A 144179-nucleotide genomic window follows, 5' to 3' on the forward strand; every position below is an offset into this window, starting at 1 on the left:
CGGATATGGCAAGTATATAAACATTAGACTGCACCATTATACAATAAGCTCAACTGATTTCCGGTTTTATCAGCTATACGTTCTACAGCTGGTGCCACAATCCTTTGGCTGATTGCCAAAATCATGACTGGCACAATTCACCAAAAAAAACAATGCAAATTTCATGCACAGAACAATGAGACAAATCAGCCACAAGTTTTGCTTTGACAGCAAAAGGAGACATAATGAACATATTAAAACAGAAGCAACAAATAATCTGCTGGAGAAACACAACATGTCAGGTAGCGTCTATGGAAGGAATTGTCAATGTTTTGAGCTGAGGCCTTGCATCAGAACTCAATCTGCTGAACCCACTGAGCATTTCCAGCGTGAGAAAGTCTGGAGATGCTGGAAATCTAAATCAACACACATAAATGCTGGAGGAACAGATATCAGGCAGCATCTGTGGAAATAAATAAACAGTCAACATTTCGGGCCAAGACCCTTCTTCAGGACTGAGTTTCTCCAGCCGATCTGCATTCTCTTGTGTCTCCATATTAAAGCTGGAAACATCTGATTTTCCATTTTCCAAGGTAAGGGTTGAAATCAGTGCCCCAGCCCCATCCAAAAGTGAGGTTACCAACAAAGGAATTGCTGAAATTCTCAGCACACTCGCAGTGCTTGTGGCATCTTTCATCAGGTAAAACAAAACAAAATTGTCAATAACTAAAAGCAATCCCGATGACAATGGATTTAAAAGGTGAACAAGCGTAGCTGTCATTGAATCTCAGTGGTTTAAAGCATCTATATTGCCAGTTCCATCTGCACTGGTCATTATTGTTTCTTCAAATAATCAAAATATTTACTTACTGCTCTAACACATATTAAAAATATTATCGACAATCATAACTTTTTGGAAGACTGTGCCACAAGCATCCCAAGTTGGTAATAGGTTTGTTATGTAGGACTAGATGTTAATATCTCTTATCTGCACTCCTGAGACATGCTACCTAGACTCTGCGGGGTGGCCAAGTGAGTGGTGGCATCTTCTGGGTTATCAAGAGGGCACCCTCTTTCCTCAGTGTTTCGCTGATAGGCTCACTACACCTCCAGAGGGTTCAGCAGTGAATCCCGGCGTCCCGGGCTCACCCCCTAGATGCCATTCACTCATTTGGGAGCCCAGATGGGATCCTTTCTCTTCATCCAGAGCCACTGACTAGCCTTTTCAGCAGCTCTGGAGAGGTCTTTCACTGCTTGTCGGTGTGTCTTCCCTCGCACTCCCAACTCCCGGAGTAGCCTTGATGTTGATGTGGCTACAAATCCTCTGCAGCCTACTTCGACCGGTCGCACCCTTGCTTTCCAGCCCCGTTGCTGCACATCGGCTGCAAGCTCAGCCTACCTCAGCTTCTTGCGCTCGTAGGCCTCCACTGCATCCTCCCAGGGCACTGTAAGCTCGATGATGTAAACGAGATGGAGTGAGGCTGACCATAGCACAAGGTCTGGTCTAAGGTTGGTTTCCGCGATTTCAGTTGGGAAGCGGAGCCTCTGGTCTAAGTCTGCCATCATCTTCCAATCACATGCTCCGCCTAGCCGCCCGGTGTCTGGTCTTGATGTGACGAGTCTGGCTTGATCCTCTCCTTCCCAGACAAATGCTGTTAACGGCCAGTGGGATGAAGGGGGAGGGAGAGCATTGATGCCAGGTGTATCGGCCTTGAGTGAGGCTGGTCTTGCAGCCCACCAGAATGTGTTTTAGTGTTGCTGAACTTGGCCAGAGGGAGCACGTGGGGTCCTCTCCATACCCCTGGCTGAGGTTCATGGGAGACGGCAGGACATCGTAGGCAGCCCTGATGGTGAATCTCGCTCTGAATGTCTCCGTCTCCCACAGCTCTCTCCAGGAGAGCTTTCTTTTCTCTGCTCCCCCCCGTCTCATCCATTGTCCTTGCCAGAGCGACGGCCTTTGCGCACTTTGCCGCCTCCTCCTGCCGACGTATCTCCTGCGTCTCTGAGATGGAGCAGCCTTGTTCCAGGCCGGTGTACTGCCCCCAAGGCCAAGACCACTCCTCCCTTGCTGCACTCGGCCCACGATGTCCCTGTGCCTGAGTGCCGCCTTTGCTTGCTCAGTTGCCTCTTATGGATTCCATTGCCTCCCAGTGTCCAGGAATGAGGGCAGCTTGTGCTACAAATGGATCACTTGCCTCTGTTAACATCATCTCCAGTCTTACTTTGGCGTACTTGTACTCCTCTGAAAGACTGGAAATGGGTAGCTCCAGGACTCCTCTGCAGTGGAGCCCTATATGCTGCTGAGGCACCTGGGAAGACCAAGCCACTTCCTTACGTATGAGCTGATCAGTCTCTCCAGCCTTTCCGCCTTCGAGATTGGAAATTCATACGGGGTTAGTGGCCACGTGAGGCGTGGAAGGAGCCCAGATTGCATGCACCAGAGCTTCAACTTGCCAGGGAGTGTGGTTCTGTTGATGCTCTCGAGGCCACTGACGGCATCCTTCCTGAGCTGATCTACCTGCTCTGTGTCTTTGAGGGATGCGTCATACCACTGATCTAGGCTCTTCACAGGCTTCTCGAAGACTGTTGGAATCGTCTCTTTGCCCGTGTAGAAGTGTTGGTCTACCAGCTTCCCCTTGACAATGGAGATGCTTCTGGACTTGATCGGTTTGATCTTCAGCCGAACCTGCTCGATATTCTCTTGAAGCTTTCTCAACAGGCGTACAGTACAAGCCTTGGTCGTGGTGAGTGTTGTGAGATTGTCCATGTATGCTCTGATAGGCGACAGCCTCAGGCCAGGTCTTACACACTGTCCTCCAACTACCCATCGAGATGCTCTAATGATCACCTCCATGGCCATGGTGAAGGCTAGCAGGGAAATGGTACAACCGGCCATGATTTCCACTTCCAGACGTTGCACGCTGTGGTGTAGTCTGCTGTTGTCAAACATAGCTGCACGTCCTGGAAGTAGGCCTTAACGAAGCTTGTGAGGGCCACTGGGACCCTGAAGAAGTTGAAAGCAGTCTAGAGGAGGTTATGAGGGACTGAGCCGAAGGCGTTGGCGAGGTCCAGGATCAACAAGCGAAGATCTGTTCCTTCCTTCCTGGTGACCTGGATCTGATGCCAGATGGTGCAAGCGTGTTCCAGACAGCCAGAGAAGCCCGAGATCCCTGCTTTCTGGATTGATGTATCGATCAGATGGTTTCTCTGCAGATATCTTGACAGCCTATGAGCCACCACACTAAAGAAGATTTTGCCCTCGACGTTTAGGAGACTGATCTGGTGGAATTGGCCGAATTCTGATTAACCCTTTTCCTTTGGGATCGGGATTCCTCCGGCTCTCTGCCAGGATGTTGGTATCTCCTGCTTACACCGTACCACCTTCATGAGTCTCCAGAGGAACAGCAGGACACCTGGTGCATTTTTGTGGAGCCTGTATGGCACTCCATTGGGACCTGGGGCTGATGCGGCCCTTGCTCGATGCACAATTTTCTCCACCTCACTCCATCTAGGTGGGCTGATGTCTAGTTGGTGTTCCGGTGGATGGATTGGTGGCATGTCAGGTGGGAGGGTGATCTCTTTGTGGCATCGGTTGTCTGTGTAGAACTTTTCCAGGTCTTTTCCCAGTTCCACCTTTGACACTGAGAGACTTCCACTCTTCTCCCCTGTGAAGAGACCCTTCACAAACTTGAAGGCATCATTATAGAAGCTTGTTCTTGTCCGCTCCTTCTTCCTGCGCTTCCTTACCAGGAGCTTGTGCCCTGCTGCAGCAGCTGCAGCCTCAGGTATGCTGGTCATCCAACTCATTGTCTGTTCCATTCCTGTGTCAGTTGCCAGGTTGTCTGCCGATGAGTCATGTTCCACCTCCGCTCTCGCTGACTCAGGGGGTATCTTCTTCTTACAAGTTTTCGTAGCCAAGGTGTGCTGTGCCGAACATGTACTTACTTTAGAAATTACCTAGGGTTGCCCATAACCCTCTATTTTTCTAAGCTCCATCTACCTATCCAGGATTCTCTTAAAAGACCCTATTGAATCCACCTCCACCGCCGTCGATGGCAGCCCATTCCACGCACTCACCACTCTCTGCGTAAAAAACTTACCCCTGACATCTCCTCTGTACCTACTTCCAAGCACCTTAAAACTGTGCCCTCTCGTGCTAGCCATTTCAGCCCTGGGAAAAAGCCTCTGACTATCCACACAATCAATGCCTGTCATCATCTTATACACCTCTATCAGGTCACCTCTCATCCTCCGCTGCTCCAAGGAGAAAAGGCTGAGTTCACTCAACTTATTCTCATAAGGCCCAATTCAGGCTTTTCTATGCTTCCTGTAGTGAGGTGACCTGAACTGAGCACAGTACTCCAGGTGGGGTCTGACCAGGGTCCCATATAGCTGTAACATTACCTCTCGGCTCTTAAACTCAGACCCACAGTTGAAGAAGGCCAATGCACTGTATGCCTTCCTAACTACAGAGTCAACCTTCTCAGAGTCACAGGCACATAATAGCTTATAAACAGCGTTCACAAGGAAATAAACATAAATTATACACAATTTTCAAGGAAAGAACATAGAACAGTTATTTAAGTGCTAAAAGTGATCAAAGTGGTCATAGTATTGCTGTACAGTTAGTGATTAGGGTTCTGTCAGTTAGTTCAAGAACTGAATGATTGAAGGAAAGGAACTGGTGGTGTGAAATATCATGCTTCTGGATCTCCTGCCTTAAGATGGAAGGAAGAAGATGGCATGGCCTGAATAGTGGGAATCTTTGATGATGGATGTTGCTTTCTTGAAGCATCACCTCTTGTGGATACTACTGATGGTGGTCCTCCTGAATATTTTTCCATGTACCAACTTGCCTCTTCGTTATTTGTCATTATTCATTGCAATCACAAAGCCAGTCTCTGGCACCTAAAACTTATTATCCATACCTAACAGCTTGATCTGAAATGGTGTCAGTTTGGTGTAAGGGAGATACCAGGTATTGGTCAATGTAACAGACAGACAGACATACTTTATTGATCCCGAGGGAAATTGGGTTTCATTACAGTCGCACCAACTAAGAATAGTGTAGAAATATAGCAATATAAAACCATAAATAATTAAATAATAATAAGTAAATTATTCCAAGTGGAAATAAGTCCAGGACCAGCCTATTGGCTCAGGGTGTCTGACACTCCGAGGGAGGAGTTGTAAAGTTTGATGGCCACAGGCAGGAATGACTTCCTATGATGCTCAGTGTTGCATCTCGGTGGAATGAGTCTCTGGCTAAATGTACTCCTGTGCCTAACCAGTACATTATGGAGTGGATGGGAGACATTGTCCAAGATGGCATGCAACTTGGACAGCATCCTCTTTTCAGACACCACCATCAGAGAGTCCAGTTCCACCCCCACAACATCACTGGCCTTACCAATGAGTTTGTTGATTCTGTTGGTGTCTGCTACCCTCAGCCTGCTGCCCCAGCACACAACAGCAAACAGGATAGCATGATAAAAATGAAGCCTTCAGGATCTGAAGTGGCATTTTTCGGTCTCACATTTTTGTCCATTGTTATCTTGTTCACTCATCCCATATCTGTCAGTCTAAAAATAGATAGGCTGGAATTACGTGACCATGTTAGTGCCACCAAGGAGTTTGGCAAAATCTATGACCGTGGTGTCATAGGACCAGTCAAGAACAGATCAAGTAGTTCCAGTAAGCTGGTAATACCCAAAGATGGTCAATGACTAGGTGACTGCTACTCTGGCACAGACTATCTGATGCTTAAATCTGGGCACTTTTATCCTGTTCATGATGTAGAACCTACATGACTGAGAATGTTGTTCAAAACATTGTGTTCCAGTCAGAATTTTTTTTTTAACATTTGATTCTGATGTATTTTTTAATGGATAGAAAATCAGTAATTACATAGATGTACCCATTTTTATGCCTTTTAATTGGCTCCAGGGTTCACAGGATTTTTTTAAAAAAGTATCAAGTACCACTCAAAATCTTCAGCTAGACACTTCTTTGTTTGGGTGGAAGGTGAAGACAGAAATGGGCCTGTGTTGCAATGATTTACTGCCAAACCCCACTCCCTATAAAGAAACCACACAAGAGTGTTTACTTAAAATGGCTATTAAAGTGAGCCATAAAGAAAGGCAGCACAGTGACACACCAGGAATAGCATCTCCAGTAACCTGGATTCCATCTTGACTTTCAGTGCCATCTGTGCAAAAACTGTATGTTCTCTCAATTGTTCTGCTTTTCTGCCTCATCCCAGCGATTTAGTTTAACGTGACGCCATAAATTACCTCTAGAGCAGAGATTGGGAAGAGAATAAGGAATGTTGATGGATATTTGAGCTGGAAGATGTTACAAGGAAGTAAGTGGACAAATGGGATTGCACTGAGTGCACCTAGATTTGATGGGCTAAATGGCCTCTTTCTATTATGCAACCAGTAATGAAATAAAATAAGCAGGATTAATACTGCACTCAACCATTTAGGTTTTCACCATTATTCGTAGAAAATTAATAAGTGAAGAATAGCACTCAAATGGATATTTCATCAAAACACATTCAGATTTAGATAAAAGGACATTTGCAACCTCTCGCATTTGTGTGGTAAAGTACCGGGAAGTGCAAACTGAAAACGGTAATTACAGTTCCCTTCACTGGCTCCGTACCACAACAGTAACCTTTTGCAAAATGGCAAGTTTCTCTCCTCTACGTTATAATTATATAAGATCATTCAGCAACCAGTAATCTGACATTAGCAGAAACATGACTTAAAAGTACTACAACCTATTTTAAATAGTTAATTCAACTTAGCTAGAGTTGATATGAACTTCAACTTTTCCTTCTTTTGACACAGAACTTCACATCCTGGAGCAGAGACTGGAGATTCAGAAGGAAAAACAAAGCAAATTCCCCCAATCCCGCAAATAAAACCTTACACCAGAAATGTTAATAAAGATAATACCTTGTAGGCTTCAAGGCAAGCATCTGAGGTCAGGTTACAGGATTGCCAAATTCAAACTAGACGGACCTGTTTCTGATTTCCACCTTCATTTTGTGTTCAACACCATGTTCATGTATATGTGGATTTTGATATCTATTGATTTCATTTTAGTAAGCAATAACCTTATGAATTATTGAATGAGGTGGTACAATTACCCTTTTTTTCAGTTATCCCATGTTCTGATTTGAAGTGTTTGGCAAAAATACAGAGGAAAATCTCTTTGACCATGGTGTAAACTTCTCTGTACACAAGAGCAGAGGAAATAGAATCACTCTCAGCTTTCACATCGGAAGGGATAGACACTTAAGTTAAAATTTTCAAAGTTCCAAGGATATTTATTATCAAAGTACACGTAAGTCACTGCATACAACCCTGAGATTAATTTTCTTGTGGGCATATTCAAAAAATCTATAGAATAACAGAAACAATGAAAGACCTCACCAACTTTGGCATTCAACCAATGTGTGAAGGACAACAAACTGTGCAAATATAAAAAGAAAGAAATAATAATAATACATAAATAAACAATAAATATTGGGAACATGACATGAAAGGGAGTCCATCCGTTGTAGGAATATTTCAATGATGAGACAAGTGAAGTTGAGTGAAGTTACAATTTTGGTTCAAGAGCCTGATGGTTCAGGGTTAATAACTGGTCCTGAGGCTCCTGTATCTTCTTACTGTTGGAAGCAGCAGGCAGACAGTATGTCCTGTGAGGTGGAAGTCCCTGATAATAGATGCAGCTTTGCTACAAAAGCATTTCATGTAGATGTGCAATATGGTTGGGAGGGCTTTACCCATGATGGACTGGGCTGTATCCACTAACTACTTTTTGTGGATTTTCCATTCAAGGGCATTGATGTTTCCATACCAGGCTCTGATGCAGCCAAGTTAATATACTCCCCACCACACATCTACAGAAGTTTGTCAAAGTTTTAGATATCATGCTGAATCTCCACAAACTCCAAAAGAAGTAGGAGCACTGAGTGCTTCCTTCCTTTTTGCACTTACGTGCTAGGCCCAGGACAGGTGGGCAAGTCTTCCAAAATAACGCTTGAGGAATTTAAGGCTGCTGATCCTTTCCACTTCTGATCCTCTGATGAGGACTGGGTGATGGAACTCTTGCTTCATGAGATCCTTGATCTTGCTAACATTGAGTAAGAGTAAACTGTAAATTCGGTAAACTCTGAATTTACCCTTACCAGCACAAAAGTCACTCTGCTTCTTGTAATTAGCAGTCTAGATTCTGGAGCCTCCAGTAAAACAATGTGACTTGAGTTCTGAAGAAACTTATCCATAATTACCTATACACCTTAACAAACTGGATTCCCATTTTCTGATGTTAGTTGCAGTCAGTTATCAATTCAAACTGAGCAATCATATTGAAGAATTCCCATGAACAGCAAATTGGGAAACAAAATGCACATCTTTCAATTAAATCTTTGAAAGTTTTCCCATGCATGACATGAAGATTAAAATGTACATAAGCTTATAGCACAAGCAGACATAATAATGAAACATTTTAGAAAATTAAAAGTAATTTTGTAATTTTAAAATAAATATTGATCTAACAGAATTACAATAAACAATGCTAAGAGTGAGATTTCTGACCAGCAGTAATCAAAACCTCACTTATACCTAAAGCAATAACACAAGAACTTTATCAACCTAAAACCATAACTCATTTTCTTGCTTCACTAAATACTGCCTGGCCTACTGATCATTTTCTGTTCTCATTCAAATTTCAAACTTCAAATTATGTTTATTATCAAAATGAAGTCTTACACCATCCCTAAAGCATAGGGCCCAGAACCTGACATAATACTCCAGATTTGACAAAACCAGTGTTACATAAAGGTTCATCACAACCCAAACTCTGATGCATTATTATGGCAAATTTCAAATGCAATTAACATCTCATTATTGAAGTCAGAATCAGAATCAGAATCAGGTTTATTATCACCGGCATGTGATGTGAAATTTGTTAACTTAGCAGTAGCAGTTCAATGCAATACATAAGCTAGCAGATAAAAAATAATAATAATAAATAAACAATTACAGTATACATATATTGAATAGATTTTTAAAATGTGCAAAAACAGAAATACTCTATATTAAAAATGTGAGGTATTGCCCAAACAATAGTCTGTCTGTGACACATGCATATATATTTTTTCTTTTTCCTTTGCTAATGCTTTAATATATATCATGCATTCCTTAAAATTATGCTTCCTCAAAGTTGAAGGAGGAAGTATGATGGCTTGTTTGCCTTTGAAGTTGAAAGTGGTCCAGCTCTTTATTAAGCTGAGTTATTTATTGCTTTTGCAAATGTTTGCAAGGCGACTACAATCTGTTGGTTGTAGCTTCTATTATCATGGGCCAGCTATTGACTCAATCTCTAGTGCCTTAACAAATCCTGCTCTTCATTGTTGTTGGCTATTTGTATGGCAACTCCAATGATGTGTATGCACACTGAATATCTTTGAACGTTTTGAAAACCTTTCACAAGCACATTAATTCTAGGCATGATAGATTAATGCAAAGCCAAACTCAAGGTCTTTACATTCCCAGGGCAAGGGCAAAGGTTAACATAGCTGGCAGGAGCATCAGTGGCATGAGACCCATAGTTAAGACCTTCAGGAAAGGAACAGATGTTGAAATGACCATTGAAATGATTGAAGCCTCAGGGTTCTGGTTGGAGGCAAAAGAATCAGGGTTTTCAACTAGAACATCAAAAGATTGGGGTATTGTGGGGAATTGAGGCTTAACTGTGGCCAGGGCTTGAAGTAATCAGAGAATCAGAAGATTTCAGCCAATACTGCTTTGTGTCTATGTAGTCACCTGCCTAAATAGCAGAATCAATGCATCCCTTCAGAACCTACACTGTTTCAAGATGACAACCTTTTTACTTCCTCTAATAATCAGCTTGGTATTCAAATTTTAGATCCACAAAAATTGTAATTTAAAATATTTCTCTATCAGATTTAAAAGAATAATGAGACTTACTTAGTAGGAACATACTTTATCATTTCTTTGCTAATCTATTTTGGAATTCTCCATAAAGTTTACTTCTATGTTTTTCAGTTTGGTGAGGAAAGTGCATTGTGCCTCATAAGATCACTGGTTTCCATAGAACCTACCCCACCTAGTTCAAATATTGAAACTGGTTCTGTAGCAGATATGATGAATATGCTGATTGTTTGTTTAGTGCATTGATAACACACTTAGATCATACTCCGTCACAGACATAGAACAATAGCTCTATGGCTTTCCTAACACAGTTTTATAGAGGAAATTATAAATGTCTCCACTCAAAATTGCACAGCCCGCATGAGTGGAGAGATCGCTTACTTTTCCATTAAAAAAAGGTTTCCAATGAATTGAGACTCTGTAAGTGCTTCAGGATAAATCTTTGTAATTTTTGCCATCACTAACTTAGCTTTGAAAGATAAAATGGCCATTTTGTCAATTAAATTGGCAAATTGACATGACATCGTCGAGCTTACTTGTCACTCCAAATTGCTAAATAAAACTCAGTCACTTAGGTCCAATGAGGTGATTTGAGTAAATACACCCTATACAAAAGATTAGTGATGTTAATCACATGTGGCACCTGACCCATGCACACCATAGCAATGGGATAAAGGAAAAGTAAGAAAAGTATACCAGACATGCAAATTAGTTTAATGTATCTCTTGCATTTAAACACACCTATTTGATAGAAGTTTGGCACATCTATGGATCCATCAAATTAACAATGCAGTCATAGAAGTAATACACAGATCATCAACTTAGCACACAAATCAATAAAATATAGCTATAACTTAATAGCAATCATCTTTAGAATGTCCCACACCAGAAAAAGATCATTTGACCCAACCCATTTCTGTCTGTGTTTTTCACAAATTAACAAACCTAATCCCTTTCTCCTTCTTTCAAATACTGTTCATTAGGTGCTTTTCAAACAACTATCTGAATTCCTTATTACAGTAGTTATTGCCTCTGCTATAAGAAAAGATGAAGAGTGTTCTATTAATCCTTCTGCAGATACATTTAAATGTGTACTTGTTGTACCATCCACTTATTTATTTTAATTTATTCTAATATATTTTATTTATTTTAATTTATTCTACTCTGCCTAAGATTGGAATGCTTTACAAAATGCTTAACAAAATAATAAGGTAGAAGTCAATTGTGTGTTTTAAGCAGAAGCTTAGCAAGATCAAAAAGGACATTATTGACCCCAATCACCCTCAGGCTGAATAGCTGGCTCTTAGTCACGTGCATTCGTCCCAAACAGATACCAAATAATAAGTATGGTTTTAGAGCTATTAGATTATAAGGGAAATCTTCCAGGAGCTTAGTTTTGACAAACTTATTATGTTATTCCACAAGAAAACACTGTGGTTCACTTTTGCAAAGAAGAAATAATTTGCAATTATATAGCCATTTACACAGCCTTCATATGTCAGGAAGGGATTGACAACCAAAGAACTGTGACAGGTTTCTATAGGTTTGGCACCCTCTGAGTGAGCAAATTTCTCTTCATTGTCTTCACTGGGCATCCCATCAACCCTCATTCTTGAAACATATCCCAACCCACTGAATCCCATCTGTTTAGTCCTGTAAGAACTATGTTTGTTTTTGAAGGATCCCTTCCCATTCTTTTGAGACAATACTGGCTACACTGAGTTTATAGGTTCTGGGCAAAATAATGAAGCCAATGTAGGAAGTACAGATAGCACAGATCCTTCCATAAATGGAGCAGGTGATGGCTGAAGAGGTGGCAGGTTATGTTGTGGTTTACTTAACCACTGCTTATGCAAAAGCCTCTGTGTGTTCCTGATGCATCCTCCACTTTGATGCTCATGAGCCAGAGATTCTCAGAAGTCAGTAGAAATACTGTATTTCTTCAAGGAGGTCTGAGGATATCCTCCGTCCTTCTGGTAATCTCTCTGCATAGTGGAGCTCACAGTCGAGTTCCTGTTTTGGGAATCTGAACAGCAGTGAGGAAGGTTCTAAACAGGCAGTCAGGAAATGTGAAATTCCATGACTGTAACTACAAAGCTCGAAGTTCAAAGCAAATTTATTATTATCAAAGGACATGAATATCACCATATATAACCCTGAGATTAACTTTGTTGTGGGTCTACCAATAAATCCAGAATAGATTAGTAACCATAATTGAGTCAATGAAACACTACAACAACTTGGGCATTCAACCAGTGTGCAAAAGGCATCAAACTGTGCAAATGCAAAAAGAAGAACATGACAACATAAAAATGATCAATAAATATCGAGAACAGGAGATGAAGAGTCCTTGAAAGAGAGTCCATTTGGTGTGGGAACATTTCAATGATGGGGCAAGTGAAGTTGAGTGAAGTTGTCTCCTTTGATTCAAGAGCCTGATGGTTTAGAGATATTAACTGTTACTGAATCTGGTGCTGTAGGTCCTGAGGCTACTGTACCTACTTTCTGATGGCAGCAGTGAGAAGAGAGCATGTCCTGGGTAGTGGGGTCACTGATGATGGAAGCTGCTTTCCTGTGACAAAGTTTCATTTAGATGTTCTCACTGGCTGGGAGGGCTTTATCTGTGATGGAATGAGCCGTATCCACTACTTTTTGCAGGATTTCCCTTTCAAGGGCATTGGTGTCTCCATACCAGGCTGTGATGGAGCCAGTCAATATATTCTTCACCACACATCTAGAGAAGTTTGTCAAAGCTTTAGGTGTCAGGCCAAATCTTCGCAAATGCTGAAGAAGTAGAGGTGCGGCCGTGCTTTCTTCATAATTGCACTTACGTGCTGGCCTAGGACAGGTGCTCTGAAATAAACTTAAATTTGATGACTCTCTTCACCTCTGATCCTCCAGTGAGGACTGGCTCATGGACCTCTGGTTTCCCCCTCCTGAAAACAATTTCTGCAACTGAATGCAAAAGTTGTGAGATTTTGTTGTTAAGCACAGGGAAGTGACTAGGAAAACTATTTGGTCATATTACAAATTTGATTCATTATTTTTCTACAGGGATAAAAGATGATCAGTCCTGATTACCTATTTCTGCTTCTGCACTACATCATTATACCTTTTCTGCATTATCTATATTTTTTGTAATTTATAATAACTTTATATCTTTGCACTGCACTGCTGCCATGAAAAAACAAATTTCATGTCATCTAAGTCAGTGAAAATGAACCTGACTCTGATTTCTGATTCAGATTCTTATTCTGCCATCTCTTTTTATAAACCATGCCATGAATAATGTTACACTTGAAACTTTAATGCTACGTGAAACTATGAAAATCCTGGAGCTTAGCCTGATGTTTTACTCCAACAAGGTATGACTCATTGCCCATCCCTTTTTCCCATCAAGATTTTCAGAATCAGAATCATGGTGTTGGTAGTCAGAATTTCTGCATTATAATTACTCTACCACAGGTCACAGAGGTTTGAACAGCTTGCTCCTTTTTTCCTGCTTTCTGCTATTCCATAGTAATCTGAAGGTATTTGTGGATATATTCCTGTGTTATTTAGATAGGAAGAAGGCAAATGTACTTTTCTATATCAAATGATGGCTTTAGAATGACCGTAAAAATGGCAGAAAATCAAAAAACATATCAAATTGTTAAAATATTTTAGAAACAGAGAAGCATACAGCATCGAAATAAGCCCTACAATCTAACAAGTTTGAGCCACTATCAAGCACCAAAATAAAGAGTTTAAGGATTCTTTTTCAATTTTGTCCCTGACACTTTTCCATAAAATAGTTCTACAGAACAAAACAGTCCCACCCCGCACTACTTATGCAATGGTTCACTTCAAGAACAAGATATCTTGGAGTTTAGAAGCAATGGTACTTTTTGTTGTATTGAAATAAAGAATCAAATTGAAAAAATGCTAATGTACTAACACTTACTTTAATATGTTGCAACTGTACTCTATTGAAATCAATATTGGAATTTTACCTGCACTAGTTCCATGCTGGCAGAAGCTTTTGGGCAGATTCCTACAATGACTTCCCGGGGAATTGGATTAACTTTATATTCCACCACTGGACTCCATAAAGTGCAAGGAAATCTCTAACATGCTGGCATTTTGGTAAGAAAATGTTGTCGGGCATGTGTATAACTCTTGATATTTGCCTGCAAAGCTTAGGTCAATATTTGATCGTGATCTTACTTGTGTTAGTGAGAACTAGATGTATGCAAAAAAAAAATCAACTGTACTGTATCTACTGTATTATAATAGCAACTGAACTTCAGTGGCTGTAAGGTACTGAATGGAACACGGAAAGGTACTATATAAATTAATTTCCATTCTTTAAATTTAAAGCATTTGGACATAAATTATTTTCAGTTGAAATAGACAGCAGACAAAACCTAAATACTGTTAGATGATAATCTGGAATTTCTCTTTCCAAGTTCCATTACCAATTGTTTTAAACATACCATGAGATGTGTCAGCTATATGTCACAGCAACATTAGATGATGACATTGATAAAACTGTTAAAGCTTCCCTGATGTAGTCTACTTTTTCTTTCTTTCTAAAAAAAAAGTTGGATCTTCTCTTTAATATGGACAATAAGAGGTATAACACCTTCAAACATTTGGACTTTTTTATGATTTCCTTATCAGTTACAGTTTTGCCAAATGGATGAACCAATTTATACTAGAAACAGGCAGCCAGTGGAATAAGCTAAGATTGGAGATGACTGTCTAAGCAGCTGCTAACATGTCATAAGGCTGTTGTGTGGGTCCTCCAGAAACTTCAATACACTGATTTAAGAGCAGATAATGCAAATCCAGAATGGTTAAATTTTGCACTGTCTTTTCCTGGCATAAGCATATATAAAAAGCTTTTATGACATTTATAATAATTTATCTGCCTCATTTGGATTGTAGCCACAGACGTGCACTGTTGCACAGATAAATATGTTCCGCTCTTGTTGGGAAAGGAAATCATACCCAGAGTTCATTAGACCTTAGAATCTTGGTTTACAATCCCATATCTCACACATGAAAGTCTTCCCTTACGAGTAATCCTGTCTAGGCACACTTTCATTCCTTTCTGCCCCTTTAACATACTGCTGTTCATATTTAAGGAAATCCAACATCTGGTTGTGTACAAGCTCAGGAATTTGATACAAATGTGAACAATGTAGATACGTCACTGTTATGAACTGTAACAATTTAGAAACGAACCAGCAGCAATGGAGTTCACACTTGGTCTGGTTTTGATGTTAAAACCACTGTCTTTATTAGTATCTACTTATAATATTGTAACTTAACCAAGATAAACAAAAGTTAGCAGTGTTATGTGTAAGTGTGTGTAAATATTACTCCCAAACTATCGAGCCTGGGGGAACAAGGGTGAGTCTTGAGATGATAAAGCATGAATGTTCAGTTCATCCATGGAATAAATGATGGGAGAGAGATATCTGTAATCCAAGGTAAAACATAGAGAGACGGCAATTACATCGAATTCCACCCATTCCACGACGGTAATTAATAAATATCAGTTATCGAAGATCCTCCATCGAGCCGTTCCAAATCCACACGCGAATTACCACCCACGTGATCTGTCACAGGGATGTCATCTTCAAGGGGTCACCACATAACATACCCAGGCAAGGGTTAACTTCAAGTGGTCCCACAGGACATTCCTAAATCCACTCCTATGGATTATACGGAGTGACAGCCACACATTCGGTGCACACTGGATCGATAATCAACCCACCCTTGTGGGTGGGTATAGCAGAGTTCCAAGTTCCAGCTTCGACAAGCTGGAGCTGCTACCTTTTCCCAAGTTCGCTCCTCTCTGACTCCTGACTGTGACTGTCCGTGTCCTTGTTCTAAAGGTAAACAAGCTGCAAGTGAGTCAGTCAATGAACAACATCATAGTCCTGCCTCACTGAGTTCAGCGCTCTTTTAAACTGACAGTCCACAGTAAACGAAACCTGCAGGTTCGTAACGCTTCTCCCCAAAAAAGAAAGTTTTGGCCGAGAAGAGCAAAATTTTAACTGCAAACTACAATATATGAACCAATACAGGTGAAACTACTACATAATGTATTGCAAAAACGTATTTTAAAAAAACAGATTCTACTCCGTACATTGCAAGCTTAACATCTGGAAAGACAATCTGCAATTATATTGTCCTTACCTTTAATGTGAATGATCATAATATCATATTCTTGCAAAATCAGACTCCAGTTTAACAATCTTCTGTTTTTATCCTTCATCTACTCAAAAACACCAATGGATCTTGATCTGCAGAAGCCACAAGTGGTTTCGGAGCTGGGCGAACATAAACATCAAGATGCTGCAAAGCTAAGATACATGACAATAATTATTTCTCTATGGTAGAATAATTTATTTGATGCTCATTGAATTTCCTTGTAAAGCTACAGGATGTTCAACCTCATCACAATCATCCCTTTGTAGTAACACTGCTCCTGCAGCTTCATCACTGGCATCCACAGCTATAGCGGAGAGCTTTGTAAAATCAGGTGCTCTGAGCACAGGTTGATGACATAAAATGGCTTTCAATTGATCAAGTGCCTCCTGACGAAGTTCTGTCCAAACAAACTTTTCACCCTTCTTCAGGAGGTTAGTCAAAGGAAGTGCAATATCAGCAAAGTTCTTACAAAGCTTACGATAATATCCAACCATTCCCAGAAACCTTCTAAGAGCCTTTTTACCCGTTGGAATGGGAACCTCAGAAACTGCCTGAACTTTTGCCTGAACAAGAGCTAATTCACCTTGACCCACCACATAACCAAGATAGGTCAAAGTGGCATGGCTAAATTCACTCTTAGCTAAGTTAACTGTAGGTTTGGCCTTCGAAAATCTTTCAAACAACTTTTCCACTGCAGAGATATGTGCTTCCCAAATGTCACTTCCTGTGACTAAATCATCAGTACAGGCATCTGTATGTTGTAATCCTTGAATTACAGAATTAATCATTCTCTGGAATGCTCCTAGAGCATTTTTCATTCCAAATGGCAAAATATTGTACTCATATAATCCGGAAGGTGTCACAAACACAGAAATTTCTCTACCTCTATCTGCCAAAGGAACACACCAGTATCCTTTTAACAGATCGATCTTCGTAAGAAACTTAGCTTTTCCGGCCTTATCTATGGAATCATCCACTCTAGGAATGGGATAAGCATCTGTTTCTGTTACAGCATTCACCTTCCTATAATTAGTGCAAAACCTAATACTACCATCAGGTTTAGGTACCATAACACAAGGTGAGCTTCAATTTGATGTTGAAGGCCTGATAATATCATTTTTCAGCGTATATTCAATTTCTTGTTCAGCCAATTTACACTTTTCTATGTTCAGGCGATATGGGTGTTGTTTAATCGGTTTGGCTTGACCAAGGAGAGATTAAGAATGTTTGTAAACACAGCTGCCAGTTGTGCCGCGCACACTCTGAGTACCCGCCCTGGGATGCCGTCCAGTGCAGTACAGTGAGAAAAGTTTTCAAGTAAGTCAGCACTTGCAGGAGCTTCATGATGCCAAAAAGTGAGTGTGTCAGAGGTCTGCGAACCTGCAGAGCCTAAGCAAACATTTATTCAGATTCGGAAGATTCAAAACTATTGTGAGATGTATCAGTCCCTAACGCCTCTCCACAGTATGATACAGGAAATAATATGCGTGCGCATCAAACAACCCAAACTGCAACTGCATTGACATTTCATCTAACTTCCCCTCCATTACTCATGATCAGGAACACAAAAATAGAGTTTCACCCTCAAATTTAAAAGAGTAGGCAGAATTTTGAAGTCAGAGGTATAAAGGCACTTTGTGCCATTTACCTCAATGGAATTTGCCCACTGAGACCTGGTGACCTCTATAACCCGGACATTGACTGCTGTCAGGAATCAGTTCCAAATCCATCAATTGTGATCTCATTAATGAACACTAAACATTTAATCAGATGAAAGAATTCTTACCGATGGACAGGAAATAAGGATCACAAGTTTTAACTAAAATTTTAAATATTTCACGGAGTGTAGTGTAAATTAAAGATTAGAACATGCAAGTAGAATGAAGATAAAAGGGGAAGTTTAAGAAATAAACTTTTAATCAAATATAAAGTTATTGAATTCTTGAGAAGTAATGAAGTAATGTCACCCCATGTAAACAAAATTAATTTTTAAGGGTAGGGAAATTGTCAAGCAGTAACTCTGACTTGGTATGCCATGAGAAATTTATCCACGTCTCTTGCATCAAAGCACATTTTCAGGTTTTCATTAAACTTTGAATAGTGAATTGCTTGCTCAATACTAAAATTCTTGTTATAATCACTGACCTCTCAAGGTTCCACAAGAGAAGGTTGTAAAACATTGCTCCTTGAGAGGAGGATCAATGACAGCAACTCCTGGGTTTCTGCAAATAATAGACAGTAGATATTCCAGAAATTGTTTCCAGATCACCCTCATGACAGCACCGAGTGTTGAATCCTACCAATATTTCTCACCAAAATTCCTGAACCAGGGAATTAAAATTGAAATTCTGTTTTCCAAGGTCTTGCTTTACCATAATGCATTGCATCTGCATGCTGCAGGTCTTTCTGAAATGCAAACAAAATCTCTGTGGATACAGAAATAGAATCAATGAAAATTCAGATCAAATACCACATTTACCTGCTAGTTGCTTTTCTGCTATAATAGGTTTGATGCAAAACACTATTTTCTCTTGTAGTCCTGCGTCTGACTACATCCTTGTCAGAGTCAAGAATGACCGTTTTTCCTGACCAAGGGTCTTGGCCTAAAACATCACCTGTACTTCTTCCCATAGATGCTGCCTGGCCTGCTGCGTTCCACCAGCATTTTGTGTGTGTTGCTTGAATTTCCAGCATCTGCAAATTTCCTTGTGTTTACCCTTTTCCATTATTGTTCTGCTTGCTTTGAGGTGGTCAATGAAGCCGCTATGAGACTCAGAGACTCTCCTCGCATAGGAAACATCCTCTCCACATCCACTCTATCAAGACCTTTCACCATTCGATAGGTTTCAATGAGGTCACTCCTCATTCTTCTGAATTCTACTGATAACAGACCCAGTGCTATCAAACACTCTTCATATAACAAGCCATTCAATCCAGGAACCATTTTTGTCAACCTCCAGTTTCAGCACATCCTTTCCAAGATAGGGGCCCAAAACTGATCACAATACTCCAGGTGAGACCTCACTAGTGCTTTATTAAGTCTCAACATGGGACCTGCACTCGGAGTTTCACGACTGGCTGTTATTCAGCACGCCACGGGCGTGGCCTAAGAGCTTCGCTCGCCTTCAGAGTTCGAGATTTTGTGGCTCTGGAGATAAGAACATAAGAACATAAGAGATAGGAGCAGGAGTAGGCCAATCGGCCCCTCAAGCCTGCTCCGCCATTCAACAAGATCATGGCTGATCCAATCTTAACTCTAGTTTTCACCGAATCCCACAAGGCAACAGTGCCAACCAACAGGGCACCATGCCGCCCATTTTATTTTATTATTCATCCCGCCCAAACCCATGTGATCACCCGGGGAAAAAAACCGAGTTGCCAATTGAGGAGAAAAAATCTGGAAAATTCCTCTCCGACCCATCCAGGCTATCGAAAACTGGTCCAGGAGATCACATGGCTGATCTAAACCTAGCCTCATGTCCACTTACCTGCTCGTTCACCGTTTCCCCTAATGCCATTTTTATCCAGGAAAATGTCTATCTCCGTTTTGAATTTATTGAGTGTAGTACCTTCCACAGCTCTCTGGGGCAGCAAATTCCACAGCCCCACTACCCTCTGAGTGAAGAAATTTCTCCACATCTCAGTCCTGGAACGGCATCCCCTTATTTTAAGATTATGCCCCCTAGTCCTAGTTTCACCCATCATTGGGAACATTCTCCCCGCATCCACCTGATCAAGCCCCTTCACAATCTTATATGTTTCAATAAGATCGCCTCTCATTCTTCGGAACTCCAATGAGTAGAGTCCCAATCTACTCAACCTCTCATCATACATCAACCCACCCATCCCGGAATTAACCTAGTAAACCTTCTCTGCACTGCCTCAAGAGCCAGTATGTCCTTTCTTAAATATGGACACCAGAACTGCACGCAGTACTCCAGGTGTGGTCTCACCAATACCCGGTACAACTGCAGTAAGACCTCCCTGTTCTTATACTCCATCCCCCTAGCAATAAAAGCCAGCATTCCATTGGCCTTCTTGACCACCTGCTGCACTTGAATACTAACTTTTTGTGTTTCCTGCACCAGGACCCCCAGATCCCTTTGCACAGAAGCACTTTCCAGTTTCTCTCCATTTAGATAATAACTTGCTCTATTATTTTTCCTGGCAAAGTGCAAGACCTCACACTTGTCAGTATTATATTTCATCTGCCAAATGTCTGCCCAATCACTCAGCCTATCTATGTCCCCCTGCAGGGTTTCAATGTCCTCCGCACTCATTACACTCCCTCCCATCTTTGTGTCATCAGTAAACTTCGATACGTTGCACTTAGTCCCTTTCTCCAAATCATTAATATAGATTGTAAAGAGTTGGGGTCCCAACACCGACCCCTGCGGAACACCACTAGTCACCAACTGCCAGTCTGAGAATAAACCATTTATCCCAACTCTCTGTTTTCTGTTAGAAAGCCAATCCTCCACCCATGCCAGAATATTATTCCCAATCCCATGATTTTTTACTTTAAGTAATAATCTTTGGTGTGGCACCTTGTCAAATGCCTTTTGGAAGTCCAAATACACCACATCCACTGGTTCCCCTTTATCTACCTTATATGTTATGTCCTCAAAGAACTCCAACAAATTTGTCAAACATGACTTCCCTTTTGTAAAGCCATGCTGACTTTGTCCTATTAAGCTATGTTTCTCCAAAAGCCCTGTTACTGTTTCCTTAATTATCGATACCAACATTTTGCCAACCACAGATGTTAGGCTAACTGGCCTATAATTCCCAGCCTTCTGTCTATTGCCCTTTTTAAATAAAGGAGTTACATTAGCATTTTTCCAATCTGCCGGGACCATTGCCGAGTCCAGCGAGTTTTGAAAAATTATCACTAATGCATCCACAATCCCGACCGCCACTTTCCTTAAGACCCTAGGATGCAAGCCATCCGGTCCAGGGGATTTATCCACCTTCAGTCCCATTAATTTATCAAGTACCATTTCCTTGGTGATTTGAATCGTAGTTAGCTTCTCTCCCCCTAGAGCCCCCTGTTTATCCAGTGTTGGGATATTTTGAGTGTCCTCTACTGTAAAAACTGATACAAAATATTTGTTCAGCGTTTCCGCCATCTCCATGTCCCCTACCATTAATTTCTCAGTCTCATCTTCTAGGGGACCAACATTTACTTTAGCCACCCTTTTTCTTTTTATGTAACTATAAAAACTCTTACTATCTGCTTTTATGTTTTTCGCCAATTTACTTTCATAATCTATCTTCCCCTTCTTATTCAATCTTTTTGTTATTTGCTGCTAATCTTTAAAAGCTTCTCAATCTTCAATCTTCCCACTAGATTTAGCTACCTTATATAACTTTCTTTTTAGTCGTATACTTTGCTTTATTTCTTTACTTAGCCACGGATAACTATTTTTTCTTTTACACCCTTTTTTCTTCAGTGGAATATATTTTTCTTGATAGTTGTAAAATAACTCCTTAAATATACACCACTGATCAAGTACCAATCTACCCTTTAATCTATTTTCCCAATCCATCTTAAGCAATTCCGCTCTCATACCATCATAGTCTCCTTTATTTAAGCTCAGTACGCTTGTTTGAGATCCAACCCTCTCATCCTCTAATTGAATATGGAATTCGACCATGTTATGGTCACTCATTCCAAGGGGATCCTTTACTAGGACATTTTTTATTAGTCCTGTCTCATTACACAGGACCAGATCTAAGACTGCTTGCCCCCTTGTCGGCTCAGTAACGTATTGTTCAAGGAACCCATCTCGAATACACTCAATAAACTCTTCTTCAAGGCTGCCGTGTCCGACTTGATTAGTCCAGTCAATATGAAAGTTAAAATCCCCCATAATTATAGCTGTTCCCTTATTACAAGCCCCAACTATTTCCTGATTTATGCTCCGACCAACTGAGTTACAGCTACTCCCTGTAACTCCCAACTGAGTTACAGACTACTCCCACCACTGCTTTTAACTCCGACCAACTGAGTTACAGACTACTCCCACCACTGCTTTTTTCCCTTTACTATTTCTTATTTCTACCCAATTTGTTTCGTTATCCTGATCCTTTGAGCCAATATCATTTCGCTTTATTGCAGTGATTTTTTGCTTTATTAACATAGCCACCCCACCTCCTTTTCCTTCTTGCCTGTCTCTCCTAATTGTCGAATACCCTTGTATGTTTAATTCCCAGTCCTGGTCACCCTGCAGCCATGTTTCCGTAATTGCCACAATATCATAACCATACGTAATTATTTGTACCGTCAACTCATCAATTTTATTCCTAATACTACGTGCATTCAAATAAAGGACTTTCAAATATGTTTGACACTTATTTCCTACCTTTTCCTTTTGTACAACTTTACGCTTATCTCTGTACATTCTTTCCCCTCCTGACACACTCTGTCTTTTTATTCCTCCACTTTTACCTACATCCGTTACCTTCTCCATTGTCTTTTTAATTATTTGCTCTCTAGAATCCTCCCCCCCACTAGTTAGTTTAAAGACCTCTCTGCAGCCCTAGTTATATGATTCGCCAGGACACTAACCCCAGCCCAGTTCAGGTGAAGCCCGTCCCTCCGGAACAGTTCTCTCCTGTCCCAGTACTGGTGCCAGTGTCCCAAGAAGCAAAACCCACTTCTCCCACACCAGTCTTTGAGCCACGCGTTTAACTCCCTAATTTTATTTAACCTAGCCAAATTTGCTCGTGGCTCAGGTAATAATCCAGAGATTATTACCCTTGAGGTTCTGTTTTTTAATTTGACCCCTAGCTGCTCATATTCCTGTAACAGAACCTTCTTCCTTGTCCTATCTATGTCATTAGTACCGACGTGTACTAAGACAACTGGATCCTCCCCCTCCCACTGCAAGTTTCTCTCTGGCCCAGAAGAGATGTCCTTAACCCTGGCACCAGGCAGGCAACATAGCCTTCGGGACTCTCGCTCCCGGTTGCAGAGAACCCTATCTATCCCCCTGACGATACTGCCCCCTATTACTACAACATTTCTATTGACTCCCCCGTCTGGAATGGCCCCCCACTCCACGGTGCTATGGGCAGGTTGCTCATCCTCCCCACAGTCCCCGCTCCTGCCCTCACAGGGAGTTAAAGCCTCGAATCTGTTGGACAAGAGCAAGGCCTGCATCTCCTCCAGCCCTACCTCCTGGATTCCCCTACTTGCCTCACTCATAGCCACACCATCCTGTGCTTGACTGCAATCTACATTAGTTAATCTATTAGGTGTGGCTATCTCCTGGTACACAGAGTCCAGGTAACTCTCCCCCTCCCTGATGTGTCGCAGTGTCTGAAGCTCGGACTGCAGCTCATCAGTATGAAGCTGGAGTTCCTCGAGCAACAAACACTTGCTGCAAATGTAGTCGCCGTGTCCCTCAATGGGGTCCACCGGTTCCCACATCTTGCAGCAGTAACACATCACCTGCTCCATGCTATATAGTTAATTTAATGTACCAGTATTAGTTATGCAAGAACCCTTTGCCCCAATACAGCTAACTATCACACTATTTAACAATACTTTTAAAGTTATAAGTGTAAAAGGAAGCAGGACTACTTACCAAGCGACTAGCTGTGAGAGCTCTGCAGCTCCGGTCTTCCTCGCCTCGCCCGGTTCCGCCGAAGCCCGTTGAGCCAAAGCCCTTAAGCCTTCACTCTACTCCCGGCTCACTCCACTGCCCGCAACGACGGGGGGGATCGGAAGTCGGAGTCCGGGCAGGCGATCGGTGTGTCATGGGAGATGGAAGATCTACGGCTGTGTGCCCAGACACCTGAGATCTTTGGGCGCAGAGCTCGGTAAAAGTGATGCGACGGACTTTTAACATCATAAACCAGTGAGTTGTTTGTCATGTCTCCCCTCTCACTGTGAAACGGAGACACCTCTTTCTCCCTTATTAGAGAGAGAGAGAGAGAGAGAGAGAGAGAGAGAGAGAGAGAGAGAGAGAGAGCCTGTGGTATGTCGAATACCGGGTGAACGAGCAGTCTTTGGGGTACTGCAAGTCTGTGTCTTTGCTGTTGCTTTGCTTGAGTGCTCGGTGCTGATGCTTTTTATTTTGCCAGTGGGGGAAGGGGGGATTGCTGCTTGCTGTCACTTACACGCGGGAGGGAGGGGAGCTGAGGGGGGACTTTGGAATTCTAACTGTCATTCATTCTTTGGGGGCACACCAATGTTTATCGTGGACAGTTGCGAAGAAAAAGCATTTCAGGAGGTATACTGTATACATTTCTCTGACATTAAATGTACCTTTGAAACCTTGAAACATTAAGTTCTTGTTTTTATATTCTAGTCCTCTTGAAATGAATGCTAACATCACATTTGCCTTCCTCACCAAAGACTCAACCTGAAAATTAACCTTCCTGCACAAGGACCCCAAAGTCCCTTTGTACCTCAGGTTTTTGCATTTTCTCTCATTTCTTCTACCAAAATGCATGACCATACATTACCCGGCACTGTATTCTATCTGCCATTTCCTTACCCATTGTTCTAATTTGTCAAAGTCCTTCTGTAGCTTCTTTATTTCCTTAAAACCACCTGCCCCACCACCTACCATCAAATCTTCTGCAATCTTTGCAACAATGTCATCAATTCTTTCATCTAAATCATCGATAAATAAACCAAAAAAGAATCAGTCTCAACACAGTCCCCTGTGGAACACCACTAGTCACTGGCAGCCAGTCAGAAAAGGCTCCTTTTATTTCTCTTTACCTCCTGCCAATGCTTTATATCCATGCTAGAATCTTTCCTGTAATACCATGGGCTCATAGCTTATTAAGCCACCTCATGTGTGGCACCTTGTTAAAGACCTTCTTGAAATCCAAATACAGAGCATCAACTGATTTTCCTTTATCCGATTGTGGAAGTTTGTGTCAGTAAGTCATGACCCCATGATAACTTAAGTCTTTTTATGTGTCCTGCATATCTTGCCCAGGTTTCATTTCTTGAGAGGAGAGTTCTGAGGACATATGGGACGGTAGGCTCAGAAATACAAAAAACTGCTTATTCTGAGCAAAAGGTAAGTTCCTGGAAAGACTCAATGCGTCAAGCGGCATTGGCAGAGGGGAAAGGGATTTGTTGATATTTTTTTCACTCAGACGGTAGGCTCAGAGTTTGCAATTCCCTATCAGACTGGTCCACATCTCTTGCTCAGCTTTGACATTATTTCCACAGCTTTTGTGATGCTTTTCATTTTAGTGTCATTGCTGGAGTTCGTGGATTGTAGAAACGTGATGCTGTCAGAAACCTAGGGCAGCACATTAATAGTGTTAATTATTGGTGATGTGGCAGTGACCTGGGTCTTGATATTCATCATCATTCTTTGCCAATGTTAAATCCAAATTCCTGACAATCAATCAGCCACTGGAGATCAACACACGCAAAACGCTGGAAGGACTCAGCATGTCCAGCAGCATCAATGGAAATGAATGAACAGTTGACGTTTCAGGCCAAGACCCTTCTGAAAAGGCAGAGGGAAGATGCCGGAATAAAACGGTGGGGTGCAGAGGAAAGAAAGTAGCTAGAAGGAGATAGGTGAGGCCATGTGGGCGGGACAGGTAAAGGGGTGGAGAGGAAGGAATCTGATAGGTGAGGAGAGTGGACCGTAGGAGAAAGAGAAGGAGGGAACACAGGGGGAAGTGATAAGCAGGTGCAAAGAGGTCAGAGTGGGGAATGGAAGAAGATGGGTGAGGGAGGGATGGGTCAAAGGGCCTTTTTCTGTGCTATACCTTTCTATGACAAACCCTTCAGGTCAAAAATGCTCAGTGAATGTCTGTACATTGGTCAGGACGATATGGGCAAGTTTTCCCATGACATTCAGCAGAGAAGTACCACGGTAATTCTTAAAGTCACCCTGTCTTAAAGGAGGCAATACTCATTTTTTGTACGCCATACTTTTCATTTATATGTGATAAATTACGTATTCTAAGTCACAGTTACTGCTATTTAATATCATTGCAGGGTATTACATATACATTTTAAAAGTGAGTTGTATTTCTTGGATTGAGAATTTTCACACTCTTACATATACATAGTCAGAGAGTGATAGAAAAGTACAGCACAGAAACAGGCCCTTCTGCCCATCTAGTCCATGCCAAACCATTTCAGCTGCCTACTCCCAGCAATCTGCACCAAGACCATAGCCCTCCATTCCCCTACCATTCATGTACCTATTCAAACTTCTCTTAAACTTTGAAATTGCCCTTGCATGTACTACTTGCACTGGTAGCTTATTCCACACCCTCATGACTCTCTGAGTGAAGAAGTTTCCCTTCATGTTCCCCTTAAAATTTTCACCTTTCACCCAGTAACCTCTAGTTGCACTCCCACCTAACCTTAGTGGAAAAAGTCTGCTTGCATTTACCTTAAATATACCCCTCATAAGTTTATACACCTCTATCAAATCTCCCCTCAATTTTGTACATTCTAAGGAATAAAGTCCTAGCCTATTCAATCTCCTTGAAGTACAGGAGACCCCAGGGGATGTACCTCTCGTAAACAGGTTCACCTTCTTGGAAGCTGTCAGGACAGAAGATACTGCCAGTCTGAGAGGCGGACAGGTCTGCGAGCCGAAAATTGGTGCAGAAGTAGAGCCGAGGAGTCAAACATCAGGAAGAGCCGTGGTAGTAGGGGACTCCATAGTAAGAGGTACGGAAAGGGATTTCTGCGGCAACAGGCGAGACTTAAGGATGGTGTGTTGCCTCCCTGGTGCTAGGATCCAGGACATCACGGACCGATTGCAGGGAATCCTCAAGGGTGAAGGTGAACAGCCGGAAGTGGTAGTGCATGTCGGCACAAATGACATCGGGAAGAAGAGGAAGAACATTCTGCAGCGGGACTTCAGAGAACTCGGAAGAAAGCTGAAAAGCAGGACTTCCAGGGTGGTTATCTCTGGTTTGCTTCCAGTTACTCGTGCTGGAGAGGGCAGGAACAGGGAGATAATGGATCTGAATGTGTGGCTGAGGAAATGGTGCAGGAAGCAAGGATTTACATTCTTGGACCTCTGGGATCTGTTTTGGGGTAGGGATGAATTGTACAAAAGGGACGGGTTGCACCTTAATAGGCGGGGGACCAGCATTCTGGCAGGCAGGTTTGCCACTGCAACACGGATGTGTTTAAACTAAGTAGTGGGGGGGGGGGGGTGGGGAAATGAACTGGAAATATAAAGATGGAGTTAAAGGGAAAGTGAAAATAGGAAAAGTTAAAAAGGACAACAGAATCAATGGAGTAGAAAGCCCAAGAAGAAATCATACAGTATGGCCAAGTGAAATAGGATTTGATATTAAAGGTGAGGGGAGTAATGAATTAAAAGGATTATATATGAATGCACAAAGTATAAGGAATAAAGTAGATGAGCTTGAGGCTCAGTTGGAAATTGGCAAGTACAATGTTGTGGGAATAACAGAGACATGGCTTCAAGCGGACAGGGCTTGGGAAATGAATATTCAAGGATATACGTCTTATCGAAAGGACAGACTGACGGGCAGAGGGGGTGGGGTGGCTCTGTTGGTGAGGAATGATATTCAGTCCCTTGCGAGGGGGGACATAGAATCAGGGGATGTAGAGTCAGTATGGATAGAACTGAGAAATTCTAAGGGTAGAAAGACCCTAATGGGAGTTATCTACAGGCCCCCAAACAGTAGTCTGGATGTAGGGTGTAAGTTGAATGAAGAGTTAAAATTGGCATGTTGCAAAGGTAATGATACAGTTGTCATGGGGGATTTCAACATGCAGGTAGACTGGGAGAATCAGGATGGTACTGGACCCCAAGAAAGGGAGTTTGTGGAGTGCCTCCGAGATGGATTCTTAGAACAGCTTGTACTGGAGCCTACCAGGGAGAAGGCAATTCTGGATTTAGTGTTGTGCAATGAACCAGATTTGATCAGGGACCTCAAGGTAAAGGAGCCATTAGGAAGTAGTGACCATAATATGATATGTTTTAACCTACAATTTGAGAAGGAGAAGGGAAAATCGGATGTGTCAGTATTACAGTTGAACAAAGGGAACTATGGAGCTATGAGGGAGGAGCTGGCCAAAGTTCAATGGAACAAAACCCTGGCAGGGAAGACAGTGGAACAACAATGGCAGGTATTTCTGGGAATAATGCAGAAGATGCAGGATTGGTTCATTCCAAAGAGGAAGAAAGATCCTAAGGGGAGAAAGGGAAGGCCGTGGCTGACGAGGGAAGTAAAGGACAGTGTAAAAATAAAAGAGAAGAAGTATAACATAGCAAAGATGAGTGGGAAACCGAAGGACTGGGAAGCTTTTAAAGAGCAACAGAAGATAACAAAAAAGGCAATACGCCGAGAAAAAATGAGGTACGAAGATAATCTAGCCAAGAATATAAAGGAGGATAGTAAAAGCTTCTTTAGGTATGTGAATAGCAAAAAAATAGTTAAGACCAAAATTGGGCCATTGAAGACAGAAACTGGTGAATTTATTATGGGGAACAAGGAAATGGCAGATGAGTTGAACAGGTACTTTGGATCTGTCTTCACTAGGGAAGACACAAACGATCTCCCAGATGTAATAGTGGCCAAAGGAACTAGGGTAATGGATAAACTGAAGGAAATTTATATTAGCCAAGAAACAGTGTTGGATAGACTGTTGGGTCTGAAGGCTGATAAGTCCCCAGGACCTGATGGTCTGCATCCCAGGGTACTTAAGGAGGTGGCTCTAGAAATCGTGGATGCATTGGTAATCATTTTCCAATGTTCTATAGATTCAGGAACAGTTCCTGCTGATTGGAGGGTGGCTAATGTTGTCCCACTTTTCAAGAAAGGAGGGAGAGAGAAAACAGGGAATTATAGACCAGTTAGCCTGATGTCAGTGGTGGGAAAGATGCTGGAGTCAATTATAAAAGAGGAAATTACGACACATTTGGATAGCAGTAGAAGGATCAGTTCGAGTCAGCATGGATTTATGAAGGGAAAATCATGCTTGACTAACCTTCTGGAGTTTTTTGAGGATGTAACTATGAAAATGGACGAGGGAGAGCCAGTGGATATAGTGTACCTGGACTTCCAGAAAGCTTTTGATAAAGTCCCACATAGGAGATTAGTGGGCAAAATTAGGGCACATGGTATTGGGGGCAGAGTACTGACATGGATTGAAAATTGGCTGGCTGACAGGAAACAAAGAGTAGTGATTAACAGGTCCTTTTCAGAATGGGAGGCTGTGACCAGTGGGGTACCACAAGGTTCAGTGCTGGGACCGCAGCTGTTTACAATATACACTAATGATTTAGATGAAGGGATTAAAAGTAACATTAGCAAATTTGCTGATGACACAAAGCTGGGTGGCAGTGTGAAATGTCAGGAGGATGTTATGAGAATGCAGGGTGACTTGGACAGGTTGGGTGAGTGGGCAAATGTATGGCAGATGCAGTTTAATGTGGATAAATGTGAGGTTATCCACTTTGGTGGCAAGAACAGGAAGGCAGATTACTATCTAAATGGAGTCAAGTTAGGAAAAGGGGAAGTACAACGAGATCTAGGTGTTCTTGTACATCAGTCAATGAAAGCAAGCATGCAGGTACAGCAGGCAGTGAAGAAAGCTAATGGCATGCTGGCCTTTATAACAAGAGGAATTGAGTATAGGAGTAAAGAGGTCCTTCTGCAGTTGTACAGGGCCCTGGTGAGACCCCACCTGGAGTATTGTATGCAGTTTTAGTCTCCAAATTTGAGGAAGGACATTCTTGCTATTGAGGGAGTGCAGCGTAGGTTCACAAGGTTAATTCCCGGAATGGCGGGACTGTCATATGTTGAAAGATTGGAGCAACTGGGCTTGTATACACTGGAATTTAGAAGAATGAGAGGGGATCTGATTGAATCATATAAGATTATTAAGGGATTGGTCACGCTGGAGGCAGGAAGCATGGTCCCGCTGATGGGTGAGTCCAGAACTAGAGGCCACAGTTTAAGAATAAGGGGTAGGCCATTTAGAACAGAGATACGGAAAAACTTTTTCACCCAGAGAGAGAGATATGTGGACTGCTCTGCCCCAGAATGCAGTGGAGGCCAAGTCTCTGGATGCTTTCAAGAGAGAGTTAGATAGAGCTCTTATAGATAGCGGGGTCAAGGGATATGGGGAGAGGGCAGGAACTGGGTACTGATTGTGTATGATCAGCCATGATCACAGTGAATGGCGGTGCTGGCTAGAAGGGCCAAATGGCCTACTCCTGCTCCTACTGTCTATTGTCTATTGCCCTTATAACTCAGGTCCTCCAGACCTTTCAACATCCTTGTAAATTTCTCTGTACTCTTTCAACCTTATTTACATCTTTCCTGTAGGTCATCTCCCCCATAACTGTATTCAGTTGTTGAGGGGGATGGCCACAGGGGTACTCTGCACAGGCTGTTTAACCCCTTCTTGACTGTCACCCAGCCTGCTATATCCTGTGGCTTGGGTGTAACTAACTCTTTATATCTATCATCCCTTCAGCCTCCCCAGTGATTCAGAATTCATCCGGTTCCAGCTCCGGCTCCTTAATCGGATTGTTAGAAGCTGCAGGTGGGTGAACATCTCACAGGTGAAGTTGCCAGGGATACTGGAGGCCTCTCTGCTTCCCCACATCTCGCAAGAGGAGCATTCAACTCTCGTGTCTGGCATCTCTACTGTTCGAACTGTGCAAATATAAAGAAGGAAACAATAAATAAACTGAAAAAGGCATCTCCCTTCAGCTTTTTCACCTTCTCTCACACAAGCCTCTCCTTGCTGAAGCCTCAAATAACACGTAAACAGTTTTTCAACATGTGAATTTATCACTTCTGCACTTTATTGTGCACACTTAAAATTGCTTCCTGAAACTCTCCAAATTATACTCCAATTTGTAAACTAATTTTTAACTTAACCTCTTTTGAATTTGTGCACTGGTATTCGAGTAATAGAGTCATAAAGTGCAGAAACAGGGTCATCCATGCCAACTACAATATCTAACCAAGGTAGTCCCATTTGCCTGCATTTGCCCTATATTCCTTTAAACCTCTCCTGTCGTATAACTAGTCTACATGTATTTTAAAAGTTGTAATTGCACCCACTTGCACTGCTTCCTTCAGCAGCTTGCTCCATATAACCACCATCCCCTTCATAAAAAAGTTTCCCTTGAGATTCATTTAACATCTTTCCCCTGTATCTATGTTCTCGTGTTTTAGACTCACCTGCCCTGAGAAAAGGACTGTGGCCTTTTCACCTTATCTATAGTACTCGAAAATCATTGAACATGGCTTTTGAGCACTTGAATACGGAGTTGTATTTGTGGGCTAGAATTTGTTATAAGATGCTAGCAATTCTGCACTGAAATTCATAAGGTTAAAAAGAACATCTGTTGCCCACTCCATGAAGTGTCAGCAAGTAGGGGACTGCACTGGTTCTGTATTTGCAGGCTGAGTTCTTTTTTGAGAGCTTATGACTGTGCTCCAATACTGCTATATACAGGTCAAACACAAACCTGTTGAATTTTCCAGCAGTTACATGTGTGGGGGTGGAAGTGGGGTTGTGTGTGGGGAGATTGTCTGCTGAACTCCCAAGTTAAGTGTTATACAAGATTCACGTGCCTATTAATTAGAAGCAATAAAAATAACTGGGAGCAATATTCGGTTTATGCTGTCCCTTGGATTTGCTTTCTCTTCACTTGGTTGTTCATGTGTCCTATGTTTAACAGACGGCTTTACAGTAATACAATGGGAGTGAGTAGGCGGGTGGGTTTTGATGCAAGTGGTATCCTCCTTCCATTATCATCGCTTGATACCAACGTTCTAGTTTTTTATTACCTTATTGGATCTTTCTTCTTCAATTTGATCAATCGTAGGCCAGAATTCTCGTTACTTTCTCAAGGTGTTACATTTTTCAGAAAAGCTTTGAGAACTTCCTGGAAGCTTTTTCTCTGCCCCACCCCAAATAAACCGTATCCTTGAAAAGAGCTCAGAGCAGGATGCCCATTTCCACAATCTTAAACAGAAGCTAACAATAATGACACTAATGAAAGTTTAGAAGAAGAAAAAGAAATGTAGTTCAAGGAAGTTTTAGGATTTTTCAGTCTGGTTCAGAGGGTTGTGAGAGTGTGGAATGAGCTGCCAGCACAAGCAGCTGTATAAGAGAAGTTTGGATAGGTGCATGGAGGGGTCTGAAGGGCTATGGTCATAGTGTAGGTCACTGGGAGAAGGCAGTTTCAATGGGTCGGCAGGAACTAGATTGGCTAAAGGGTCTGTTTTCTGCTCTGTGCTTGTCTATGACTCTATGACTTTAATCCGATGACACCTATGGACTCACTTTCGAGGACTCTTCATCTCACGTTCTTGATATTTATTGTTTACTTATGTATTGTTATAATTTCTTTCTTTTTGTATTTGCACAGATTACTGTCTTTTGCACACTGGCTGAACACTCGAGTTGGTGTGGTCTTTTATTGATTCTGTTATGGTTATTATTCAATTATGTATTTGCTGAGTACGTCCGCAAGAAAATGAATCCCAGGGCTGTATATGGTGACACATACTGTATGTACTTTGATAATAAACTTACATTGAGCTTTGGTGGATATGTACATTAGATATAATAACATGGAGCTTGCTCAGTGTCACATGGGACCATGATCAATGGAATGCAGTTTCCAACCATTTGCAGTTTGCTACAGTCTTATCCCAGGAAGTGCACCCTACCCATGCAGAAAACATCTGGAATTTCAATTTCCCCTAGGATGAAGGCATGTGATAGACTATGAAAGAATATTCTAACATTCCAAAACCATCTGAATATGGAGTGAGTGGAAACCTTCCCTATTGAGGAAAAGATCCAGATTCCCTCCAGGTATACTGGTACATCACAGTTTCCAAGATCTTTTCTCTTCACTGAAATCAAAGTGGTTCAATTCTCTCTGTGACACCATTGCCTGCATTATCATTCTGAAGCAGAAATTAGCAAATAATTATGGATATGGCAGGATCCGCTGCAGCTGTGATGAAACAATTTAGATTCTATGTGACCTTCTGCTCAAGAGAAAGAGCCAAACAAGCAAGACTACTTTTTCCAAGGCGTACAAAAAAGCTGGATGAACTCAGCACTTCGGGCAGCATCCGTTGAAATGAGCAGTCAACGTTTTGGGTCAAGACCCTTCGTCAGGACTAAAGAAGGAGGGGGCAAGGGGCCCTATAAAGAAGGTAGGGAGAGGGTGGAAAACCAATCAGAGGAAAGATTAAGAGGTGGGGGAGGGGAAGCAGGGAGGGGAATACTTTTTCCAGCTGCTCCTCCCATTGACAACTGTCTTTGATAACATGAGCTTGTTCATTTGAACAGTCCATGTAGGATATGATGTCACTGAAGATTTTAAGGGGTAATTTATGCCTTTGCCACCTTCCTTAAGGTCTCCAGCCCACCTTGCCTCCAGGTATAGAGTGCTACCAGGAGGTCATAACTCAGGCCCTCAATGAGTATCTCAACAGCAAACCGATGGATTAAAGTTTCCACCTTTGCTTTGATACACATCATAGCTTTGGACAGGGCTTTGGGCTGCCCAGCTTCAGAGCTCCCTACCTTGTAAAGCGCCATGACTTTACAATCAAATTCAGTATTTTTATCAAGTTCCAATGGTGGTAATGGGTATTGAGCATTAGGTGCATGTCTGATTCTGGAAAGGAACTCAGACACATTGTTATGAATAGCAATTCTCAATGATTCAATTCTGTAGAAAGTGCCACTTCATTTGGAAATGATTGTTAGCATGATCTGCTCCAATTACTTAGCTCACGTAGATTGTACTAGTGAGTATTTACACTGATCATTGTCCACTTTAGGCTAATTTTATCTAATCTTTCAGCTTCTTAGCATTAAAATAGCTGGCAAAATACAAAATTATTTACACTGAGTTTGACTGTAACTTTTAAGAGTTGATGATTGTTGACAGAATTTCAGATGGTGGCAAGGAAGCATACAGATGTGAGGTAGAACAGCTGGTTGACTGGTGTTGCAACAACAACATTGGAGTCTATGTCAGTAAGTACAAGGAATCGATTGTGAACTTCAGGAAGGAGAAGTTGAGGGAGCACACGAGTCCTCATCAAGGGATCAACAGAGGAATAACTGAGCGGTATCTCCTTCCTGGAGGTCCTGAAGATCTGTCCTAGGTCCAACATACGAGGGGTGATTGATAAGTTCATGGCCTGGGGTAGAAGGAGTCAATTTTAGAAAACCTAGCACATTTATTTTTCAACTTATTCCCTTCCTACATTTACACACTTAGTTCAGCAGTTGTGGAGCATACGAATCTTGGACCTCCAGAAAGTGTCCACAGATGGGTGATCTCCTTTTACCTTAAGCCACAAACCTATCAATCACCCCGATGAGTTATTAACTTTAAGCTTTCTGCACAATCACTCAAAGAGTTGAACTGCATGTGCATGTAACGAGAGCTGTATAACTCATCTCCTTCTACCTTAGGCCACAAACTTATCAATCACCCATCTGTGGATACTTTCTGGAGGTCCAAGATCCGTATGCTCCATGACCTCTGGACTACATATGTAAATGTAGGAGGGGACTATGTTGAAAAATAAATGTGCTAGGTTTTCTAAAATTGACTCCTTCTATCTTAGGCCACAAACTTATCAATCACCCCTGGTATTGATGCAAGTACAAATAAGGCACATTTGCAGCAATATTTCATTAAGAGTTTGGAATGTCACTAAAGACTCTCGCAAATTGCTACAGATGTACTGTGGAGAGCATTTGCATCACTGTCTGGTATGAAGGGGGCAGGGCAATGCACAGGATCAGGAAAAGCTGCAGGAAGTTGTAAACTCAACCAGCTCCATTATGGGGATTACCCTCTGCAACACAGAGGACACCTTCAAAGGGGAATGCCTCAAATAGATGGTATCCATCATTAAGGACACCCATCACCCTGGGTATGTTCTTTTCTCATTGCTACCATCAATGAGGAAGTGCAGGAACCAGAAGAAACACATCCAATATTTCAAGAGCAGCTTCTTCAGATTTCTGAATTGACAGTACATCACTTTTTTTTACATCTTCGCTCTCTTTTTGCACTACTTAATTAATTTAACTTGTTATATATATATTTCTTATTGTAATTTATCTATAGATTTGTTTTATTATTATATATTGCAATGTACCTCTGCTGCAAAGCAATACATTTTACAACATATGCCAGCAATACTAAACCTGATTCTGATTCTGCTGTTTGTAAGCAGTCAGTTAATGTAATCTCAGATTATTTAACAAGCAGAAGCGTGAGCCAGATTAGGAAACCTTTTGTCTGAGTATGGTGGCTAAGAAAATATCTTGCGTCAGTGGTTCAATGGTTAACCTCAATGATTTCCTATAGATCCTCTTCAATGTTTATCAAAACATAAAATTTGATTAACATGAGATGTTTATCTGAGTGACTATAAAAGTTCATCTATGGATTTAGGCCTGATCAGACAAATTAAATAATCTCTCATAGTCTATTAATTGAAATTCAGACATTATTTTACCACAAGTAATAACTAAATATAATAAATAGGCTAATGCTTTTGGTAAAAGCCAGACAAAGAATCATTGTACAGCATAACTTCAAGTGTAATGCCTACTCCAAGATGGCACCTATGTTTTATCTAAAAAAGGCTTGAAACTATTGACATATTTTTTAACTATATAATGCATGGCACAATTGATTTTTGAACAAAGCCTGTTCATATACCATGCAAGTATTGTGCGAGTTTTTGCTTATTTTTTCTTTTCATGTAGGGGGAGGATTGATGTCTTTCTTTCAACTGCTTCTATGGTTTTCTGTATTTTATGGCTATCTAGAGAAGACAAATCTCAGAGTTGTCTTTGATAATAAAATAAACCTTTGAACCTTTGTTGAATTAAGGTCTGCGCGAGTCCAATTAAATAACGAACACTTAAAATTGGTAAGAATCTTAAAAATGTTTGAAATCTATTTGTTTTTAAATCTCATTGGATATATATACGTACTTGAAAAAGATTGTGTGATCTGAAGTAAAGTTTACCAGTGGTGTTTGGGTATTGATACAGTACATTTCACCTAAAGAGAAAATAAAAACAACGAATCACCATTTTGAATAAAATTATATAAAAACATTTTTAACCAATAGCAAAAGGACAAGTTATCCTTCAAAGAAATTGCAAATGTTGTTTAATATGTACACTCCTTTGAAAGTCTGCCAAGATTCCAAATCATTTGACGTCTCTACTTCATACAGGGTGTGGTTAAATCTGTCAATGCTACCAACATTGCTTCTTTTCTCACAAGAACTAGGGTGTGGTATTTTAAGCAATTACCTCATGTAGCCCCATGTATTTGATTGGTTCATAAAATTCATTTTTATTTCAAGAATAACCCAGTGGTAAAATGTATAACCATCCAAGTGAAAAAGTGTCACAGACTTTTCTTTTCTAACCTTTCTCTAGTCTTCTAGAAAATTCTTTCGAGAAAGATCAGTGATCTAAAAACATTAACTGTCTTTCTCACTTCACATGTCCTGCCTGATCTGTTGAGTACTCACAGAATTTCCTGTTTTATTTTTATGCAAAATTCTCACATTGATGTGATTCAAATTATAATAAAAAGAAAAGCACGCTCTATTTAATTTTGTGTGTTCATGTTACCATGGAGAGGGAGACTAGGAGAAACAGTAAATGCCACATCTAAAAATCTTGTTTCTCATTATAATTCATTCATGTTAACTGTGTTGGTGAATTACGTCAATAACTAAAGGCTGACAATGTATGAAGGGAGAACAGCTTGAGTTATACTCATCAAATTTACCAAGTCTCATCAAGTCCACTCTAACATCGGAATGGATTTCCTCTAAGGTGAAGAGGCAAGAATCATGTTTCTGCTGATATGTGCTCTCAGAATTATATATTGTTTGCCCTCTTAATTATACAGAATATTACGTAAAACAAGAGGACATGTTGAAATGACATAGCTTTCTAAAATACCTATTTTTAATTTGCTGATCAAAGTGAGAAACAGATGAAATCAAAAGGGTTAATTAATAGCATATCTGAAAATATTTTAAAATATTACTGCCAGAATGACACATGCCATTCTCAGATGCTTCTGGCACCAGCTTTATTAATAAGGGTGTAATCATTGCTGATGGAAGTGAGATACCTACAGGCTTTGTTCAATACTTCAGGGTTCATTTCTTAAACTACACGTTGACTAGTGACTCTTCTAGTTTTTACCAGCCGGAGATCTTCAATGACACATTCAACAAATACACAATGATTCATTCACGTCACAATTGATTCAAAGAAAAATATCCTTCAGCATGCTCCCACCATAATTTGCCTGTAAAAGTATTACAAAATAATTATAAACTAAACCAAGATCCAAACACAGAAAGAGAAAAAAAAAATGCAAGGAATCTGAAATAAAAATGAAAAATGCTGGAAATACTCTGCAGAGAAATATAATTAATATTTCAGACCTATAACCTTTCATCAAAACTAATGAACCAGGTTTCAAATATACTGAATACATAGTTTGCACTAGGTTTGTGAAGAAACTGAGATTCTGTCCATTTCAAACATGAATACCATTAAGAGATGGGGATATAGCACCTTGTGTCAGAGCCATCCACTTTAAACACGTGTATCTTCCACCTTGGTACTTATAACCACATCATGGATGTATCTTTCTGAGTAAACAAATCCCATATGATCTGTGATTGGCTGTTATCCAATTAAGGCAAAAATTAAAAAAATATGCCTTCTTGCATTTTTGAATAAAACATTGTTTACTACAGTTTCTTCCCAAGAAACCATATTCCACTCCTATGTCCACCTACAGTACCTATTATTGATAAACTCTCTGAAATCTTCACAATAATGAGGCCATTGATCATTGACTGTCAAACGGTGGAACCTGAACGCTACCAGGATCAACAGTGGATGGTTCTCACTCAATAATTATTTCAAATTGCACCCATCCATGGATTTCAGGATCAGTTTGTGTCATAACTTTAGACGGTGTGAAACATGAGAGACTGCAAAGACTATAATCTGGAGTAAAAAGAATATCTGGAGAAGATTGAATATTTTTGGGCCAGACAGCATCAACGAAGGCAGGGGAGTTTCCAATTTCCAGTTGAGATCTTGCATCAGGGCATATGGAGTGATATCTGCTACAGTCACCATCTCCTATGAAGATGTTCAGCAAATATACACTCAGAACTTGAGCCAACATTGTTTTACATCCTTTAGGTAAAGGTGATGTGCATCTACATAAGTTAAGTATATGGGTGCTGGTCCTTCCTAACATTTCTAATTGATGTAAATTACTGTACAAGCATAATATGGATCCTTGGTGCTCATACACATCCCATGAGTTGTCCAGATCTTTCTAAAGTTAATGGACCCAATGTTTTACATCTATCTAATTAAAATGTTTAAGACCTTTTATTGTAAGCCTCTTTTGAACCTTTTCCAATATCTTTAACGCACTCAATATGTTAGGCAAAAAGGACACATTATATTAAATGCGAGTCAGCAAAATTTTATTGCAGGTCAGAATGTGTGCATCATTTAAAATGAGACATTTTAACTATAATATAACTAAAATACATATACTACAGACCTTTTAGGACACTGAGGAATAGATATGCAAGTATATTGTGCTAGTGTATGGGTGACTTTAATAAAGAGTGGGAAATCTTTAATGCAAGAGATTTAGATAGGGCATAATTTGTTAGGTGCAACCAGGAGAGTTTCTTATTGATTTTGCAACAGGACGAGGGGCAATACGGGACCTGATGTTGGGTAGTGAGCCTAGCCAGGTGACTGACATTTAATTGAAAGAACAATTAGAGAATAGTGATCCGTAATTGTTTTAAGATAACAATGGATAAGGATATGTATTGGGTGGCAGGATGGAGATATGTCTCTACCAAAGGAGGTGTAAGGAGGACCTTCCCTCTCCTCGCCGTAGGTCACCCTTGGGCAAAGTGTAACACTTGTTTAGTCCCCTGATCAGGATCACATGAAGCCATTGGAGCAAGTAGTCATATGAGCAGCTGGGGTACATCACAAGTCCTGGTTAGTATTGATAATGGCTGGGGTCACCAGTCTTGTAAAGTCACTGCCCAGAAAAAAGCAATGGCAAACCACTTCTGAAGAAAAAATTGCCAAGAACAATCATGGCCATGTGACCATGACCACCTACATCATAAGACAGGCCAAATAATGATGATGATAATGCATAAGGATAAGTGTGGAACATGCAGGTGATATTAAATTGGAGCAGTACAAATTATGTGAGTATTATTCAAGAACTAGGGAGGGTTGGTTTCTGGCAAGTCCACATCTGACATGTGTAAGGTGGTTGAGACCAACTGCAAAGAATCAGGAGAAATATCTTCCAGTAAGATGGAAGGACAAGGATGTCTATGTAACACTACATTGGATGTCTGGAGATAATGAATTCAGTTAAGAAGAAAAGGAAGTGTATGTAAGATTGAGGAAGCTAATATCAAACAGAGGCCTTCAGGATTATAAAGAAGCTAAAAAAAATAACAACTCTCAAAGGCAATTTGGAGAACCAGGAGAGGGTAAGATGAGTCTTTGGCAACAGAATCCCAAGGCATTCTATACCTGCAGTACCTCAACAGCAAGGGGAAAACTAGTGAGGTGGCAACATGCCCAGATGTAGGGAAGTCATGTGTTATTAACTTGATTGAGATTTTTGAGGGGATGATGAATGAATGAATGAATGAATTAATTAATTAATTAATATAGAGCTGCAGATTTTGTATGTATGGATTTTAGTAAGGCAGTCTCTCAGAGGGAATACAATGGCAGGCAAGGAAATAATTGTTCACTGAACACTTGGAAGGTGAAAGAAGCAGCAACCTGAAGAAGAGACTTGGCCTGAAATGTCGACTGTTTACTCTTTTCCATCAATGCTGTCTGGCCTGCTGAGTTCCTCCAGGATTTTGTGCGTGTTGATTTGGAAGGTGAAGAATACCTTCAATCACATACTGATGAGAAAACTGAGAATGTATCCAATTGATGTATATTTACTGAAAATTGAAACTCAAAAGAGGCCCATCAAATATCCTTTATCTACAGATACTACTGAAGGAGGTTACTGAGGAAGTAGTAGTGGTAACAAAAATATTTTTCAAAATTTATCACAAACAGTTCTACTGAAGGACAGGCATGTGTGAAGGTGGGATAGCTCAGATATTCAATTATAAAATATTCATCCCTTGATAAAAGAGATAAAGTAAAATGATATTTCTTAAAGTGATCACAAAGTTATGAAGGCTACATTTTGTTTAACAAATATAATTAAATGTAACCATGGAGATATTTGGACTTTCAGATCTATTGCTATGGTGTTGCATGAGATATTAATTGGAAAAAGAATAAAACAAATGCAAGTACTGTATCTGCCATTGCTACCATCAGGAAGGAGGTATGGAAGCCTGAAAGCATGCACTAAACAATTCAGGAATAGCTTCTTCCCCTCAGCCATCTGATTTCTCAATGAACATTGAACCCATGAACACTACCTCGCTACTTTTTAACTGTTATTTTTGCACTACTTATTTACCTTAACATATACCTACTGTAATTCACATTTTTCCATTATTATGTATTGCATTGTACTGCTACCACAAAGATAAGTTTCCTGACACATGCCAGTGATATTAAATCTGATTCTGATTCTGAAAAAAAGTACTGAAATCAAATAGGAATTGAAGCAATGATTATTGGAGACCCTGGGAGCATTGCATGGATTACTTTTGATTTTTGTTTATAAGCACAAAGACAAAGGTGAAGGAATGTAGTTGAGTGAAGCAAAAAATGGCCAGAAACTTTGTAAAATTGCTAATGCTCCAAGGCACTAAAATCAAGACTGAAGAAAATCTTATTGTTGAACTTATTGGAACCAATAAATGAAAACAGAGATCTCTTTCAAAGTCTTTTGTTTTAAGGATATTGTTGCTTTATATAAATTCATTTTGTGTGTCCAACATAAAACCTGCTTTTGCAGATATATTAGAATCATTCGTCCTAACAAAAGGCTTACAAGTTGTGAATCAGCTCTCGATTCAAATTAGAATACAATTAAAACTATTACCAAGTTGTCAGTAAAACTTTCAGCCAATAGTAGACAGACCCGTCACCTTTCAGAATTTTCAAGAGACTGATTTGAATTACCCAATCTTTTGAAAAAAGTGCCAAACTTCCTAAATAATCCATCATTTTTGCCCAGACCCCTGCAAAATCACCTCTAAAATGCAGTACTTTGAGAATTCTGAACTCAAGTTTTTCAAAATTTTCATTATGTACAGAAATGATTTATTTTCTCGGGAAAGCCCATTCTTCCTGTATTTTGAAATTGGGGAGGGCGATGAAAGGATGGCGGCCAATGGGATGGCTAACTTCGAGTATATATTTGGAGCCAATACACACCTGGCTTACCGAAAGGTCTAAACAGCTCTCATTTCTGATTCACTGATAACCCACCGCGGTAAGTAGGAGATAAGCCTTAGTTTTTGAAAATCATAGAAGCAAAACACTTGTCGCAATCTCAGCTTTGTTCTAGTCTTCTTGCTTGGGAATTAATTAGAGGCGAATGTACTTTTGCAGAACTGTCAGAACACATTACATTGCTGATTTTACGTTCTGTCTCTCCAGCAATCTGCGTGAATTTGAATTCGTCCGCAATGTCTGAATTTTCTTTTTTCCTGCTGGTGCTGCTGGCTGCTGTTACGGGCTCTCTGGCGAGAGGCCCCGTTGGACAAACGAAGAAGCCCGAGAAAGAACCCGCAAAAGAGAAGAAATGTCCTCCCTCTCTATCTAGAGGTAAATAATTTATAACTTCCCTTACTGCTTCTGACCGTATTCCATCGCAGCTCTTTTCGCTTTCCTTGTGATAGTGTCTGTAGGGTTACATATGCATATTTTACTTTTCATAGGATGGGCCGATGACGTTAATTGGGTTCAGACCTACAAAGAAGGGCTGTACAAAGCCAGAAAAAGGTAACAATCACTTTTTGGCTGAAAGCGCTCTCTGGTGTCTGTTGGAACTCGCTGCGCGGCACCTGTCCTTTCGATCCCCCCTATACATGTACATCAAAGTTAGCAAGTAGATGCTATAATAATTAAGCAAACACAGAGGTGAAACGGCTGACTAAGATATTTGCAGGGATTGACTAAGACTAGGTGAACTTTAAGGGGAAACGTCTAAAGTTACTAGTCGGAGTGTAACAACAGCAACTAGGTAGGAAAAGTTACAAGATATTGAAGGGAACCACTTGGGAACTTACCACAGATGAAAGAAATTCCATAGGTTTTACAGGGCGAAAGAAGCATTCAAAGTAGCAAGTGGTGAGTTGGAAAAAGTGGAATTAAGAGTTATTTTCCTGGTTTTCAGCCCCAATCGCTCTAAAAAAATTTTAAAAAGTGAAGGATAGGAGTTAACAAATTTTGTATATTTTCAGTTATTTACAACAGTCTTTACTGATTTGTGGGCTAGCTTATCAGAATTGCGGTTGTTTTACATTGAATATTATTTTGCATTTCAGCAACCGACCTTTAATGGTGATCCATCACTTGGAAGATTGCCAGTTCTCTCAAAGTGAGTGATTTCTTTGGCAAGCATTTCATCCTATGCGTTCACTGAAGTAGCAGTAGAATAGCTTTGTGCTAATATGAAAGACCAGCAGCACTTCATCCAGATTCTAGAAGAACTTGCTGCACTGCACTACTTTTTCATACTTTATTGTGACTTTCTACTTTTTCATACTTTATTGTGACTTTCTACTTTAGAATTGAAGAAGGCATTTGCTGAGAATAAAGAAGTTCAGAAAATGGCAAAAGAAGACTTTGTTATGCTTAATCTTGTGGTAAGTGAGATGTTACTTTAAAAAGACCCCAAAATATCAGCTCCAGACATGGGACTAAAGTCACATAAATTTACATTGTATGCAGATGATGTTCTAATTTTATCAAACCCTGCTATATCAGTGCACCACCTTGTATAATGCATTAATTCATTTAGTGCCTTCTCAGGTTATAAAATCAACTTTACTAAATTAGAAGCTATGCCTCTGGGGAATCTGCAGCAGGTACCTGTCACTCAGGGTGCTTTCCTCTTTAAATGGTTGCAGAATGGTTTTGTTTACTTAGGCATATTTATCACACCTATGTTTGATCAATTGTTCAAAGCTAACTTTACACAGTTATTTGACAAAATCAAACAGGATCTTGGGCGATGGAGCACTCTTCCCATTTCTTGGCTTGGCTGAATATCCTTGCTCAAAATGAACATTCTTCCTCGCCTTCTCTACCCAATACAAATGACTCCAGTCATTTTTACCATGAAAATTTCAGCTTGTAATAGAACTAAAGTATTGCACCTCAAAATTCTGCACAAAACCCAGCTGACTCCAGATCATCTCTAAAATTTAAGACGGGGGTTTTTGCAATGTGTTCTAAATGTAAAGTAAATACTGGAACTTCCACCCACTGTTTTTGGATTTGTCCCAAACTTCAGGCATACTGGAGTGATATTTTGGGTGACATGGAAAAGATTCTGAAGATGGAGCTTGAACTGGACCCAGTGTCTCTTCTCTTAGGCTTACCCAGCAGTCATATTATTAATGCACATCAGAAAAAACTTTTTAACATCCTGACCTTGTGTGAGGAAGAACATTTTACTCTGTTGGATATCCGATAAGGCCCCTGATCTTCTTGGTTGGCGTAAATTAATCATGGAATACATTCCTTTGGACTTTTTGACATGTGTGGTACACTCAAAAGCAACTACCGGTAGTTTTCATAAAACATGTCAACCTTTTCTGCAGTACGTAGATGTAAACCTGTCTGCTATACTAATAAGGGCTTTTGTATAGGATGTTGCGGTGATGTCTATATTTTGATGGAAGTGTTCTGATAGCTGATATTTGTGAGGGGAAGAAATGTAAATGTATCTGGAAATTTGTATTGTGCTGAGCAAAAAAAATATAAATTTTTTTAAAAGCACTAAGCAATACTGCAACAATGGTGAAAGCCTTCATTAAGTGTAAGTTTTTGCTTTTAAATTCAAAGTTGTCCACTTATTGTAGTCTTGTAATTTATGCGAAGTAACACACCAGGTTACCTTTTTTTTTGGAGCTTCCACTTGAATATATCTACAAGACTTGGGCATTTCATCTGGTGATTTACATGGTCTAATGTCTCTCATCAGCCATGTAGTGATGCTAAGAATTAACCTTGTGGCTTCTGTCCGCACTAGTCCCAAACCTCCTTTCTTGACCTACTGTTTTGGAGATGGGTACAATCAGATAGAGTACATTGACTGCCTGAGCAGAAATAAGGGTATTGTGACTGACAGTGTCACCTGATTTCTGTATTTTAGCTGCTGTGTCCAACATTTCTAATGGAATTCTGCTTTGGTTGAATATGTAGTTAGATAGAAGTGTCTTACTTCATCCTAATTTATTTCTGCACCATGAAGTGTGTTGCACACTGAAATTAGGAGCAAAATGTTATGCTTAAATCTATAAGTTCCTGTATTAACTTCGCCTTGCAATGTTTAAGCTCATTCTGTAATATCTCTATGCTGCTTCATTTGATAAGCTACTTCCTGTGTTTGCAGAATTTACTTGTTTACATTAAGTCTTAGAACGGAAGTCACTGTAAATGGGAGGAACAACAAGAGAATAAAATAGTTGGACACTTAGTTCAAGGACACAAGATTTCCATGTTAGCAGCTCTTGCCCACCATTTCCCATTCTGCTGCCAGTGGTTAACTTGGTGAAATATTCCTTAGTAGAAGCCATCTTGTTCTATGTCAGGCCCTGCATTGAATATAAATTGTCAACCTGTAGGAGAGCTACAGCATCCCTTTTATGGAAATGCTGTAACTAACATCATATTGCTTTGCTACAGTGAAATTTAAAAATCAAGTTACTAAATCACAGGGATTTAAACTAATTAAACTCACTTTAATTCAAAAGAATGTAAATTAACTAATTTTAGCTAGGTCCTTCACAGCATTTCCTAAACTCAAATTTGAAAACTTTGCTAGAGGTAGATTGTAACCATAAATGCTTACTTTATTTGACCACTTCAATGCTTAGTCCAATCAATGTTTTTATCAATATGGGTATTATTACCCAGTGTTTTGGAATGGAATTGCATTGAGTTAACTTTATGAGGGTATAGTGAAACTGAAGCCAAATGTCAAATTGGCTCCTTGAGTTGAAAAACCATATGATTCCAGTATGTTTAATTATTTCCTTGGTAGAAACTTGATCCATCTATATAACCATTCCATGGTTCCATGTCTTCCATGTCTTATTGGGAAAAGTTAGAAGGATAGGCAGCAATGAAATTGTATTCTGTATTGGAAATGCACTACAATGATCTCTGCACACTAGATTGCAGGTTTCAATGAACTGTTCAATGTCCTTTTGGTATCGATCCCCATTGCTCATGGGCTTCTCTGTTAACTGAGCTTTTGGAAGCTGGGGGGAGGGGAGTGGAAAACTAATTTGTTTTTCTTTGATGGATGCCCCATTAAACTAAAAGATCACATTGTTCCAATAAATTAGGCACATTGTCTGTACTTTAGTTAATTTGCATTATTGATTCAAAATGCTAATATTAAAATGATTCAGTTTGCTTACAATTAATGGTGAAATCACTAACAACTAAAAATGTTTATTCCAGTTTGAGACAGAAGATGCAAACCTGTGGCCTGATGGTCAGTATGTTCCCAGAATCCTTTTTATAGGTAAGAACTGTAAACCTGTTATGCGAGTGACACGTCAAATATTTGTTAATGCTCGGTCTGTACTTGTAAATACTGATTTTATTTCTTTAAACACAGATCCCTCTTTAACAGTGAGAGCAGATCTCAGAGGGAGATATGACAATCGAAGATACACCTATGAGGAAGGTGACATAGATCTCTGTAAGTGTAAAAATGCTGCTTTTCAAGTGCAAAGTTATTGCCACAATCATTAATGTTTTGTATTTTGTTAACCTACTTATATTGTAAAATGTCCTTGCATTGTGAGCACTAGTAATGGCAGTGCATAACTGGAGCAATTCCGAATTCTCTTCAACATTGAAAGGTGCACAATTGATTATTATATTAGCACCTACAGCTTCAGTGTTGCTCAAGAGAGCTGAGGTCTACTGCCCGTTGGACCATGTCAAGATGGTACAGAAAATATGTAGGACTGTGAAAACACTGATTTCCTAATGCTTCCAGCAGGCAAGGTTCCAGCTCAAAACATGTTAGGAACATTGGCCTTCTATACATTCTCAATTAATAAATTGTTGCTTCAGATTTGCTTTAATTGTTGTGTGTACCACAAGTACAGCTTTTCCCTTCTGGGATTTCAAAGTTTATAATATCCTGATGAATGTTAATCTCATGCAAAACAACCTCCTAGTCTATAGGCCAGTAACTACAAATGAATGATCAAGAGTGAGCTTTTCTTTAATGCAAAAGCTTGCACAGATGACGATTGTCCTGCTGGATATTGCAGAACAAAACTTTTATTCCATGGTTATTAACTTTATTTGCTATTACCTTAAGAGTTGTTCTTCAAGGCTTTGGCTAAAAGAACAAAAAAAAAAGCTGGGGGGGTGGGGGGGGGGAAGACTTCAAATTCTGTAGATTTGAAATGAAAGCAAAGGTACTGGAGATGATCATTTCATTGTCTTATCCAAATGATTTTCCTTCTATAATACTCTGACAGTTTGTATAATCTAACACAATGCTAATATCCTATTACACTCTGCAAAACTGCCTGATTTGAAGCATATACTCTAATGATATATTTGCATAATAGATTCTCTTGCAACTTGAGTATGAAGTTTTCCCTGACAGTCATGGCCCCTGTGTAACAAAACCATATTAAAATACACTAATACTTGAATGGGCATCCACAATGGGTACCAGCTTGCAATAGCAAATGTGTATTCATAAATATAATCCTACTTCGTACTACAAGGAAAAACTTTCAAATCTGCATTGACTTCAGGGGCATATAGAGCTGTAAAGATGTGTACTCTAGAGCTCGGTGCAATAGGAAGCTGTAATTGATGTAACTTCAAGCTTACATATCCCTTAAGTAACACTTTTTTCCCTCTGTTTTTAGTGATACAAAACATGAAAGCAGCCCAAGTTCTACTGAAGCAAGAATTATAAGAAATCGAAGTCGTCTAACTACCAATTAAGCTTTAACTCTATTATCTGCTCAATACATAAAACCACGATGAGTTCATTGTGCAGAGCTAGTGTGACTGTCCCCAGTAATGTACTAATGTGTGCAGAAGTGGTGTAAATAGTTATCTCAAAATTAGGTATTTCAGTGTAAGAGATTTTAGATCTTTTTATATATACTCTATATGTGAGCAGCTTCTGTAACGTTTTTAAAAAAGAAACGTGAATTCCCCTTGAGTTACAATAAAACTTTTTTTGAAGAGTAGCTACTGTTTGGCATGGCTTAGATGGAAATATTACTCTTTAAGATTAATAGTAAGTAAAGCCTCATGAAACACAATTTGCATAATGGAAAATACAACAATTATATGGTCATTACACTTATCTGTTCATCTTACTGCATTACATTGAAATCTTTATTTTCAGAATTGCTGCTCTCAAGTAGCAGATGCAGTTTCTAATTCCAATAAGTAGAGCTATGGCTAAAGGTGATTGTAAGCACTGATTTTTTTTTTAAAAAAGGAAGACAATATCAGTTTGGTTGTTTTGTTTGAGTTGAAGAATGTTAACTCTAAACTGCAGCTTGCTGAAATGCTGCAATGAAGCAAAACAGAATTTCTGGATTTTGTTACTTTTTGGGGGGGGGGAATGATGTTGAGGCAAGGATAGTGAAGATTTGTGATGCAAGGAATATATACCTGAAAGTTCAACACTTGCAAATGAAATTTCCATCAGCCTGGGTAGAGCTCTGCAGTGATCAGAAAAAAATGATGTAGCTTTACACAAGAAAATTGAACGGACTCCATCTAAAATTAACAAGCCACTGCGCTTAGAGGGGGACATGCTGTACAACTCATTTCAGGGACTTGCTCACAAGGATGCAGTTTTTTTAATCTTAAGGATGAGTGGTTTAAACTAATATGGCAGGGGAATGGGAACCAGTATAAGTGATTACAATGAGCCAGCAGGTTTACAAGTAGGTTATGTAAGGAAGGACAAGCTAACAATCAACTACAACTGCAAACAGACCAAATAACTAAGTTGTACCACAGAGGTAAATTCTTAAGGACAAAGAATGCAGGACTTAAGGTACAGTGTTTAAATGGACATTGCACTTGGAACACAGTAGAGAAACTCATGGCGCAATTACAGATTGATTGGCATGATGTTGAGGACATCACTGAGTCTACGTCCACACTAGACCGGATAACTTGAAAACGCCGGTTTCGCATAAAAATGATAGGCGTCCACACCAGACCGGATATTTTTGAAAACGCCGGTTTCACAAAAAAAGGATAGGTGTCCACACTATGCGTTTTAAAAAATATCTCTGTCCACATTGAAATGGAGATTTCAGCGAATCTCCTCCCACTGCACATGCGCAGGACACATCTACCGAAAACAAGTGATATATTTAGTGTCAAATCTCACCGTGAAAGACTTGGTGTGCGTTTGCTCAGTTACAGACTAGAAAAACTTAAACAACGGACAGCTGCTGGCTCTCGCACAGTAGGACTTAAAACTAAAAAAAGAACAAATACTGTAGTGTATGGAGGCAACCGACAGGGAGTTTGCGGACAGTATGACCTGGCTAACGACAAACATTGAAAAATAAACTCTGTTGCATTAATAGTGCACCTTGTTAAATGTATAAAACATCTCTGCATCAGTGTTATCTTGTATTTCCATACAATGTTACATTGGGCTGCTACACATCTATTGTCAGAGAAGTACTTGCATAAAAAGGTAAACCACCTTCATACGAGCAAAGACAGAAAACAGGGCAAAGTGAGTATACTTATTTATTCAGTAAGTTATGGGTCAAAGTATTTCTAACTCCTCTGGCTTCAGTCTCATTGCCATCTATTCTGAAATTGTTAGGTTGCATTCAAGAAAATAATGAAATGGTGCGCTGCCGTCACCATCTGTGGTCCGGCCCGTCATGACAGTGTTTTTAGATTTCTCCTGGTACCCCGTCCATATTGCTCCAGCCAATCGGGCATTTTCAAAATTACACACTCTGGAGGGCGTTTCTGAAAATCTCTGTTTTCAGGGGACGAAAACGCTGTTTTAGTGTGGATGGAGGGTAAAAAAGAGAAAAAGCTTCAGTTACGGATTTATCTGGTGTAGTGTGGGCGTAGCCTCAGTCGTGACTGTAAGGAGGTCATAGTTGGGAGTTTAACATGGATTTAACTTTGTATTGAAAGGACAGGCAGGGAGGCATAGGTGGTAGTGTGGCTTTATTTGTAAGAGATGAAATTACATCTTTGGAAAGAGTTGACAAAGTCAGAGAATGTTGAATCTTTGTGGGTGGAGTTATGAAACTGCAAAGGTAAAAAAAAACATTATGGGAATCATATATAGGCCTTCAAATAGTAGCCAAGATCTGCGGTTGAGATTGCAAAGGGAACTGGGAAGGACACGTAGTAAGGGTAATGTCAAATTGTAATTGGGCACTTCAATATGCAAAAGGATTGGGAAAATCAGGTTGGTGGTGGATCACAAAAGAAGGAATCTGTTGAATGCCTACAAGATGGCTTTTTAGAGCAGCTTGTGCTCAAGCCCACTAAGGAAAAGGTGATCTTAGTTTGTGTGTTGTATAATAACCCAGATTTTATTAGTCAGCTTAATGTAAAGGAACCCTTAGGAGGCTATGATCACAATATGATTGAATTCATACTGCAATTTGAGAGACAAAAGCATAAGTCACATGTATCAGTATCGCAATGGACTAAAGGGAATTACAGAGGCATGAGAGAGGAGCTTGCCCAGGTGGATTAGAGGGAGATACTGTTAGGGATGACAGCAGAACAGAGATGGCTTAAGTTTCCGGGAATAGTTCACAAGGCGTAGGAGAGGTGTGGTCACAGAAGAAGTTAATAAATGGCAGGGCTAGGCCACCATTGCTGACAAGTGAAGTTAAGGACTGCTAAAAGCCAAGGAAAGAACATAAGGTACCAAAAGTGAGTGGGGAGTTGGATGAATGGGAAGCTTTTAAAATCCAACAAAAGGCAACTAAAAAAGCTACAAGAAGGGAAAAGGTGAAATATGAGGGCAAACTAGCCAATAATATGGTTTGCATTCTATAATGGAATGCACTACAGGGGACAGTGGTGGAAGTGGATACAACAGGGTATTTTAAGAGCCTCTTAGGTACATGGAGCTTAGAAAAATAGAGGGGTATGCACTAGGGAAATTCTAGGCAGTTTCTAGAGTAGGTTACATGGTTGGCACAACATTGTGGGCTGAAGGGCCTGTAATGTACTGCAAATTTCTATGTTCTAGGTTAATATATATAAAAAATTAAAGGGAGGTGAGAGTTGATATTGGACCACAGGAAAATTATGCTGGTCAGATAGTAATGAGGGACAAAGAAATGGCAGATGAACTTAGTAAGTACTTTGCTTCAGTCTTTACTGTGGAAGACACCTCTATCTGCTAGAGGTCCATGAGTGTCAGGGAGTAGGAGTGAGTGCCATTGCTATTACAAAAGAAAAAGTGCTAGGCAAACTGAAAAGTCTTAAGGTGGATGCAGTTCCCATAAAATGTATTCAGCATAATAATTGATTCACTCCTTTTAAAATGACACACCAAATTGTCACAGGCACAGCCAATTGTTTTTAGAAGTTACATAATTAGTTAAATGGATATCACCATGTGCATTCAGGGTGTTTCAGCTGTTGTAGTAAAAATACACCTATCATCTGGAAGGTCCAACTGCTGGTGAGTTAGTATCCTCAGTAAAACTACACCATGAAGACAAAGGAACAATCAACTCCGCGAAAAGGTTATTAAAAAGCACAAGTACAAGAAACTTTCCAAGTCACTGAATATCCCTTGGAGTACAGTTAAATCAATCATTTAGAATTTAGAAATGGAAAGAATATAGCACAGCTACAAAACTGCCTGGAGCAGGTCACCCTCAAACTCCGAGTGACCATGTAAGAAGGGGACTTGTGAGGGAAGCGGTGACCTATGAACACTCTAGAGGGTAAAATTAATGCAGCAAAATACAGGGAAATCCTGGTGTAGTCTGCAAGAGAACTGTAACCTGGGAGAAGATTTGTTTTCCAGCAAGACGATGACCCCTAGCATAAAGCCAAAGATACACTGGAATGGCTTAAAAACAACAAAGTTACTGTTTAAATCAGAGTCTAGACCTCAATCTAAATGAGAATTTGGGGCTGGTCTTGAAAAGCACTGTTCACGCATGATCCTCATGCAATCAGACAGAACTTGAGCAGTTCTGTAAAGAAGAGTGGGGAAAAATTGCAGTGTCCAGATGTACAAAGCTGATAGAGTTCTACCCACACAGACTCAAGGCTGTAATTGTAATCTATTAATTTATTTTATATTTGTAATTAATTTAGATCACTTTGTAGAGTTTTGTTTTCACTTTGACATAAAAGAGTCATTTTCTGTTGATCAGTGTCAAAAAAGCCAAATTAAATCCACTGTGACTCAGTTTTGTAAAACATTAAAACATGAAAACTTACAAGGGGAGTAAATACTTTTTACAGGCACTGTAAGTCACTTGGACCAGATGGACTATATCCCAGAGTCCAGAAAGAGGTTGCTGAAGAGATAATGGATGCATTGGTCATGATCTTTTAAAAAAAGTCACTTGATGGTCTTGGAGGACTGGAAAATTGCAAATGTCACCCCACTCTTTAAGAAGGGAGGAAGACAAAAGAAAGGAAATTATAGGCCAGTTTGCCTAACCTCAGTGGTTGGAAAGTGTTGGAGTCTATTATTAAGGATGAAGTTTCAGGGTACTTGGAGACTAATGACAAAATAAATAAAAGTCAGCATGGTTTCTGTGAAGGGAAACCTTGCCTGACAAATCTTTGAGGAAGTGAAAAACAGGGTGGACAAAAGAGAGGCAGTGGATGAAATTTACATAGATTTTCAGAAGGCATTTGATAAGGTGTCTAACATGAAGTTGCTTAACAAGATAAAATGACAGGCAGTGAGTGAGAATAATGGGGGCCTTTTCTAGTTGGCTCCACTGACTAATGGTGTTTCTCAGTGGTCAGTATTAGGACCGTTACTTTTCACATTGTTTATCAATGACTTAGGTAATGGAATTGATGACTTTGTGACAAAATTTGCAAATGTTATGAAAATAGGTAGAGGGATAGGCTGAGAAAGCAATGTTATTGCGGCAGGACTTAGACAAATTGGAAGAATGTGAAAGAAATGGCAGATGGAATGCAGTGCTGGGAAATGTATGATAATACATACATTATTGTCACCAAATAATTGATACTAGAGCATACAATCATCACAGTGATATTTGTTTCTGTGCTTCACGCTCCCTGAAGTACAAATCGAAGTAAATATAATAAAAATTTAAATTATAAATCATAATTAGAAAATAGAAAAGGGAAAGTAAGGTAGTGCAATTCAGGTCCAGATACTTGGAAGGTACGGCCCAGATCCGGGTCAGGATCTGTTCAGCAGTCTTATCACAGTTGGAAAGAAGTTGTTCCCAGATCTGGCCATATGAATCTTCATGCTCCTGAACCTGCTCCTGGAGGGAAGTGGGACAACAAGTGTGTTGGCTGGGTAGGTCATGTCCTTGATTATCCTGGCAGCACTGCTCCGACAGCATGTGGTGTAAAGTGAGTCCAAGGATGGAAGATTGGTTTGTGTGATGTGCCAAGCTATGTTCATGATCTTCTGCAGCTTCTTCCGGTCTTGGACAGGACAACTTCCATACCAGGTTGTGATGCACCCTAGAAGAATGCTTTCAACGGTGCACCTATAAAAATTAGTGAGGGTTTTAGGGGACAGGCCAAATTTCTTCAGCTTTCTCAGGAAGTAAAGGCACTGGTGGGCTTTCTTGGCAGTGGATTCTGCTTGGTTAGACCAAGTAAGGTCATTTGTGATATTCACCCCGAGGAACTTAAAGCTTTTGACCTGTTCCACCTGCGCACCACCGATGTAGATGGGGTCGTGCAGTCCGCTACTCCTTCTGAAGTCAACAACCTATTCCTTCTTCTTGCTGACATTGAGGGATAGGTTATTGTCTTCGCACCATGCCACCAAGTTCTTAATTTCGTCTCTGTACTCAGACTCATCATTACCCAAGATACGGCCTACAATTGTGGTGTCATCAGCAAACTATATATTGAGTTTGATGGAAACTTGGCTACACAATCATGGGTATACAGTGAGTACAGCAGGGGGCTGAGTACACAGCCTTGTGGGGCACTGGTGCTCAGAGTGATTGTAGAGGAGAGCTTGTCCCCTACTTTTACAGCCTGGGTCCTGTCTGTGAGGAAGTTGAAGATCCAGCTGCAGCTACATTTTGGTAAAAGGAACAATAGTGCAGACTATTATCTAAATGTGGAGAATATTCAAACATCAGAGGTGCAGAGGGACTTAGGAGTCCTCATGTAAGACTCCCAGGAGGATAAAGGCGGCCAATGCAAGCTTGGCATTTCTTTTTTGAGCGGAGTAGAATATAAAAACAAGGAGATAATGATGAAGCTTTATAAGACATTAGTCAGGTTGCACTTTAAGTATTGTCAACAGTTTTGGGCCCCTTATCTCAGAAAGGATATACTATCATTGGAGACAGTCCAGAGGAGGTTTATGAGGATGAAGGAGCATTTGGCAGCTTTGGGCCTGTACTCACTGGAATTTAGCAGAATGTGTGGGGATCTCATTGAAGCCAACCAAATGTTGAAAGGACTAGTTAAGGTGGATGTGGAGATGTTTCCCCCAGTGGGGGCATCCAGAACTAGAAGGCACAGTCTCAAAATAGAGGGGTGATCTTTTTGAACAGAGGTAAGGAGTTTTGTTTTTGCCAAAGATTGGTGAATCTGGGGACTGTAGTTGAGGCTAAATCTGTGGGTATATTCAAAGCAGAATTTGATAGATTCCTGATTGGTCGGGGTACCTAGGGATATGGTAAGAAGACAGGTGTATGGAGTTGAATGGGATCCAGGGTCAACCATGATGGAATGCCAGATCAGACTTGATGGGCTCTATGGCCTAATTCTACTCCTAGGTCTTATGGATGTGGAATATGCATCTGCTTATATGCAAGCTGAGGCACATTTAAATTTTTTCCTAAGTATTCTCTGGGAAGATGTAAGTAATGAGGAAACCTGTTCTGAAGACACCAGAAATCTCAATAGATTAGTACTGAGAATTAACATTCCCTCTCAAATAGGAGGCTTATGTCTTGCTGAAACAGAGCTGTAAGAAAATTCACTGCTTCTATTGAACACACCATCTTCTTAGAATTTCATCTGATAATGGGTGGCATTGTTTAAATGATGCAGATATCCAAACAAGTTCAGGGTATCTTGGCAAAGCATCCACATGTTTGACAGTGAGCTAAGTTGCACTGTGAGCTGTCTTGATTTATATCTTACAATAAACCAATAGCATTGTGATTAAGTTACTGGGGAAGTAGTATGCAGATGATTGGCAAACATGAGGAAATCTGCAGATGCTGGAAATTCAAACAACAACACACACAAAATGCTGGTGGAACACAGCAGGCCAGGCAGCATCTATAAGGAGAAGCACTGTCGACATTTCGGGCCGAGACCCTTCGTCAGGACTAACCGAAAGGAAAGATAGTAAGAGATTTGAAAGTAGTGGGGGGAGGGGGAGATGCGAAATGATAGAAGACTGGAGGGGGTGGGATGAAGATAAGAGCTGGAAAGGTGATTGGCGAAAGTAATACAGAGCTGGAGAAGGGAAAGGATCATGGGACAGGAGGCCTCAGGAGAAAGAAAGGTGGGGGGAGCACCAGAGGGAGATGGAGAACAGGCAAACAACTAAATATGTCAGGGATGGGGTAAGAAGGGGAGGAGGGGCATTAACAGAAGTTAGAGAAGTCGATGTTCATGCCATCAGGTTGGAGGCTACCCAGCTGGTATATAAGGTGTTGTTCCTCCAACCTGAGTTTGGATTCATTTTGACATTAGAGGAGGCCATGGATAGACATATCAGAATGGGAATGGGACGTGGAATTAAAATGTGTGGCCACTGGGAGATCCTGCTTTTTCTGGCGGACTGAGCGTAGGTGTTCAGCGAAACGGTCTCCCAGTCTGCGTTGGGTCTCACCAATATATAAAAGGCCACACCGGGAGCACCAAACGCAGTATACCACACCAGCCAACTCACAGGTGAAGTGTCGCCTCACCTGAAAGGACTATCTGGGGCACTGAATGGTGGTGAGGGAGGAAGTGTAAGGGCAGGTGTAGCACTTGTTCCGTTTACAAGGATAAGTGCCAGGAGGGAGATCGGTGGGAAGGGATGGGGGGGGGACAAGTGGACAAGGGAGTCGTGTAGGGAGCGATCCCTGCAAAAAGCAGAAAGGGGGGGCAGGGAAAAATGTCCAACAGGATCCCACTACCAAAAGACTTCATTAACTTTGCCTCCAACTTTCACCCTGCCCTCAAATTTACCTGGTCCATTTCCGACACCTCCCTCCCCTTTCTTGATTTTTCTGTCTCCATCTCTGGAGACGGCCTATCTACTGATATCTACTATAAGCCTACAGACTCTCACAGCTACCTGGACTATTCCTCTTCCCACCCTGTCTCTTGCAAAAATGCTATCCCCTTCTCACAATTCCTCCGTCTCTGCCGCATCTGCTCTCAGGATGAGGCTTTTCATTCCAGGACGAAGGAGATGTCTTCCTTTTTTAAACAAAGGGGCTTCCCTTCGTCCACCATCAACTCTGCTCTCAAACCCATCTCTCCCATTTCCCGCACATCTGCCCTCACCCCATCCACCCGCCACCCCACTCAGGATAGGGTTCCCCTTGTCCTTACCTACCACCCCACCAGCCTCCAGGTCCAACTTCCGCCACCTCCAACAGGATCCCACTACCGAACACATTTTTCCCTCCCCCCATCTTTCTGCTTTTCGCAGGGATCGCTCCCTACGCGACTCCTTTGTCCACTCGTCCCCCCCATCCCTTCCCACCGATCTCCCTCCTGGCACTTATCCTTGTAAACGGAACAAGTGCTACACCTGCCCTTACACTTCCTCCCTCACCACCATTCAGGGCCCCAGATAGTCCTTCCAGGTGAGGCGACACTTCACCTGTGAGTCGGCTGGTGTGGTATACTGCGTCCGGTGCTCCCGGTGTGGCCTTTTATATATTGGTGAGACCTGATGCAGACTGGGGGACCGTTTCGTGGAACACCTACGCTCAGTCCGCCAGAAAAAGCAGGATCTCCCGGTGGCCACACATTTTAATTCCACGTCCCATTCCCATTCTGATATGTCTATCCATGGCCTCCTCTATTGTCAAAATGAATCCAAACTCAGGTTGGAGGAACAACACCTTATATACCAGCTGGGTAGCCTCCAACCTGATGGCATGAACATTGACTTCTCTAACTTCCGTTAATGCCCCTCCTCCCCTTCTTACCCCATCCCTGACATATTTAGTTGTTTGCCTGTTCTCTATCTCCCTCTGGTGCTCCCCCCCTTTCTTTCTCCTGAGGCCTCCCGTCCCATGACCCTTTCGCTTCTCCAGCTCTGTATCACTTTCGCCAATCACCTTTCCAGCTGTTAGCTTCATCCCACCCCTTCCGGTCTTCTCCTACCATTTCACATTTCCCCCTCCCCCCACTACTTTCAAATCTCTTAGTATCTCTCCTTTCAGTTAGTTCTGATGAAGGGTCTCGGCCCGAAACGTCAACAGCGCTTCTCCCTATAGATGCTGCCTGGTCTGCTGTGTTCCACCAGCATTTTGTGTGTTGTTGTTGCAGATAATTGGACTATTAACCTGCAGACAAATTCAAATCCCACTATATCATTTGGAGATTTTGCATTAAAGTGATTCAATACATCTGGGGTAAAAAGCTTGAACCTGTAACAGTGGCTATAAAGCTATTATACTGACATGAATACTTTTAGGGAATAAAACCCATCAAACTTAAGTAATCTATATATACCTGTAGCTAACTGCCCACAAAAAGGGCTTAGGGAACAATTAGGTACAGGAGATTCAGGAATGGGCAAAAATGCTATATTTGCCTGTGACCCCCACTTCTCTTGAATTAATAAAATTCTTCTTATATGGAAACTATCGTCTGTGTTGAGCTAACTTCAATATATCTAAACACAAAGTATTGGTAAATGATGAAGGAAATCTTTTATTACAGTGGTATAAAACAGAACATGTCACTGTTCTTGAATGAGAAGCTATCTGGTCCATTACTGTAGGGTTTAGTTCTCCCTGTTCAGCTCTAGTTAATAGACACCAAATTTAGTACACCAATTCATGGCTTACCTATTAGGCCTAGTTATTTTCATCTATTTATTGAGAAAAAGCACAGAATAGACCCTTCAAATCACACTATCCAGCAAACTCCTGATATAATCCTAACCTAGTCATAGGACAATTTACAATGACCAATTAACCTACCAACTGGTGCGTCTTTGGATTGTTGGAGGAAACCCACACGGTTGTGGGGAAAACATATAGGGGGCAGCAGGATTTGAACCTGGGTCACCCATGAAAAGTTTACATGCTTTTGTGAATCAAAGTCTTGACAGATCAACTTGAGATTTCTTTCAGGCAGGAAGTGTTACCCAGTTACACGTGTTACAACTATGTTACAAATGAAGTTCTACCTCTGTGGACTTTACAAAATTACCTAACTATAATAAATAGATTCTATATGGTAAATACCACAAGAAACTAGTACTATGCTACATTTATGTAATGTTCTATTAGTTTGCTTAATGCATACACATACCGTCAACCTTATGCCATCAGTACAATTTCATTCTCAATCGTCTTTTGTCAATGATCTTGCCTTTGATTATGAAGAGAAAAGGGATAATCCAGATAATTGTAGGCCAGTGAGCTTTAAATCAAAAGGTAGAAAAGCTATTAGAGAAGATAATGCGGGATAGGATACATTCACATTTGGAAAGACATGGCCTACTTAAGGACAGTCAGTATAGCTTTGTATGGGACAGATTATACCTTACAAACTTGACTGAGTTTTTTTTTGGGGGGGGGGTCTTGGTGATGATGGTAAGCTAGTGGACATTGCCCTCCTTGGCCTTTAGTAAGGCATTTGATAAGGTTCCCCATGGTAGGCCGATTCAGAAGATAAAGTTGCATGGGATCCAGTGTGAATTGTAATTTTGGATTCAGAACTGGCTTACCTGTAGGAGAGGCTGGGGGTGGAAGACTGTTCATCTTGCAGGCAGAATGTGATCATTTGTGTTCCACAAGGATCACTTCTGGGACCTCTGCTGTTTGTGGTAATGTGTGTGGATAAAAATGCAGATAGGTGGATTAGCAACTTTGCTGGTGACACCAAGAGTGGAGTTGTGGACAGTGTATAAAAGAATACAACAGGATATCAATCAGTTACAGATAAAGGCATAGAAATGGTATATGGATTTTAATCCAGGCAAGTGTGGGATGTTGCACTTGGGGAGGTCTAATGCAAGGAGAAAGTGATGGTCTAGCGGGCTACCAGTTTATACAATAAATGGTATAGCAGAGTGGGACCCTGGGCTCTAGGTCTGTGATCACTGAAAGTGGCTACACGAGTGAGCAATGTGGTAAAGACAGCATATGGAATGCTTGCCTTAATTGGTGCAGAGTATAATGACGTAAAAGTCGTGCTGCAGCTACATCGCTTTACTCAGAACACACAGAGTATTAGGAGTTCTCTTTGCCTCATCATAGAAGGAAGTAGAAACTGTTGAAAGGTCACAGAAGAGTTTTGCCTGGATACTGCCTAGAGTGTGAGCTATAAGGATGCACAAACTTGGATTGTTCTCTCCAGAGCATTGGAGGCTGAAGGGGACACTTGGAAGGCATTTTAAATTATGAGAGGCATAGTTAGAGTAGACAATCAGACTCTTTTCTCCAGGTAGAAATTACATATTCCAGAGGGCATGTTTTTAATGCTAGGGGAATGGGGGAAAAAGAGGAGTTTAAACACAACATGAGGGGCAAGTGTTTGTTTGGAAATGCAGAGAATTGCAGTTGCCTAGAATGGGTTAGTAGGGGTGGTAGTGGAAGCAGGTAATTTGGTGGAGTTTAAAAGGCTTTTAGAGACATGAATATGAGGGGATGGAGAGAAATGGATGATGCACAAGAGGAGGACATTTAGTATAGACAGGCATCACATTTGGCACAAATGTCCTGTCCAGTTCTGTATTGTTCTACATTCTATGTTCATTTTGACAGCACCGTATTAATCATTCGTACAGAGCATTTTATTAACGAGGTTAATAATGCCCATATTGTGGTCATTATATTGAGACTGTGTGTTAAGAAGTAATACACAATATTATTTGATCCAATGAACACAAAGCAAATCATAACATACCCAAGTCTGTCCATCTGAATAACTTCAATTCTAATCACTGCAATTGAGATCCACCCAGTTATTATTGTAGCTGATACAAGACTTTAGAGCAGAGGTGATATTCTGAATTAATCATTGTGACATACAGACAGGTTCCACAAAAACAAATGCTGATATTGAAGAATTACTCTGAATGACTGCCTAGATTTAGTAAAGGAATGAATTACAAGGGACGAATTTCATCCTGGCAGTGTCAATAGGTTTAAGTGACGTAGCTAAACTGCTTAAGGTGTTTCAGAAGTGTTAGCAAACAAACCTTAGTGTAACACAAGCAGATATATTATGGCAGTTACCCGGAAAGTGGTCAAACAGGCAACGCACATTTTAACAGCAGAGAGAGATCAGGTTTAGGAAGAGAATTCCAGAACCTGGGCATTTGTCTGCTCACCATTGGCGAAGCAACTATATCCCAAATTAACACTAGACACAGATGAACAGCAAGATGGAGAAAAGGCAGAGTTATGTAAAAAAATAAAAAAAGAGGAAAGGATTTAACTACTGAGATAATTAAGCAGGAACCAGATTGGGTCAGAAAGTCTAGGGATGATAGGTGGAAATGACATGAGAGAAAGAATTCTTCGCAGACCTCAAATCAAACAACCAAACTACAAGCAAGGGAAAATATGCAGATGCTGGAAATCCGAGCAACACAGAAAATGCTGGAGGAACACACACAAAATGCTGGCAGCATCTATAGGAAGTAGTACAGTCAACGTTTCCGGTCAAGACCCTTCATCAGGACTAATGGAAAAAAGAGATAGTAAGAGATTTGAAAGTGGGAGGGGGAGGGGGAGACCCGAAACGATAGAAGACAGGAGGGGGAGGGATGAAGCTAAGAGCTGGAAAGTTGATTGGCAAAGTGGATACAAGGCTGGAAAAGGAGGAGTATCATAGGATGGAAGACGTTGGAAGAAAGAAAGGGGAAGGGGAGCACCAGAGGAAGATGGAGAACAGGCAAGGAGTTATTGTGAGAGGGAAAGAGAGGGAAAAGAAGGGGAAAAAAATAAATAAACAAACAGGGATAGGGTAAGAAGGGGAGGAGGGACATTAACGGAAGTTAAAGAAATCAATGTTCATGCCATCAGGTTGGAGGCTACCCAGACGGAATATGAGGCGTTGTTCTTCCAACCTGACACTTCATCTTAATCTCGATAGTAGAGGACATGGATTGATGCTGGAGGAACTCAGCAGGCCAGGCAGCACCTATGGAAGAAAGTGCAATTGACGTTTTGGGCCGAAACCCTTCGGAAACTGCAAGAATACACAGTGGTTAAATGCAAAGAACAGAGATTCAATTCACTCATCCACATGTGATATTTTAATGGTTAGCATCCACAATTTATCCATTGTCTCCAAAAATTTACTCATCCCATTAATGTCACATTCTCCACATTACAATATTTTAAATCAGTTCCATTCCAGTGTTACAAATGACCAATGATTTGACTTGTACACTTGCTGAAATACCAAGCTACCAAATTTACTCAATTTTAAAAGGCTATTGTATACAATTGGACAATATTTTAAATAACTGAATAAACAATTCCTCAATCACATGCAGAGAAAAAAATTGCTACACAAACACGTTAAGTAATGCTTCCAATTCAGCTACATTTCCAATTAGTTTTACTATGCACTGAAAGCAAAAACAAGTTTTTTTTTAAATTTCCAAGAACATGCACTAAATTCAGTGTAAATAGACTAAGATATTAACAACCTGAGCCATAAGCTAAATTATACTAAATTTATCAATGAACAGATCACATCAGAACTTCACATTCATTACACTGGCAGGTGTAAAGGCAAGTAAAAGCAGTTTCAAAGCTACAGAAACAGTATGATCAGAACAGACTCTCCCACCACCCCGCTCCCCTGCAAGTAGTTCTACATCTCAAAGGTTCTACAGCAGAAAAATGCATTTCCTCAGTTGACTATTGCCAAGAGCGAATCAAAAGATCAATGACCACAGAATTCCTTAAATGTATTAATCTCTTTTGTTCTGGACAGAAGACAAATCTGTATCCACCTTCTGAAAATCCACAAGGTGCAGTTATGTAATTACAAACTGCATTAATGTTTGTATTTATTTATATTTTCACTTGTTTAACATTTGCAGCAGTAGTCAGCCAATCAAAAAGGAACTTAAATTTCGGCCAAAATAATTTGCAGAAAATGGAAAAGTCAAAGGTAAGTACATCGTTTTACACTGCAATACTCTGAGGGAGGTCTTGATGTTTAATAATAATAATGCATATTACCTTTTTTTTCCTTTGAAAATCATATCTAATGCCAAAGCAGATTTTTTTTTTTAAAGATTGCATAAGAAGGTAATTTTGAAAGACAACTTTTTAAGAAATTCTCCTGTGCTGAAACTGGGATTAGGCTGCAGACTAGTAGAGTTGCTCCAATTCTGAAAGATCAAATGTTCCATTCTCAGATTTATTACAACAGGAGGAAGTAACAAAGAAAACTCGTATCCCACTTCAAAAAAAAAACATCTTGCAAGCATCATGGGATTTGAGTTGTAGGAAGTCTGAATAACAAATTCACAGGATGCATCAGAATTCACATGATCCAGCAGAGTGGCATTTCAAAAAACTCCTCCTACAGGAATGCACTTGGATTTGCTCGTGGATCTTTCTGGTTTCTGTATCTGTGTGTTAACCAAACTCCCAGAATCTGAAATAAACATACTTGCAAGTTTTACTATTGGTAGTGTAGTGAAACAAAATGAATACTATTTCACGTTAAGCAATTTGAATACAATGACACAATTACACTTGAGTACCGTAGATTCCGGATTTTAAGCCGCTACTTTTTTCCCACATTTTGAACTGCTTTGAACTTTGCGGCCTTTAATACGGAGCGGCTAATGCATTATTTTTTTTCATGCCGCCTCGTAAACATTTTGCCTCGTAACAGTAGACCAATAAAATTGATGAGTAGTTCACAGAGGTCCAATGAAATTGTACGATAAATCAAGCGCACTTTCACAATTAAATTATTGTAAATCAGTCATTTGTACTCACCCTCATCAACATGGAAAACATTCGAAGAAAAGCATTGTGCTGCCTTTATGGCAGTTATTTAGTTTATAATATTTTCGCTTAGTAATTCATTTTCTAGTTAAAGTTAGAAGAGTTTTAACTATATTTGTTTTCTGTACTACATCGCGGGATGCTATGACATCACACCCGGTTTCGCCGCGTCTTGTGGGATACCAGTTTGCGATAAACGGAAAGGAGGGGGGGAGCGGCGGAGCCAAAACGCTGCTTTTAAGTTAAAGGCGATCAATAACTTTTCCTGGTAGGCTGCAGTATATATATTTTTTACCAGTCGTTAGGAGATATTGGAATGTTGTTCAGTAAAGAAGTATACGCAACGTATATTTAAAAGTAGCCGCGTTACGGGCACGGTTCGAAAAAAAGCATTTGCAATATGTATTTGTTTTTGTTACCATATGGATTTAATTAAAAGTTAAAAAATCCTCACGTGTAATATCTTTCTGTGTAAATATCTCATATTACAACGTGGGACACCTGCGGCCTAAAATCCGGTGCGGCCTTTACAAGTAAAAAATTGATTTTATTTCTAAAATTAGAGCCAGCGGCTTTTAATCAGGTGCGCTCTGTAGTCCGGAATCTACGGTAATTTTAGCATTTTCACATCCATTGCCATTAGATAACTGCCTATCTTGCATCTCAAAGTGGGAGAACAATATGAACAGTTATGCTACAAGGAGATCCAATGTACTCAATGGTTTTGTGTTCAAAAATAGTAGTATCCAGACCCAGTTTAGATTAATTTTACTCTGGAACAAAAAAAAACTGAATTTATACACAGGTTACAAACAACGAGCTTGCATTTAAAAAAAAATTGTTTTCTCATTTTGTGCCTTTAGATCAAATTGTTATTACAGATTCTGACATTACAAAGCCCAGTTAAGATCAGTTATGAACAAACAAGTGCCCATTACTTTGAAATATACTTTTTCAAGGCTCTGTATTCATCCCCCCACAACTATTTACAGTTTACTATCATAATTGCTAAATATAGTGTAGCGCTCAGGGCAAGGGGCAGTATTGGGGGAAGATATGGTTGACAGCATTTCTAGTGGCCAGCACTATTGTTCTTGTTTTAAAATGCTTTTGTGGGATTATGGTGGGAAGTTCCAGTTCATTTATTGTTACATTTTAGCTTGGGTTATACATGTATTCGCTTGTGTGTGACCCTGAGTGTAACCGGGGTGTGTAATAATCACATCCCCCATGTGTATGTGACTGAGTGGGTTTTCTCCCCGGGTCATAGCACCCAGTCTGTTTGTGTGTTTAATCACAGTAAAAATGGCTATTGAGTTGCAAGAGCTTTTTTTGTCTGTCATCATGGACCAAATGCTCACTACAACATTGTAGTATTTTTGACGTAATCTACAGAACAGTGTGCATCATGTCAAATCAAATGAAAAACTCCAAAACCAATCAATTTACTAAAAATTTAAAACCAAAATAAGGCTGCAAAAGTATTCATACCCTTTGCAATTACTAGGCTAACATTCCTCAAGCACAATACTATATACTACATTACCAACTCACCCAATTTGTTGATATAGAAAATTGGAGGATCACTTGTATTCAATGAATTCATAAGTATAAATACCCCCCCTCTCTGTAAGGTCCAACAGTTATGGTAGGATTTCAACAAACCAAAATGAAGACAAATGAGTATTCAAAACTAGTCAGAGAAATGATAATATACAGAAGCACAAATCTGCGGAAGGGGACAAGACCACCTCAAGGGCCCTAAACAGACCACAGAGCTCAGGGCCCATCATAAAAAAGTGGAAAAAACATGAGACCTCAGCCACTCTGACTAGGTCAGGCCACCCCTCTGAACCTAGTCACTGGAGAAGAATGACACTTGCTGTAGTGACACCAACAGTCAACCTCTGAGCTGCAGAAGTCAATGGCTGCAACCAGAGATGAAATTCATGGTTCCACAATCTCTAAGACCTTAAACAATAAAAGTATTTATGGAAGGGTGGCAAGGAAGAAGCCCTGGCTGGAAAAAAAAGCATATACTTGTCCATAATTACTTTGCAAAGTATTACTTAGAAAGCACCATAAAGATGTGGAAGATGGTCTTGTGATCTGATGAGATCAAAGTAGAAATTTTTGGCCTAGCATTAAGCGGCATAAATCTAATGCTGCACATCAGCCAGGCAACACCATCCCTACTGTAAAGTACGGTGGAGGTAACATCATGGTACGGTGATGATTTTCAGCAGTAGGGACTGAAAATTGGTCCGGATTGATGGGAAGATCAATCTTCCCAAGATCAAAGAAAGATGGAGGGTTATGGGGTAGTGTGGGTTTAGTACTTTTTTTTAAGGATTATATGGGTCAACACAACATGAGGGCTGAAGGGCCTGTACTGTGCTGTAGTGTTCTATGGTTCTAAGATGAATGCTGCCTAAGTAAGAGAAATCTTGGGTAAAAACTTGCTAGCTTGCCTCTGCCAGAAATCTTAAGTTGGGGAGGCAGTTATCTTTCTACAGGACAATGACCCAAAGCACACTGCCAGAGGAACCATGGAGTGGCTTCAAATGAAGAAAATTGACGTCTTTGAGTGGCCCAGCCAGAATCCTGAATTTAACCCAATCAAACATCTCTGGGAAGACCTCAACACACCTGTCCACTGCCACTCCACAACTACCCTGACACAGCTTAAGCAATTTTGCAAGCAGGAATGGGCAAATCTTGCTCCATCCTATTATGCAAATCTAACAGAGACTTACCCAAAGAGAATACTGGCTGTAATAACTGAGAGGTGACTCAACAAAGTACTGAGCAAAGGGAGATGAATTTTTTTTGAAAGGGTGACATTTCAGTTTTAGAATTTTTAGTTTTTCATGCTTTACAATTTTCCCTGTTTTCGGGACTCTACTGTGAAAAATGCGCACGTGATTCACAAATAAAAATTCTCAGTGAAATTGATCAAAATCCCTGGTTGTAATACTCAGTTATGTGAACAAAGAGAGGGGCTGAATACTTTTACAAGGCATACTGCATGGGCAACAGATTTAGTAATAATTACCCAAATCACTGCATGTGGTATACATATGCTCTCCCTTTTCTGTATTTTAAATACAAAATAATTTTTTCCAGAAAGATTAATTTAATGTAGCAATTATATCAACAGTGGCTGGCTGGTGGTGTAGTGGCATCAGCACTGGACTTCAAGGCAGATGGTCCTGAGTTCAAACCCAGCTGAGTCCCAACCTGGGCAGCAGCAGTGTCTGCGTGGAAAACAGGCCTGGCAATCTGCTTCTGTATCTTGCCATGAGGACCCCATGGACCCTATGGTCCATGAAGTCACAAAGAGTCAGACTCAACTAAACAACTGAACAACAACATAACAGGCTCAGGGACCATAAGAGTTCTGGCAGAGGCGGATACGACAGGGTCTTTTAAGAGACTCCTGGACAGATAAATGGAGCTCAGAGAAAACAGAGGGCTATGGGTAACCCTAGGTAATTTCCCAGGTAAGGGCATGTTTGGCAGAGCTTTGTGGGCCAAAGGGCCTGTATGTTTCTGTAGGTTTTCTATGTTTCTATGTTCTATGTTTCTAGTGCACTAAAATGCTCTAATCATTCTGTGTGACAAATTAATGTTGGCATGTTTTAGTAATTAGGAAATGTACAAATGAATTTCAAATTTTCATTGTATTTGAAGAAATAAAACACTGTTTATTACAGTGAAATTACATATTGACAGAGAAGTTACCAGATTAGAAGGCGGATAAAGATCTTGGTTCACTTGAAGCAATGGCTAAAATGACTTCTACCTCACACTAATTGGAGTTAAATTTTCCACAGACTGACTTCTAATATTCAAAGACAAAGTATTAGATGAGTAAATTATTAAATTAAAACAATGAATACATTGTTTAAAACTAATTTTCTCTAATGGAATTTGTCACCGTGAACAACACGGCATTGTTCTTTTTGTTTATTTTATAGTTTAAATTTTTATCTTTGAACTGTTCTACTGCTGCAGAAAAAACAAACATTTACCCTTATACAATTCAGAGATAATAAATCTGATTCTGATCTCTGAATGTGATAATGGTACAACAATAATTCTGGTAGAGAATCAGTGGGCAAATTTTCCAATATAATTGTCAAAGGTACAAAGAAGTTCAAAATAATTTGAGAAATGTATTTTAATTGATTATTACTTGAAGTTTAACTTCGAATTTTGTTTTCACTTTCCTATGCAGATACACTAAAATTGCTCTGTGACGCTCGAAATAAAAACACAATTTTAGGTAAGAATGAATTGAAACTGCTTCAAGTTTTTAAAAAGATTGAGCTGCTTCTTTAAATTAAGTTCCTTCAAAAGGAACTTTTACTGACCTCAGTGAAGCTGAAGAAGAGACCTATACCACCGACAAATCTCAGTACTTCGCCAGCATAGGTTCTTAGGATTGGTCCACATGGTTTACAGTTATTGACACAATGCTGGAAAAACAAAGAAGCAGAGATCATATTTAAAATATATTCATATTTAAAAGCTTTCATTCGTGAAATATGCACCTCTGAAAATAATTCTCTATCAATCTTGTTGGAAAGATTTTCCCTCCTTTGCGGTGGGAATGTCTCACCATTTGATGAACACTGGTTGGAAGGGCAGCATTTATTCCCCACCCGGATGTCCTTGAGAATGTTGTGCCCTGCTCCCCTGAAATGTTGCAACCCATGTGGTGGAAATGCCCTTAAAATGATGCTCATTGAGGACTGGCAAATACTTAAACTCAGCAACAGTGAAGAGCAAAATTATTTGAAAGGCAGAATAGTGTGCAATTTGGAAGGGAATTTGCAGACTTCAGAGTTCAGGTGCGCTTTGCCTTTGTCTACAGGCAATAGGAGGCTATGGGAAGGTACCTCTGAAGCAACCTAGGTGATTATTTTGTAATACAACTTGCTGAAAATACACACCACAGTCACAGTGGAAAAGGAGTGATATTTCCAGTTAATTTCAAACAAGACCTCCACTTTGTCCTCAATGGTACCAAGCTTGAGTATTACTAGCGTGCAATTCACATAAAATAACTTGGCTTCTGATTTTTGAAGGACCTTAACTATCTGCTAAGTACATCAAACTGTACTTAAAGGTTAAGACCCTTTGAAGAATCCGAAGCCAAGTTATTTGCTGTAATTAACAGTGAACAATTTATCTTGTATTTCTTAAAACCTCAAGAGAGGATAGTTAACTTTGGAATCAGGCAAGATCTCCTAAGAACATAAGAAATTAATACATGTTCACATCACATTGGAATCAGTAAAACTGCAAAACACTGGAGGACACATTCAGACCAGTTTGTTGTTTCTATGTATCCTCTTAAATTAAACATAACCAGCCCATTAACACCACCCCCACCACATGAAAACATATTGGCACAGAAATAAAGGCCTTTATGCGCAATTGTCTTCAATTTGCAGTGAGCACTGACCATCTAGAAGTCTCCATCACATTTCCTTTCACTTGGTGCTTGTTTACAAAACCTCAACATAGACATTTAGCTTAAAGTAGTTCATCAAGGTTTGGTCATTTTTATCAGCTAGGTGAAGCTTCATTGGATCAAGGCTCTTTCCAATTTCCTGTGAGTGATTGCTATTTAGCCACTACAAGGGAAACAACAGCTTTGTCTCTTAGTTAATTGATCAACAGAGTCTTGCCTTCAACCTGAGTGAAATGGTACCTACAAGATGTGGGAACCCAGAGGGTCATTTCCATGTCGTATGGCTTTATGACTAAGATACTGCATTGCAACTGTATTCCATACCTGTTGTTACAGTAAATACAAATCCAGGCAAATATTATTTGAGAGTGTCCATTCTAACTATAACTCACCTCAGGGCCAGCTAGAGGCTTGAAACTGATCTCTGGTGAAGATGCAAGTGCCTCTGGTTTTATTGACTAAGACACTTGCTTGGAAAACTTATTGGGGTAAACAAAATGAAGCCTCATAGAAACAGAAAACCTACAGCACGTACAGGCCCTTCGGCCCACAAAGTTGTGCCGAATCTGTCCCTACCTCAGAAATTACTAGGCTTACCTATAGCCCTCTATTTTTCTAAGCTCCATGTACCTATCCAAAAGTTTCTTAAAAGACCCTATCGTATCCACCTCCACCACTGTTGCCAGCAGCCCACTCCATTCACTTACCACTCTCTGAGTAAAAAAAACTTACCCCTGACATCTCCTCTGTACCTACTCCCCAGCACCTTAAACCTGTGTCCTCTTGTGGCAACCATTTCAGCACTGGGAAAAAGCCTCTGACTATCCACATGATCAATGCTTCTCATCATCTTATACAGCTCTATCCGGTCACCTCTCATCCTCTGTCGCTCTAAGGAGAAAAAGCCGAATTCACTCAACCTATTCTCATAAGGCATGCTCCCCAATCCAGGCAACATCCTTGTAAATCTCCTCTGCACCCTTTCTATGTCTTCCACATCTTTCCTATAGTGATCCATGTTTCAGAAATTTTTAATAAGCTGTTCAACCACAGAACTAAATGATGTATTTGCAGTCATCAACATTTCACAGGCACCACTGTCTAGTTTCCTATTCAGAGAGTTCAGAATGACAAAAAAACAAATTGAAATTTGGTCTTTACCTGTACTTTAAATTTCAGCTGTTTATCTTAATACTGTTCCTGTAGAGTATGAAACTAGGCTGTGTGCCATGGCAAATTGTAAGTATTATATACCCCGAGAGAAACAAATTGCAGGTGTTTAGTAGGACAGCTTGTCACTGAGTTTAACTACATTTGCAACCATAGTGAAGGTGGCAAGGAGGAATCTTGGAATGGCATCCCAAGAAGGTGGTTTATTAGTTTAGGATATTGAGAGACCTGTTTCTGATTTCTGCCATTACAATCATTGTGCTGCCCAGCTATATAGAGCAAAACTGAGTTCTATGCTGAATTGATCTAGATTAAAAATACCAAAGATTAGTTTGATGGATTCAAATTAATTTTTTGATAGTACATATGAAGGGACTGGTATTTTACTTCCAGCATTTTATACACTTACAGCTTTGCAGGTTTCATTTTTGTTCACTTCATTAAATCCACAGCAGTTTAGATAGCCCTCCACATCTCCTCTGGTTTCTACCGATTTGTTCCATCCCACTTCCAGAAAATGATTCTGAAAGCAAAAAAAAAAGTTACTTTGCTGTCAAATCACTGGGATAGAAGCCAGTGTTTGTAAGATGCATCACTCACAACATCACTAAAAATTAACAACATTTTAAAACACGTAATGTTTCAACTTAATTGTCACATCCAAAAGACAATACCCATGTTAGTTTGTTTTGATCTTAATCTGATGTATCTAAGCAAACTAAAAAGGGCTAACATTATATGAAAGAGACTGATGATCAAAAAATAAATTTAGCTTGTAGATGAAATGAAGTCATGTTAGGGTTATCAATAGGCCAGGTTTGAAAATCAAGGGGCATCTGTTGGAAATCTAGTAACAGGCTTAGTTAAGAAATGAAACCTGTCTAGCATCACAGGAACTACTCTGGAAATAGCCCAATAAAAATAAACGCTTAGCAGAGGTATACTCTGGATGTAGCAGAGGTCCGTAACAGCTCTAGAATTCAGTGTGCAGCACTGTTCTCTCAGAACAGCAGTGAAGACTAATGAAACACAAACCACTGAAGAGCGTTAAAATCCAAAGCAGCAATCGGAGTAGGGTGAAAGCTAAACTTTTGGAATCGATATAGGAGAGTTAGATGATCCAAAGAATTACGGACAGGATTCTTAGGTACATACTAGATTGTGATTGTTATGATTGCGAGTGTGGGTGTTGAAAGCAAAGAGAGCATTTATTGCTCATTCCTAGTGCCTCCTCTTGAACTGCTTCCATAGGAACATACAAATTAAGCACAGAAGTCAGCCACTTGCCCCTCAAGCCTGCTTCACCATTCAGTATGATCATGGTTGATCTGATCGTAATCCCAATGTATTTTTACTAACTCAGTGACTTCTTGCCCTTGTGTTTAACAACAATGTCTTTAAAATATGCAAAGGCATGCTTTGAGGAAAAGATTGCCAAAGACTCATCATCCTCAGAAATAAAGTCTTAAATAAACTATTTTTTTATTTAAAAAAAAACAATAACCCCCTAGCCATTGACTCTCTCAAGGGAGAACTTCCTATCCATATTCACCCTTTTATGATTGCTGGAAACTTACACAAGTTAATTAATTGGACTCTCACATTTCCAAAGTCCAGAGATGAGGCAACCTGGCCCCTAGCAGAAAGGGTGCAGAGGGGGGTTATGTGAGAAACCACTGATAACACACTGCTGACACCTAGTTAATGCATTGATAAGTAAATTGTTAAACATTGATAAAGGTGTATAACCTTGGCTTAATACATGATAAGTACATTGTTGCATTATGGAGGGATTGTGTTCATAGAAGACCTTCAACATCATTCCTGTAATTATCTTAACCCTGGACAAAATTCATCTTCCCCCTCCCCACCCCCATTGTGTGTTAAGTTATTATGTTGTATAGCTTACTTGAGGACAAGAGCAAATTTCATTCTGTATCTCAAATTTTTGGTAGCAATTTATTACTGGTTATATACAAAAATAAGTGATGCTGTGACGCTACCACATGATATATGTCACTTTAAAGAATGAAAAACAACAAACTTTACTTGCATCTCTTGGTTCTGTAATTTTCTTTTGAGTTAGTTTAATGTTTTGGACTGTGGGATAAAGGGAAGGAGAAGGGGCACCTGAAGGATGTGACAGGCAGATGAGGAGACAAGCTAAAAGAGGGGGCTAGAGTGGGGAGTGGAAAAGAAAAAATACCAGTTTTCACTTAACTACAGTGAAACTCCATTCATCTATCTGACACCGTATATAGCGGCAATGAAGTAGCAGATTTTTAGGACCACTGGATGTTACTCTAAGAAATATAGCATTTTATTTTTTTAATTTCACCATGCAGGAAAACGTACTGCAGGGATGTATATATTTTTGTGAATCTAGTGAATTTAAAAAGAGCAGGAAACTGTGTGATGAGCATAAAGGATCAAAACAAGCCCCGCAAGTCTGGACCCTGCTACAAACACAGCCTACACTCCAGGTCCCAGCTCCATACCCTGCTCAGACTCTGGACCCAGAGTTGTCGATTTGGATTTAAAGGAGCCAGATGTTGAACTATCAGAATTTCCAAACAGTCAAAAACCTTTAGGAGTCTGAATTTAAATTCCCCAGCTCACACGACAAGATTTCAATCCCCAACTCGGATCAATAATCCAAACACTTGCATTCCCAACGTGGTGCAGGCCTCCACCTTTCGGGATCTAAGGAAAATCGGCACTTAACACCACCATAAAACATGTTATTAAATCCAATGCATAGATACATAAAAAGGTTAGATTAAAACAATATAAAAGAGAACTTAAAGATCTTTTCTGAACTTGTGAAATGAAGAAAAAAGATCAATGAATTTCCTCACCTGTTGATTCTCATTGAGTGCGAGGCTTGCACAGGAGATAGAGAACTGAACTACAAACACCAAGAACAGAATGATCATATACTAATAGGCAGCAGTCAAGGAAAAAAAATGTTATGCTCACCTTCTGATATTCATAGTGCAGTAATATACATACTTTATCAAACTACCATTCCAATTCTTTCCACTACTCTTTCTGCTCCAAGATTAAAAATATAGTATCCAACCTTCTTTGGCAACTTTGTTTTTAAATAAAGAAAACAAAGCAGTCAAACTCTTGTTACTGCATCAGGCAAATAAGTAAAACTGAAATCTTAACCTTTGCATCTTTTAAGGCTATTGGATCATTGAATGAATGTTTTTAAATCAAAGTGTGATGATAGCATGAGGGAGTGTGAAATAGCAAATAAAGTTATATTTAGTTACAAAATATGCATTCGGAAAAGCAAAACAAGCAAGGATATACATTATAAATGGGAAGTTACAGAGATGTGTACAGAATGCACACACAGAGAAGGAGTCAAACAGTAGGATGATTATGAAGACATTTTGGACTCTAGACTTTTTTAGTTGAAGCTTGGAATACAAGGCACAAGGAATAGGGAGGCCATACTAGAACCATATGAAATACAGGCAGTCCCCGGGTTACAACAAGATTGGTTCCTAAGTCTGTCCTTAAGTCGGATTTGTACGCAAGTCAGAACAGATACATCCAGTCTTATTTAGCATCAGTTAGTCAAATGTTTTGTCTTGGTATATAAATATATATTCTACCTTTCTATGAATATAAAACACTTAAGAAACACTTCCAAATATACTAAAACATCTTAAACATAGTAATACAATACATAATAATACAGTAATAATATAAGTAACTACGGGCTTGTGTCGATTAATATTGACTTGTTTCTGGGCTTTGTAGTTTGGGTGGGATTTTTTATCTTTTTTCCCCCCCCCATTGTGGAAACCCGGAGCATACGCCAATTATTTTTGTTGTTGTTCATCTCCGCCATTTTCAACTACCCTAGCCTGACATGCGTCTAACTATTATTTTTAGATACAAAGTTCCATGATGATATCTAAACAGCTAAATGTTTTAACTTGGAATGTTCGCGGTTGGAATCATCCTATTAAGCATAAGAAAACATTTAAAGTTATTAACCGATTCCAGCCTGATATAATCTTTGCTCAAGAGACGCATATCAGGTTATGTGATAAAAATCGATTTTTTAAATTTTGGAAGGGTCCTCAGTTTCACACAAATTCCCAGAGTAAAACTAGGGGTGTTTCTATTTTTATTGATGCCAATATTCCTTTTAATCAGGAGGATATTATAGCTGATATTAATGGTAGATTTTTGATTGTTAAAGGAATGATTTGTAATAGGAAAATGGCTTTGGTTAATATTTATGGACCAAATGTTGATGATCCTTCATTTTTTAAAACTGTTTTTGCTCTATTACCCGATTTAAATGAATATATGTTATTAATGGGTGGTGATCTTAATACTTGTCTAAATCCTTTAATGGATAAGACATCATCCAAATATCAACTTCCTAATCGTTCTGCATCACTTATTAATTCCTTTTTAATTGATTACGGTTTAATTGAGATCTGGAGGCATATGCACCCTAGTGATAGAGAATACTCCTTTTTTTCACAAGTTCATAATAAATATTCAACAATCAACTATTTTATAGTTGACCCTCGACTTTTATTCAATGTTCAGAAATGTGAGTATGATGCAATTGCTATTTCTGAACATGCTCCTTTAAACTTAATATTTGAACTGAAAGATGTTGTTTCTACCAGATCATTTTGGCGTTTTCCAGAACATTTATTACAAAGTTCGGAATTTGTTGAGTTTATCGAAGCTCAGATAAGAGTTTTTTTCTCTTTAATAATATGGGAAACGTCTCTAAGTTAGTAATTTGGGATACATTAAAAGCTTATCTACGCGGTCAAATTATTTCATATATAGCTAAACTGAACAAACAAACAAGACTGGAATTAGATAAAATCTCTAAACAAATTAAAGAATTAGATAACATCAATGCAATCTCTCCAAATGTTGTTTCATTTAAAAGAAGAGTAGAATTACAATCACAGTATAATTTATTACTAACATATCCTATTGAAGGATATTATTGGGCTGTGAATATTAGACAATTATGTTTTTGGTTATATTGGCTCAATAAGAACCAAAAACCATTATGAGTTGATTTGGAATTAAAAGCTGTTAAACAATTTCATTTAACTTCAATTTTAGGAGCTCCATTACCTTTATAGCTCTCTAAAATTCCAAATTTAAATCTCTATCCGGTTATTAAGCAATCCCTACGGGTTTGGGTTCAGTTTCGTAATTTTTAAACAATTTAAGTTATCTAGTTTTTTTTATATCGAAACTTTTCATTTAAACCTTCAACAACTGACCCCATTTTTCTTCTATGGAAAAATAAAGGAATTCATTCATTTACAGATTTATTTTGTGATGGTCGATTGATGACTTTTGAGGAGATAATTAACAAATATTCTCTTGCTCATACACATTTTTGCAATATTTTTAGGTTAGACATTTTTTACAACAATATTTACCTAAGATTCCATATTTACAAGAATCTGATTTGTTGGATACCATTTTGAAACTGAATCCCTTAGTGAAAGGTTCCATTAGTAGAATTTATAATTTATTTTTGCTACAAAAAGAGAACCTATTACTAAAGATTAAACAAGATTGGGAGAGAGAACTTAATATGACCTTTGTTAATGAAAATTGGCTTCGAGTTTTGAAAAATGTAAATTCTTCTTCTGTATGTGCCAACCATTCTTTAATTCAATTTAAAATTGTACACCGATATTACTTAACAAAGGAGAGACTATCTAAAATATTTCCTAGTATAGATAACTATTGCGATAGATGTAAAACTGAAGTAGCTACTTTGTCACATATGTTCTGGTCATGTTCTGCATTAAAATCATTCTGGAAATCTTTATTTTCTACAATCTCTAAAGCTTTGAAAATTACTTTACAACCTAATAGATTGACTATTCTATTTGGAATAGTTCCATATCATATTCAGGGTATCTCATTTTCAGATCAACATGTAATTGTATTTGTTACACTACTGGCAAGAAGGGCTATCTTATTAAAATGGAAAGATATTTCTTCCCCTACATTAATTGAATGGTTTTCTCAAGTGATGGTACGTCTTGGCTTGGAAAAAATTAGTAGAACTTTTGATCCTCGATTTGATTTTGAGAAAAGATGGGTTTCTTTTGCCAAATATCATAATTTAATTTGAATTAAGTTATATGGCATCCTTCCAATTTTATTTTACTTTATAAATATGAAATGGCGGTTGATGACATTTTTTAATATATTTAGATGATGGTCAAACGTATTGCTCCGGGGGTTGATTCCTAATGGGTTTTTTTTTCCTAGTTAGATGGGGTTCTTTTTTTTCCCTTCTTTTTCCTATATATATATATTTTTTTCCCATTTTTATATTTTAAGATAAGTTTTTTTCTTCAGCTTTATTAATTGTATACATATTAATCTGTTGAAGTCTTGTATCATTTTATAGCTGTTGAAGATTATATATCAATAAAAAGATTCTAAAAATGAAAATAATATAAGTAACTACATACGCTTCCATCAATATCTTGCATACCAGAAAGGGAATTCGTGAGGTACCATTATGATGGACCTGATGCTGGAGAGTCAGGGTTTGATTCTGCTGCTGGAGAGGGTGGGGCTTACTACCAGAGTCAATTTCTTGAAGTAGGCATCAAGGGAGGCTTGTACAGAGCTTTTCTTTTTCTCGTCATAAATGCCTCATAGCAGCTGAGGTCTCTGGTAACTGCACGGTAAACTTTGGTGAACCTCTCTGTATTAGGATCTTGCTCTTCTAACTTTGCCATCCCTGCTTCAATGAGACAAAAGGCTTCAGCTAACTCTTTCATCACAAACTTTTTTGGTTCCAGACTTCCTGGGTCCCAGTCTTCTTCTTCCTCAAATGCTATCATCTGCTGCTCTAGTTCCATAAGGTCCTCCTTCATCCCTCAGCATTCTCCTTCCTCGAGCCGATGAACCGCTGAAGCCTCACAATGTTTTCATGAGCGTCACAACATAGTGTGTGCGTTCGTTATTACGAACTGTTGTATTTAACTCAAATTTTCCATGTAATAGGCTTTATGGCAGTCCGTATGTAAGTATGAGTTGTACATAAGTCAGACATTTGTAACCCGGGGACTGCCTGTACTAAACAGACATAGTTACAGCACAACATGCAATTTAGCACAGGAAAGGGCAATATGTCAGCACAAGACAGGGTGCAAAGATGACTCATAATAATTTTGCTAGGGTGCAATAATAATTGATGACAAATCAAAGCAGATGATGCTTTATTCCCTTTAGCAAGAAAGGAGACTGAACAGTTTTAATAAATGCAAGAAAAATTGTTAAGAGGCCCAGTCACAATGAGCAAAAAGGATTTACTTTCTGCAGAAAATGAAACAGCACTTTGGTGATACAAGGATTGGAGGGTTTAGAAGTAGTGTTTAAAAATCAAAACATAATGAATGATAAAGTATGCCATTAAGGGCAGATGGCTTGCATTTCTCCTGCTTCTATGCCAATCCACGTGACACCCTAAGGGGGGGGGGGTGACCCCACTGCTGCTGACTGCACTGTAAACCTCCCTCCCCACTCATCTTTGAGTTCTTCCTTCAATCCGGCACCCTCCTCTCCCTATCCATCACCCTCCCCTCCATCATTCTCCCTTTGATAATACCAACCTGAAACTTCCCTCTCATTACCGTCTTCTGCTCCAGTTGTTTCTTACCCATCCTCTCTGACCTCAGCATGGGCCTTGTATTCACATCCCTGTGAAGAATTCAGGGCCTACCATGACGGTGAGAACCTCTCCCATTGTTTCTATGCTTATTTCCTTGGTAGGGAGTCCTTTAAACCATTTTGCCCCCCAATCCCGCAAAACAAAAAGATTACCTTTTCTCTTGTTTCCAACACCCCACTTCCTCCTGGACATTTCTCGTCTGGATTATTACCCTCTCAGCCAGTCCTATCCTTGATCATGACTCCATCAACAACCATCAGGCAACTTCTTTCATATCACTATAGATCTCTTAATTTCAGGAGATCTCCTCCCCCAACCCCCCATAGCTACCAGCTTGATATAAATGAACAGTATGGGCTGGGGAATTATCTCCCATCCAAGATGCAAGAAGAAACAGAACTGACCTGGCAGGCCCTGTACTTCTGCATGCTCTTGCCCTACTAAACTCATCTCTTCATATGTTAACAATAAAGATAAAGAGAGATTTTGGAACATTGGCCTTCATAATCAAACCATGAGTACAGGAGTTGGGATGTTTTGTTGAAGTTGTGCAAGATGTTGGTGACACCCAATTTGGAGTACCATGTGCAGTTCTGATCACCTATCTATAGGAAAGATATCAATACAATTGACAGAATGTAGAAAAAATTTACTATGTTGCCAGGTCTTGAGGGCCTGAGTTATAGGGCAAGGTTGAATAGGTTTGGTCTTTATTCTCTAGAACTTAGAAGAATGAGGGGAGATTTGATAGAGGTATATAAAATTATGAAGGATATAGATAGGGCAAATGCAAATTAGCATTTTCCACCAAGGCTGGGTGAAAATACAACTAGGGGACATGAGTTAAGGGTGAAAAATGAAATGTTTAAGGAGAAAATGAAGGGGAATTTCTTAACTCAGAAGATGGCGAGAGTGCAGAATGAGCTGCCAACAGAAGCGGTGGATGTGGGTTCAATTTCAAAATTAAACAGAAATTTGGATAAATACATTGATGGGAGGGGTTATGGAGATCAAGGAGACTAAGCAGATTAATGGTATAACATGGTCTAGATGGGCTGAAGAACCTGTTTTTGTGCCACAGTGTCCTATCTTGTCTCTCTTCAACTAGTCTCATCCCACATATGCCCTGGATACCTTGCATGATTGCTTCCGTTTTCATGATTTCCAATTCTGTGGCCCCCACACCCTCATGTTCACCAGAGACGTTCAATCCCTTTGCAGTTCTACTCCCCATCAGGAAGGGCTTGGGCTCTTTACACTTCTCTATAATTTAAATCCAAACAATTCCCCTTTGCTAATGCTATGGGCTGCCTTGCAGAACAATTACTTACTTTGGAATACTTCTCTTTTGATTCAACTCACCTTCTTAAAACAAAATCAAAAGATGTTGTCTTACACAGTCATATACTGTTGGCCCTACTTACACCTACATTTCATTGGAGATGTGTAGCTATCTTTGTTCCAATCCTAGTCTAAGACCATAAGACATAGGAGCAGAATTAAGCCATTTGGCTAATTGGATCATCTCCACCATTCTATCATGGTTGATTTATAATCCATCTCAACACCATTCTCCTGCCTTCTTCCTACAACCTTTGATACCCTAACTAATCCAAGAACCTATCACCCATCATTTTAAAGATACCCAATTATTTGGTCTCCACAGCCACCTGTGGCGAGGATTTCAACAAATTCACCACACCTTGGCTACAGAGATTCATCCTCATCTCTGTTCTAAAGGACATTCTTCTATTCTAACGCTGTGCTTTTGGTCCGAGACTCCCCAACTACAGGAATCATCCCCACAACCACTCTATCTAGGCCTTTCAATGTTTAACAGATCTCAATGAGATTCCCTCATTCTTCTAAACTCCAGCGATTACAGGCCCAGAGCCACTAAATGCTCTTCACAGATAACCTTTTCATTTCCCAGATTATTCTCATGTACCTCTGTATCCTCCCCAATGCCATCCTATCCTTTCTTAGATAAGTGGTCCAAAACTGCTCACAATACTCCAAGAGCACTCTGACCAATGCCTTAAAAAGCCTCAGCATTACATTCTTGGTTTTCTATTATAGTACTCTTGAAATGAACGCTAACATTGCATTTGCCTTCCTTGCCACTGACTCAACTTGCAAGTTAATCTTTAGGAATATTGCACAAGGACTCCTAAATCCCTTTGCACCTCGGATTTCTGAATTTTCTACCCATTTAGAAAATAATCTTATGCGTTTATTCCTTCTACCAAAGTACATGACCATACACTTCCCCCCACCATATTCCATCTGCCACCTCTTTGCCCATTCTCCTAATTTGTCCTTCTACAGACTCCCTGCTTCTTCAGTACTACTTGCCCCTTTGTATTGTCTGCAAACTTTGCCACAAAGCCATCAATTCCATCATCCAGATCACTGACATATAACATGAAAAGAAGTGGTCCCAACACGGACCCCTGCAGAAAACCACCAGTCAACAGCAGCCAAATAGAAAAGGCCCCCCTTTATTCCCAATCTTTGCCTCTTGCTGGTCAGCCAATCTTCTATACATGATAGTATCTTTCCTGTAATACCATGGGCTCTTACCACGTTAAGCAGCCTTGTGTGGCACTTCGTCAAAGGCCTTTTGAAAATCTAAGTGGAAAAAGAACTCTGACTCTCCTTTATTTTCCTACTTGTTATTTCCTCAAAGAATTCCAACAGATTTCTCGACAAGATTTCTCCTTAAAGAAACCATGCTGTCCTTGGCCTATTTTTAATCATGTGCCTTCAAGTACCCCAAAACCTCATACTTAACAGATTCCAACATTTTCCCAACCACTGAAGACAGGCCTATAATTTCCTTTCTTGTGCCTCCCTCCTTTCTTAAAGAGTGGAATGACATTTGCAGATTTCCAGTCCAATAGAGCCACTTCAGAATCTAGTGATGCTTGAAAGATCACTCCAATGCCCCCACAAGCTCTTTCAGAATGGGGTGTAGGCCATCTGGTCCAGTTGACTTATCTAACTTCAGACCTTTCAGCTTTCCAAGCACCTTCTTATTAATAGTAACTACAATCACTTCTGCCCCCAAAACACTTGAATTTCTGCTACTGTCTTTCGCAGTGTTCTTCTGTCATTTCTTTGTTCTCCCCCCCCCCCCATCTCCCATTACTACCTCTCCATCATCATTTTCCAGCAGTCCAATATCTATCCTCTCCTCTATTTTACACTTTATATTTCTGAAATATACCTTTGGTATCTTCTTTTATATTATCGACTTACAGTACTTTCATATTTAATCTTTTCTCTCCTTTTGGCTGTTTAGTTGCCTTCTGTTGCTTTTGAAAGACTTGCCAAACTTCTAACTTCCCACTAATTTTTGCCCTATTATATGCCGTCTTTTGCTTTTATACCGCCTTTGACTTCCCTTGTCAGCCATGGTTGCCTCATCCTCCCTTTAGAATACTTCTTCATCTTAGCGACGTATCTGTCGTGCACCCCCCGAATTGCTCTAGAAACTCCAGCCACTGCTGATCTCCTATCATTCCTGCTAGTGTCCCCTTCCAATCAACTTTAGCCAGCTTATCTCTCATGCCTCAATCATTTCATTTACTCTATTGTAATACTGATACATCTGACTTTAGCTCAAACTGCAAAGCAAATTTGATTATATTGTAATCACTGCCTCCCAAGGGCTCCTTCACCTGAAGCTCCCCAAGGTTTACCTTAAGCTTTACACCAGGTTCTAGTATCTGCAGTCTTTTGGTGTACGTCTTCAACTATTTCCCATATTGGAAATATTTTTGATACAGACAATTGCACATTAGGAACACGGGGGGTGGGGGGGAGCTGCAAATGCCAGCATATGCTCAGGGCAAGAAATATGCCTTTATCAAAGGAGCATCTATTAAGTCTATGTATTTTTGTCATTTCCACAGCATTATGATGGATAATGCCAGGAATTTGATTGTAACCATACAAACACCAAGTGTTTATGTTGTTGTTCTTTTCTAAAACACCAAGATTATCACATCAGTCTTAGCTGGAGACATGAATTCATGTTCCAAAGAAATCAATTCTTGACCTGCTCCAGGCCTTAGCACCTTGCAGTGCCTCCCTGGCTTATAGACATTAGACATTTGAAAGACTAGAGGGATGGATGGACAGACTTGGAAGGGAATGGATCTATTGGCTGCTGTCAAGCTGCAGGCATCTCTGCTAGCTGTAAACATTTCACTTCCACAGGCCTGCTTTCTTCACACGTCACCTCCATGGAGCCCCCCACCTCACCTCCCACAGACTGCCAATAGTCACAACAACCAGAGACTGGGAGCACCCTGTAGACTCACCGAGTCAGCAAGGCTGCCTCTTCTTGCTTCCTCTATTACCGCTTGCTCTGTAATCCCCTTCCGCACAATGTTTCTGTTTATTTCCAGTTTATTTTTCAGATTGTAAACAGTTCTCAAGAATGGAACCCTGTCGTAACACAAAGACTGTATGCTACCGAGTAAAGTTTTTCCCTCCTCCCCTCATTTTTGCTTAAATATATTTTGTACGCAGGCATAAATGTTAGCAGATTACTAGCAGAAGATAAATAAAAAGGCACAGCATACTCACAAATTAAAATATTTAGTTAATATTATTCTGTTTAAAAGGATACAAAAAACAGCAACACTTGGTGGTGTTTAATTGCTCCCAGCAGTCCAATCAAAGCAATAAGAAAGAGAAAGATTCCCACGCCAATCACTCCAGCAACGACAGAGAAGCTCGTAACGAGTCCAAAGGTTTTACCCCATGCTGCAATTCCAATCAGCAGCAGACTGACCAGCTGTGAAAAGAGGTATAAATTTAGAGTTATAGGTACTCATCTGATGGTTATACAATACACTAAAAAATGTTACCACTTAGAACCAGGTGTTAATAAAAGCTGCCTTAACCCCTTTGTTTCTGAACTCACAATTACCTTGCCTTGAAGTATTTATCCAACTTTTTCCCCCCAAGGGAATGCCAAGCAATTTTACTATATCAAAAAAATTTTAATTGACAAGACCTCCAAAATAGAGTCTTCAAAATTAATTTAACAATTTCAAGGATCTCTACCAAATTTCAACACTAAACGGCAGAAAATGTTACACTGAAACCCTATCCCATCACTCTCCACTGATCAGATTTCTAAATGTAAAATGAACCCGCGAATATTTCCTCAGTATTCTCCCCTTCATTTTGCGCTAATTGTTTATTATACTTCTCATTGTCATTTATAGTTTTATTATTATGTATTGCAAAGTACTGCTGCCACAAAGCAACAAATTTCATGACATATGCTAGCAATACTAAACTAGGTTCTGATTGAATGTCATCCAGAAGGTTTTATTCTGCATTTACTAATTCATCATAAATTTTATATTTGCATCTTCTGTCTTCAGTTCAAGAATATACACAATTTAACTCAATTACATTCAATGACAACTTTCTGTATATTTCTGCATTCTAGTAATTTCAAACTTTCCACTTTTTGTCATCAAATTGAGATTATGCATAATTAGTTATAGCTAAAGGGAGATGCACATCAAAAGGTACTGCCCAAGCAGCACAATTCATCCCAAAGTAAGGTTCTTATCTTCCATCTATAGGACCCTTTTATTTTTCAGATAACTGAGACAAAGTGAACCTTTTCAGATCACAAAATACATGAGCACAGATAATTTACTATGTGGTCTTTAATGAAACCGAAACAAGTTTATGATGATCAGTCTTAGATCTGTGTTGGGTGTCCTTGATTAATCCATTTCCAAACCATTACAAACTAAGGACTTGTGTTGTTAAATCACAGCAAACTGAGTGACAAGAGCAAAGTTCAAGTCAATGATACCACCCAGTTACTTTTCCTTTTACAAAGACTTCCTATGTGCATCAATGGTAAAGTGCAACTTTGTGGTTTCTAAAGCAATTTAAAAGGTGAAAGGTATTTGCTAGCAAATCCTCCCTCAAGATTTCAAAAGGGAGTACGGTAATTGAAAACTGGCTCCAGATTAGTATTGTCTAAAAGAAACTATTTTTTTGCTTGTTGGTCTTCCAGTAGTTATTCAAACACATTTTATAAATATAATATGAATGAAGCAGAAGTCAAAAGGTTAAAAGAAAAATAAACTTAATTTTAGAATAACCACATTCTTTTCTTGAACACCATTTGTAGCAGCTACGCTCTGGCATTGCCAAGTGAGGTCATTGTTATTTTGTTTGCTACAAGAGATGAAGTACAAAAGGTACCATGCAACACGATTGTTAATTCATCCAAAAACAGAGCTCAGAAAACAATGGGATGCTGAGTACTATTCTGTAACTTGCCAAGCTTTATCACGCACAATTACTCATGCCTTTAGTTTTGGCATACATTGTTTACTTAGAAACGTCTTCCAGGCAGTTTATTACTGTAGAAATCTAATATAGCATCATCTGAAATTATTGTTGATATACTGCATGTAAACTATTCTATTTTGCAATTGCCTTTTCAAACAAAGTATGGGTTAAGCTGTCGTTACATCATTTTCTACAATCAGGTAAAGGAAGGAAATGACAGGGAAAAGGGCAAATAAAGCATTGTGTGCAGACTTATGACTGGAGGAGATAGAGTGGGCACATTATAAACAAGAGATTCTGCAGATGCTGGAAACCCACAGTTCACACACATGATCAGGCAGCATCCAAGGAAGAGAATGAGCAGATGATACTTCATACTGAGACCCTTCCTCAGGGCAGTATTAGCATTCATTTGTATGAAATTGGTTGCTTTAACTATATTCACAAAGGGGGAGATAAAGAGCTTTTAACAGGAATCTCAACAAATAAAAAATGTCATTAACCATTCACTATGGGGATTGGGCACTGCTAACAAGGCCCACTGTTACTACCCATTCCCAAGTGTCTTCAAGAAAGTGGTTGTGAGACTTGTTCATAAACTGCTGCAGTAATTTTGATTAAGGTAATCTGCTGTGGAGGGAGTTCCAGATTTCCCACCAATTAAAGGAATGGTGAATTATTTCCAAGTCAGGATAGTGCAAAGCTTGTAGGCCTTGGAGTTCCTGTACTTCTGCTGCCCCTACCCTTATTGGTGCTTGAGGTATGGGTTTGAAAACTACCGAGATGAAAGACAGTGAGTTACTGCAGTGGATTTTGTAAACTATAAAATGCAGCTACAGTACACTGCTTGAGGTATGGGTTTAAAAACTACGGAGATGAAAGACAGTGAGTTACTGCAGTGGATTTTGTAAACTATAAAATGCAGCTACAGTACACTGCTTGAGGTATGGGTTTGAAAACTACCGAGATGAAAGACAGTGAGTTACTGCAGTTAATTTTGTAAACTATAAAATGCAGCTACAGTACACTGCTTGAGGTATGGGTTTAAAAACTACGGAGATGGAAGACAGTGAGTTACTGCAGTGGATTTTGTAGACTATAAAATGCAGCTACAGTACACTGCTTGAGGTATGGGTTTAAGAACGACGGAGATGGAAGACAGTGAGTTACTGCAGTGGATTTTGTAGACTAAAATGCAGCCGCAGTACGCTGTGGAATAAAAAAAGTTCACGTTAGCCAAGTAGATTATTTTATACTGGATGTTATTGACCTACTTGAGTTGTTATAGTTGCACTCATTCAGATAAATTGAGTGTATTCTAATCATACTCCTGATTTATGCCAAGGAGATGTTGAAAAGGCCATGGAGTCTCTCACCACCATATGATACTCTGCTCTGACCTCTTTTAATAATCATAGTATTTATGCAGTTAGTCCAGTTGATTTCTTGCAGGATATTGATGGTCAAAGGCAGGCATTTAGATTATTAAGTGCTCATGATAAGTTTATTTCAAGTTGGAAATAGTCCTTGCTTGTCACTTTTCGTATTTGACAATGCCTGCTTGCTGTTTAGGCCTAGCTACAGGTAGTCAGGGACCAGTTCATTCATTGAAAGATTGCAGTGGAATTAACATTGTGTTATTATTATTAAACATACCCTCCTCTAATATATATTTCAATAGCATTGATAAATCAGCGAAGGTAGATACACTGCAGAGGGTGAAAAGGAGATTTACCAGACTGAGATGGAGCAATTCAAGTCTGAGGAAAGGCCCATTGGCTGGGTTTGCATTCTTTGAAAAAGAAATCAGAAGGAGAACTTAACTAAGCATAACAACATTATGAGATACACAGACAGGGTAAATAGAAACAATTTTCTTTTCTTAATAGAGATCCCTATGACCAGAGAGGCATATGTTTAAATTAAGGTAGGGGATTTAATATTTCTTTTAATTCTTTCTAGTGTGTGAATGAAATCTGGAATCCATTGTCTGAGGAAGTGGAGGAGCTATGTACTCCAAGCACTTTCAAATGTTGCGTGATGAACACTTGAAACACCAACATGGGGATTAGTTTAGTTAAGTGCCATGGTGCCATGGTTGGGTTCAGGGCTCCTGCAACTATTTCCCTTGTGTGAGTTAGGACTCCAGTTATTGGAGACATTTCCCCTGATGCCCAATAACTTAAATTTTGCTGATAACACTAATCAATGGGGACTTTTGCCTGAATTTGCTGAATTGGATTGGCCTTTTCTTTGAAATGGAAATGTTAGAACTGGACAATCTTCCCAATGTTGTCACTTCATTTGAAGTAGGGAAGTGCCTGAAAGCACACACGTTTCAGTACAGCAGATAAAGGAGTCTGACAAGTGAATTCTGCATCATGCAAATTAAGGCAGAAGACTTTGCTGCTGATGGAAAGAGAAGGGGACATAATGAGGCTGGAGTTTGAAGTGGCAAGACTATAAAGTGGAAGAAAAGTCACAAAGTTAAAACTGACCATCAAGTGAAATCAACAAATTTTCCTACTACATATTAATTTTTTTCTGTACTAGTTCAAAGTGCCAGTGCGAAAACATTACAGAAGGTCAAGGAGTAAACTGAAGGACCTGATGACAGCTATTTTAAGTTTAAAAAGAGGCATGACTAGAAGTGTGCGGGATGTCTACGCGTGAGAAATACAATTTTCTTCCATACCAGTCAACATGACAGCCACATGATGAGAACTGGATACTAGAGCAACAGGTCTAACAGGAAATAGCACTGATAAGTGACTTCAAGCTGTGCCAAGCCATAGAGGTCACACTTCCTGGCATTTACATTCATTAAAATTAGGGCTCTCTAAACAACGCTGCGCAAAAATATTTGCAGAATGAAACAAAGTGAAAACTTCCTAGATTGAGCTCTGTTAGAAGACTATGTTAATTATATGACTTCTCACTTTTGTTTCTACTCATAGATAATTTTTTTTTTAAATGTGAAAGTAACTTGAAAAATTAATAATAGTTCAAATACAAAAAAATACTGGAAACACTCAGCAAGACGAGCATTATCTGCAGAATGAGAAACTGGCTTAAAATTGCACACTCTGGACCCTTCAACAAATGTACTGTTGCTTCTAGAACGTTCTGCTTTTGTTCCAGACTTCCAACAGTGCATTTTCATCTACTAGTCACCACTTAATTTGCTAAGCAAAATGTTGCAAGTAATATTTCTCCAAAATATGTGGTGAAGAGTGGAATTTTCTGCCCAATGAAGCAGTGGAAGCCATCTCAGTAAATACATTTATGACAAGGTTGGATAGATTTTGCATTGTATGGGAATTAAGAGTTATGGGGGGGAAAAGCAAGTAGGTGGAAATGAGTCCATGGCCAGATCAACCATCATCTTACTGAATGGCGGAGCAGACACGACAGGCCAAATGGCCTACTCCAGCTCCTATTTCTTATATTTTTACATTCTTATGTAAAATGTACAAGTTTAGACACATCAAAAATGTGATGCCACAAAGGTAGAAATATGTTGTGTTCAAATAAAAATTCAATTGTTCGAATGAAAGCTTAACACAGTCTTATTAGTTTATTTCCAAAACATCAGCTGATATTATTAGATCTTCTTTGAAAGAACCTGTTCTTTTCTGCTTTTTTGTAAAAGACACCTGGCATTTTCATTATTGTCTGCATCATGGAAACTAAAGGAGAGAAAGAATAATATTTCTGTTTAGAAAAGTCATTAAATCTATTAACAGAAAGGAATCAAGATGCGATTTCATCCTACAAACTCATTACTTATTGCAGACATTGACAGAAAGAAAAAAAATCAATCACAGGAGGGAGTTAATTGGTTAAAGCAACCAGGTGTTTAATGGAAGGTGGATGTTAACAAAATTCCATGATAGAAATAAACACAAATAAATGCAAAATTCAATAAGATTATAAATAGAGGAAAAGTACAATGGAAATAGAACAGACAGCACTGCAAACTGAAATGAGAGCTACCGGTAGTTCTGCCTGTTAAAAGAAGGTGCTCTGAACTACAGATAGCTAACTCTCCTCATCCATACACAATTTCTCCTCACCAACAGAACTGTGTTTCAAATGATAACCAACCATTGTATCTGTAGATGAATGCAATCAGCATGGATTTGAGTGCATCTCTTTGGCCACTGGAGGTGCTGGATATGAAGGACTTGATGATAACTTTCCCTCTGGCAGACAATAGGGAGACTCCTCTGCAGATACTACACTGTCATGAGTATATCATCTGACAGGTCCTCCAGCACCTTCCCCACTCTCCAGAGGTGAATGATGACATTTGGAAATTTGCAACTGAAGCTCTGTGTTATGGAGTTTTCGGATTTAAATGTAGATGTTGCCTGTTCAAGGCCTCCTTATTTATGAGATTCGATGCAGTCATGACCTCTTGTTAGTCAGGAAATGGCAGCCAGACTGGATGTCGAATGGAGTCAAGAATCCTGACGTTAGAACAGTTGTTTTGGTGATGTCTTCAAGTCTTCCTTCCAACGGCATCGACAGTCATACCCTCCCTGATGAGTTTGCCCACTTTTGGCTTCCATGTGCATTCTATGTTCTCTCTATTCACCATCTGTTTCTTCAGGCCACTAGGTTTTCTGCATGACCATCTACTCTGCATGGCTTTCATTCAGCTCACTAAAACCTCACACTCTTTCCTCACATTTGGCTGTCCACTCAGATTTACTTTCACCTTGCATTTGCTCCATTACAGCTTGAAAGCCATGATACCAACCAATCTCATAAAGCCTAATGTGACACCAGGCTGCATCACTTCCCTGACACTCGTAAATTAGACTCGCTATAATGTTGTGCCTCATCTCCACCAAACCTCTGGTGCTGGTGGAACTAATGGGGAACTATTCAGCCTGTGCCAACTACAGTCCAGAACCAAGGTTACCGGAACTTCAGTGACAAGGTGTGTATTGTGCACAGTATGTGTAGTGTGGGTACGTGCACATGTGTGCGTACATACACTGGGAGGGCAACTTCTACTACTGCCAACTGTTAACTAAAGCAAAAACAAGGGAGGATCTTACACTCAACACCTACAAGACCAAAATTCCTCTCCCAGCTCATGTCGACTTCCCATGGACAATAATGCTCATGGAAAACCATAAAATGCATGTACCAAGTCCTATATTTAGGCAGCCACCACTCCCTAGATGGGAAACATTGATGAAAGTACATCAGTCTTCAATGCAGCAGGCCTAACTATTAGTCATTTGAGAGAAAAAAAAGAACAGATGGAAGCTAAGACATTGGACCAGATACAAAACTCAACTTATTAGGTAGCAGTCATGTCTGATTGAGGTCTGAGCTACTTACAGCACATTTCTCCAGGAAATGGAAAATACCACAAATGCCATATCCTCATACTGACAAATTACCAAAATCAGCATCAGTGACCTCTCTCAGCCCAACACTTCTTAACAGGTCTTAAAGCCCAATTACTCTCAGTCAGCTACATTGAAATCAGACACACAAATGACATGACCTGGGCAGACTATCAAAACAGACACTATGCTAAATTAAAAGATGGAAGGAGACTTCGAGGTGTACAAAGCTAGATTTGGGGCTGTACTCAGCAGATGGCATGAAACATCCCACTGAATCCTAAGAATTACTGGCCCATAATCACTCAAAGTGGCAAGATAGAATTTGGTACTGAAAATTTAATGCCATGCTCTGAGAGTACACATAAACCCTGACTAAAGGAGGAGAAGCAACCCAACTCACAAACTATCCACTCTTCCCATCTGTGAAGACTCAAGTTCTCACATTACCCAACTCAAAACCCCCAAAACTAGATAACCTTAATCCTGAGGAATTGCACTGGAAGAACCACCCATTATTATCTCTTTCCTCAGTAACAAATCCCATCAGTAAAAATGCTCTTTTGTAATGAAGGCTAAAAGTGTGAAGTTGCTAACATTACATTTAGAAGGTTGAATATACACATTTCTGCACACTTTGCTCACACATGACTGTATGCTAAACACCTGAGTTACCACATTGCCAAGTTTGATGATAACACAACACTGGTGGGACCCCTCAGATGGTCTATGGAGAGGTGGAAGAGCTCAAGGCCTGGTGCGAGGCAAATAACCTCTTCCTTAATGTCAGCAAGACAAAGGAGATGGTTATCGACATTAGGAGAACTCACACCCTTCATTACATTGGTGGCATAACAGTAAAAACTGCTGGCAGCTTCAAACTCCTGAGAGTGCATACCTTACACAACCTCTCGTGGTCCTAGAAAACATCCTACATAGTCAGGAAAGGTCACCTAAGCCTTTACTTTGAAGCTGCAGAGAGCTGGACTATGCACATCCATACTTAAGTCATTCTACAGATGTACATTAAAGAGCACCCTAAAATGTAGAAAAGTATGGAAACTGCACTGTGGCAGACAGGAAGGCTCTACAATGGGTAGTTAAAACAGCCCTATGCAACACTGGCACCAGCCTACCTGCCATCAAGGATCTATATACAAAAAGGTGCCAAGAAACATCATGAAGGATCCCATCCACCCTGCTCATGGAATGTTTGTCCCACTCCTATCAGAGAGGAGGCTATGTAGCATCCACGCCAGGACCACCAGATTCAAAAACAGTCACTTTCCCCAAGCAGCAAAGGCTGAATAATACCTCTACACCACTCACCCACCCCACCACAACCCCCCATCACCACTACTTTATCATTTCATGTCAGTCACCTTATGTACAGACAGTTCTATGCCGAGTGTTACTTAATGGACATTCAATCAATATATGTATTTATATTTATTGTGTTCTTTATATCGTGTTTATTTTGTGCTGCATAAGATCCGGAGCAACAATTCTGTTCTTCATTTCCCCCATGTACAGGAAAAGACATTATGGAGTACAATATGTGACATTTCTATTTTCGGAGTCCCATGAGGTTTAAATTGATGAGCAGAGTCAAAGTAGGAGGGACAATTAAAGTGAGAGTCTTGACCTAAAATATCACTGTATGCTTCTGTCGGTAGTTCCTCCAGCACTTAGTACGTTGCTCCACATTACTGCACTCGCAGGCAACAGTGTGAACAAACTGATGTGGCACCAAGTCTCATTGACACAATTCACCAATATTAGCTGTTTTTTTTCCATGCAGATTTTGTCTACAACCCTGATTACTATCAAAATGACTGCAGTGGATTTAATGAAGGTTTCCATAAGCAAATTGTTTTCCATTAATATGGCTTTCTGTGATGCACCTATTCCTTTCTTCCACCCACTTGGCTCAAATATTTGGATGCTGACTCAGTTCCTTTATCCTCTTAAAATTTACTTAGTCTAGAACTCAGCAGACAAATCTTACTCAAGCAAAGGACTGCTCAATTAATACCTCTGCCCTTGTTGACATATTCTTAACCTAGTGAGAGGCTCAAACAGTTAAATCACTTCAGCTTCCACACAATGATTCATAAGAACATAAGTAATAGGAGCCATCTGACCCGTTGAACCTGTTCTGCCATTCAATAAGATCTAGCCATGGACTCATCTCCACCTACCTGCCTTTTCCCCATAATTCCCCTACTATGCAAAAATCTATCCAACCTTGTCTTAAATATATTTACTGAGGTAGCCTCCACTGCTTCATTGGGCAGAGAATTCCACAGATTCACCACTCTCTGGGAAAAGCAGTTGCTCCTCACCTCCATCCTAAGTTTACTCCCCAGAATCTTGAGGCTTTGTCCCTTAGTTCTAGTCTCACCTACCTGTGGAAACAACTTTCCTGCCTCTATCTTATCTATCCCTTTCATAATTTCATATGTATTTATAAGGTCTCCTCTCATTCTTCTGAATTCCAGCAAGTACAGTCCCAGGCAAATCAATCTCTCCTCATAGTCTAACCCCCTCATCTCTGGACTCAACCTGGTGAACCTCCTCTGCACCGCCTCCAAAGCCAGTATATACCTTCCTCAAGTAAGGAGGCCAGCACTGCACACAGTTCTCCAGGTGTGGCCTCACCAGTACTCTGTAGTGTCAGCACTTTCCAGTTCACAAGCAATGTCCCCTCCCTTTCTTTCCCTTCAATTATCAATTTCTTGTTATTGTCACTCTGCTACACTACCAATGCCCATGTTTTTTAAAACCCAAGTCCTGCTTTAATGAGTTTGCTTTCTGGTCCACTTCACTTTCTTCACAGACTTGTTGCAACTCACAACTTTTGACCATGCTGCTACTAATTTCTACTGGTTCCACCTTTACTTTCATAACCAAATGTTTTAGTGCCTCAAACATTTAAGAACATTCCTCTATGCAAAATATGTAATACAGATGCACAAGATATAGACAAAATGTTGGCGGAACACAGCAGGCTAGGCAGCATCTATAGGAAGAAGCGCTGTCGACGTTTCAGGCTGAGACCCTTCGTCAGGACTAACTGAAAGGAAAGATAGTAAGAGATTTGTAAGTAGGAAGGGGAGGGGGAAATGCAAAATGATAGAAGACTGGAGGGGGTGGGATGAAGCCAAGAGCTGGAAAGGTGATTGGCAAAAGGGATACAGAGCTGGAGAAAGGAAAGGATCATGGGACGGGAGGCCTAGGGAGAAAGAAAGGTGGGGGGAGCACCAGAGGGAGATGGAGAATAGGCAGAGTGATGGGCAGAGAGAGAAAAAAAACAAACAACTAAATATGTCAGGGATGGGGTAAGAAGGGGAGGAGGGGCATTAACGGAAGTTAGAGAAGTCAATGTTCATGCCATCAGGTTGGAGGCTACCCAGCTGGTATATAAGGTGTTGTTCCTCCAACCTGAGTTTGGATTCATTTTGACAATAGAGGAGGCCATGGATAGACATATCAGAATGGGAATGGGACGTGGAATTAAAATGTGTGGCCACCGGGAGATCCTGCTTTTTCTGGCGGACTGAGCGTAGGTGTTCCACGAAACGGTCCCCCAGTCTGCATCAGGTCTCACCAATATATAAAAGGCCACACCGGGAGCACCAGACGCAGTATACCACACCAGCCGACTCACAGGTGAAGTGTCACCTCACCTGGAAGGACTGTCTGGGGCCCTGAATGGTGGTGAGGGAGGAAGTGTAAGGGCTGGTGTAGCACTTGTTCCATTTACAAGGATAAGTGCCGGGAGGGAGATCGGTGGGAAGGGATGGGGGGGACGAGTGGACAAGGGAGTCGCATAGGGAGTGATCCCTGCGAAAAGCAGAAGGGGGGGCAGGGAAAAATGTCCAACAGGATCCCACTACCAAAAGACTTCATTAACTTTGCCTCCAACTTTCACCCTGCCCTCAAATTTACCTGGTCCATTTCCGACACCTCCCTCCCCTTTCTTGATCTTTCTGTCTCCATCTCTGGAGACGGCCTATCTACTGATATCTACTATAAGCCTACAGACTCTCACAGCTACCTGGACTATTCCTCTTCCCACCCTGTCTCTTGCAAAAATGCTATCCCCTTCTCACAATTCCTCCGTCTCCGCCACATCTGCTCTCAGGATGACGCTTTTCACTCTAGGACGAAGGAGATGTCATCCTTTTTTAAACAAAGGGTCTTCCCTTCCTCCACCATCAACTCTGCTCTCAAACGCATCTCTCCCATTTCCCGCACATCTGCCCTCACCCCATCCACCCGCCACCCCACTCGGGATAGGGTTCCCCTTGTCCTCCCCTATCACCCCACCAGCCTCCAGGTCCAACTTCCGCCACCTCCAACGGGATCCCACTACCAAACACATTTTTCCCTCCCCCCATCTTTCTGCTTTTCGCAGGGATTGCTCCCTATGCGACTCCCTTGTCCACTCGTTCCCCTCCCCCCATCCCTTCCCACCGATCTCCCTCCAGGCACTTATCCTTGTAAACGGAACAAGTGCTACACCTGCCCTTACACTTCCTCCCTCACCACCATTCGAGGCCCCAGACAGTCCTTCCAGGTGAGGCGACACTTCACCTGTGAGTCGGCTGGTGTGGTATACTGCGTCCGGTGCTCCCGGTGTGGCCTTTTATATATTGGTGAGACCTAACGCAGACTGGGAGACCGTTTTGCTGAACACCTACGCTCAGTCCGCCAGAAAAAGCAGGATCTCCCAGTGGCCACACATTTTAATTCCACGTCCCATTCCCATTCTGATATGTCTATCCATGGCCTCCTCTATTGTCAAAATGAATCCAAACTCAGGTTGGAGGAACAACACCTTATATACCAGCTGGGTAGCCTCCAACCTGATGGCATGAACATTGACTTCTCTGACTTCCGTTAATGCCCCTCCTCCCCTTCTTACCCCATCCCTGACATATTTAGTTGTTTGCCTATTCTCCATCTCCCTCTGGTGCTCCCCTCCCCTTTCTTTCTCCCTAGGCCTCCCGTCCCATGATCCTTTCCTTTCTCCAGCTCTGTATCCCTTTTGCCAATCACCTTTCCAGCTCTTATCTTCATCCCACCCCCTCCAGTCTTCTCCTATCATTTCGCATTTCCCCCTCCCCCTCCTACTTTCAAATCTCTTAGTATCTTTCCTTTCAGTTAGTCCTGACGAAGGGTCTCGGCCTGAAACGTCGACAGCGCTTCTTCCTATAGATGCTGCCTGGCCTGCTGTGTTCCACCAGCATTTTTTGTGTGTTGTTTGAATTTCCAGCATTTGCAGATTTCCTTGTGTTTGCACAAGATATAGCTTGTGTGTATAATATGCCAATCATGTACACATTTCTCAACAAGCTCTTACTGAAAAATTTGTCTTCTTTGGAACCTTTATCCACCTTCACACTATTGTTTATTGCATACAGACGTACACTTTGCTTTGACTCTTGACCCCTCTCTTCAGTATGCAAATATATTTCCTCCAAAATTCTAATATACCTTTTCTCCATTTTCTACAAGGGGAACGAGAGGCGAGGGGGGCTAAAGTTTCAATTTTCATTTCAGTTCTAATAATGATAAAGGTCTGAGGCATAGATTGGGATAGAGTTGCATTGTAGTCTATTTTAAATTGGCAACTTCTTTGTACAAATGATTTGTGCCAAACTTATCCCAAGCAATAAAAGCTCCAATACAACATTCAACATAACTTTGAATTTTTAATCTTGCAGCTGCACCATGGCAAATCCATCTGAAACCCAGGACACAATATCTGCAGTCGAAACAAAACAATGGCCTTGTGGACATGCTTGTGATCAATTCCAAAGTAAGGCTATTTTGAAACTACAAGTCATCTACAGCTTGTCCAAACGAGCTCAACAACATTAGTGGTTAATACCAGTATGTGGTTTCTAAAGAAATCATTATGCACCTTAATTATTGGTTAAAATGCAGTTTTTTTAATTAATTACAGCATGTGAAGTTTCAATGCAACATAATAAGTACTTTATTAATCCCAAGTGGGAAATTCTTTCATTACAGCAGCAACATTCAAAAACACACTTAGCAGTGTGCAGACTTAACTAATAAAGTGCAGAATAATAATATACACAATAATAATTTACCAATGTGCAAAAATGTATGAAATAATGAAACAGACTGTTGTACTATGATGTGTGTCCTCCTGGTGCACAGAGCGGAGGGAAGATTTTCTGTAACGATCATCGTGACAGCGAAGCTGAATTGAGTCTGTTCGAAAGGATTCTCCGCTGCTTATTCAGTAGGTCATGCAGAGAATGTGCCAGATTGTCCATAAAGAATTACAGTTTGCTTAGTGATCTCCTCTCTCTCCACCACTAACTCAAAAGAGTCCGGGTTGTAGCCAAGGACGGATCCAGCCTTTTTGATGAGTTTACTTAAGTCTTTTTGCATCACCAGCACCGATGCTGCTCCACCAACATAATGCTGCAAAAGAAGACTGCACTCGTTACAGACCGGTAAAAGGTCTCCAGCATCCTGCTGCACATATTGAAGGATCTCGGCTTCCTTAGAAAATAGAGTCTGCTCATCCCCTTCTTGTAAAAAGCCTTTGTGTTGGCTTTCCAGTCAAGTTTGTTGTCGAGGTGAACACCCAACTATTTGTACTCCTCCACCACCACAACAACTACTCCTAGAACGTATATAGGACTCTTCACAGTCTGTTTGCTCCAAAAATCAGTCTCCATCTCCCTGGTTTTGGCCAATTCAGGAGCAGGTGATTCCTCCCACACCACTCCACAAACTTTTCCACCAGTCCTCTATACTCTGACTCCTACCCAACCACTGCAGAGACGTCAGAGAACTTCTGAAAGTGACAAGACTCAGACTTGTACTGAAAGTCTGAAGTGTACAGTGTGAACAGAAACAGGACTGTCCCTTGGGGAGCTCCAGTGCCACTCACTACCACCTCAGACAGAACTGCCCAGCTGTAGAAACTGGGGTCTATCAGTCAGGTAGTCAGCAATCCAGGAGATAGTTGATTAGTCTACATCCATCGTTTGCAGCTTCATGTTCAGAATAAGTGGCTGGATTGTATTGAAGGCAGTAGAGAAATCTAAACATGCAGTGAACATTCAAATTTCAATTCCATGCCAAGTGAAGTTTGATTCTTATTATTAGATGTGTTTAAACACAGCTTAATTTTGTTCTGAAATAAAGAAATCTAAATAATATTCCTAGGACATAGAAAAAAAAATCCAGGAGTATCCAGAGATAAAAGCAAACAGTAATTGGAAAGGAAACCAGTTTTTGAGAAATACTAACTGCAAGCATGTAGTTGGACAACAAAGGAAGTGTGTTGAAAACAGCAGAGCTTTCAGGGAAGAGAGGACAATGCATTTCAATAATAAATGTTAAGAATACTTTCATAATTTTGGTTTTCAAAAAATAACTAACTGTAATAATTCAATATGAGCAAGGATCTGGGAAGTAATTAAAGGCTCATTAATGAGATGGAGTTTGAAAATGCAAGAGATATGGAGGCTGCTTTACAAAGAGACAAGACTTCAGACCTTAGAGATCAAAGGAGCAAAACAATTACCTCCAAGATGGTAAAAGAGAGCTTTTTACACTCATTAGAGAGAGTGAAGACAAAGGGAAAAAAGTCTTGATGGGATAGTGAGACTGTAGTTATTTTTGCTCAATCAGGTAACCTCAGAACAAGAATGAGAAGAGTAGAGTTTGAGCTGATTAAGCCAAGGATAGCTATCAATAAACAAAATTACAATTGTAGCCCTTTTGTAGCCCTTGGACTTAACAGTCTGAAGATGGCAAGCAGGCAAAGTAAAGATGATTTTCTTGAGAAATGCATCATAGAAAGAGGCGAAACAGCTGCAAAGACATTACAAAATAGGCAAAATATTGGTTTTCCAGAATTACTGGCCACAACTAACATTAGGAACAAGTGTTCCTTTTTAGATAATCCAACTAAAATGGAACTGAAAAGTGATTGAGTGGATGAGAGGTAGCTTTATCAAATCTGAGAAACGGGCATAGCCTTTTGCAATAGTAGGGAGAATTTACATTGATTGAAATATTTAATTAACAGGAACATTTATTGAGAGGAGAAAGTAAGTGGATCTAATAACTTTCTAGAATGAACAGTCTTTCCGCACAGAAGTTGGGACTAGGGATCTCAAAGTCTTGGAATCTGACTCCATACAGCAATAATAAATGCCAGAAATCTATACAAAAATCATTTGGGAGCTTGCTGGTTGGCATGAATTGGATGGATGAAATGGTATGCTTCAAAGCTGCTTTTTCATGACCAAACATTATCTCTAGCATGCTTTTTTTAAACCTTAAAGGATTCTCATTGATTTAAGAATAGCATATGCAGAGTAATAAAACTGCAGTTAACATGAAAATTGGTAGTCTTGTTGATAGTGAATGCATCATCATTGAGGAATGTTACTGATAAGGCAAATTGGGCAGTGTACTGGTAAATGGAATTTAATCTCAACTAGTGAAAGGGTGAAGCATTTTGGGAGGAATCATTAGGGTAGGACACATACCATGAATTTTAGGGCCTGGGACACTGAAGAACAGAAGGTCCTTGGTATACAAGTTCATGAACCCTTAAAGGCAGCAGCATAGATGGAAGAAGTGGCATACAGGATGCTGGCCTTCACAGGCTTGGACATAAAATTTGTGGTTTTTCTCCCTCCCATCCTCACATACTAGGGTGACTGCAATCTGATGCTCTCTCCTGAGAAGGCAGTGGAGGCAGCTATTCTTATAACGCTTAAAATATTAAAATAAACATTTGTATTGCCTAGGCACAGAAGGCTACAAAGCAGATGTCAGAAAATGGGAATGGTATGGATACGTAACTGATGGTCAGCCTGGACATGATAGGAAAAGGATCTGTACACCAGACTCAACAATTCAGCATGAAAATCCTGTTATTGGTTTTAATTGCAGAAGTAGGTGAATGTGCTAGGATAGGGTAGGAAGAATTTTCCATATCCATAAATTCGAAATGCCAAGCCTACAGCAAAATACTATTTCTCCACTTTTGAGAATCACAAGGTTAAAAAGTTTATCATCAAAATGGTGAAAGTAAAGAAATCAGATTCAAGGAATAACACAACGTTGGAAGAAATTTACTGTAACCAAGTGCTTTTAAATTATTTGTATATACTTCAGTAAAGCATCCTCCTTATGAATTACTTCACTGATTAAGTTGTATCAAATCTCTTGTGCATTATTCATACAATGATTATATACCTCTCCCTAATGTTGAACAAGGACTGCTGTTGAAAGACCCAGGCAGACTACTTGCATTAAGTATTACACAATAGGTCAATTCTCAACTTGACTGATACAAGCAGTAATAATTACTACATTATAATAGTTTAAAAACTTCTTCATTCTTAGTCCCAACACTCTTACTTATATTATTACTGTCTTTTGCAGCATCATACATTAAAGCAATTCAATCATAAAGATTTAAAAATAAATCAGTACCATTTGAATTTGAATGAAATGAAAAGATGGGGGCTTAAAGAAGAAAAAGACATTCAAAAATGTTCAGCCATTCTTACACTGACTTGCAAATTAATCTCAGGAGCATAGCAAGAAATTGCTTCAATTTGTCCCAGAATTGATAAACTATATTCAGGGTATTCAAAAGCTCCTTACAGCAACGATGCTTTGAAATTCAAGAAACATTTCAGTCAATTGCATGCAACACCTTCCCAGAAACAAGTAATTTTATTTAAAACTATAATTATGAGAAATGAATAAACATGAGTAACACCCGTAGATAAGCAATTCCATTCCACATCTAAAAGGAGATACAGGGTCGTTTTCTACCACTTAAGGCAGTGGAAAATTGCAGGAGGCCCAAATCATGTGGTCATGTTCAAGATTCAAAGCAAAAGAGAGTGCATTGAAAAAAAACCTTAAAAGGGAATATACAGGGCATCTTTTTATATATTAAAAAAAACAGAGCAGTATGTGTCTGGAATGAGCAGCCAGGATAGCAGATAAAATAGCAGTGTTTGACAGGTTTTTAGATAGACACAGGACTATGCAGGGAATAGAGAGATGCAAATCATGGGTAGGAAGAAAAGATTTAGTTTAATTTGACATAGTCGTCGTGGATTAAAAGGGCTTTCCTTGTACTATTCTGACTCTATGACATAACACTATTCCTTTCCCAAAAACAGGCATTGTTATTCAACCATCACATTATGAACAGTGGCAGTGGAAAACCTAATCTACATACAGTACAATGCAAAGTCATGTTATATTACACATATACAAACACACAGGCACACTGCTAGGGTGCACTGTACTGATGCTGCTGCAGCAAGAACATTTCACGACATACGTGAGTGATGATGAACCTGATTCTGATATGGGTCGCTATTGTGGACTGAGAGTGGGAAGGGTGCACCTCATTCCCCCCCCCCCACACCCTCACCACTCCACACCTCCCACACCAACCCCCTTCCCCTTTCCTTGCCTCCCTCGCTCCCTTCTCCCTCTCCTCTACCTCTCTCTACCCCCTCCCTTACCCTAATACCCTGTCCCCCTCCCTTTCCCCACCCCCTACTACCCCCTCCACTACCACCCACCCTACCTCCTCCCCCTCACTCTCCATTCCCCTCTCCCCCTTAGCCTCCCTCCCCACTTCCCCTCCCTGCCTCCCCTTCACTGCCCCCTCCCTCACCCCAACCACCTGCCCACTCTTCCACCCCTCCCCATCTCCCCCCTCATTCTCTCTCTCTCCCTACACCCCCTCTCCTTCCCCCTCCCTCCCCCAACCTCCCTGTGCCCCCACCTTAACTCCCTACCTCCCCACATCCATTCCCTGAACCCACCCACTCTCTCCCTCCCCACTCCCACTACCCCCCTCCCTACTTTGCTTCTCCCTACCCTCCCCTAACCCCCTCCCCTTCCCCACCACCCCTCCCTCCCCATCTCCCCCTCCTTGACTCCCTTCCCCTCACCTACCCCTTCTCTATCCTCCTCTAACCTACCCCTCCATACACTCCCCTACCCTTTCCTTTCCCTACACTCCCTTCTCATCCCTGCCTCCCCTCTTTTCTCTTCCCACCTCCCTCTACCCACCACCCCTTCCTCCCCACCCCTCCCTTGCCACCTATCCCTCCCACCCACTGCCTAACCCCTTCAACCCCACTACCCCTCACTTCCCCTCCCTGCATGCCCTCCCTACATTGAATCATGGTAGATGTAATTTAGCTTTTTTGACACTGATTGACATAAAAAGACTCCAGTGTCAAAGTGAAAGCAGATCTCTACAAAGTGACCTAGATTATTTCAATATTAAACAGAAAATAATCGATTGCACAAGTATCCAACCCCTTTTAATACGACATACCAAATCATCAATTGGTATAGTCAATTGGTTTTGGAAGTCACATCATTATTTAAATGCAGACTACACTGTGTGCAGTCAATCGGTTGTAGTAAAAATACTCATGAATCTGGAAGGTCCAATTGCTGGTGAGTCAGTATCCTAGCAAAACCCTACACCATGAAGGCAAAAGAACACGCCAAACAACTCTGCGAAAAGGTTATTGGAAAGCACAAGTCAGGAGATAGATACAAGAAACTTCCCAAATCAGTGACTATCCCTTGGAGTACAGTTAAGTCAATCATCAGGACATGAAAGAATATGGCACAGCTGTAAATCTGCCTTCAGCAGGCAGTTCTCAAAAACTGAGTAACCATGCAAAGGGACTAGTGAGGGAGGCTACCAAGAGACCCATGACAACTCTGGAGGAGTTACAAGCTTCAGTGGCTGAAATGAGAGTGACTGTGCATACAACAACTGTCGCCCAGGTGCTTCATCGGTCACAGCTTTATGGGAGAGTGGCAAAGAGAAAGCCACTATTGAAAAAAACTCACATGAAATCTCACTAAAGTTTGCCGGAAGGCATGTGGGAGACTCTGAGGTCAGCTGAAAGAAGGTTCTATGGTATGATGAAACCAAAATCGAGTTTTTTGACCAGACTAAATGCCATGTTTAGCAAGCCAGACACAGCACATGACCAAAAATCACACCATCCCCACCATGAAACATGGTGGTGGTGCCTCATGCAGTGGGGATGCTTCACTGCAGCAGGCTCTGGAAGGCTTCTGAAGGTAGAGGGTAAATGAATGCAGTAAAATACAAGGAAACCTGATGCAGTCTGCAAGAGAACTGAGGCTTGAGAGAAGATTTATTTTCCAGCAAGACAATCACCCTATGCATAACACTGAAGCTACACAGGATTAGTTTACAAGCAAAGTTAGTGGTCTGGAGCGGTCAAGTCAAGAGTCCAGATCTCAAACCAATCAAGAATTTGCAGCTGAACTTGAAAAGGGCTGTTCACTCACAATCCCCATGCATTCTGACAGAGCTTGAGCAGTTTTGTAAAGAATGGGGAAAATTTTCAGTGTCCAGAGGTGCAAAGCTGATGGAGACCTATCCATGCAGACTCAAGGCTGTAATTACTGCTGAAGTTGCATCTACTAAATACTGACTTAAGGGGGAGGAGCATTAGTAATTATGTTAATTAAATACACTGTGATTCAATATTGTAAAACATTAAAAACATGAAAACAGGGGTGGAGGTTGGAGGTGGTGAACACTTTTTATAGGCACTGTATGTGTATCCAAATATAGAGCTAGGGTGTCCAAGACTTTTGCACAGTACTGCAGTATCCCATCTTAGCCCAACAAAAGTCATCCATCAGGTAAAATTGTATTACTTATTACACAGATTTTTGGCAAGTATTTAGTTTTGCTTCTGTAATAATTATTGTTTTGACTAAACTGTTACACTTTAGTTTACAGATCAAAACCTGGGTTCAAGTACAAAATCAATGTCCAAACAATACTGCGGGCACTAACAACTTCAGAAGCAAACAGCTATCAGTTTGAACAACACCACCCCTTACAAAAAGTGTTTATTATACAACTACTCTTCTGATTTCCTGAAAGGTCTTCCAACTCCATTACTTTTTTTAAAATCCAGAATAACTCAAAAGTGCTACTGTATTAGATTTCATAGTTAAGATGCAGCCTATTTTTAAAGCAATGCAGCACATCTGAAGAGTTGTGCAAGAACTCATGACTTACATCATATGAGCATCAGCTGGTTTGCAGGAGAATGACATCAGCAAGGATTTCTGTTTGAAGTTCTACTCAGTGACCTGTGCTACAAATCACTGCAAAGAATCAGATATCCTTCACAATAAGATAGCCCACAAATTTACTTTTTTGGGGGATTTATTTTATTCCAATGTTCAGATACACACACAAACACACATGTTAAAAATTGCAATTACATCTTTTTGAGAAGACAACCCCCCAACCACTCCAACGTATTCCACCAGATATACAATCACTCCAGATGTTACAGAGCAACCCCTTCAATTTAAATGTCTTCCTGTTTGACATTAACTCTTAAAATTATGCCATCATCTTTTAACATTTGTTACTTCTGATTTACAGCTCACAATCAACATGAACATTCTGTGACATAGCCGCGTGATCACCTCCACATGCCGCACTTCGTTTTGTTTCTGGGGGTGAAGGAGTTATACAAATACCACACAAAGATGTGCATTGCCTGTGAGATGTCCTTGAGAGTGGATGAAGTAATCACTTTTTATGTTTATCAACTTCTAACTTGCTTGGAATTCCCTACTTGATATTGGATTGAATTCTCTCATTAAATGATTTTCCTGTTTACACATACTGTTATCTACTCAGAAAAAAATTGCTCTCCTTATGCTGAAAACAAACCAGAGTCAGATTCAACACAATTTCTGCAGTAAACATTTCTATTTAAAAGTAATTCATTTTGTAACTTTCAATATTGTGCACAACCTACTTTACCTCTCGCCTTCCCTACACATCCATATCAATCCCAGTTTAGCATTCTTCTATACCAAGGATTTTATATTCTCTTGAATCAAATTCTTTCCCAATATCTGGCCTTAAGTCATAGTTTTTGAGGTATTGGCCACATCCCAATTTACTTGAGATACAAGAGATGCAAATGCTGGAATTTGGAGCCATGCACAAAATGCTGCCAGAATTTGGTGGGTCAGGATAAAAAGTATACAAAATCTGTGCCACCCCTCCCCTCTACCTTTTTATACTGGCCGCCTCCCCTCTATCTTTCAGTCCAGATAAAGGGTCACAGCTTGAAACAATGATTGTCCATTTCTCTCCATAGATACTGCCTAACCTGCTCAGTTTCTTCAGCTTTTTGTGTCTTACTTCCAACTTTCTGTTGCTGCCAGTTCTGATATCTGATTTCTAGTGTTCTTAGTGATTACAGACATACAAAACTAGAATTCTTCCTCCTCATGCATTCACCAATATTTAAACTGCTCCTGGTATCTAACACATTTGTGTAGCATAGAGTATATATTTATTCCCTTCATTATCCCTTCTAAGCTCTTCCTTGAAGTAAATTCCTCTAGTTGCTGGCGAGTAATTAATCTGCATATTGGCCCAACAATGCACATGACCATTCACTTTCCAGAGCATGTCTGACCGGCAAACTATTTGTCTAGACCCGGTGTTTCCGACATTCAAGAGATTTTGAAACTTAAAATTAGGTTTTTTAAGACCTTCTGAAATAACCTTTCATAATAATGACTACTTAGTATTTGTTGACAATGTAGTCAGGAACTAAACAGTGCTTGCTTTCATACTGTTACTGCTTCGTCTACCAATTTTATTCCACTCAATGTCCTAAGTATCTAGTTATCTGCAACACAGCTCATAATGAAACTGCTTCTTATTATACTGGTGTCTTGCTTTAACACCCATTTTGAGCCTACCCATAACACTGACCAAAATGCCTCACTTACATGTGTAAAAGAGGCTAGAGTGGATGTTGGACCACTAGAAAACAATGCTGGAGAGGTGAGAGGTAGTAATGGGGGGGGGGGGGGGGGAAGATGGGGAGAGACAACAAAATAGCGGACAAACCAAATAAGATTTTGCACCAGTCTTCACTGTGGAATACACTAGCAGTATAGTGGAAGTTCCAGGTGTCAGGGGTCATGAAGTGTTTGAAATTACCATAAATAGAGAGGAAGCTCTTGGGAAACTGAAAGGTGTGAAGGTAGATAAATCACCTGGACCAGATGGTGTTCTGAAAGAGGTGGCTGAACAAATCATGGAGGCATTCGCAATGGTCGAGAATCACTAAATTCTGGAACAACTCTAGAAGACTGGAAAATTGCAAATGTCACTCATTCTTCAAGAAGGGAAAGAAGCAGAAGAAAGGAAACTAGAGTCCAGTTAGTCTGACCTCAGTGCTTGGGAAGATGTTGGAGTCAGTCATTAAGGATGAGGTTTTGGAGGCCGTAGTCAGCATGGTTTCCACAAGGGAACATCTTGCCTAAAAAATCTGTTGGAATTTTTTGAAGTAGTAAAAAGGAGGATAAACAAATGAATTGATGTTGTGTGCTTAGATTTTCAGAAAGCCTTTGACAAGGTGCCAAACATGAGGCTGCTTACAAGCTACGAGTCCATTGTGTTACAGGAAAGATTCGAGCATGGATAAAGCAGTGGCTGATTTGCAGGAGGCAACGAGTAGGAATAAAGGGAGCCTTTTTTGACTGGCTGCCTGTGACTAGTGGTGTACCACAGGGGTCTGTGTTGGGACCAATTCTTTTTACGTTACATGTCAATGATTTGGATGATGGTATTGATGCCTTTGTTGCAAAGTTTGCAGACAATATGAAGATAGGTGGAGAGGCAGGTAGTCTTGAGGAAGTAAAGAAGCTACAGAAGGACTCAAATTAGGAAAATAGTCAAAGAAATGACAGATGGAATACAGTATTGGTAAGTGTATGGTCATGAATTTTGGTAGTAGAAATGAAAGGATTGACTATTTTCTAAATGGAGAGAAAACAGAAAAAACTGAGGTGCAAAGGGACTTGTGAGTCCTTCTGCAGGATTCCCAAAGGTTAATTTTCAGGTCATGAACGTGGTGAGGAAGGCAAATACAATGTTAACACTCATTTCAAGAGGACTAGAATATAAAAGCAAGGAAGTAATTTCAAAAATTTATAAAGCACTGGTCTCACTTGGAGTATTGTGAACAGATTTGGGCCCCTTATCTTAAAAAGGATGTGCTGAAACTGGAGAGGGTTCAAAGAAGATTCATGAGAATGATTCCAAGATTGAATAGCTTGTCATGTGAAGAGTGCCTGATGGCTCTGGGCCTGTATTCACTAAAATTCAGAAGATTGAGAGGTGACCTCATTGAATCATATCAAATGGTGAAAGGTCTTGATAGAGTGGATGTGGAGAACATGTTTCCTATGGGGGGGGGAAGAGTCTAAGACCAGAGGACACAGCCTTATAATAGAGGGGTGTCCTTTTAGAATGGAGATGAGGAGGAATTTCTCTCACCAGAGGGTGGTGAATCTGTGGAATTCTTTGCTACAGACAGCTATGGAGAGCAAGTCTTTACGTATATTTAAGGTGGAGCTCGATAGATTCTTGATTGGTCAGGGTATGAGGGATGCAGGCAGAAAGCAGGAAACTGGGCAGAGAAGAAATTTGGATCAGCCATGGTGAAATGGCAGAGCAGACTCAATGGACTAAATGGCCTAATTCTGCTCCTATATCATAAGGTCTTACTGAATCTAATAAAAATACTCATCATGAAATTCCCTCTTCTATCATCGACCTGTCAGCCTAACATCAGTAGTGGGGAAGATGTTAGAGTCCATTATTAAAGATGAAATAGTGGCATATCTAGATAGCAGTGATAGGATTGGGCCAAGCCAGCATGGATTTACCAAGAGTAAATCATGCTCGACTAATCTATTGGAGTTTTTTGAGGATGTAACCAGGAAGTTAGACAAGGGAGATCCAGTGGATGTAGTGTACCTCGATTTTCAGAAGGCATTTGATAAGGTCCCACATAGGAGATTGGTGGGTAAAATCAAAGCTCATGGCATTGATGGAAGACATTGACATGGATAGAAAACTGGTTGGCAGATAGAAAGCAAAGGGTAGCGGTGAATGGGTGTTTCTCGGAATGGCAGGTGGTGACTAGTGGGGTGCCACAGGGCTCGGTATTGGGACCACAGCTGTTTACGATTTACATCAACGATTTAGATGAAGGCATTGGGAATAACATCAGCAAGTTTGCTGATGATACTAAGCTAGGTGGCACTGTGACATGTGATGAGGATGTTAGGAGAATTCAGGGTGACTTGGATAGGCTGGGTGAGTGGGCAGATACTTGGCAGATGACGTTTAATGTGAATAAGTGTGAGGTTATCCACTTTGGGAGTAAGAACAGGAAGGAAGATTATTATCTGAATGGTGTAAAGTTAGGTAAGGGAGAAATACAAAGAGATCTAGGAGTCCTTGTTCATCAGTCACTGAAGGTGAATGAGCAAGTGCAGCAGGCAGTGAAGAAGGCTAATGGAATGTTGGCCTTTATTACAAAGAGAATTGAGTACAAGAGCAAGGAAATCCTCTTGCATTTGTACAGAGCCCTGGTGAGACCACACCTGGAGTATTGTGTACAGTTTTGGTCTCCAGGGTTAAGGAAGGACATCCTGGCTGTAGAGGAAGTGCAGCGTAGATTCACAAGGTAAATTCCTGGGATGTCCGGACTGTCTTACACAGAGAGGTTAGAGAGACTGGGCTTGTACACGCTGGAATTAAGGAGATTGAGAGGTGATCTGATTGCAACATACAAATTTATTAAGGGATTGGACAAGATAGAGGCAGGAAATATGTTCCAGATGCTGGGAGAGTCCAGTAACAGAGGGGATGGTTTGAGAATATTGGGTAGGTCATTTAGGACAGAGTTAAGGAAAAACTTCTTCTCCCAGAGAGTTGTGGGGGTCTGGAATGCACTGCCTCGGAAGGCAGTGGAGGCCAATTCTCTGGATGCTTTCAAGAAGGAGCTAGATAGGTATCTTATGGATAGGGGAATCAAGGGATATGGGGACAAGGCAGGAACCGGGTATTGCTAGTAGATAATCAGCCATGATCTCAAAATGGCGGTGCAGGCTCGAAGGGCCGAATGGTCTACTTCTGCACCTATTGTCTATTACCTTCGAAAGTCCCAATCTATCGAAGATCATATTTTAGATTTTATAAAAGATAAATTTCTCAAGAACAACTGCAATTTCTACACCTTTACTGTGCTCTACTATATGTATATCAGCTGTGCTATTCACAAAACAAATTTAATGTCAGTTGCCAAAATGAAAATATAATTAACTATTTAACAATAGATATTGATTCAAAAGTTGGCGGCATGCACACTCGGATAACTGTCAATAAGTAATAGTTTTTAAAACACACACAGGTCTTCAAACAACTGCACATATTACAAAACACTTCAATGGATATCCTGCCCATCTTCAGAATGGCATCAGTGGAACTCCTGCAGGAAATATTCAATTTAATTGGCAGACTTCTCTCTCCTTGAACAATGTCATTTTATCAATACAAACCAAAGACCTGTCTCCATGTGTAATAAATCATACAGATTTTATTTTGTCATGTTACATTTACTTCAGCAACACATAATAAATTGAATTATTTTTAAAATAATAAGGTATTTTGCTGATCAATTTGGAGCCCAAGTTCAACCTAATTAATAATCAACAATAACCACACATCTACAGCAACTGTTAGGAATTTTAACAATAATGAAAATAATCAAAAAAAGCAAAACTGAAAATGCTGCACATCTGAAATGAAAACAAGTGGCTGCAAATCATCAGCAGAAAAGATTCTGCAGATGTTGGAAATCTTCAACAACGCACACAAAATGCTCAAGGAACTCAGCAGATCAGGCAGCATTGCCCTCCATAAATACTCAAAGTAGTTCCAAAGTAAAAATTGTTATCAGAGTACGTGTGTGTCATCACATACAACTCAGAGATTCCTTTTTTTCCTGCAAGCATACTCAGCAAATTTATAGAATAGTAACTATAACTAGGATCAATAAAAGAGCAAGAGCACAGAAGACAACAAACTGTGCAAATGCAAATATAAATATATAGCAATAAATAATGACAGCATGAAAAAACAAGGAAAAGAGTCCTGAAATTGGAGATCATTGCTTGTGGAAATACCAGAAATAGAATGAGTGTAGTTAACCTCTTTTGTTCAAAACCTTGATGGTTGAGGGGTAGTAACTGTCCTTGATCCTGGTGGTGTGAGTCCTGAGGCACTTGTATCTTCTACCTGATGGCAGCAGTGAGAAAAGAGCATGGCCTGGGCGGTGTTGATCTTTGATGATGGATGCTGCTTTTCTATGACAACATTTCATGTAGGTGTGCTCAATGATTGGGAGGATTTTACTGGTGATGTACTGGGCCAGATCCACTACCTTTTGGAGGATTTTCCACTCAAAAGGCATTGGTGCTCTCATACCAGGCCGTAATGTAGCCAGTCAATACACTTTCTGCCCACCACACATCTGTAGAGTTTGTTAAGGCTTTTGGTAACGTGCCAAATCTCCACAGACTGAAGAAGTAGAGGACCTGTCGTGCTTTCTTTGCAATTGCATTTACATGGTGGGTCCAGGACAGGTCCTCTGAGATAGTGACATCCAGGAATTTAACGTTACTGACCCCCTCCACCTCTGATCCTCCAATGATTACTGGCTCATGGACCCTCTCCTGAAGTCTACTATCAGTTCCTCAGTCTTGACCACCAGTGAGAGTTTGTTGCTATGACACCACTCAGCCACAATTTTCAATCTCCCTCCTGTGCTTGCTGAGTTCCTCCAGCATTTTGCATGTGTTAGCAAGTCAAGCAGCCCATGTGGTGAGAAACATTAGCTACCGAAATGACAACAATTCATTGCTCTCCACGGATGCTCTGGCCTGTTGAGTATTTCCAAAACAGGTTGATTTTTTTCAAATATGAAAATAATCCAATCTTATATGAATATCACTTACTGAAATCATGTGCAAGCACTGCTATTGTAATTAAAAACAACAGAAATTCTTTGTGCACAAAAACTTATTCAGTCCTGTATGTCAGTTCCTAAGGAGCAATTTCCAGACCTAAATAAACCAACCAGTGGTTTCCGCACAAGGCTGTGCCCCGAGCTTATGACGTGTATTTGAACTCTGGTCAATTTATTCCAATTATAAATACAGGCTATTCGAATCAAAGGTGAGAGATTAAACACCTTCACCCATAACGTACTACCAAAATCACAATACAATTTCTCATCTGTGTTAATTATTCATCGAATTGTCCGTACTGGGAAATGGCACATATCTACACCTCCACCCTTCGAACGTTCTAACAGCCAGACAATGAATTACGTCCTTAAAACTATTCGCATTTAGTGCAAAACAAGAAAAAGAACGATTGCTCGTAAGATTAAACTTGACGTACTGCAAATGCATTGCTAAAAAGCCAAACGCCCAAAAGTTTCCTGAATCACCATGTAAATTAACCTCTACATTGTGTCTTGTCTTGTCCATATGACAATACTTCTCTACGATGATGAGTTTTTAAAAAAAGACTTCTCTAGGATGACTAGTAAAGGAAAACGATCTTGCGATGTAGTTGGAAATTATTTGCGAAGCAAAATTATATAAGAGGACCCTGACGCCGCAAATCGTTCCTGGGATTAGCAGGCAATACAAGAAAGATTTCCACGCCTATAATCAAATAACCTCCTTGGAAACAATTACCTGGAACAAATGCAGCAGGGAACAGTTAAAAAATAATAATTATAAAAACAAAATACTTGTAATAGTATTTTGTGGGTACTGCGAAAATGGTTTTTTCTGTTCTTTCGAGCACCTGCTGCCAATGGGGGGTGGGGGGGTGGAGCTCACATGCATCTAACCTTTCGTCTGTTCGCCCCTCTTTCATACACACGCTCACTTCATTGTTCTACTCACGATGTACAGCAGGTTAAGGACACACAGTGAGTTTTTCGAACAGGTGAACCCGCCGCAAACCATGGTCACGATCGAAACGAGAGCCCCGGGCACTCGACACAGCTGTTGGCGAGCTCCGGACACCGGCGCTTTACTCCCTCCTCCCTTCGCAATGTCTCCGAAGCCTTAAGTGAGGAGGGGGTTGGGGAAGACAAAAAAAAAAAGAGAAGCTGCAAATCCGCCCGTGGCCCCCAACCCCCGTTGTTTCCTCCGCCAAAATGTAGGATGGCAGAATGGGAGTGAAGGGGAAAGAAAATGAGGAACTGCGGTAAGTGCGCAGGCGCTGCTGCCTGGCTCGGCTGACGTTCCGCTTCACCTCATCGCCAACCTGCTATAGGAACAGGCGACCGAGTGCGCACTGTGAAACCCTGCTGGATGTGGGAGATCTGAATTCAAAAGGCAGCAATGGCCTTGAAATATCCGGCAAGCTAGGCAACCATAGAGCGGTGAATGGTGCAAATCGGTGACTTATTCTCGTGATTGGCACGATTTAAGAGATTAAAACTCGTTTTGTGATGCAAGAAAAGGGGGCGGGGAGTGAAGTGCTGACGGGAAAGGCTGTCAGCCAGAGGAAATTGCTAATTATCAGTACTGTCACTAGTCTTTTCCTATCCAGAAATGCCGGAGACGTAGCGACAAATTCTGTTGATGGCAGCGAAATTTGCGCCGCCACGAAATCATGGTGTGTCAGCAGAGAATGGAATGATTTCATTACATTCTGCCGCACGGCGAGTCAATGTCATCAGTCCGTGCAACCTTATGCAAAGTGGATGGCAGCACAGCCTAACGACAGGTTTTCAAAAGAAACAAAATCCTGGAACAACTCAACAGGTTAGGTAGCATCTGTGGAAAGAAGTGCCTTCCATCTGTGGATTTTCTGGTTTTATTTCAAATTTCCCACATCTCCATTTCTTTAGAAAAGTCATCAAACCCTTCGATTTAATTAAAATTTGCTTTCAAATTTTCCATTAAAAGAGCATTACTTATTAGTCCTGATAGCCGTCTTGGTAGCCGCTTTCTTGAGTCAGGCGGTCTTTTTTTGGAAAGTACCGAGTATTCCCTGGAGGGACTGAGTTCGTTGATGGTCTGTCGCTGACACCTAAATGGCGCAAAGGACTAGTTTACTTGGAGCAGGCGGGCGCCCTGACCCACTTCTGCCTGTTAGAACGGGAGTAACATTGGTATGATGAATCTCAGAATCTGTACAACAGTGCATCAGCTCTCAAGGACGCTGATTTTGTCTTTGCTGCTGTGAAAGTCACTAACTTGTCAAGTACTGTACAAAAACATACAAATAAAACATAAGACACAGGAAAGCTGACATAAAAGCAGGAAAAATGGGGAAAAATTAGTCTATGAAGAGTCATAGACGTTAGTTAGTGATTGTTTTTCCTTCTGCAGATGTTGTCTGGCCTGCTGACTTTTTCCAGAATTTTCTTAGTTTTATTATCACAAAACAAGGCATGTGTAATGTGTATTGTAATATAATATGAAATGTACATGTCTTGCATTTGCAGTCTCTTCTGTCTATAAGATGCAATGTCTGCAAGGTATTCCATCAAGGCTTTCATTTTGATACTTGCTCAGCTGTTGTTAAATTCTTTGAAAATGTTATCCTCTCAACAGTAGGCAGACATGTGTAGAATGTCTAAATGGTGCCAATCAACTGATTACGCAGGCCTCCTTGAATGGCTTAGTGGAATTGGTATTACTGACGAATGGAAGGCAGAAGAGATGATGTAATGGATAAATGACATTGCAACACAAATAAGTTTCTCTTCCGTTGTTCTGTGGCTGTCTGTGGGAACACGAATCAGCATTGTATACTACATACATACTTTGGTAATAAATGTACTTTGAATCTTTGAATAATTGAACAAATATAAAGATAATAAATATCAAGAGTAAATAATAATAATTTTATTTTTAAATTGCTGAAGTCATTGTTGACATTGGAAGGGTGAGATATTCCTAATGGAACGTGAGATGGTTGTTCATCAAACTTGCAACGAGTTTCATGAGAGTTGTGTGGAAGGCCAGTGACGGAACAATGAAAATATGAGTAGACCGTAGAGAAGTAAGAAGAAGAGGAATAAGGCTGACAAGGTTATTCTATTGAGAGCTAGCCTCAGTCAACACAGGCACACCTCAACGACACATTCATAGGTCACTACCATAGTCTCCCTACACTCATGACTGTGTGGCTCGGCACAGCTGAATACCATCTGTACCTTCACCAATAATTACACAGTTGTTGGCAGAATCTCAGGTGGCATTGAGGAAGTACGTAGGAGTGAGGTAGGTTGGCTGGTTGAGTGGTGTTGTAGCAAAGAATTCACACTCAGCAAAAGCAAGACCAAGGAATTGGTTGTGAATTTCAGGAAGGCAAAATTAGGGAATACATGCTGGTCCTCACAGAGTCAGCAGTGAGCTGCTTCAAGTTTCTGGATGTTAACATCTCAGAGGATCTATCCTGGCCCTAACATATCAATGCATTCATGAAATAGGTACTTCAGCAGAGCGATTTGGTATTTAAAGAAATTCCTGCTCGGGATCAATAAAGTACTTACTATTATTATGTTACCAAAGACTTGCAAAGAGATGTGCAGTGGAATGCACTCTGACTAGTTGCATCACCGCCTGATGACGATCAATGTGCATGATCAAAAGAGGCTGCAGACGATTATAGATTCAGCCAGTACAATCATGGGTGCAACTCTCACTATCTTTGAGAACACCTTCAAGAGGTGGTGCTTCAAGAAGATGACATTTATCATTAATGATCCTCACCATCTGGGACATGCCCACTTTGCATTACTACCATTGGGGAGGAGGTACAGGAACACCCTTACCCAATGTTTTAAGAACAGTGTTTTCCACTCTACCATCAGATCTCCGAATGGTCTATGAACCCTTGAACAATACTTTGTTATTCATCTTTTGCACTGTTTATTTATTTCATAACTTATAGTAATTTTTATGTCTTGTACTATACTGTTGTCACAAAACAACACATTTCACAACATACTATAAATCAGTGATAATAAACCTAATTCTGATTCATAGATTCAATGGGCTCCTTCTGCATCATAATAAGAAAGTTAAGATTATACCTGAAGAATAATCAGACATATTTCCTAGGTAATTACTACCTTGTTAACCTGCCTTTTTATTGGAAATATTAACCTGTCATATTAATCACTAAATATATCTGTGCTGGCTGACTTTGATTAATCTGTACTCTTCAAGGTAAAGGTTTATACTTTCCCAAAGAATTCATTCCAAAACTACTTGTAATAACGCAGCTTATTCCTTCTTCCTCTTTAGACAATTGTACAATGTTAGCAGTTCTCCATTGTCTAGCATCACTCCTGTGGCAACGGAGAATGAGAAATGATGGTCACATAGCCTTGGCAATTTCCTCCCTCATTTCCTTTTTACAGCAAAGGATATATTTTACTACAGTCTGACATTTTTTTCCACTTTTAAAGATGCCAAACTTCTTAATTCCTTCCTTTCTATTTTAATACTATAGAGTAATTAATACCATAGAGTAAGTAACGGGATGAGGCAAGGTAGGAAGTATGTGTCTGAGGCCAGTTTTCTGTGCTCAGTGTCAGATGTGGTGGGGGGGGGGGGGGGGGCGTCCTGGAGTCTTCCAGCCTCCTGGACGGCCATAAGCTGCAGCTCCTGAGGGACCGAGTTAGGGAACTGGAGATGCAGCTCGCTGACCTTCACCTAGTCAGGGAGAGCGAGGAGGTGATAGAGAGGAGTTACAGGCAGGTGGTCACACCGGGACCATGGGAGACAGGGAAGGGGAAGAGTCAGGTACTAGAGAGTACCCCTGTGGCTGTATCCCTTGACAATAAGTACTCCTGTTTGAATAGTGTTGGGGGGGGGGACAGCCTATCTGGGGGAAGCGGCAGCGGCCGTGCCTCTGGCACAGAGTCTGCCCTGTGGCTCAGAAGGGTAGGGAGGGGAAGAGGAAGACAGTAGTAATAGGGCACTGTACAGTTAGGGGGTCAGACAGGCGATTCTGTGGACGCAGGAAAGAAACTTGGATGGTAGTTTGCCTCCCAGGTGCCAGAGTCCAGGATGTTTCAGATCACGTCCAAGATATCCTGCAGTGGAATGGAAGACAGCCAGAGGTCGTGGTACATATTGGTACCAATGACATAGGTAGGAAAAGGGAAGAGGTCCTGAAAAAAGACTACAGGGAGTTAGGAAGGAAGTTGAGAAGCTGGACTGCAAAGGTAATCATCTCAGGATTACTGCCTGTGCCACGTGATAGTGAGAATAGGAATAGGATGAGGTGGTGGATAAATGCGTGGCTGAGGGATTGGAACAGGGGGCAGGGATTCAGATTTCTGGATCACTGGGACCTCTTTTGGGGCAGGTGCGACCTGTACAAAAAGGACGGGTTGCACTTGAATCCCAGGGGGACCAATATCCTGGTGGGAGGTTTGCTAAGGCTACTGGGGTGAGTTTAAACTAGAATTGTCGGGGGGTGGGAACCAAACTGAAGAGACTGGGGAAGAGGTGGTTAGCTCACAAATAGAGAAAGCTTGTAGACAGTGCGAGAGGGAGGAGAGGCAGGTGATAGAGAAGGGATGCGCTCAGACTGAAGGCTTGAGATGTATCTATTTTAATGCAAGGAGTGTTGTGAACAAAGCGGATGAGCTTAGAGGGTGGATGAGTACTTGGAGATATGATGTAGTGGCCATTACAGAGACTTAAATGGCTCAGGGACAGGATTGGTTACTTCAACTGCCGGGTTTCAGAAAGGACAGGGAGGGAGGCAAAAGAGGTGGAGATGTGGCGCTGTTGATCAGAGATAGTGTCACAGCTGCAGAAAAGGTGGACGTAATGGAGGGATTGTCTATGGAGTCTCTGTGGGTGGAGGTTAGGAACAGGAAGGGGTCAATAACTTTACTTGGTGCTTTTTATATGCTTCCTAATAGTAACAGGGAAATTGAGGAGCAGATAGTGAAACAGATCCTGGAAAGGTATAATAATAACAGAGTTGGCGCGATGGGAAATTTTAATTTCCCAAATATCGATTGGCATCTCCCTAGAGTGAGAGGTTTAGATGGGGTGGAATTTGTTAGGTGTGTTCAGGAAGGTTTCTTGACACAGTATGTAGATAAGCCTACAAGAGGAGAGGCTGTACTTGATTTGGTATTGGAAAATGAACCAAAATGACACCCTGGTCAGGTGTCAGATCTCTCAGTGGGAGAGCATTTTGGAGATAGTGATCATAATTCTATCTCCTTTACAATAGCATTGGAGAGAGGTAGGAACAGACAAATTAGAAAAGTGTTTAATTGGAGTAAGGTGAATTATGAGGTTATCAGGAAGGAAATTGGAGGCTTAAGTTGGAAACAGATGTTCTCAGGGAAAAGTACGCAAGAAATGTGGCAAATAGTCTGGGATATTTGTATGGAGTTCTGCATAGGTACATGCCAATGAGACTGGGAGGTTACGGTAGAGTACAGGAACCGTGGTGTACAAAGGCTGTAATAAATCTAGTCAAGAAGAAAAGAAAAGCTCACAAAGGTTCAGAGAGCTAGGTAATGTTAGAGATCTAGAAGATAATAAGGCTACTAGGAAGGAGCTTAAGAAAGAAATTAGGAGAGCCAGAAGAGGCCATGAGAAGGCCTTGGCAGGCAGAATTAAGGAAAACATTCTACAAGTATGTGAAGAGCAAGAGGATAAGATGTGAAAGAATAGGACCTATCAAGTGTGACAGTCGGAAAGTGTGTATGGAACTGGAGGAATTAGCAGAGGTACTTTACTTCAGTATTCACTATGGAAAGGATCTTAGTGATTGTAATGATGACTTGCAGCAGACTGAAAAGCTTGAGCATGTAGATATTAAGAAAGAGGATGTGCAGGAGCTTTTGGAAAGCATCAAGTAGGATAAGACGCCGGGACCGGATGAGATATCCCCAGGCTACTGTGGGAGGCAAGGGAGGAGATTGCTGAGCCTCTGGCGATGTTCTTTGCATCATCAATGGGGACAGGAGAGGTTCTGGAGGATTAGAGGGTTGTGGATGTTGTTCTTTTATTCAAGAAAGGGAGTTTACCTCAGTGGTTGGTAAGTTGATGGAGAAGATCCTGAGAGGCAGGATTTATGAACATCTGGAGTGGTATAATATGATTAGGAGTAGTCAACCTGGCTTTGTCAAGGCCAGGTCGTGCCTTACGAGCCTGATCGAATTTTTTGAGGATGTGACTTAACACATTGATGAAGGAAGAGCAGTAGATGTAGTGTATATGGTTTTCAGCAAGGCATTTGATAAGGTACCCCATGCAAGGCTTACTGAGAAAGTAAGGAGGCATGGGATCCAAGGGGACATTGCTTTGTGGATCCAGAACAGGCTTGCTAACAGAAGGCAAAGAGTGGTTATAGACCTGTATTGGCCTTCATGAATCATGGAATTGAATTTAGGAGCTGAGAAGTAATGTTGCAGCTATATAGGACCCTGGTCAGACCCCACTTGGAATACTGGGCTCGGTTCTGGTCGCCTCACTACAGGAAGAATGTGGAAGCCATAGAAAGGGTGCAGAGAAGATTTACAAGGATGTTGCCTGGACTGGGGAGCATGCCTTATGAGAATAGGTTGCGTGAACTCGGCCTTTTCTCCTTGGAACGAAGGAGGATGAGAGGGTCTTGATAGAGGCATATAAGATGATGAGAGGCATTCATCATGTGGATAGTCAGAGGCTTTTCCCAGGGCTGAAATGGTTGCCACAAGAGGACACAGGTTTAAGGTGCTGGGGAGTAGGAACAGAGGAGATGTCAGGGGTAAGTTTTTTACTCAGAGAATGGTGAGTGCATGGAATGGGCTGCCGGCAATGGTGGTGGAGGTGGATACGATAGGGTCTTTTAAGAGACTTTTAGATAGGTACATGGAGCTTAGTAAAATAGAGGGCTATAGGTAAGCCTAGTAATTTCTAAGGTAGGGACATGTTCAGCACAACTTTGCAGGATAAGGGTCTGTATCGTGCTGTAGTTTTTCTATGTTTCTATGTTTTAATACCGTGATTCCTTAATTACAAGATCTGCATCAGCCCTCTATTTTCTGTAAAAACCTTCAAATTATTGAGACTTATTTCCCCCACGTACACATGCGGGTAGGCTTTTTGGTTCCTTACAGGCCCTACTTTTTATGCTCTTCAGCCTTAAAACAATTTTTTTTAATTTTCATGTAATTTGTTTCTGAAGTTTCTGAATTTCCATTTCAATTTCAAACCTGTGTTTTCTGGCTTTCAGATTGTTTCAGATTCAGATTTATTTATCACATGTACATTGAAACATACAGTGAAATGCATGATTTTCCTTAACAACCAAGACACTCAAGATTTGCCGGAGTAGCCCGCCAAGTGCTGCCACACATTCTGGCACACTATGAGGCTTACTGTGTCAAATATTGTTTTTCTTCTTTCACTTTACCTTACTGTCTGGGCATTCTTTTACAGGGGCATTGGCTTTGTCAGCCCCACACTTTCTCTTTGTGGGAACATGTTTGCCTTGGACCTTTGATAGTCTTTCTGAACATCTCCTATTACTCGTAGACAGATTTATCTTAAAGTAGTTGTATCCAGTCCAGACTTGCTAAATTTAGGCTTGTAAAATAGGCCACCTGACAAGATAGAACATTGACTCCTATTTTAATTCTGTTCTTTTTTTACAACCATGTTAGATTTATCTGAATTGTATTTGAAACCCTTTCAGCTACTAAAACTAAAAGTAGAATTACCCTTTCAGTCTGCGAGGGAAGGAGGTGCTCAGGTCAGCAAAATGGAAGACATATATCTAACCTGGAAGTTGGCAACATCATAACTGTGAATCAGTGTGAAGCGTTAGAAACAACCAGATCAGAGCAATGGGTGGGTTTACATTTGTAATCGGAAAGAAGTGGAAGTGAGTTGCAAACTCATTTAAAATGCATTGAATTTTATGTTATTTTCACATGATTGGTTCTTTAGAAAATATACATTATTTGCATAGCATCTATATATATAAATGTTTATTTATGTTTAAATCTTGTACATGGATCACATTTGCAGTCAGGTATTTTCACAGCCTTTACTATGTTATTCATTGTCTCTGAGCTCACAATTCTTTCTTGTACTACATGAATGCTCCGTGAAATAGACTGACCTTTTACACGTTATTTTTTGTAGATTCAAAGGGTTCAATATATATTTATTATCGAAGTATGTACGCAGTATACTACCCCGAGATTCGTCTTTCCCACAGAGAGCCATGGAACAAAGCAGAACCCATTCAAAGAAAAACATCAAATTGTCCCTTCCCCATGCACAGAATTGTGCAAATGGCAAGAAAAAAAATGAGCAAAAACACAGAATATAAAAGCACAAAGTCAGAAGGCATATTTCAGTTCAGCTTGGTGTTTATTATCTGCAGGCCATCCGATTTAAAGTTCCGTCAAAAATAGCAGCAAAAAAAAAGGAGTGACCGGAACTAGAACACATCATAAAGTGAAATACAAAGTCCAGTGCACAACCCACATCAATTAAACCTCATAGAAATACTTAAAATTATGAGATGCATAGACAACGTGGATGGTAACAGTCTTTACCCTGGGCTAGATGAGTCCAAAACTAAGGGGCATACATTTAGGTTGAGAGGGAAAGGTTTTAAAGGGACCAAACTGGCAACCTTTTCCATGCAGAAGGTGGTGAGTACATGGAACAAACTGCCAAATGAACTGATTGAAGCAGGTACCATAGTATTATTTAAGAAGCTCTTAGATAGAGAGAGTACAAATTAGATAGGGTACAGAGAAGATTTACTAGAATGTTTCCTGGGTTTCAGCACCTAAGTTACAGGGAAAGATTGAACAAGTTAGGTCTTTATTCTTTGGAGCGTAGAAGGTTGAGGGAGGACTTGATAGAGGTATTTAAAATTAAGAGGGGGATAGATAGAGTTGACGTGGATAGACTTTTTCCATTGAGAATAGGGGAGATTCAAACAAGAGGACATGAGTTAAGAGTTAGGGGGCAAAAGTTTACGAGTAACACGAGGGGGAATTTCTTTGCTCAGAGAGTGGTAGCTGTGTGGAACGAGCTTCCAGTAGAAGTGGTAGAGGCAGGTTCGGTATTGTCATTTGAAGTAAAATTGGATAGGTATATGGACAGGAAAGGAATGGAGGGTTATGGGCTGAGTGTGGGTCAGTGGGACTAGGTGAGAGTAAGCATTTGGCATGGACTAGAAGGGCTGAGATGGCCTGTTTCTGTGCTGTAATTGTTATATGGTTATGTGGTTATATAGATAAGTACATGTTGGGGAAGAACTTAGAAGGAAGTGAGCTGAATATAGGAAATTGAAACTAACTGGGTGGATACCATGGTCAGCATGGACTTGGCAGCCCAAAGTGCCTTTATCTATGCTGTATTGCTCTATGACTTTAAGACGATGATTCTATGTAAGTGAATATTCGATGGTACTTTAGCCAACCAAAGAAAGCATCAATATTTGTTGATTATGATTGGTTCATTCTGATCTGATTTTGCCAATAGTCTGAAGCTACAGCACTGAGCAAAAATCATAAACACACGTACAAATATATAGCTGGGGTAACTAAGACTTTTGCCCATTACTATATTTGTCAACTTGGAGTGAAGACTGAGTGTGTAAATCTGGCAGGAACAAGGAATGATGGAAATTGTGAGGGTGGAGTGCCTTGGGAAGGGTGTAGGACAGATGGCAGAGGAGTGCCAGTGGTGGGCAGTGATGCGGGGGCAGACTCATCCAGCACTGAGACACCAGGCAAGGTCATTTGATTCCAAACAATTAGTTTATTGATCATCACAGCTTCCTCCCTCTCCCTTCCCCTTTTCCCAACCATGATTCTCCTCTCCCTGCCCTCTTTCCCCTTCCCACTCTTGGTCCATAATAGAGACCCATATCATAATCTGGTTAATCATCACTCAGATATGTCACTAATTATTTATTTTTGTTCAATAAGTACATAAAATTACTACAGTACAGAGCAAAAGTCTTAGGCACCCTAGCTACATATGTGTGCACAAGTCTTTTGCATAGTACAGAATGCTTGAAAATTCTATTACTTTGCAGCGCTTTTGATTTTTGTGAGTGATAATGTTTGAGCATAGGTCCGTGGTGCAGAAGGGAAGGAGGGAGAAGAGGGGATCGGTAGTGATGGGGGACTCAATAGTCAGGGGAACAGGCAGAAGATTCTGTGGATGTGAATGGAACACCCGAATGGCACGTTGCCTCCCAGGTGCCAGGGCCAGGGACGTCATGGATCACGTCCACAACATTTTGGAGAGGGAGAGAGGGAGGGAAAGAATCTCAGGATTGTACACCACATACATGCTTTGATAATAAATATATTTTGAATCCTTTGAAGGAAAAGCAAAGAGGCCCTGAAAAGAGAATGTGGAGAGCTAGGTAGAAATCTGAGAAGCAGGACCTCTCGGGTAGCAATTTCTGGATTGCTGCCTGTGCCACGCACCAGTGAGGGTAGAAACAGGATGATTTGGCAAATGAATGCATGGCTGAGAAGCTGGTGAAGGGGGCAGGGCTTCGGGTTCTTGGATCATTGGGATCTCTTCTGGGGGATGCATGACCCGTACAAAAGTGATGGGTTGCACCGGAACCTGAGGGGGACCAATATTCTCGCAGGCAGGGAGCTGTTGGGAAGGGTTTAAACTAATTTGGGAGGGGGTGGCTTCCAAAGTGAAGGACGCAGGATAGGACAGATGGTAAAAAAAAACAAAGATAGTGTGCAGTCAGACTGTCAGGAAGGGCAGGCAGATGATGGGTCAAAATTGCAACCAGCAGGGTGACTATCAGTGCTTTAACGATGCAGAATTAATAACAGTAGCAAATACAGTGCTCAATGCATGGAGTTTAAGAAATAAAATGGATGATCTTGCTGCACTTTAACAGTTAGTCAGGTATGATGTTGTGGCCATCACTGAATTGTGGCTGAAGATGATTGTAATTGGGAGCTGAATGTCCAAGGTTGCAAGTTGTATTGGAGGGATAGGAAGGTAGGGAGATGGGGTGGTGTGGCTCTTCTGGTAAAGAATGACATCAAATCAGTAGAAAGATGTGACATAGGATTGGAAGATGTTGAATCCTTATAGGTTGGGTTAAGAAACTACAGGGTAAAAGGACCCTGATGGCAGTTATATAAAGGCCTCCCAACAGTAGCTAGGATGTAGACCACAGATTACAAAAGGAAATAGAAAAGGTGTGTCAAAAGGACGATGATATGATAGTGATGGGAGATTCCAACATGCAGGTTGATTGGTAAAATCAGGTTGGTAATGGATCTCAAGAAAGTAAGTTTGTTGAATGCCTACAAGATGGCTATTTAGAGCAGTTTGTCATTGAGCCTACAAGGGGGATCAGCTATACTGGATGTTATTTAATAAACCGGAGGTGATTAGGAAGCTTAAGGTAAAAGAACCCTAAGGAGGCAGTGATCACAATATGATTAAGTTCAACTTGAAATTTGATAGGGAGAAATTTAAAGTCTGACATACAGTAGCAGTATTTCAATGGAGTAAAGGAAATTACAGTGGTATGAGAGAGGCGCTGGTCAAAATAAATTGGAAGGAGATGCTGGTAGGGATGACAGCAGGACAGCAACAGCACGAGTTTCTGCAAAAAACAAGGAAGGTGCAGGATAGATGAATATCAAAAACAAAGAAATACTCAAATGGCAAAATAGTACAACTGTGGCTGACAAGGGAAGTCAAAGGAAATGTGAAAGCAAATGAGAGGACATACAACAAAGCAAAAATTAGTGGAAAACGGGATTGGGAAGCTTTTAAAAACCTACAGAAAGCAACTAAAAGAATCATTAAGAGGGAAAAGATGAAATATGGAAGCAAGCTAGCTAACAACATAGAAGTAGATAGTATAAGTTTTTTTAAGTATGTAAATAATAAAAGAGATGAGAGGAGATATAGGACCACTAGAAAATGAGGCTGGAGAAATAATAACAGGTGACAAGGAGATGGGAGATGAACTAAATGAGTATTTTGCATCAGTCTTCACTGTGGAAGACAGTAACAGTGTGCCAGATGTTGAAGGATGTGAGGGAAGAGAAGTGAGTGCATTTACTATTACAAGCGAGAAGGTGTTCAAAAATCTGTAAGACCTAAGGGTACATAAGTCATCCAGGCCAGATTTCTAGGGTTCTGAAAGCGGTAATGGAAGGGTTCTGAAAGAGGCATTAGTAATGATCTTTCAAAAATCATTGGACACTGGCATAGTGCCAGAGGACTGAAAAATTTCCTCTTTAAGAAAGGAGGAAGACAGCAGAAAGGAAATTATAGACCAGTTACCCTGACCTCAGTGGTTGGGAAGATGTTGGAGTCAATTGTAAAGGATGAGGTTATGGGGTACTTGGTGGCACAGGACAAGATAGGACAAAGTCAGCATGGTGTCCCTAAGAGAAAATCTTGCCTGACAAATCTGTTGGAATTCTTTGAGGAGATTACATGTAGGATAGATAAAGGGGATGCAGTGGATGTTGTATATTTGGACTTTCAGAATGCCTTTGACAAGGTGCCACACATGGGGCTGCTTACCAAGTTAAGAGCCCATGGTATTACTGGAAAGTTACTAACATGGTTAGAGAATTAGCTGATTGGTAGGAGACAGTGAGGAGAATAACAAGATCCTTTTCTGGTTGGCTGCCAGTGACTAGTGGTGTTCCACAGGGGTTGGTGTTGGGACTGCTTCTTTTTATGCTGTATATCAATGATTTAGATGATAGAATAGATAGCTTTGTTGCCAAGTTTGCAGATGATACTAAGAATGGTGGAAGAGCAGGTAGTGCTGACGGAACAAGTAGGCTGCTGAAAGACATAGATTAGGAGAATGGCCAAGAAAGTGGCAAATGAAATACCAATGTTGGAAAATACATGTTCATGCACTTTGGTAGAGGAAATAAAAGTACAGACTATTTTCTAAACAGAGAGAAAATCCAAAAATCTGAGATGCAAAGGGGCTTGGGAGTCCTTGTGCAGAACAACCTAAAGGTTAACCTGCAGGTATAGTTGGTGGTGAGGAAGGCAAACGCACTGTCAATATTCATTTCAATGTATAAGATGATGAGAGGCATTGATCATGTGGATAGTCAGAGGCTTTTTCCCAGGGCTGAAATGACTAACATGAGAGGGCACAGTTTTAAGGTGCTTGGAAGTAGGTACAGAGGAGATGTCAGGGGTAGGTTTTTTTATGCAGAGTGGTGAGTGCGTGGAATGGGCTGCTGGTAACGGTGGTGGAGGCGGATTCAATAGGGTCTTTTAAGAGACTCTTGAATAGGTACATGGAGCTTAGAAAAATAGAGGGCTATGAGTAACTTTAGGTAATTTCTAAGTAAGTACGTGTTCGGCACAGCATTGTGGGCCAAAGGGCCTGTATTGTGCTGTAGGTTTTCTATGTTTCTGTTTCAAGATGTTTAGAATACAGGAGCAGGGATATGATGTTGAGGCTTCATAAAGCACTGGTGAGGCCTCACATTGAGTATTGTGAACAGCATTGGGCTCCGCATCAAGAAAAGATGTGGTGGAATTGGAGAGGGTTCAGAGGAGGTTCACAAAATGATTCCGGGAATGTAAGGGTTATCATACGAGGAACACTTAATAGCTCTGTGTCTGTACTCGCTGGAATTTAGAAGGATCGGGGGGATCCTATTGAAACCTTTCAAATGTTGAAAGGCCAAGACAGAGTAGATGTGGAAAGAATGTTTCCCATGCAGAGGGAGTCTAGGTCAAGAGGGCACAGCCTCAGTATAGAGGGGCATTTTTTTAAAACAAAGATGCAGAGGAAATTCTTTAGCCAGAGGATGTGAATTTATGGAGTTTATTATCATGGACAGCTGTGGAGGCCAGGTCTTTGGGCATATTTGAGGCAGAGCTTGATAGGTGCTTGATTGGACACAGACTCAATGGTCTTATGGTGTTATCAAAATGGTGCATAATTATGAAGTAGAATTGTCATCATTTAGCAATCCTTCGTCTAGTTCTTTGTGGTCTTAGGCACGGCGGTTTGTTTTAATGAGGAAGCACATATTTTCCCATAGGATTTCAGTTTTGGACTAGGTTGTCTGATTTTTATGTAGTTACTAAGAAATACCTGAAACTGAAACAGGTTACCAACTATTCAGCATTTAAAATAGAAGATGTTATCTTCTACATTTTCTTATTCGATTGCACTTGCTTTTGATCTACAGGGAACTTGATCAAGCCACTTTGGGCTCTGACATGGGAGACACTTACTTTATCAGTTCGGTTGCATTGACAATTCTTGATGAGAACCCACGGTGTGGTGCCAATCTGTTGTCACTGAGTTTTGTTTTGGCAAACTGTGCTCAGAAAAGCAATAACTTCTTAAACTTTAAAAGTTAATTTTTGGGTTAACTTTTATGGAGTCAAATCAATAAAATTGCAGATTTTTAAAAATGTGTTTATCATTGCTAGCCTACAGTGAATGTATTTCCAAATGGAAAGTTGTAAGATGGTCTATGAACGGAAATTGCAAAGCAAACTCAAATTTCCTGCCTTCTTCCTTGATTCTAGGTCCCACAGGAACAGCAGGCCATTCATCTCTTCAAAATCCTCTACCCACTTTGTTTACATGTATGTTACTTGATGTCCCCTGCTGGCAAGCAAAAGAACAATCTCTGATTTAAAATCATTATTATTAAACTGGTATGCATGGCATTTCTTGGGAGAAAATTCCACACTTTATCACTTATTACATGAAGGGATGCTTCCTGATTTTAAGGACTCTCCCATGTTCAAGACTCTCTGTCAATTCAACAATGTTTCTACTTAACATATCAGTTCTTTTCAATGCCCCAAATAGGTACATAAAGACTTCGGTATTTTCAAGCTTTTCAAAGTGCAAGCATATTTGAGTTTTTTATTTTTTTGTTTTGATGGGATTTTTCCAACCATTCAAACCATTAATATCTCTTCTTATTTCATGTACTATGTTACTGGATAAACAATAACTTCTCTCCAACACAGCTATCGCTCATGTCCCTCTTATCTATTCTTGGCCCTCTTCACTTCACAACCACATTCTAGATTTTGCGTGTATCAACAGGCGCCAGAGATGCTTTGACAACACCACCTCTCTCTCAGTTCTGCCAACTAAATAACAGAAGTCCAAAACTATTCCCTTTTTAAGCAGTTAAACAGCATCTAGGGCAAATCAGTCGAGGTTGAAATGTGCCCCTGTAAGCATTCATTTGGCCCTCCACTGGTCTCACAGTGGCTGCAGTATGTGCTGCCTATAAAGTTCACTGAAGTTGTTCAACACAACTTCATGAGGAAGTTATCGGACCCTCTGACTCTTTCTGCCATTTAGTATGATAATGGCTGACCAATGTTGGGCACAACTTCTCTTCTGTACCATTTATCCACTCTCATCTTTTCCACAATTTATCAAATACTTATTCTCTTCCACATTAAACACATCTAAGGATATATCATTCAGAGCAAAGAATTTCAAAGTTTCACCATCCTCTGCAAGAAGAAATGGATATGTACTTCATTTCTAAATGACCAGCCTTTTATTTTATACTTCCCTTGTTCAAGACTCTCCCATTAATGAAAACTCAACTCTGACACTCTGATGGAACTTTTAATTATTTATTTATTTAGAGATAGAGTGCAGAACCAGCCCAACAAGCCACACCACCCAACAACCCACCTACTTCACACCAGCCTAAGGATGGGATAATTTACAATGAACAATTAATTGACTAACCAGTATGTATTTGGACTGCGGGACAAAATGGGGCAGCCGGAAGAAACCCGCATGCGCACTTTCTTACAGAGGACACTGGAATTGAACTCCAAACACCGATGCATCAAGCTGTATAAGCATCATGCCAATCACTACGCCACCCTACCTTCTGCAAGCTTTACCACTAAGAAGGGCAAGAACACATGGGACCGTATCATTTCCATGTTCTCCTCCATATCAAACATCACTCTTCAGTGGAAACCACAGTCTTTCATTCTTGTCATGTCTGAATTCCAGAACGACCTCCTTCCTGGCACTGTGAGAGCACTGTCACCAGAAGAATCACAGTCGTTCAGGAAAATGGTGATCCTGTCAACAATACCCAAATTCCAAAAAGTGAATCTGTTATCTGCTGATTTACTATGCACAGGGCCACATACTCATGAAGTCAGCCCCAGGCCAGATCATGAACAATTATGTCCACATCAATATACATTTTGAAGAGCCAATCATTTGCTGCATGAATACTGGGATCAGTTTATGGGTCAGTTATGTTAAGTGCTTCATGCACTGTGCTGTTCTAATAGAAATGAGTCTTTGTTATAAAACGCAAACACGAGGAAATCTGCAGACACTGGAAATTCAAGCAACGCACACAAAATGCTGGTGGTATGCAGCAGGCCAGGCAGTATCTATAGGAAGAAGTACGGTCAACGTTTCAGGCCGAGACCTGTCCTGACCTGGCAAAGGGTCTCGGCCCAAAACATCGACTGTACTTCTTCCTATAGATGCTGCCTGGCCTGCTGCCTTCCAGCAGCATTTTGTGTGTGTTGCTTTGTTATAAAACTTTTCATTGTGATTTCAAAATCTATCTCTGCTTGTGAATTTCAATACATTCATTGGAAACAGTTAGTTACAGTTTTAGAATCATACAGCATAGGAATAGGCCCTTCGGTCCAACTTGTTCATGCTAATCAAGTTGCCTACCTGAACAACTGTCAGCAATTCACCCATATCCCTCTAAGCCAGGGGTTCCCAATCTGGGGTCCATGGACCCCTTGCTTAATGGCATTAATAAGGTTGGGAAGCCCTACTCTAAACCTTCATTGTCCCGGCTAATATTATTTCCCTTTTGGTAGTTAAATTTTTTAACATAATTTATTAATGTGTTAATGTTCTTAGAATATACTTTATTAGTGGAGTATATTGAATATAGAAGAGAGGACCTTAATTATATATACAGTATTCATTATCTGCAGGCAGTCTGTGTTGCTGTTCCTACTAAATAACAGGTGTAAATAAAAACTTCCTGTTTATATTTAAACTTAATTTCTGTGATCGTGCTGTCTTTGATTAACTTACTATTAGAATATATTGATAGATTGTGAAGTCTATCAGTTATTTACCCAGTGCCATACACTTGGAAATTATTCTCTCATATGCATGACTTTCTCATGAGTAAATGGTTTATGAACTTAGGAATAATCAAAAAAAATCTGGTATTATTAACCAGGCAGTTCAGATAAGGATGACTGCACCAATACCTGGAAAAGGAGTGTTGCTTATTGGAAAAATTAATCAGGTTTAACTTGTATCAGCTGGAGTTCCCTGTTGTGAGAGAATTTAGAATATGTGACAGTAAAAGTAAAGGATAGCACAGAGATAGAATGAAAATTTCTCTCTGCAATAGAACTCCTTTGACCATGCCATAGAATGAGAAACTGAAACTCTTCTGTATGGTTTTGTTGGATTCAGAATCAGAATCAGGGTTATTATCACCAACATGTGCCGTGACATTTGTTAACTTTGCAGCAGCCATACATGCAATGCATTACATGATAATGTAGAAAGAAAAATAAATAAATAAGTAAATCAATTACAGTAAATATATATATATATTAAATAGATTAAAATTAGCACAAACCAAAAATAATATTTAAAAAGTGAGGTAGTGGTCATGGGTTCAAAGTCCATTTAGGGATAGCAGAGGGGAAGAAGCTGAACCTGAATTGCTGAGTGTGTGCCTTCAGGCTTCTGTACCTCCCTACTGATGGTAACAGTGAGAAAAGGGCATGTCCTGGGTGATGGGGTTTGTTAATAATGGAAGCCGCCTTTCTAAGGTACTGCTCCTTGAAGATGTCTTGGATATTACAGAAGCTAGTACCAAAGATGGAGATGGCTAATTTTACCAACTTTCTACATCTTCTTTTGGTCCTGTGTAGTAGCCACCACGCCCGCCCCCTGGCCCATACCAGACAGCAATGCAGCCTGTCAAAATGCTTTTTCACGGTACACCTACATCTGTAGAGGTTTTCAAGTGTTTCAGTCTTTGAATATTTTTAAGGAAGAGTTAGATAGATTTGCAATAAGTAGGGTGGTGAACAATTATAAATGGTTAGGTTGAAAAATTGAATTTAATAAGCATTATTTTATTAAATAGCAGAGCTGGATCAAGCTTTCAATTAGCATGAGGTTGCTCATAATCTGTATTTATCAGTAAATATGTATGTTCAACAACCAGAAATGGTTCCAAATTCCGTGGATGGAACAAGAAAGCAGGTGAATCAGGGGAACAGAGACTTTGCTTATTTCTTGCTCATCTGCAATGTCACATGATGGTATGTTTATTCAACTGAAGTGATTACTTCCAATTCCTGTTGACACCTCATTAAGACCAAGAGTTAGCAGAGAAATATTTAACTGTTCATTAGCCTAAATTGCTATCATTTCTGATTATTTTTGTTTGTATTCCAAATTAAGGGGCGCTGGAAGCATATAAAGACCCCCAATGGGAGTTATATACAGACCTCTGAATAGTAACCAGAATTTGGGGTGCAAGTTACAATGGGAGATAGAAAAGGCATGTAAAAAGGATTCTGAAAGAAGTGGCTGAAGAGATTGTGGAGGCATTAGTAATGATCTTTCAAGAATCACCAGATCCTGGATTGGTTCTGGGGGACTGGAAAATTGCAAATGACAGGAAGTTATAGGCCAGTAAGCCTGATTACTGTAAGATGTTAAAGTACATTATTAAGGATGAGGTTTCTAGGTACTTGGAGGCACATGATTCAATAGGCTGAAGTCAGCAATGTTCTGTGAATCTGTGGAATTCATTGCCACGGACAGCTGTGAAGGCCAAGTCATCGAGAATGCTTAAAGCTGAGGTTGATAGGTTCTTAATTTGTAATGACATCAAAGGACACAGGGAGAAAGCAGGAGAATGGATTTGAGAGGGAAAATAAATCAGCCATGATTGAACTGTGAAGTAGAATTGATTGGTCAAATGTCCTAATTCTGCTCCTATGTTTTATGACCTTATGGTTTTAATAAAGACACATAGGAATTTCTATGGAGACACAGCGTTTGAAAGACTTTGTTGAGTATTTATGGTCCTTTTACAGTACTTTTGTCATATTTTAGTAACTTTGTTAATATATCTAATTCTCCCATTTGTCCTATCTCATGGTTAGGGCATTACAATGGGTTATACTAGGGAAGTCAGCAGGCCCGAAAATGATTTCCAGCACTACTTAAGTATGCAGAAGCCCATTGTTTGTTAAAAGAAGAGATAAAGGAAAGCTGCTTCTTTGAATGAGAAACTAAAGGTAAAATTAATTTTAATTAAATGCCATTTCTGTAAGACCACTGGTCTGGGTGTTCATTTACACCCATGGTAGGTTGTTCCATCCACAGAACTGTATATTTTCTTTTGTTTCTGAAGTACAGTGTTTAAGACATTTTTGAAGCATCTGAAAATTCCTAGCAATGATAGGATAGATTGTTCTTTAAATAAGCCTCTAATAGTCTATCAAAGGCAAAAGTAATACGTGTGTTGCAAAAGTAACATAAAGTCTGCTTCGTGAATACACTTCAAAGATATAGACTGCATGAGTCATTATTATATTCGAGCAGTAGTTTTGCCAAACAAATCTAAGAGCTCAGGTATGCTGCTTCCTACTTTCAGGTGGAATATTAATGTGGGGAGGGATTCATACATACAGACTTGGCTGCAATGTTGTTTCGAATCTGAGCAGATTCTTTGTATTCACCCCTCCCCACCACCATCACCAATTCTCTGACTGCAGTGAGGAAGTTTTTTATTGCAGCAGAGTATCCAGAAGCCTCTTCCTTCAGAATACTGGACTGGGCATTTCCTGTAGCAGTGCACCCTGAAACAGGTTCCATTTGTCTGTCAACAGGTGCCAATTACTTGAGTAAAAGCAGAAATTATATCAAGAATGATCTGAACACTTTCAAACTTTGCAAAAATAGTTAAATCATGCTGAAAGCAGTGAACTGTATAGGATGAAGTGACCCTCCTTGGGATTACCTTTTACAGAAAGGAAAGTATCCCTATCATTTTAATAAAAGAAATCAAGGCCTGAATACTCAGCTCACCTTGATCTATGAGTCTGATACTGCTGTTGTGCACTAAATTAAGTTTTACACCCTAACATGGAGTACAATTAAGCTACTCCATCTGTCAAAAGGATTCTCCCCAGAGATCCACCCAACCCTCCATTCCTCTAGTTCTCATCATTTTCTATTCTCCCCCATCGCAATGACAACCACGTCCTGTGGACCAGTGTGTGACTAATAAAGCTGTGTGCCTGAAAAACATTCATCATTTGTGCAGATTGGCTTTGTTACTCTTAAAGATGAGAAAACCACAATAACAATAATGCAAAGATGTTCAAATTTCATGATTGTTTTGGCTGTCAGTTTGGCATTCACACCACATGCAGCGCTCATTTACTGCACTAAAATGCCTGAAGGCCTACAATATTCTACTGAGTGAAATATCAAAACAAAAAAGAAAAAGGAGTCTAAAGCAATTCCACTGATCCAGAGGATTATTTGATAAATTGCAATATAGACTTAGGTGAATGCAAGTTCAGGTTTTCTGGCCTCAAATGCATAGCAACAGAATAGTAATAAAATAGTGAATTTATATTGTCAGGATGAGGAGAAAAAGGCAACCGAGCCTTTGGTTATTAATATTTTAGCAGTCCTGTTGTGTGTAGATTTTGGATGGGGATATAACCTAGCAAAGATACCTTGAGCCCTTCAAACTATATCCTGGTATTAATCACAATCAATGGAAAAGGACAGGCAATTGCTTGTTTTTACTAGCAGACAAAAATTTGACACGAAACCAGTAAATAGAAAAGCTGAGCAAATTCACAAGCAATCTTAAATGAGGGTACTTCATCTGAACTAAGAAGGTTTATAGTCATTGTAATAACCAGGAGTTTCCTAAGACTTCCTCTGAATTCCCTCTCAAGGGTCGTAAATTTGCAGAACTGTGTGAATGCTATTGATAGGGGAATAAGATTTCAATATTTTTTAATGTATGTCAGGACCAGTAAATCAGAAATTCACTCTCTGAACTTCTTCACCTTTACAAAGAGTTTATGTATCCTCTTATACCAGGAAATTTATGTGACTGTGAGATTTTCTTTTAAGTTTTATGATCAGTGACATATGTAAGTTGCATAATATGATATAGCATCCTGCAATTGCGTTTAATTGATCAATTACTTGGAAGTGTGCCTTTTTTCTTTTCTTAGTAGTGTTTCTTTGTTATCTGAAACTGGAGTGGAACTTACAATAATTCGATTGCAGACTACAATGAAAAAACTTCACTGTTACAATAATGAGATTAACTGAAAAATTCGAGTAGTTTATTGGATTTAACATAAATCTTTGCCAAGCAGTTGTAGATTTTCGTCAATGGAATTTAGGAAGACAACACAGGCAATGTAATATATGCATCTAATGTTTTTAATTATAATGTTAATCACTGGATTATAAAAAAGTTTTTAATTTCATTTCTGAAAATTGGTTTATTGCAATTTTGAAATAAGATGCTTCTGATTATTTGCAGTTGATCTTATCTCGTGACTTTGTTGCTTCAGTCCTGAATCATTTAACAAGGTCATTAATAATTGATTTGCTTTCCTGGATATTGAGTGACAAATTAATTTTATCCAAGCAGGTGACATTACAGAAATAGATCATTGTCTGTACAAAATGATTAGTTTCATGCTCAGGTCAGCAAGCCATTTGGCTCAAGTGTAATCTGAAAGTAGTTAGGCCAAGTAAACCACAACATTTACCATGAACTTCCCTCCCTCCCTTCCTTCCTCCAATATTTTTATTAAATTTCATATACACAAATGCAGAATTCATAAGGATACTTATTATAAATCAAAATAAGATAGCACAAAATGCACTATATATAAATCACAGTGATACAATCACGGTATCCCATATTCATGGTGAATCAAATAAAATAAATTGAATTATGAAATACAATAATAATATGCTTAATTATATTATTTTAAAAAATCTACACCCACTACAAAGATGAAGCTGGTTGGTACAAAAAAAAACAAGAGAAAAAAAAAGAGTACTTTACCATACAGTGTTTTCTAATAATAGCCCAGATCTATATTTTAATAACAATAACAATTCAAAGATTTTTAAAATAGTTCAGAAAGGGTCCCATGAACTTCCCTTTGCAGCATTCCAGGGATATCCTTTCCTCCATGACTCTCTGGTTCATTGTCCAATCTCCAGTAAACATTTCCCTTCTTTTAGCACTTTTCCATTCAACATCTGCCCTTTACTTCTTGCTTTCCTACTGTCCAGGGGCTTAAAGAATCCTTTCAGGTGAAGCAGCATTTCTACCAGGTAAGTCTAGAACAGTTTAGTATTCATGGTGGGTCTCCACTACATCACAACAACTAAGTTCCGATCGGGTGAAACATCTGTGATCTTCACATAGGTGACACTGATCATCAGCTAGCTGTCACGCAAATTATCTGTCCCACTCCCGCTCTGAATTCTCATTAAACACCTATCTTGTTCCAACAATGCGCAGCATATGCACATATTTTGATGAGAAATATACCTCAGGACATAGTAGTACATTTAACAATTCCAGACCAGTCCCTTTATTCACAGATGTAGCTGTATCTTGTAGTTTCAGTTATTATCTTCAATTTGTTGCTATGACATTTTTATTCCATTTCCTATTTTCAAAAGTAATTATTACTTTGAAACATTAGTCTGCATCCTAGTAATGACATCCCCCTCTGTTCCCTCTACCTCTGCCATCTCTAGTTTACAATAGATAGATAGATAGATAGATAGATACTTTATTCATCCCCATGGGGAAATTCAACATTTTTTTCCAATGTCCCATACACTTGTTGTAGCAAAAACTCATTACATACAATACAATACTTAACTCAGTAATAATATGATATGCATCTAAATCACTAGCTCAAAAAGCATTAATAATAGCTTTAAAAAGTTCTTAAGTCCTGGCAGTTGAATTGTAAAGCCTAATGGCATTGGGGAGTATTGACCTCTTCATCCTGTCTGAGGAGCATTGCATCGACAGTAACCTGTCGCTGAAACTGCTTCTCTGTCTCTGGATGGTGCTATGTAGAGGATGTTCAGGGTTTTCCATAATTGACCGTAGCCTACTCAGCGCCCTTCGCTCAGCTACCGATGTTAAACTCTCCAGTACTTTGCCCACGACAGAGCCCGCCTTCCTTATCAGCTTATTAAGACGTGAGGCGTCCTTCTTCTTAATGCTTCCTCCCCAACACGCCACCACAAAGAAGAGGGCGCTCTCAACAACTGACCTATAGAACATCTCCAGCATCTCACTGCAGACGTTGAATGACGCCAACCTTCTAAGGAAGTACAGTCGACTCTGTGCCTTCCTGCACAAGGCATCTGTGTTGGCAGTCCAGTCTAGCTTCTCGTCCAACTGTACTCCCAGATACTTGTAGGTCTTAACCTGCTCCACACATTCTCCATTAATGATCACTGGCTCCATATGAGTCCTAGATCTCCTAAAGTCCACCACCATCTCCTTGGTCTTGGTGACATTGAGACGCAGGTAGTTTGAGTTGCACCATATCACAAAGTCCTGTATCAGTTTCCTATACTCCTCCTCCTGTCCATTCCTGACACACCCCACTATGGCCGTGTCATCAGCGAACTTCTGCACATGGCAGGACTCCGAGTTATATTGGAAGTCAGATGTGTACAGGGTGAACAGGACTGGAGAGAGTACGGTTCCCTGTGGCGCTCCTGTGCTGCTGACCACTGTGTCAGACCTACAGTCTCCCAACCGCACTATCTGTCAAGTAGTCCACTATCCAATCCACCATGTAAGAGTCTACTCCCATCTCCGTTAGTTTGTGCTTTAAGATCTTGGGCTGGATGGTGTTAAAGGCACTAGAGAAGTCAAGGAATGTAATCCTCACAGCACAACTGACCCCATCTAGGTGAGAGAGTGATTTGTGCAGCAAATACGTGATAGCATCCTCCACTCCCACCTTCTCCTTATACGCAAACTGAAGCGGATCCCGGGCGTGCCTGGTTTGTGGCCTCAGATTCTGTATTATCAGCCGCTCCATGGTCTTCATCACGTGCGACGTCAAGGCAACAGGTCTGAAGTCATTCAACTCCTTTGGTTGTGGTTTCTTCGGTACCGGGACAATACAAGATGTTTTCCACTGTCTGGGTACTCTTCTCTGATCTAGACTCATGTTGAAGATGCGCTGTAGTGGTTCTCCCAGTTCAGTCGCACAGGCCCTTAGTAATCGTGGGGAAACTCCATCCGGTCCAGCCGCCTTGCTGGTACAGATCTTCCTCAGTTGACCTTCCACCTGTGCAGCCGTAAACCTGGACGTGGGCCAGGTCTCCTGTGAGTGGATATTATCCTGTGAGGGAAGTAAGCCTGGTGTGGAGTTCTGCAGTGAGGGTGAGATTGTGCTGTCGAACCTATTGAAGAAGTTGTTCAGCTGGTTCGCTTTCTCCACATCTCCACTTATGTTTGCCCCCCGCTTTGCACCACATCCGGTGATGATCTTCATCCCATCCCACACCTCCTTCATGCTTTTTTCCTGCAGCTTTTGTTCTAACTTTCTCCTATACTGCTCCTTTGCCCCCCTTATCTGTACTCTGAGTTCCATCTGAACTCTTTTAAGCTCCAACCGATCACCATCTTTAAAGGCCCTCTTCTTCTGGTTTAGGAGGCCTTTGATGTGACTAGTGATCCAGGGCTTATTATTGGGATAGCAGCGAACAGTTCTAACAGGAACAACCGCATCCACACAAAAATTAATATAGTCCGTTGTGCATTCAGTGACCTCTTCAACGCCCCCACAGAGCCCCCCTTGCAGTACATCCCAGTTCATAGTACCGAAGCCACATGCCTCAAACATCGATGATGTTCCTCCGTACTTACGCTGCCTCATCTGCTGAGCAATCCCAGTATTTGCTGTTTCTGTTTTGGATTGCCTGTTGTTTGTTCCAGCGACGTTTGTGGAGCTGGTGTCACTTTTAACTGAGTGAACAAGGTACAGCCTATGAGGAAGTAGGGTGGCTCAAAACGGCCAATGCTTTTGGATGAGGTGTAGAATAAACCAAATGTCCCCGTGACCAGTGTGGATGAAGATAGGAGGAGAGTCACCCATGATCTCATTGTATGGTGGAACAAGCTTGGGGAGCTGAAGTTCTAGCTTCAGTGGACTCAACAAAATCTTGTTGCAGGTCATCTCTGTTCGTGCTTGAAAGGCCATGATGAGCTAAGATGCTGAATTCCTTACATGCTTCACTTCCATGTTTGCTTTCAGTGACTAGTGCTCAAAAACATCCAAGTCACTTCTACACCTCCCAATCTAACACCATGTATGCTGCCATTCTGGTTTTCCTACTCTCCGCGATGACTTCATACTTATCCACAGTGTACAGCACCTACTAGAATTTTGTTCATTTACTCACTGTTGAAGCCTCTCTGCAGTCTCTTCACAATTTACCTTCTCAGTCAATTTAGTGACGTTGGCACACTTTGAAATATTACATCCTGCTCCCTTATCCAAGTCATTGATATATATTGGAATGGGCTGGCACCCAAGCACAGATCACGTTGTTTATGATCAGCCATCTCAACAAAACCCTAGTAAAAAAACGAATCTAGTACTTCCCCAGCGTATATGATGAATAAACTTCTTGAGCTTCCAGACAGGTACAGGTACTGATTATAACAAACGTTTCGATGACAAGCTCTGCCATCTTCTTCAGGGATGAAGATGGTAGAGTGTGTCATCGAAACGTCAAAGGCCGAGTATTTCATATTTTTTGTCTTAAGCTTAACAATCAATTTTCAGTGTATTACATCCCATGCTATTTAATTTTTCACATTAGCCTTTTATGTGAAACTTTAGCAAAGGCTTTCTGAAAATCCAATATATATCATTTCCTGATTTGCCCTTACCTGTTCTCTAGGACTTTCAACATTTTACCAGAGTGTTACGACTTTTTGCAAGCTGCTCTCAGCAGATCCATTTGTTATATTTATTATAATCATTCAGGTCTTTCAACTCTCAATTCTAAAATTGCAGCCAACACACACAAAATGCTGGGGAAGCTCAGCAGGCCAGGCAGCATCTATGGAAAAGAGTACAGTCAAAGTTTTGGGTCAAGATCCTTCAGCAGAACTGAAGAAAAAAAGATGAGGAGTCAGAGTTAGAAGGGAGGGGAAGAAGAAACTCTGACTCCTCATCTTTTGTTCTCCAGTCTGCAGAAGGGTCTCAGCCTGAAACGTCGACTGTACTCTTTTCCATAGATGCTGCCTGGCCTGCTGAATCCCTCCAGCATTTTGTGTGTGTTGCTTGGATTCCCAGGATCTGCAGATTTTCTCTCCTTCCTAAAATTTCAGGAATTACTGCACTATATTCTGCATTCCGTTTTGCTGTTTTCTACCTTTTGGTACTTGCATATGGACGGGTCTGTCTGCATGGCATGCAAACGAAAGCATTAAGCTATCTCAGTACAAATGATGATAATAAGCCAATCACAACTCCAATTCTACCAGTTAATCCATCAAAAGATGCCAGAGGCTTTGTCAACCATGCTTTCCCTTTCAGAAATACATATTGACTTTGTCTAAGCCTGTTGATATTTTCCAAGCATTTTGTTATCTCAAAATTTAATGACAGCCTCTAGCATTTTCCCACTAATGGCACTTAGACCAACTAGTCTGTAACTGTCTGTTCTCGTTCTCCATTCATTTTAAATATACAGGTTCAGCACACCTTATCTGAAAATTCAAAATCCAAACACTTCTGAAATCTGAAAATTTCTTAAGTGCTGACATGACATCTAAAATGGGAAAATCCACATGGCGCTGGGGAGGTTCTGAGGCAATATGCAGGTCTCTGCACACCACAGACAGTTCTGAGAAGTAACCTCACATACCGTGAGGGGGGCTCTGTTGGTGCAAACTTGTTTTCAGCAGTGATCATCGCCAGACCTTCGTGCATTACAGTGATTACCATGTGTTTTATGCTTATTCTCAGCTCGGTGCTGTGAAGATATTGTTGTGTCAAAAAGGCCCGCATTTACCCCTATGGGTAATAGTGAAAAGAAAGGAAGCATTTATGTTTAACACAGAAACTCAATTTGTTGGAAAAACTTGACAGTGGCGTAAGTGTGAAGCATCTGACAGAGGAGTATAGTGTTGGAACAACCACCATCTATGACCTGAAGAAACAGAAGGACAAATTGCTAAAGCTCTATACTGAAAGTAATGAACAGAATTTAATGAAAAATAGAAAGACACTGCACAAAGCAAAAATGAAGATCTCAGTTGTGTATTGATCAGTGGATTCATCAGTGTTGGAGTGAGCATATGCCACTGAACAGAATGCTGATCATGAAACAAGCAAAGGTCTATTGCAATGAACTGAAAATTGAAAGTAGTTGTAAATATTCAGCAGGCTGGTCGCAGAAATTTAAGAAGAGACATGGCATTGATTTTTTAACGATTTGTGGTGATAAAGCATCTGCTTATCACAAAGTAGATTTAGGTATTCTCCCAATGCTGCTATGCTGCTTTTGTTATGGTATTTTAATGGTGTGTAATCATTTTTACTGTTAAGCACATATGTGTAATGAACAAACGTAAAACAAAGTCTGCTTACCTGTAGCACATAAATTCGGAGTTGGGAATGATGGTGATGACAAACAGCCACTGATTGTCCATCTGGGCAGCTGAGGTAGTGATACTTACCTTTCTGGTGGTTCAAAGTACTGTTACGTACCCGTGACACGTGACAGTGGTATCCTTGTCACGTGACTGGGGTTGAAGCTATACTGGACTTGAGGTAATGGTCTTGTGATGGTGGAGTGATGTCATTTTCCCGCCAGTAGAGGTCATGTGACAGGTTTTTTTTACAGGTTATAAAAGGAAGACCCCACCCTGTGGGGAGGGGCAGTTCGTGGCTGGATTTGCCAAGTTGACTTCATGCCACTGCGTGATTTAATGGTATGACGCAGTTTAGTTGAAAAATGAAGTTTTATCTAATGCTTAAAGTTTAAAAGGTCATTGCCAGCAGTTTCTTTACAATACTGCTAGTGGAGAGTGAAGATAAGAGTTCGGGAGTTAAAGATTGAGGAGAATCGATTTTCGACGGTGGAATGGGTTCGACCTTGTGTGATCCTCATTTGGAAGGAATTCGTTGACTGTTTTCGTGTTAATCTCTGCGGGATAGCAGAAGATTGAGGACAGTGTGATAAAGGAAAGGTCAGTGCCTTTAAGCCGTTACGTTTCATAAAATTCTTCGTGGGAAGAGTTCGACGCCGGGGATCGAAGGAAAACGACGTGGAAGAGAATTTAAAACGCCTTAAAAAGTCTCTCCTTTTAAATGGACTGTGAGCATTTTGAACTTTTGGCATACCATTTTTAAAGAACTGTTTTTGCAACATCGCTTTAAGAACTGTTAGAGCTGCATTGCTTTAAGAACTGTTAAGCTGCCGCACAGCAGCTGTTTTCTGGTTACGTTAGTGTTTGTTTACTTTTGGGGGGTTTGTTTTCAGTGTTTAATAAACGTGTTATTTGTTATAAAAACCCTTGCCTAACTCACATATATTTATTGTTGCCTGAATACGTAACAGTACATATTGTTTCATGCACAAAATTAATAAAAATATTATATAAAACTACCTTCAGGGTATATGTATAAGCTGTATATGTAATGGATTTAGTGTTTAGATTTGGGTCCCATCCCCAAGTTACCTCATTACATAGGGCTATGTTTCTATTTTCTATCTGTTGGAATCATGTATCTATTTTTATTATGTGGACTGGTGTGTGGTAGAAGCAAATGACTATAGTTTTGTATCCTCGTTTCATTGTTAAGTTTAGTCTGGTGGAGGAAGGTTGAGACACAGAGAATAATATTTTTTGTTGATCATTAATTTCTCTAATAAGCTAATTGGAATGCTATTAGTATGCTCATGTACATATAGAATGCTAATTTAGTTTGACCGCTTTGTTACACTAATTCAGGCATTTATGGAAAGTTAACTAGTTCGCTAACCTAGCTTAAGTACATTAGTTTGACCACTAGCTTTGTTACTTCATTAATTTGGAATGCTAATCGCTAATTTAGTTTCAATAGGTGCATTTAATTTCATAGAAATGTATACAATATACATCCTGAAATTATTTTTCCTTGCAGACATCCACGAAAACAGAGGAGCGCCCAAAGAATGGATGACAGTTAAACATTAGAACCCCAAAGCACCCCCTCCCACACATAAGCAACACCAAGGAAACAACCCCCCACCAGCAAAGAAGCATCAGCACCCTCCATTGAGTACTCAAGCGTGCAGCAAAGCTTTCAATAAAGACAGAGACTTGCAGTACCCCAAAAACTACACATTCACCTGATAATTTGACATTTCACAGGCTCTCACTCTCTCTAGTTTTTTTTTATGGTGACAGGACTTTTTGTCTTTGCTGATTTTGTAATAGAGGGTTGAACATACCTTTTTTGGTGTTAGAACTTTGTTATTTGGGAAGCATGCCATGCAGGGTTGATCTACTGCCTTAGTCTCTCAGGAGTTTAGGTTTGTTTTAAAGTAACCGCAACACATTATATTCCAAAATCCAAAACACTTCCGGGCCCAAGTATGTCAGAAAAGGGATGCTCAACCTGTAATGTAGTTCTATTTGCTATACTCTAATCTGTGGGGACTATGTCATAATCTATTGAATTCTGGAAAATGAAATCAATGCTTTGACTATTTCTACAGCCAGCTCTGTTAGTACTCAGGGATAAAAATTATCTGGCCCTGGAGATTATCTGGCCGGTGCCATTAACGTAGCCAGCACTCTTTACTTCCTAACAATAATTTCCTTTTACTTCCTCACTTTTATTAGTTTCTGGCTCTTTAACATATAATAAAGTTAATTGCATCCTCCTCAATGAAGAAACAGCTGAGTATTTGTTTAATTGCTCTGCTGTTTCCTCATACTCCTGTTACTGACTGTAGGGAACTTATGCTTGACTTCACAGAGCCCTTTTCTTTTTACATAATTGTAGAAGTTTTACAGTTGATCCTTATGTTCACTCTAAGTTTACTCACATTCTCCACTTTTGCTCTCAATTAATTTCTTTGACCTACATTGCTGAAATATAAACTAGTTCCAATCTTCAGGTATTTTATTTTGCCAGACAAATGAATTGAATTGAATTGACTTTATTACTTACATGCTTTCATATACATGAGGAGTAAGAATCTTTATGTTACGTCTCCGTCCAAATGTGCAATGTGCAATTTATAGTAATTTATAATAAATAGTATGTACAACAGGATAGTCAATATAACATAGAAATATAGTTGCGTCAGCATGAATTAATCAGTCTGATGGCCTGGTGGAAGAAGCTGTCCCGGAGCCTGTTGGTCCTGGCTTTTATGCTGTAGTACCGCTTACTGGATGGTAGCAGCTGGAACAGTTTGTGGTTGGGGTGACTTGGGTCCCTAATCATCCTTCGGGGCCTTTTCTCACACCTGTCTTTGTAAGTTTCCTAAATCATGGGAAGTTCACAACTACAGATGCGCTGGGCTGTCCACTCCACTCTCTGTAGAGTCCTGCGATTGAGGGAAGTACAGTTCCCATACCAGGCAGTGATGCAGCCAGTTGGGATGCTCTCAATTGTGCCCCTATATAGAGTTCTTAGGACTTGGGGGCCTATACCAAACTTCTTCAACCGTCTTCAATCTTGTATTATTCCTCTTTGCATCTAATACCACCCTTAACTTCTTCTGTTATGCATTAATTTATATCTTCTCATCTCTTTAATTACTACTGAAAATTCTAATTTTTGTGTGAGACTGGAATAAATTCAATTTCATTACTCACTGTTATTTGAGTTAAATAATCATTATACTGAATTTATTACAGTCTCAAAAGATTCCTGTAAATTTGTTCAATTACATAGATTAATAGTAGTTTGGAATTATTTTTATATACTGTATATTGATTATATCTAGCACAGCAGATTCCAATTAATATTGGAATTATCTCAAATTAATTTTCATATCTACCATCTTAATCCACCACCACACCTCTCCTAGCACTTTACCTCTTCACCAGTACTCTCCAATACCAAATCTCACCATTCTAATGATAACTCATCAACTGTACCTCTCATGAAGCATAAGCTTGCTCTTCAGTGTGATCAAGGAAAGGTAGTTGAGTTTATTGAAATATGCATTTGTATCGCTCCTTCCAAAATAAAACATAGCACATATGCAGGGAAATGGTACCAAGTTTATTGTTTCTGCAGTCATGCACAGATGGGCCAAAATAAGTTAGATTGAAAGATCACAAGTTCATCTTTAACATATAAGTGGTCCATTCAATGTCTAATAGCAGCAGGATAAAGGTTGTCCTTGAGCCTTGTGATATAGGTTTTCAAGCTTAGGTATTTTCTGCCTGATGGGAGGGGGATAAAGAGAGAATGAGAGGATGGAGATAGGATGCATCCTACGTAGTTGTAGGTAAAAGAGAAAATTGCAGAAGTCCTGGCACATAATCTTCCAAACATCAGCAGACTCCGGAGTTATGCCTGAGGAGAGACAGCTGCAAATATTACATACTTTTTCCGGACCCAAATATAGACAGTGACTTCTGACAAGCAGTGTTAGTGCAGTGCAGGAGACGTTCAGACCGTGGTATTCAAAATCATGAATTGTATAGATCGACTAGAAAGACAGAAACTGATCCCAGTGATGGAACAGTTAAAACCAGAGGACTCAGAATGAAGGTCACTGGCAAAAGAATCACAAGTGACAGGGACAGTGCTGGAGTCAGGTTAAATTGGAGCATTGAAAAAGGAGCTGGATAAATAGCTGTAAATTTAAAAAAGAGAATTTTCAGGGTTATAGAGAAAGTATGTTAGTGGGACTAGCGGATTGGCCTTGCACAGTCTACAAGATGGCGCTGGTGACATATGGCGAACTTGACTCTCAAGAATACAGGTAAAGCTGGGGCACCATTGCTATGTGTCAAGCAAACCCGTGTTCAGCTCCAGTACTCCGCATTCAGCCAGATTAAAATTGTTATGGCTCAGAGTGGAAAACTAGCAGGTGTCCAGCTCCATTACTCCACACCGATTAAACCTTCGAGTCAGATTAAAATCATCGAGGCTGAGAGCGGAAAACGAACAGGTATTCAGTGCCGCCTGCCTGCGTTTGCCCCACCTCCCTCTCTTCTCGCTGCTACTATCGGGCGAGAGATGCAGGGGGCTTGCATCCCACACCGCCAGGATCGGAAGTAGTTGCAGCCTTCAGACTCCTGGACCGGCTTCACTCACCACAGAGCTGAACTGACTCCACAGCTGTGGACTCACTATTGGGGACCCTGCAGCTCATCTTCTGTGTGTTATTTGTTGGCTCTCTTTTTTGCTGTTTGAGCGGTTTGTCGCCTATCTGCTGTGTGTGGTTTTTCATGGATTCTAGTGTGTTTCTTTGTTCTGGAGTTGTCAGCAAGAAGATGTTGTATATTGTATACATACTTCAATAATAAATTTCAACTTCGAAATTTGAGCTTTACCAGGTAGCAAGCATTTTATGGTATTATTCCCAGGGGCTCCACAAAAAATTGGGGTGGGGCCCCCACAACCCTTATCCATATAGCACCACTGCATGACTTCCAACCCAACAAGCATCAAAGAGTAAAGGTTTGTCGATAGCCATTTCTTGAATATCTAATTTTTGTACAAGTCTCGGCCCGAAATGTTAACTCTATTCCTTCTATAAATGCAGCCTGACTTGCTGAGATCCTCTAGCACTTCGTGTGTGTTACTCTGCATTGCCAGCATCTGCAGAATCTCTTGTCTTCCATTAACTTTTGTTTGAGTAAAGTTGTCTTTTATGTACTTTGCATGTTTTTTCTGTAACTAATTGGAGTCAATCTGAATAAAGAAACAGGGTACAGCACATGCAAATTGTATTTTCTCTTCATTTGCATCTGGTGGAAAATATGGAGATTGTTTCCAGTCCTGAATGTGATGTGCTATTATAGCTTTTTGCAAGCTCTAAATAATATGTGATATCATCCAATGCAAGAAACACTGAAGCTTTCATGTCTATGCTGATCACATATTCCTAATTTCTCTCTTCTTGCCTGTTCACATATTAGACAACCCCTCTGATGACCAATACTAGAGCAACAGGAATTTCCTGCAATTACTTGGAAAGACCAGCCAGTCCCTGTCACAAGCTCTTCCTATCAGTGAATCTTTCTCAAGATTTAAGATTGTTTTTGTCACTCTTCTGTACAGAGTGTAAAAGAGAATGATATGATTGTTATTCTGGTTGTAAAGCCACATAAAAACACAATAAATATAAATATAACAATAATCATATAAAATACAACATACAAGTAACTGAGTGTGGGGAACATTCAGAAGATTAGCATATGTATGTAGATTGATTGTGCATAATGTGGCTGATGTGGATGTAGTGAGAATAGGGAGTGGTGGGATGAGTGGAGATATTGATCAGACTGACAACTTGTAGGAAGTAACTGTTATTGAGTCTAGTGGTCCTGGCGCCAATGATGCGTAGTCCATTCCCTGATGGGACAGGGACAAACAGTCCATAAAGCAGGATGGATGGGCTCCTTCATGATAGTGCTGGCATTTTCTGGCAACTTTCTGTTTACATGTACAGTATTTGATGGCAGATAGGCTAGTGCCAGTGATGCATTTGGCAGTTTTAAACTACCTGTTGTACAGCCCTCCTGTCCACTGCAGTGTAGTTTCCATACCACACAGTGATACAGCATGTTAGGATGCTCTCAGCTGCCTGTCTGTAAAAGGTTATGGGTATTGATGTGCAAAGTCTAGCTCAGCCTCCTCAGAAAGTAGAAGCATTGATGAGATGAGCCACGCTCTCTTCTCATTGCTGCCATCAGGAGGGAGGTCACACGTCTCCAGGTTCAGGAAGTTACTACCTGTCAACCAACAAGTCCTTGAATCAGAGTGGGTAACTAACACTCACTCCAACACTGACCTGATTCCACAACCTATGGATTCACTTTCAAAGACTGTCTAACTCATGTTCTCAATACTTATAACTTATTTATTATTATTTTGAGGTTTTTTGTCTTTTTCATAATTGCACAATTTGTTATCTTTCGTACATATACCCTCTGTCTTTGCTGTGT

The 144179-nt window shown here is 40.2% G+C and overlaps 2 protein-coding genes and 1 long non-coding RNA gene across 3 annotated transcripts; 1 reads left to right on the plus strand and 2 right to left on the minus strand.

The window, feature by feature from the left end:
* Positions 1-15300: 15300 nt before the first annotated feature.
* Positions 15301-18487, minus strand: LOC140731440 (uncharacterized). The gene is made up of 3 exons (XR_012099825.1): positions 18300-18487; positions 16140-16306; positions 15301-15829 (listed from the first exon to the last, which is right to left on the minus strand). It is a non-coding gene; the product is annotated as an uncharacterized lncRNA (long non-coding RNA).
* Positions 18488-41556: 23069 nt separating this feature from the next.
* LOC140732026 (anterior gradient protein 3-like) lies at positions 41557-47666 on the plus strand. The gene is made up of 8 exons (XM_073054113.1): positions 41557-41686; positions 41854-42021; positions 42135-42198; positions 42744-42796; positions 42988-43064; positions 45895-45958; positions 46055-46138; positions 47337-47666. Exons 2-8 carry the CDS (start codon positions 41883-41885, stop codon positions 47384-47386), a joined length of 531 nt encoding a protein of 176 aa, XP_072910214.1. The 5' UTR covers positions 41557-41686; positions 41854-41882; the 3' UTR covers positions 47387-47666.
* A 13410-nt stretch (positions 47667-61076) lies between these two features.
* On the minus strand, positions 61077-110338 carry tspan13a (tetraspanin 13a). The gene is made up of 6 exons (XM_073054114.1): positions 109819-110338; positions 81822-81989; positions 72330-72410; positions 69881-69994; positions 67196-67300; positions 61077-62460 (listed from the first exon to the last, which is right to left on the minus strand). The coding sequence occupies exons 1-6, from the start codon at positions 109879-109881 to the stop codon at positions 62386-62388; spliced, it is 606 nt and encodes a 201-aa protein (XP_072910215.1). The 5' UTR covers positions 109882-110338; the 3' UTR covers positions 61077-62385.
* Between the last annotated feature and the right edge of the window lie 33841 nt (positions 110339-144179).

This window comes from Hemitrygon akajei, chromosome 8, assembly GCF_048418815.1.
Source record: "Hemitrygon akajei chromosome 8, sHemAka1.3, whole genome shotgun sequence".
Classification (NCBI taxonomy): Eukaryota; Metazoa; Chordata; class Chondrichthyes; order Myliobatiformes; family Dasyatidae; genus Hemitrygon; species Hemitrygon akajei.

Excerpts from the sequence above, each read along its gene's own strand:
- LOC140732026 (XM_073054113.1), top strand. The coding sequence starts at position 41,883 with ATGTCTGAATTTTCTTTTTTCCTGCTGGTGCTGCTGGCTGCTGTTACG. Across the intron at positions 42,199-42,743 it reads CTGTACAAAGCCAGAAAAAG|CAACCGACCTTTAATGGTGA; the intron begins GTAACAATCACT and ends TTTGCATTTCAG. Across the intron at positions 46,139-47,336 it reads GGAAGGTGACATAGATCTCT|TGATACAAAACATGAAAGCA; the intron begins GTAAGTGTAAAA and ends CTCTGTTTTTAG.
- tspan13a (XM_073054114.1), bottom strand. The coding sequence starts at position 109,881 with ATGGTTTGCGGCGGGTTCACCTGTTCGAAAAACTCACTGTGTGTCCTT. Across the intron at positions 72,411-81,821 it reads ACCAAGTGTTGCTGTTTTTT|TATATGATCATTCTGTTCTT; the intron begins GTATCCTTTTAA and ends GCTGCCTATTAG. Across the intron at positions 69,995-72,329 it reads CACTCAATGAGAATCAACAG|AATCATTTTCTGGAAGTGGG; the intron begins GTGAGGAAATTC and ends TTTTGCTTTCAG.